The sequence below is a fragment of the Myotis daubentonii genome, chromosome 3 (genome assembly GCF_963259705.1).
Source record: "Myotis daubentonii chromosome 3, mMyoDau2.1, whole genome shotgun sequence".
Classification (NCBI taxonomy): Eukaryota; Metazoa; Chordata; class Mammalia; order Chiroptera; family Vespertilionidae; genus Myotis; species Myotis daubentonii.
Window position 1 is genome coordinate 121525709 of NC_081842.1, and position 144179 is coordinate 121669887.

Below are 144179 nucleotides of genomic sequence, written 5' to 3' on the forward strand. Positions count from 1 at the left end.
GCCAGGCCATTAATATGCAGAAGCGTCTTCACTGAGCTTGGGTGGGGTTGTAAATTGGGTGGGGTGGTGCAAACTGCAATGGTTGCCTGTCAGCCCTGCCCTGGATAGGTCCCTGGGTCTCTGTGTCCCTTGGCTCCATGCAAGAACAATGAATGCTGCGAGTACCTCTGAGAGAAAGCCACCCTCACATTCCAACCCAATGCTAGACAGTCCAGTATCTCCCCATATGATTCTGGGTCCCCAGAGTCTCACCCGGAACTGGAGTTCAGAGCAATCTCGAGTCTGTATCTCCCTCCAGATTGAAAAAGACCACAGCATACCCAGTTGCCAGCCCATTTCGCAAGCCTCAGTACCTCTGCTCTTCCGCACCTCTGCACCTCCTACCAGTCTAGATGTGCTTTTCTCTTTCCCTCTAGTTGTTGGACTTCCACTCAGCCAGCTTTCCTGTGGTTCTAGATGATATCCGTTTTGTCTTTTAGTTGTAGTTTTGATGTGGTTGTGCGAGGCAGCAAGTTCAGGTGTTTACCTATGCCACCATCATGGTTCCTCCGGGAGGTTTTTCTTTTATAATGAATGTTCATTTCAGCTATTCTGAAATAAAGTAAAGATCTATGTTCTTTTGGATGAGATGAACTATCTGTTCTATCTGGTATTTTATTTTCTCTTCAAGCTGCATCTTGCTTTTTACAAATAAAGCAATATTATACCTCAATCTTATATAACTCAGGTATCTACAAAAAATCAATCCAATATTTTATGCTCACATTTTGTTAGCTTTTTGTTATAAAAATAGGTATTTGGTAAGTCTATCTTCGATATCACAAATGGGTAAATGAATAATCAATATTCTAAAAATGTATAAAAATAACAAATTTCCCCTATTAATACTTAAATAAAGGATTCTTAAACATTCCATTTAAGTATGTAAAATGCAAACATAATTTTTAAACCTGACCAAAGAGAGAATCTTGTTTATTTGTTTTCTGGTTTAAAATAATCTTTTGTTTTTCTTTCTCTTTTTTTGTGCTCTTTACTCCCTTTTGTTAATGAATATCTTACCAAAATATATTTAGGGGTTCCTAGAGTTTGTGTCACAGGGAATTCTCCCAAACCTGATAATTATGGTTTTCTTCTCCTACTTTATACAACATGACACTGGGTTATGCACATACCTACTTGCCTAGAAGCTTGTTCTGATAATCTTCTGTTTTTAGATCCCAGGAAATATAGATGCTTCTCCTGACTCTAGTTGCCAGGAAATAGCCAAAGGCCAGCAATAATGTCTCCCTTATGGCATGTTCTTGAAGAAATCACTGAGGAGAGATCTCTCTGAATAAACTGAAGATCTAAGCTCAAGGCATTGCCCTGACTGGTTTTCTCAGTGGATAGAGCATCAGCCTGTGGACTGAAGGGTCCCAGGTTTGATTCCGGTCAAGGGCATGTACCTTGGTTGCGGGCATATCCTCAGTGGGAGGTGTGCAGGAAGCAGTTGATCGATGTTTCTAACTCTCTATCCCTCTTCCTTCCTCTCTGTAAAAAATCAATAAAATATATATTTTTTAAAAATCTCAAGGCATTGTTAGATCTCTGCTTGTTCAAGAAGAGCACCTTGAATAGGTTGGTACAAATGGTTAAGTCTCTGTGTGTGGTGATGCTGGAACTGGAAACAAGCAGATTGGGGTTGGTAGTCCTTACAGCTCCAGAACAGATGCAGAATAGCTGGTACTATCAAGGAGCACAAATTCTATACTATTTTAAGTCCCTCTGACTATCCCCACAAGCAGGAGAGGGCAGTTAGGGATGACTGGGTCAGAAGGGGAGGGCAGTTAGGGGCAATCAGGCTGGCAGGGGAGCAGTTAGGCGTCAGTCAGGCTGGCAGGGGAGTGGTTAGGGGGTGATCAGGCAGACAGGCAGAAGCGGTTAGGGGCAATCAGGCAGGCAGGCAGGTGAGAGGTTGGGAGCCAGCATCCTGGATTGTGAGAGGGATGTCCGACTGCCCATTTAAGTCCTATCCCGGTGGGCAGTTAGGGGTTACCAGGCCTGCTAGGGAAATCGGACCTAAATGGGCAGTTGGAGATCCCTCCAGGGGTCCAGATTGGAGAGGGTACAGACTGGGCTGTAGGACACGCCCCCCCCCCCCGGGCTATGCACACATTTCGTGCACCGGGCCTCTAGTAAAAAAAATAAAAATCCAAATCTGTTTTAAGGGCTTATAAATGTAAGAGCTTTTAGGGATTGTGCTTGATTTTCTGGGCAGTGAACTCCATTTGGCTTAATATCCCATACTAGAGGCCCAGTGCATGAAATTCATGCAGGGGCGGGGGCCACACCTTCAGCCCAGTCTGCACCATCTCCAATCTGGGACCCCTCGGGGATTGTCTGACTGCCGGTTTAGGCACAAACCCGGGGATCGGGCCTAAACTGGCAGTCGGACATCCCTTTCACAATCCTGGACTGCTGGCTCCTAATTTCTCACCTGCCTGCCTGCCTGGTCACCCATAACTGCCCACTGCTGCCAGCCAGGTTGCCCCCAATTTCCCCCTCCCTGCTGGCCTGGTTGCTCCTAACTGCCACCCTACCTCCACGGCCTGGTCACCCCTTACTGTCCTCCCCTGCTGGTCTGGTTGCCCCTCACGGCCCTCCTGCTGGCCTTGTCACTGCATGCAGCCTGCTTGTTTAGTCCTTTGGTCTTCCCTCACTAACCCCCCTGCCAGCCTGGTCACCTCACACAGCCTGCTTGTTCAGTTGTTTGGTCATCCCTCACTAACCCCCCTGCTGGCCTGGTCGTAGGCAGCTATCCTGTGAGGGCATGAGGGTTAATTTGCATATTAGCTCTTTATTATATATGACAATAAAGAGCTAATATGCAAATGGTCATCACGCTCTCACGTTGTCACGTCTTCATGCCGCCATGCCATAACAGCTCAGACACTCAACACTGGGGAGAGAGGAATAGGGACCAGCCAGGCACAAATGAGCTCATGAGAGAGGAATGGGAACCAGCCAGGCTGCAGCCTGGGAGAGGGACAAGCTGCCCACCCCATGGTCCTGGGTTCCAGCAACTGTGCCTGCACCTGTGCCTGAGGCCTGGGAGAGGACAAGCCACCTGCCCTGTGGTCCCAGGTGCCAAAGCTTGTGGCTGAGGCCCAGGAGAAGGACAAGCCACCCACTCCATGGTCCGGGTCCCCTGTGGCTGCAGCTGGCCTGAGTGAAGCGAGCCCAGGTCCTGGGTGCCTGCGGCCAGCCGGAGGGCGGAATCCTGGGTCCCAGGTGCAGGGCAAGGTAGAGGTGGTTAGGGGTGATCATGTCAACAGGGGAGCAGTTAGGGGCGATCAGGCCGGTAGGGGAACAGTTAGAAATGATCAGGAAGGCAGGAAGAAGGGTTAGGGGCAATCAGGCAGGCAGGCAAGTGATCAGTTAGGAGCCAGCAGTCCCGGATTGTGAGAGGCAGTCAGACATCCCCCGAGGGGTCCCAGATTGGAGAGGGTGCAAGTAGGGCTGAGGGCCCCCCCCCATGCACAAATTCGTGCACTGGGCCTCTAGTTTATTCATAAGCATCGTGTCCTAGATTGTTTTGACATGGGGGGTTGTTAATTATCCTTATCATATGTAGTATAGTTAAAACGAGCAGAAAGAAAGAGGGAGAGAAAAAAATACAGTTCCATCTGCAACAAAAATTATATGGAGTGAAGGAAAATCCAAGTGAATCACACCGAGGATCAGCTGAAAGTCTACCCTGCTGTTCATAGCACACCATGGGGAACCACCTCCAAGCTGCATTGTTCAGACATAAAAAGAAATATCATAGAGCATTAGGCTCTTAAAGAACTAAATTCTTTAATGTCTTAGATTTGTGTTCTAGCTCAGCCCAATCAACAAAAACCCAGCCGGCGTAATTCTTGTTACATTCCCTGGCATTCCCATCACCACTTCCACACACCAAGTGCTCTTTCGTTTAAAAAGCTCTGAGCTGCCCCAGGAGACTGCACAGGGAGGATGGGAACTGGCTCACATGACCTTTTCTAAGAAATATTAGAAAATTCCAATGATATTAAGCAAGCAGAAAAATGTCCAGGTGATCAAAATATCTTTGATTAAATGTGTAAATTTAAAACCTATACCAATGGACATCAGAAAATTGTCCTCTGGGATTGTAAAAAATAGATTAATACTAGAGTTAACAGATCTGTTCATTTTTAAACTGGTTTGTTTATACCTTCCTCTCAGTAGTTAACCCCAGACTATTACACCTCACAAATGGGCTCAGAATTCATGCTAGAAACATAGATCATTTATGGGCACGCAATGCTAATGTTGACTCTGGCTTGACCAAGCTTATTTCAATAGTCAGACTTGCACTGACTAACCAGGGTTCTGTCCCCTACCCAAACATAGAATAAAGAGAAAGACAGTTGTCTTATATTGGTCTCTAAAGTGGAGGAAATGTTCATTGTTTTCTGGAAAAGATTATTGGAAGTCAGTTTTTGATATGGTAGTTCTAAATATGTCTCTGGTTTATTTTGTCATAGAGAGACAAGGGAAGAGAAAGTTTTGCACAAAGTGCCTTTTACTATTTTTCTGCATGATTAAAAATTGCATCATTCTCTTATTACTTTGACAGTGAAGACCTGAATTAAATTAGAGAGAAACTATTTATATTACATTTGTTTTCTCAATTACGATATACTTGGGGGGGTATTACAGAGATATAATGAATCACCACAAATTTAAATATTTTACTTAATGATAATAAATGAGCACTTTGATTTCTATATAAATTGAAGAAGAAAAAATGCTCCTATATAATAAATAAATCATCCTCCAAATGAATTGTTATGATTCTTTACAGAGAATTTTTTTTAATGTATGAAATTTTATCAGGATTATTTTGATTGAACATGTAGAAGACTACACCCCCATTGGCTTAGGTCTGGAGGCACTGTGTGAGCTCATCAGGTCAGGGAGCAGACCAGGAAGTGCTGTCTCTGGGCAAGGTCCTGTGTTCTGCCCACCTCTGTGGGCTGGATCCGCAATCACCTTTTCTCCTCGTGTAGTGGCAGACTCTGAGACAGCAGCTATAGGTAACACATTCTCTCAAGTTTATGTCCAATGGACAGGAAAACTGTCCTTTCCATAAAACTCTAACTTTTTGCCCAGGCTTGGCTCATGTGCTTCTACCCAGATTAATCCCCATAGCCAGAGAAGTGCAATGCCCAGGGTCGTCCTCTTCACGCTGGGATTCGTAGTGCAGGCACTGCACTGAGGCCATGCAGTCTGAGCGGAAGGCAGGGTGTATTTCCATGGGAGAATGGAGGTATAATGTTCAGAAAGAGACAAGTGCTTTTGAGGGGGAATAGATGCAACTGCAAAGACTTATTTTTCCTTCCATGAAGAATTTTGGAAACAAATCAAGAATCTAACAGTACCAGTTGCCCCAATATTCAGAAGTACATGCTATTAAGACACTTTTTCTCTTTTACAGACACCTATATATCTTTTCACATTGCCTAATCTGTTTTATTTTTAACCAGCGGACTTTAATTTTTTACAAAATTATAATAAAAATACATGTTGTTGGATAATGTGCTTTCTCTTTAGTATTATTTTGTGAAGGCTTTCAGGAGTATTAACATAGTCCTCATATTCATTTTTCATTGGGCAAAATTTTATCAGAAAAGTCTAATGTGTAAGCTCATTTTGCTCTCAGGCAAAGTAATTGTGTGTGGAAAGGGTGCAGAAATACCTCTTTGGCAATCATATATATATTTAATGTAATTGGGACCATACTCTTGAAATAGCCCTCTCCCGCCCTAGCCAGTTTGGCTCAGTGGATAGAGCATCGGCCTGTGGACTGAAGGGTCCAGGTTCAATTCCAGTCAAGGGCACACGCCTGGGTTGTGGGCTCAGTCCCCCATAGGGGGGCGTGCAGGAGGCAGGCAGTCAATGATTCTCTCATCATTGATGTTTCTATCTCTCTCCCCCTGTCCCTTCCTCTTTGAAATCAATAAAAATATATTAAAAAATAGTCCTCTCCCCCATGTACTAGTAGCATTATACTGTGATAATTTTCTCTGTGTGTTGTTGAACAATATTGCTGACAAGAGTTTTAACAGGATCAGGTATTCTTTTACCTAGATGTTCCATAATTTATTTACCTGATCTCTACTCTTTCATTTTAATTATTACAAGTTTAACTGTTATATGTAAAGGATAACTTCAATTAATATTTTTACTATAAATCTACATTTGCATCTCTATTTCCTTAGGGTAAATACTTTAAAGCATCACTACTGGATATGACAATCTGAAATGTTGTAAGACTTTTGATAGATATTGCCACAATGCCCTCAAGAAAGGTGGTTCCATTTATATTTACAATCCGGCTCTTGTTAACACTTGCTATTAAAATTGTTTTCTTTTTAACTTAGAAATAGTGCATTTATATAGTTTTTAAAAAGGCTATCATCAATAAATCAACAAATAATAAGTGCTGGAGAGGATGTGGAGACAAGGGACCCCTCAAGAGCTGTTGGTGGGAATACAGATTGGTGCAGCTACTGTGGAAGGCAGACAGAGTTACCTCAAATAATTAAAAATGGAACTGCCTTATGACTCAGCAATTCCACTTTTGGGAATATGTCCAAATAAATTTGAAACACTAATTTGAAAGCATATATGCATCCTTATGTTTATGGCAGTGTTATTTGCAATAGCCAAGATTTGGAAGCAGCCCAAGTGCCCATCAGTAGATGAGTGGATAAAAAAAGCTGTGGTACATCTACACAATGGCATACTACTTGGCCATAGAAAAGAAGGAAATCTTACACTTTGTGACAGTAGGGATGGACCTGGATATTACTATGCTAAGTGAAATAAGCCAGTCTGAGAAAGACAATAAAACCATATGATTTCACTTATATGTGGAATTTAATGAATAAAATAAAATAAAAGTGGAGACAGACACAGGGATACAGAGAACAGACTGATATCTGTCAGAGAGGAGGAAGTTTAGTCTGGGTGAGAAAAGTGAAGGGATTAAGCAAGTATAAAAGAGAAAGACTCATGGGCACAGACAACAGCATGTTGATTGCCAGAGGAAAGGGGGAATGCAGGGAGGTAGAAGAGGATAAAGTGGGGATAAATGATGATGGAAGGAGACTTGACTTGGAGTGTAAACACACAATACAATATACAGATGATGTATTGTGGAATTGCATACCTAAAATCTGTATTAAAAAAAGAGTCCCATTATTTCAAAAAATTCTGCTTTCAGTGCATCTACTGATTAAACTATAAATCAAGAATGTTTTTCCTGAATATATCAAAATTGAGTTGCATTTATTAACTTCTGTGCTATAAAATAAGAACAGTAGTTTAACACACCTACATTACCTATTTTTCCCTACTTTTTGGCATTTTTATATTATTGTATTCATATAGAAGTATAATTTGATCTTCTAAACCCTAATATTCTTTAGTCTTATCACTTGCGATATTATTCAATTGGGTAGAATCCTTCATCTCTCCACTAAAAAAAAATTTTGTGCTGCGGTTCTGTGGCTCAGTTGTTTGGAATGTCATCCTGGATACCAAAAGTTTGTGGGTTTGATTCCTCTGGTCAGGGCACATACTTGGGTTGCAGGTTTGACACGCAATAAGAGGCAACCAATCGATGTTTCTCTCACTTGCTCTCCCCTTCCTCTCTCTCTAAAAAAGGAATTTGTTTACAATAACTTCTCCCACTCTCCTCCACCATCAAGTCCCCTTTAACTTCCAAAAGCTACACCAACACATCTTCTTTAGGGAGGAACCATACAACTTTAGGACTTTTATCAGGTGGATGTGGTGGGGACCACATTCTGGATATAATGGAAAGCCACAGAAAAAATGCATGGATGGCATAAGCCTTAGTAAGAAGATAGTAGTTAAAGTTTTTTCTTGGTCTATGGAAGATCTTGTTTATATCAACACAATGGACATTTTGAACCAGAACTTCTTTGATTGGGGGAGCTGTGTTGTCACTGTCTACCAGATGCCAGTGCTAACCTCCCAGTTGTGAAAACCAAACATGTCTCCAGATCTTGCTCAATGTGCCGTGTGGTGGCAATGTTGCCTAGGGTCATAACCACTGGTCTGTAAGTGTTTGCCTATAATCCTGCCCACATTGCTGCTGTGATTCCAATGGGAAAAGCAGTCTGACTCAACACATGACTAGCTTTACAGTCTGCAGGGCAGATACAGGTAACCGAGCTACAGAAATGGGTAGAGCAGGTAGGCTCTTCCACATGATGCTTTTCCTTCCTGGAGAGAACTCAATTTTGTTGTTGTTGTGTGTTTTATTTCCTCTCTGAGCCTGCTGTGAACACTTATGTTCTCCTTTTGTCTCAAGGGACACTTCTATCCTACAGTCAGCAGCAGTTCTCACACATTTAAGTTTGCTTTCAAATCTGTCTGTAATGTTTATTCCCTAATGTTTTGTAGTTTCCTTATGAATTCAAGTCCTACCTTCAGCATCTTGAATAATTCACGTACATTTCTTTAAAATAATTTTCATGTTGCTCTGAATTTACAGTTCATTGGTTGTGAATTCCCTGTGTTAGATTTTGCTTTTAATTTTGACTCTGAGATTACCTTCATTCAATGGAAATAATTTCCTTCTGGAGTCTTGTTAGGGTCTTGTGGCAAATATATTACCACAAGTGTGGGGATGTTTTACCTCTCACTGAGTTTTACCAGTTTCACTAATCAAATATTCAAGGTTAATTTCTCACCTCATTATTTCCTCACTATATAAAAAAAATTCAAGATGGGATCCCATACTCATGCAGGGCACAAACTCAATTGTTTGCTTTCTTGCTGCTAAAGACTCTTTCTCATCGACGGTCCAGGGCACACCACATACTACCTGAACCATCACTGGCCTGGTGGACACAATTTTATTTTAGTGTCTATTCATGTAAAGAACACCTCTTCTCAGTACACTCATTGTCGAGACTTCAGTTCTACTGCACATGAGTCCCAAAGAATGCAGCCTTAGCTGTTTAGCACGAGTCTGAAAACCCTACTTGAAGGCATAGATTGATATCCAATATATTTTGAACTAATAGACATTCCTCTCTGTTATCAGTCGCTTCACTTTACCATTAAACTCAGCTAAGCATTTCATCTTATTTTTTGCTATTGTTATAAATTACTCAGCTCATCTGTGTTTATAATGAAGGTAGGAAGCGGGCATTGCACACCAGTCTAGCCTGCCATTCTGCCTTCAGGAGCCCTGGCAGTGCTTCTATGTACATGGTGGGAGAAGCTGGTCAGACAGGTAGAGATGAGGTGTGTGAGGAATGGGATCATAGGAGCTGAAACAATGAAACAAATGTTAAACAGTTGTAAAGGTCCTCACACAACACAGAAGGCGACCCATGCCTTTGTTTCTGTATAAGATTGGGGGCTGATGGAAATTTTAAGTATTATAACCAGAAATTCTTTTCAGAAAAAAACTCTGACAGTATCTATACTAATAAAAGGGTAATATGCTAGTTAGACCGGGTAAATCAGCCATCTTCCAGATGTCCGACTTCCTTCTGGACAAAGCCATGATGGTGGGGGATAAGGCAGAGAGGGCAGTTGGGGGCGAGATCAGGCCAGTAGGGGAGGGCAGTTAGGGGCGATCAGGCAAGCAGAGGCAGTTATGGGCAATCAGGCTGGCAAGGGAGAGCAGTTAGGGGTGAGATCAGGCCAGCAGGGGAGGGCCGTTGGGGGCAAGATCAGGACAGCAGGGGAGGGCAGTTGGGGGCTATCAGGCAGGCAGGCAGAGGCAGTTAGGGGTGATCAGGAAGGCAGGCAGACATGTGAGTGGTTAGGAACCAGTGGTGCCAGATTGTGAGACCAACTGTCGGCCATCTTGTGGTGGCCATCTTTTGGTGGCCATGGCCATCTTGTGATGATGTGAGGGTGTTGTGTGAGGGTTCGAGGACCACCTAGGCTTTTATTAATATAGAGGCCCAATGCACAAAATTCATGCAAGGGGCTCAGTCCTCACAGCCTCAGCTGGCCCTCACAGCCCCAGCTTCATCTGGAAGGTCATCTAGAAGGACTTCTGGAAGGCGTTCAGCTGTTTGGTCTAATTAGAATATTAGCTCTATATTATATAGGATGGTGAACAGAAACTATATTTAAGTGTTGTGTTTTTTTGTGTTTTTTTATCCTCATCCGAGGATATTTTACATTGATTTTTAGAGAGAGTGGGAGAAAGAAACATGGATGTGAGAGAATTACATTATTTGGTTGCCTCCAGCACATACCCCAACCAGGGATAGGAACAAAATCAAAACCCAGGTATATACCCTGGACCTAAAATCAAACCTATGACCCTTCAGTGTGTGGGACAACATTCTAACCACCAAGCTAATCAGCCAGGGATATATTTAAGTTTTGACTCATAAAATGTTCATGGTGAAGTTGCCAACTTTAAAACTTATTAAATGTTACTCTACAGTCTATTAGCAAGAAATTGGGAGGATTGATATTATGAGAATATTTCTGAGAAAACTGAGGGGAGGAAGTACAAAAGAAAAACAATGATTTGTGAAGACTGTAACTGATGTGGAGAGAGAAGACATCAAGTTTCACCAGTAATCAGTCCTAGACAATGAATGTGCTGACTGAATTACCCATAAGTTTATCCTCAACATGAGGGCCCAGAAAAGCAAGCACCTTTATTTGCTTCACTGTGAGATTTAACATTTGGAACAAGTTGTTTTTAGAAAAGTGCAGAACACTAATCCAACCAGGTACTGAATTTTCTGTGTAATATCTGGCTTAGCTTCCTTGAAACCTTTTCCTCTGCCTCCCTCTAGTGAGTCAAAGGCAACAAAACAGGAGAAACAGAAGCAACTCATTTCATTACTAGTAAGTTTAAACTGGGGACAAAAAATATGAATGAGCACCCCTTCCCTCAGGACCTTTACGTTAAAGGTCAAGGTAACTTGCTCTTTAAGCATCTTATTTTCAGTGTGGTATTAGCTCTATTTTGTGGACAATTTCACAACAGCAGGGCTCAGATCTTCAGAAGCAATGGGGTCTAGAAAGTCAGTGCTGGGACCGCCTCACTGAGGCGGGGCCGGCTGTCAGAAGCAGGTGCTCCAGGCACAGTAGATGTGTCAAAATGAAGACATGCTGTTGCCGACACCATGAAAATGATCGAGGAAACAGAAGGCACAGTGCAGAATTGGCTAATCACGGCCACTGCTAGTGAGCTCCTCAGAACTGGGATCCCTGGGAACAAATCCACAGGAGGAGAGGATGCTGAACTGTGTGATTGCTAGATTTACATGTATTTACTAAATAAGTGTGTATGCTTCTAGTTAAAAGGAAGAAAAATTGAACATAAAAGCACTGGTATTATGCACTTTAATTATATCTTGTTTACTGAGATGTGTGAACCCAGGATGGTCAGTGAAAATTTACTTCCACTTTAACTGAATTAGGAGGGCTTCCCTCAGTGTTGTTGCTGTTTTTGTTTATTTGTTTGTTTTTACAAGTTCTCACTTACAAGTACCTCAAAAGTGTGGGTTTCTAAGCATAGGACTACAGAGGATCACAGTGGTATCTGTGAGAAAAATGTGGATTTTTGCAGCAAATGAGGTAGATAAGGTTGGTCAGGATGAAGATGGGAATGTCAGTAAATACTGCTTCAATGCCATTTAATTATCAAGTATCACATTAGATAATTTACACATTAGCTTTGTATCTGAATTTTGATGATCCTGGAATGATTCAAGGGCAAATTTCATGTTAGGCATCCTGCCATACTGCCATTGACAAAGCTATGGTTATGGTTTGTAGCACACTCTCACTTTTATTTATGCACCATTTATATATCACATATATTGTACTAGACATTGTCCCAAGCCTTAAAAACACATAAGAAATGGCTTTTACTTAATGGAGAAATGAGTCATGAATATAAGTCAACAACGGCAATACCATGTAATAAGATCAATGATAAAAGCAAACAGTAGTTATGAAAACACACAGAAAAGAACATTCAGATTTAGAGGGGACACGTGGGGAGAAAGATAGGAGGATCCCTTGGAGGAGGAACACCTGAGCTGACTATCTGCCATAGCGTGCGTAGAAAATATCCAAAGACATAGGTAAGATCTTTTGTGGAAATTACCTTCCCATCAACCTCCAAGAATTACAATAATTAAGATATAAATAATTCTGAATCTCAAAGAACTTTAAAATTAATATCTTCCTTTGTATCTACATCTCTTCACTGAGCAAGGTCCCATTGACTGTTTGGTCTATGACAGCAACTCTTAGGTTCTCTGGAAAGCAGCAGAAAAACCAGATAGACAAGCCTCTCCCATCTGGGTGCTGCCAGCTGGGGAGACAGAAAACAAACAAGTGACAAAAGTAAATTGACAAGGGAATTTGGGCTTGCAGTAATCCCTATGAGTTGAACAAATAAAGGATATGCTAAATAGTACAGGTGTCAGGTTGGGGAGCATGCTGGGTCTGGTCAAAGACAGTTTTCAGAAGCCCTGAGGTGTGAGATGAGGCCAGAACATGAAGAAGGCACAGCCAAGGAGAGAATTGGGGCAGACTGGAACTGTCCCCAGCAGAAGGAGTGGCTAGATCAGGTGTTTAGCGGCTAGTGGTGTCTGGGGAAGAGAGGGAGGGTCACTGTGTCTGAAGTGCACGAGTGAGATGAGGGGAACTGTAGTAAGTTGGACAGGTGAGTAGGGGCCAAATAGAGTAAGGATTTTGGATTTTATTTTCAGTGCATGGAAGGGATTAGTGGGGATTAAGCAGGATGGGCCGACATCTGATTTGTTTTGGAAGACTGGCTGCTGCTAAGTGAAGAATTAATTAGGACATGGAAGTGGGGGAAACCTGAAATCAGAGACCAGAGAGGAGTCAACTTCAGTAGCCGCAGTGGAAATTGGCAGTGCTTAGAGGAGAGAGGTAGAGGGGAGACAGATGACTGAGGGAATATGAGACTCATTGTGGTCATAGAAGCAGACAAGGTTTTCTGACAAATTGGATGTGGAATATAGGAGAATGGATGTAAGTTGACTCCTAAGTATTAGGAGATCCATTTACTAATGTGGGGGATTTGAATTTTTGGAAAATGGGTTCCAAAGGGATGAGTATAAAGTCAAAGTTGGACAAGAAGGAGGTGGACAGCTTCTACACACACCAATTTTCTAATGCCAGGGAACATCTCTGTCTAGGATGGTGGCAAGCCAAGAATCTATGCCATCAGCCGTCTAAATGGTGTTTGTTTTCAGAGGATGTGGAGGATTGAGTTAGAAATAAGGATGGAATGGACCGCTTTCTGTTCCCTCTGAATCCGAGTTTGCGGGGGGAGGGGGTTCTTTGTGGTGTATTAAGGGAGTATGTAGCTCTGTCTGCTCCCAGCTGTCAATGACCAAAGAGAGAACAGCCATTTGAAATAGAAGATTTCAGTGACATAACTACGGTTTCATTAAGCACACACCCTAACATTTAAAAGGCAAAATGAAGATAATACATTTGCAGCATTTAAAACCTAGAGATTTCCTAGGTCCTCCAACAAACTTTTTATCGATGAGGAAACACAGACCCAGAGAAGCTAAGTGATTTTTTTAAAAAATTAAATCTTTATTGTTCAGATTATTACAATTGTTCCTCTTTTTTCCCCCCATAGCTCCCCTCCACCCAGTTCCCACCCCACCCTCTGCCCTTACCACCCCCCCACCTCGACTGTCCTCATCCATAGGTGAATGATTTTTGTCCAGTCTCTTCCCACACCCCCCACACCCCTTTCCCGCACAAGAATAGTCAGTCCACTCCCGTTCTATGCCCCTGATTCTATTATATTCACCAGTTTATTCTGTTCATCAGATTATTTATTCCCTTGATTTTTAGATTCACTTGTTGATAGATGCGTATTTGTTGTTCATAATTTGTATCTTTACCTTTTTCTTCTTCTTCCTCTTCTTAAAGGATACCTTTCAGCATTTCATATAATACTGCTTTGGTGGTGATGAACTCCTTTAACTTTTTCTTATCTGTGAAGTTCTTTATATGACCTTCAATTCTGAATGATAGCTTTTCTGGGTAAAGTAATCTTGGTTGTAGGTTCTTGCCATTCATCACTTTGAATATTTCTTGCCACTCCCTTCTGGCCTGCAAAGTTTCTGTTGAGAAATCAGCTGACAGTCATATGGGTACTCCCTTGTAGGTAACTGACTCTCTTTCTCTTGCTGCTTTTAAGATTCTCTTCGTCTTTTGCTCTTGGCATTTTAATTATGATGTGTCTTGGTGTGGTCCTCTTTGGATTCCTTTTGTTTGGGGTTCTCTGTGCATCCTGGACTTGGAAGTCTATTTCTTTCACCAGGTAGGGAAAGTTTTCTGTCATTATTTCTTCAAATAGGTTTTCAATATCTTGCTCTCTCTCTTCTTCTGGCACCCCCATAATTTGGATGTTGGTATGCCTGAAGTTGCCCCAGAGGCTCCTTATGCTATCTTCATATTTTTGGATTCTTTTTTCTTTTTGTTTTTTTCCGGTTGGGTGTTTTTTGCTTCTTCGTATTTCAAATCTTTGACTTGATTCTTGCAATCCTCTAGTCTGCTGTTAGAACTCTGTATATTCTTTATTTCAGTCAGTGTATGCTTAATTTCTAGTTGGTCCTTTATCATAACCTCGAGGGTATCACTAGATTTCTTGAGGGTCTCACTAAATTTATCAGCAGTTTCTAGAAAATTCTTGAAAAACCTTATAACTGTGGTTTTAAACTCTATATCCAGTAGTTTGCTTTCTACCATTTCTGTCATTTGTGACATGTTTCTTTGTCTCTGCATTTTTTATGCTTCCCTGTGTTGATAGAGTGGCTTTCTGTGCTAGGTGTCTTATAGGGCCTAGTGGCTCAGCCGCCCCAATTACCTGAGGTGGACACTCTTGGTGCACCCCTTTGTGGGCTGTGTGCACAGTCTTGTTGTAGTTAAGCCTTGATTGTTGTAGGTATCACTGGGAGGAATTGACTTCCAGGCCAATTGGCTGTGAGAATCAGCTGTGTCTACGGTGGGAGAACTTCTGTGCTGGAGACACCCTTCTGGGGCAAGACTTGCTTCAGTGGGGCTTCAGTGCTCACTGAGTCTGCCCCCTGAGTGTGTACCTTATGGATCTGAGGAGTTGTAATCTGGATGTCCCACTCTGACCACTGGGTACACTGGTTCTTAGATCTCTAAGGAGGTGCTAATTTAGCCTCTGCCTGAGGCTACCCAGCAGGAGCTATGGAGAGATCTTCAGATTCCTCTTCTTTGTTTGGGGTTTGGAGGTGCCCAGATAAGGCCCAGCTGTGAAGCAATGCAAGCTGCTGTGGGGCCTTAGGCCTTCTTTTGGAAGTTCTGGGTCTCTCTGACTCAGCTGCAGTTTGTTAGGTAATTTTCAGATTGCCAAGGGCCAGTCGTTTCATATGCAAAAGTCTCTGCACACAGCTTGGGTGGAGCAGGGTCTCATGAGATCAACATGGTGGAGCAAGCAGCTATGGCTGCTCCTCGGTCCTACCCTAAGAGGCCCCATGTCTCAGTGTCCCGGTAATCGCTGCAAGTACCTCTGAGAGAAAGCTGCCCTCGAGTTCTGACCGATGCCAGACAGTCCAGTTTCTCCCTGTATGAGTCTGGGTCCCCAGAGACTCGCCTGGAACTGGAGTTCAGAGAGTTGGGAGCTTGAGACTCCCTCCTGATTGAAAAAGACAACCGTGTCCTCAGTTGCTAGCCCTTTCCATGTGCGTGCACCTCCATACCTCTGCACTTTACTTCCACACCTCCTCTGAGTCTCAGTGTGCTTTTCTCTTTCCTTCTAGTTGTATAATTTCCACTCAGCCAGCCTTCCTGTGGTTCTGGATGATGTCTGTTTTGTCTTTTAGTTGTATTTTTGAAGTAGTTGTGAGAGGCAGCAATTTCTGGTGTTTACCTATGCCACCATCTTGGTTTCTCCAGAAGCTAAGTGATTTGTTAAATTCTCCGCTCTTTGCTGTTCCTTACTGAGAAAGCCTCAGACCTTGACCTTATCTGGTGATTAAGGCTTTGGCAAGTTCTTCGCACTTCTAAGCATCCCAAGCTGATTCTGAATAGCAGGCAAGACTTTGCTGGTCTACAAAACCAAACCCCATTAATACAAAACAGGAAATGTGTTCTCTTCCCAATAACCCCCCAATGTGCTTGCTCTCATTAAAACTAAACTATAAAAAGGCTAAGCGACTAAGTTGACAATGAATATAATAAAATGATAAATATTTAAATTATCTTGACACAGGTAAGTGGAATCACCATGAACTTTAGTAAACAGAAACAGTCACATTGGATGTCACCAAGATATATGAGGCTCTTGAGTTTTCCTCCTTTTAAAAATGCACCAAATAAACAGCTACAGGTGGAGACATTTCCTCTGGGAGAAATTCAGAAACTAGTTGAATGTCTCCTACATATCAGGTAATTGAGGAAATGTCCACATCAAAATGGGTAGGGAAGGCTTAGACTTATTCTGATCATGAAACCACACCCAGCCCAGCATCTTCCAATAGCAGAGAGAGCCTCTCACTTCCAGCAATATTCACAGTATCCAAGGTAAGGAAACAATGCAAAGTATCTATTGATGAATGAATAAATTTAAAAATTGCAGTAGATACATAAAATATATATTACTGAGACTTAAAAATGAAGGAAATCCTGCCATTTGTGATGACATGAATGAACCCAGAAAGCATTATGCGGAGGAAAATGAGCCAGGCAGTGAAAGATAAAGATAAATACTAAATGGCATCACTTACATTTTGGTCCTTAAAGAAAAGTTCACTTCATAAAACAGAGAGTAGAATGGTAGTTACCAGGATCTTGGGTGAGGAAATAGGGAGAGGCTAGTAAAAGGGTACAAACTTACAGTGATGAAATTAAAGAGGTCCAAGGCTTATACAATAGATGTAACTATAGTTGATTTTACTTTATTATATAACTTAAAAGTAGGACTTAAATGTTCACACACACCCCAAAATGAGTATGTGATGTGATGGATATGTTAACTTGATGATGACAATCTGTTCACAATTCACAAGTATCTAATCTAATAAAAGAGAAACATGGTAATTGGCATATGACCACTACCCTTCCCATTGGCTAATCAGGGAGATATGCAAATTAACTGCCAGCCAAGATGGCGGCGGCAGCCAGGCAGCTTGAAACTAACATGAGGCTTGCTTGCTTCAGTGACGAAGGAAACCAACGTTCCCCGCCTGCCTTGCAGGCCTCTGAGCTGCAGTTTGAAACATTTTACCAAATATAGAAGCTAAAAAAAACACCCAGAAACCAGCTTTCAGCAAGCTGGGATCTCAGACCTGGAGTTATACATTGTTTTGATTACCTACTTTCAGCAGTGGAGGCCTAAGAGCTGGAGCCTCAGAGCTAAAGCTGGCCCAGAATTAAAAAAAAAAAAGAAAAAAAGGAGTGGTTGGGACCTTTCGTCACCCGCCAGCCTGAAAACAGCCCTCAGCCCCTCACGCAGACTGGCCAGGCACCCCAGTGGGGACCCCCACCCTGAATGGTGTGTGACCAGCTGCAAACAGCCCTCAGCCCCTCACCCATGCTGGCCAGGCACCCCAGTGGGGACCCCCACCCTGATCCAGGACACCCTTCAGGGCAAACCAGCCAGCCCCACCCATGCACCAGACCTCTATCCTATATAGTAAAAGGGTAATATGCCTTCCAGCACCGGGATCAGCGTGACAGGGGGCAGTGCCCAAACCCCCTGATCGCCCTGCGGCTCTGTGTGTGACAGGGGCTGGGGCCACAACCTCCCTATCCGCCCTGCCTTGAGTGTGACAGGGGGCGGTGCCCCAACCCCCCAATCGGCCCTACCCTGAGCGTGACTGGGTGTGGCATCGCAAGCTCCCAATCCGCCCTGCTCTGTGCATGACAGGGGCGGCGCCCCAACTCCCCAATCGGCCCTGCTCTGAGCCCGACCAGGGATTGGGCCTGCCCTCTGCCACCTGGGAGCAGGCGTAAGCCAGCAGGGTCCCAGACTGCGAGAGGGCACAGGCCGGGCTGAGGTACCTCCCCTCTGCCCCGAGTGCACAAATTTTTGTGCACCAGGCCTCTAGTATTAAATAATAGTGTTGTACACTGTAAATATATTTCCATGGTATTTGCTAATTATCCTATGTAATAAAAGCCTAATATGCTAAGTGATAATGATATGCTAAGGCCACTCAACCACTTGCTATAGTATGCACTGACCACCAGGGGGCAGACTGTCAACTGGTTGACCACTTGCTATGGCATGCACTGATCACCATGGGGCAGGCACTCTGACTGGTAGGTTAGCTTGCTGCTGAAGTCTGGCCAATCTGGACTGAGCGAGATGGGCTGGACATGCCCTGGAGCCCTCCCAGGGTTCCTCCCTGGTCCGATCGTGCACCAGTGGGGTCCCTCGGCCTGGCCTGCACCCTCTCACAATCCGGGACCCCTCTGGACATGTCGGAGAGCCGGTTTCAGGGCTCACCCCTGGCAAGCACTGTTGTGGCAGTTCAAGCCTCTCATGACTGTGACTGATTGGGTGCGAGCCTGCAGCAGGTGCAGTAGGGCCAGGATGAGCAGGAGCACCAGGTAGGAGCTGCAGGCAATGTTGGACTGCAGGTTTTGGTCCGATTCCTGCAGGCCATCCAGAGGGACCCCACCTGTGCATGAATTCGTGCACCAGGCCTCTAGTACATCAATAAAGCCGAAAAACAAACAAACAAACAACAAAAAACAGTTACCAACTTCACTGCATTTAATAGCTATTCTCTCAAACAAAGTCCTGTTTTCTAACCTACAAACCTAAAATATAGGTCTTTATGTTTATGATTACTTAACTTGTAATGCTTTAAGAGGAATGGGTATGGGGTAGGTGGGGGCGAAGTGTGGAGACCTTCCAAAAATGTCATTTAATTCTTTCAAAATTCATATTTTAATTTCCTATTTGTACTTACCAGCAGAGGGTGCTCTGATACCTTTTTTCTCCCCTACCCCCACACCCTAAATAAAGAAGTTTAAACAAGTGGTCAGAAAAACCAGAATCCACTTGATTATATATCACATTGATCATTTATTATCCCTACAAACAATTAGGGATAATGTGTCTGTCCTCCTGGAAAAGGAAATAGGCTGAGTGTAGTGGAGACATGCTGAGAAGTGGTGGGCAGTGTGCAGCTATTTCAGTGAATGTTTAGTATGAGTTAACACACATGATCAAGTTCTGGTTAATCACCCAACCTTTAATATAATGTTTTATTCCGATAATACTTTCAGTTCATTACCCATAAATCTAATAATAACTTAATTAGTTTTACTATGAAATGAAGATCATTTATAGATAAGACTTAGTATAAAGGAAAGTTTCTTGCAAAGATCATTTGCTTAAAGAGAAGTGCAAAGAAACCACTTTCCAGTGTGGTTAGAGGCAGTCTGGGGAAAAGGTTTCACACAGTAAATTAGGTAACCTTTGTAATATTTGTAATATTTGCCAGTTTCAAACATGAGAAATTATATTTCACTCATATTGTTTTCAAAATGATTAACATTATCTTCCTTCTGAAGATAAAAATGTTGTCAACAGTAAAAAGCTACCTAATCACAGTGCTCACTTCCATCCAATGGTGTAAGGAACATAGGTTAAATGTTTGCTTGCCCACATGAGACTGAATTATTACAAATGTTTCACTTTAATCATTTTTAATAGGAATAGTTTTAAGAGAAAAAAGGAAACATTAATACAGCTTTGCTGTAAAAAAGTAAAATTTCTGATGGCTTTCCTAAGAATTTATCTAACTTCACCATTGTTACATAAAAGTGAGTTTCCAAATCAAGCCATAGAATTTTTCCTTAGCTTTACTCTATTTCTTTAAAATGAAGAGTGTCTAGTATTATTTTTAATGGTGAATCAATGAATCCATAGCCAGCTCAAGGATTACCAGGCTCTCAACACATCAACTAAACTCACTGTATTGTGACATGCATTGACTTTGTTCCTGTGGCTTCTTCAAGAAGATCAATTAAGAAATAGAAGCCCATCACTGTGAATCCCCAATATGTACAATGAACAGTTGATAATGAGTAATAGTAAAGCTTGCCTAAAATTACAGATCTTTACTTTTTTTTTTTAACTTTCTCTTCCAAACAATATTATAAATCCATTCTTGATGCTGTTCAAGTACTGACAGATCAAATGACTAATTTATTGTAAAGAGTTAATCAGTATAATACATTATTTCAGGATTTCTATTAATTTTTATGTTAAATATCTTCTGAACATGCACACCTACTAAATTTTTGAATCAATTATTGAAAGTGGTAAAGATAATGTTCATTTTTTTTCTTAGCTACATTTACTGACAGAATGTACTTATACTCAACATGAAGAAGCAAAAAGATCACCATCATCAATTACAATAAGTAGATGTGATGTCCAGTCTAGAGGAGTCTCAATGTGACTAACTAAGGATAAATGTGTTTTACAGTTATGAATTAGAAAAGACCAAACAGCACATTAGATTCACATACACTGACTTTTCGTGAAGTTGAATTAAATATAGGGTTAAAGCTTATAGTTATTAATGTTTCAAATACCTATATTATTATTAGAAAAAAATAAGCAGAAACCTAGGTATACCTTTAGTTTTTATAGTACGCATGCTCTAAAAACCTAAAATTCTGTAATTTTAAACATAATCATCCCCAAAAAAGCATGTTTACCTTAGATGACATCAAGACTGCTCCATGATCCTGGCATAAAATAAACTGTCTTCACTGTCTTTCTATGGCTAAGGAGCAAGCCTTCCTATATGGTGGATTGAAGCTGGGTCTCTTCATCATAATAATAAATTTCTCCTAATGGTAAACTGAGAGCATTATTTATTTCTAGCGACCAGAGTGATTTTGAGGAATTCGTGTGTGTTTTTTTCCTAATGACTTCTTCATTTTTAAGTAGCAAATACTAATAATAATTCACGTGAATAGGAGATTAAAATCTAACATTCACTCAATTATTTATTTTTTTTGTCAGTTTGTTTTTGTTTTTAATTATTTATCTTAACTGAATTTTAATTTTCTTCAATATATAAAATATTTTTATGAGTACCTGATACAGGCACTTTTTTCTTACTAAACAAAAATTCCCAGAGTTCAAGAATGGCCTTGCCTAACACATCTTTGTTTTATCATTAAAATGTGATGTTGAAATTATGAAGGCACTCTAAAACTACTAGAATTGAACAAGAAAATACTTGGAAATTATGTAAAACCAGGTTTCTAACCATTGGAGTGAAAAGTTATAGAAAAACAAGTAAAGAAGTCTAGAATCAGCCACATGGGAACTGGATTAGAGTTGGAAACAACTGTATGAATTTGAACTTAATATAGATAGAGGTGGAGATGATAGATGGATTACAGATATAGATGATTGATAGATGATGATGATGATAATAATAGATAGATGATAGATAGATAGATAGATAGATAGATAGATAGATAGATAGATGATAGATAGATATGGATAGATAGATACCAGTAAATATCTATACTAATAAAAGACAAACATGCAAATTGACTGTACCTTAGCTATGCCTTAAGCCACACCCACCAGCCAATCAGAGTGACCATATGCAAATTAACCCAACCAAGATGGCAGCCGGCAGCCAAGGAGCTGGAGCAAGCAGGAGGCTTAGTTGCCCCAATGATGGAGGAAGCCAAGATTCCGCCCTGCCGCGGCTGGCTCTGAGCTCCACTGAAGGCAACAAAGTTTCAATTATAGAAGGTAAATAAACCCCAGATACCGGCTTTCAGCCAGCCACGGCCATGGATCTGGAGCGAGCAGGAGTTTGTTGCCCTGGCGATAGAGGAAGCTAAACTTCCCTCCCGCCTGCTCAGGCTACAAAGTTTCAATTATAGAAGGTAAATAAATCCCAGAATAAAAAGAAAAAAGAAAAAAAGGAAAGGCTGGGAGCTTCCATTGCCAGGGGGCCTTGGCCAACCTGAAAACGGCCCTCAGCCCCTCACCCAGACTGGCCAGGCACCCCAGTGGGGTCCCCCCACTCTAAAGGGGGTGTGGCCAGCCTGAAAACAGCCATCAGCCCCTCACCCAGGCTAGCCAGGCACCCCAGTGGGGACCCCACCCTGAAGGGGGTGTGACCAGTCTACAGCCATCAGCCCCTCACCCAGGCTAGCCAGGCACCCCAGTGGGGACCCCCACCCTGAAGAAGGTGTGACTAGCCTGAAAACACCCATCAGCCCCTCACCCAGGCTGGCCAGGAACCCCAGTGGGGACCCCCACCCTGAAGAAGGTGTGACTAGCCTGAAAACACCCATCAGCCCCTCACCCAGGCTGGCCAGGCACCCAAGCAGGACCCCCACCCTGATCTGGGACACCCTTCAGGGAAAACCAGCCAGCCCCCACCCATGCACCAGGCCTCTATCCTATATAATAAAAGGGTAATATGCAAACTGACCCTAACAGCAGAACAACTAGGAATGACTGGTCACTATGACACACACTGACCACCAGGGGGCAGATTCTCAATACAGGAGCTGCCCCCTGGTGGTTAGTGCACTCTCACAGGGGAAGCTCTGCTCAGCCACAAGCCAGGCTGATGGCTACCAGTACAGCAGTGGTGGTGGGAGCCTCTCCCGCCTCCTCAGCAGTGCTAAGGATGTCCGACTGCAGCTTAGGCCTGCTCCCCGCTGGCAAGTGGACATCCCCCGAGGGCTCCTGGCTGCCAGAGGGATGTCTGATTGCCAGCTTAGGCCCAATCCGCCGGGGAGCGGGCCTAAGCCAGCAGGTGGTCATCCCCCAAGGGGTCCTAGACTGTGAGAGGGCACAGGCCGGGCTGAGGGCCCCCTCCCCAAGTGCACAAATTTTTGTGCACCAGGCCTCTAGTATATTAATATTTAGAGATATATGCAGACATAAAAGTGGTTAGAATTTATGCATATTTCCAAATTATTTTATGTGCAAGTACCTAAAAGCAATAATATTCTAGAAACAATGAGCACACCCAGGGACCATATATTGCTTTCTAAAACCATTCTCCATGAAGGAACTAGAATTTCTTGGCAAAATGGCTTACTTGACAGCTGAGGCAGGGAACATACAAAATTGAATTTGGAACATCTTATTGTGAAAGAAGGCAAATAAATACTAACACACACATGGTGGTATGCCAATGAAACACAGTACACAATTGAAAAAACTCATAATCACAAAGATGAAAATATTAAGCAACAAAAGAAAAAAATTAGTATTTGTTTATAACCCAAGAGATAAAATAAATATCCATAATACTATACTATTATAAAATAATTATTAAAAAATAAATAAATTGAGAGAAGAAGCAAATCTTCCATGCAGGGAAATTCTAAGTGATTGTTTTTAAATTTCTCCCCTCAAGAAGGTAGAGTGTAACTTTCAACTTTGAATTCAGGCTGCACATTTCCTCCAAAGAGTATGATATGTAAAGGGGGCCAGGGAGAGTAATTTTTCAGTGGAGAAATGTGACAAACACTACTTCAGCCAAATGACCAAGGTCAACATTAACAGTGATAAGTCATATTGACAGCATGTACACTTGATATGATGTGATGAGAATGGCATTGTATCTCTGCTGCCCTCCTCCCCCAAAACCCATAATTACAGTCTGATCATGAGAAAAACATCAACAAATGCCTATTGAAGTACATTCTATAAAATACCTTATCAGAACTCAAAACTGTTTAGCCATCCAAACAAGGAAAGTCTGAGACACTGTCACAATCTGTAGACTTTTAAGGAGCTGTGATGACTCAGTGTAATATGGTACCCTGGATGGGATTCTGAAACAGAAAAAAAGAACAGTAGGTAAAAACCAACGAAACATGAGCAAACCATAAGTTTGAATTAATAATAAGTCAATATAAAAACACTGTGGTAATTGTACCTACTAATGTAAGGTATTAGTAATAGAAAACAGTGTAAGGCATATAGGAGCATTCTGTACTATTTATATATTTTTTTGAAAATAAAAAATATTCTAAAGTAAAATGTTATTTTAAAATGGTGTTGATTTTCTCTCATTATAATAATGGTAATTGTACATTTTTTTTAATATTAAAGTTTGCTTCCTGTCAATATGCTTGGCATTTATAATCCTTTACTGACTTCAAGGATGTAAACTGACTTGCACTGTTAACCATTCCTTTAATACTTACTGATGATAGCTAAAATACAGAAAGTGAATCTGTATTATGATTTAAACTGTAATTGCAATAGCAAATAACATGTTGATTATCAATATCAAAAACCAATATTCCTGCTGCCATCACAAGCCAGCCAACGTCAAATGTGCTCAGGTAGCTCACTGACTCAATTTGAAGTTGCTTTAGCAACAGTTTGTATAGTTCATTTGACTGCCCATCCATTATATGCTATGTTCCTACATTCCCTGGAAATGGAAGTTTTTGCAATAAGGCACATGTAAGACAATTCTCTTAAAAGAGCAAAATTAAACTTTAATGGAAAAAATTATCAAAAGACTGTAAGAAAAATGTTACTCTAGTTTTGAAAAAAAAAATAAAGGTTTTCTACCTTTAAAGTAACTTACAGTACAATAAAAAATGAATTCATATAGTTTTACATGGGCATAAAGAGAAATAAATCAATACTATAATTAAGTATAACCTTAGCCTTTATTTTCTAGCTGTTTGATAGTTTCACTGAAAAAAGAAAAAAATGCACACTCTTTTATATCAAAGAACCAAGCAAATATAAAGGGGTGGACTGAAATGTAATTATAGATTTTTAACAGTAAGTAGCATTAAAACATTTTAAAATTACATTGTTGGTAAGAGGAAGACTAGAAAAGGTATCAAAAAGAAAAAGTGTCAGGTATTTAGCCCACCTATTATGAAGTGCAAGCATACAATTTTGGCTCACTCACATGTTTTTCTTTATATTACAGGGAGTCACTGTAATAGATTCTTTGTACAGGTTTGTGACTTTTAAAGGAAAAAAAAAACATTAAATAATTGTCAGAAAATGTTTATTCCAGATATCACATTTGCCTTCAATTCAGTTCTGTAAACCAGGATTGATCAAACAGAAACTTCAATCGATCAGAGTTTGAAATTTTATCCTAAGACATGTGCTGCTTCCACAATGATCTTTTCATAGTTTACTTGAAATCCTAATTGGAAATAAAGACATGTAGTAGCAATACTAACTCTTCTTCTTAAATACAGCCAGACCTTGAAATAACTTCAGTTCTTGACCCAACAACCCTTTCATAATGACACCTGTATGATCAGTCACAGGTCTACCAGGCAACAAAGGAGAGAATGTCTGAGTATGAGTCAGTTTACCCCTAAACCTTGCATTGTTAATATCTCAGGAAGTTGTGCTTTGAATATTATATATATACTAGAGGCCTGGTGCACAAAAATTTGTGCACTGGGGGGGGGGAGGTCCCTCAGCCCTGCCTGTGCCCTCTCACAGTCTGGGACCCCTCAGGAGATAATGCCCTACTGGCTTAGGCCTGTTCCCGGGTGGCAGAGGGCAGGCCCAATCCCTAGGTGCAGTCCCTGGTCGGGCTCAGAGCAGAGCTGATTGGGGAGTTGGGGCGCCGCTCCCTGTCATGCACAGAGCAGGGCAGATTGGGAGGTTGCGATGCCACCCTCAGTCACGCTCAGGGTAGGGCCAATTGGGGGTTGGGGCACCGCCCACTGTCACACTCAAGGCAGGGTCAATGGGGAGGTTGCAGCGCAACCCCCTGTCACACACAGAGCAGGGCCCATCACGGGGGTTGGAGCTCCGTACCCTGTCACGCACAGAGCAGGGTCGATCAGGGGGTTGGGGAGCTCCCCCCTGTCACGCACAGAACAGGGCCCAACATGGGGTTGGGGAGCTCTGCCCTGTCACACACAGAGCAGGGCCCATCAGGGGGTTGAGGAGCTCCCCCCTGTCACTGACAGAGTAGGGCCGATACGGGAGTTGGGGCAACGCCCCCTGTCACACACAGACCAGGGCGGATCAGGGGTTGGTGCGCCGCCCTCTATCACCCACAGAGCAGGGTCGATCAGGGGTTTGGGGTGCTGCCACTGTCACACTCATGGAAGGGTTGAAGGGGAGGTAATGGCTCTACCCCATCACACACAGAGCAGGGCCCGTGGGGAGCGGGGGTTGGGGCGCCGCCCTCTATCACCCACAGAGCAGGACTGATCAGGGGGTTGGGGCGCCGCCACTGTCACACTCTGGGCAGGGCCGATGGGGAGGTTATGGCTCTACCCCGTCACACACAGAGCAGGGCCCGTTGGGGGCGGGGGGGAGGCAGCACCGCACCCTGTCACACACAGAGCAGGGCCCATCAGGGGGTTGGGGCGCCACAGCCTGTAACACATAGAGCGATCAGGGGGTTGGGGAGCTCCCCGCTATCAGGCACAGAGCAGGGCTGATCAGAGGGTTGGGGCGCCTTCCCCTGTCACAAACAGAGCAGGGCGGATAGGGAGGTTGTGGCCCTGCCCCCTGTCACACACAGAGCTGCAGGGCGATCAGGGGGTTTGGGCGCTGCCCCCTGTCATGCTGATCCCAGTGACGGGAGGCCTAGCGGCTCTGCTGATCCCTGTGCTGGGAGGCATATTACCCTTTTACTATATAGGATAGAGGCCTGGTGCATGGGTGGGGGCTGCCTGGTTTGCCCTGAAGGGTGTCCTGGATCAGGGTGGGGGTCCCCACTGTGGTACCTGGCCAGCCTGGATGAGGGGATGATGGCTGTTTGCAGCTGGTCACACACCCTTCAGGGTGGGGGTCCCCACTGGGGTGCCTGGCCAGTCTGGGTGAGGGGCTGAGGGCTGTTTTCAGGCTGGCGGGTGACTGAAGCTTCCAACCGCTCCTTTTTTCTTTTTTTTTTATTCAGGGCCAGCTTTAGCTCTGGCTCCAGCTCTGAGGCCTCTGCTGCTGAAAGCAGGTATCTGGTTTGTTTGGGTTCTATAATCGAGATACTGTATCAACTCCAGCTCTGAGATCCCGGCTGGCTGAAAGCAGGTTTCTGGGGTTTTGTTTAGCTTCTATGTTTGTTACAACGTTTCAAACTGCGAGCTCAGAGGCCGGCAAGGCAAGTGGGGAATGTGGGAGTCCTCCATCACTGAAGCAAGCAAGCCTCATGTTAGCTTCCAGCTGCCTGGCTGCCGGACGCTATCTTGGCTGGCAGTTAATTTGCATATTGCCCTGATTAGCCAATGGGAAGGGTATCGGTTGTACGCTAATTACCATGTTTCTCTTTTATTAGATAGGATATATAACTAGAGGCCCGGTGCATGAAATTTGTGCACAGGGAAGGGGGTGTGTCCCTCAGCCCAGCTTGCACCATCTCCAATCTGGGACATCCCTCTCACAATCCAGGACTGCTGGCTCCTAACCACTCACCTGCCTGCTTGCCTGATTGCCCCTAACTGCTTCGGTCTGCCATACTGATCACCCCCTAACCACTCCCCTACCAGCCTGATTGACACCTAACTACTCCCCTGAAGGCCCGATTGCGCCTAACTGCCCTCCCCTGCCAGCCTGGTAACCCCAAACTGTCCACCCCTGTAGGCCATGTAGCCCCCAACTCCCCTTCCCCTCCCCTGCAGACCTGGGTCCCCCCCCAACTGTCCTCCCCTGCAGGCCAGCTAGTCCCCAAATGCCCCCCCCTGTAGGCCTGGTCCCTCCCAACTGCCCTCCACTGCTGGTCCGGTCACCCCCAACTGCCATCCCCTGCCTGCCCAGTCGCCCCTGACTTCCCTCCCCTGCTGGCCTGGTTCCCCTCAAGTGCCCTCATCTGTAGGCCTGGCCCCTCCTAACTGCTTTCCCCTGCAGGCCTGGTCCCCCACAACTGCCCTCCCCTGCCAACCATCTTGTTTCCACATGGGGGTGGCCATATTGTGTTGGAGTGATGGTCAATTTGCATATTACTCTTTTATTAGATAGGATATTTGTTTCTTATTATTATACTAAAGGCTTGGTGCATGAATTTCATGCATGGGTAGGGTCCCTAGCAGCTGATGGGTGCTGGCCTGGGCCCCCCTTTTCCCAACTGCCTGCTGCCACCAGCTGGCGGGGAAAGCCAGCCAGGGGAACAGGGGCCGTGGGTGGTGGGCCAGCCAGCCCTGTCCACTGGTAGAAGTCCAAGTCGAACTTGTGGTAGAGGGGACTTGCATATTAGACTTTTATTATATAGGACTAGAGGCCTAGTGCATGAAATTTGTGTATGGGTAGGGTCCCTAGTCCTGGCCAGTGATCAGGGCCAATCTGTGGGGTGACCAGCAGGGCAATCAGGAGGCCCCTGCTAACATCCGCCTTGGCCAGCCTGTGCCACACACTTGCCAGCCCCGTCTTCTGCCACCGCCACCATTCGCCTCCCTCTGCAGTCACTTCCCTCTTACCAGCCCTCTCACCAGCCATCCCTGCCCCCTGGTCACTCGGCCACCGCCACCACCACTGCTGGTCACCTCCCTCTACAGGGAAACTGATAGGGCAATCAGGGGGGCCCCCACTGGCACCCGCCTTGGCTGGCCTGGGGTCTGTGGGCTGGGGGCAGCTCTTGCATTGAGTGTCTGCCCCCTGGTGGTCAGTGCACTTCATAGCAATCTGTCATTCTGACGGTTGTTCCACTTTTGGGTCAATTTGCATATTAGGCTTTTATTATATAGGATATGTACAGTAAGTCATCAGGGGTCCTAAGAAGGTTACTGATAGCAACAAAGTGAATGGAAACTTGTGAGAACAAGGAGAGCGTTTAAAAAAGAAATAGTTTCAAATTATGATAGAGGTGTTCAAATGTCTGACCTGGATACCAAGTATTGCATTATGAAGTCGACAATTAGCACAATTTTAAAACATAAAGGTGCCATCAAGCATGCTGATATTGCTAAGGATGTGAAACAGCTCATGAAACAATGATCATAGGCAATTGAATAGGTAGAAAAACTGTTGTTGATTTGGATAAACAAAAGGCATTTAGCCAATGATTGTATTTCAGAGGCAGTGATATGTGAAAAAACAAAGATGCTCCATACTGACCTCCTGAAAGACACCCCTGGAACCAGTGCTAAAAGTGATTCATTTAAGGCTAGTAGGGAATGGTCCCATAAATTTAAGTAAAGAAGTGCTATTCAAAGTGTAGTGAGGCATGGGGAGGCTGCCAGTTCTAACAAAGTAGCTACTGATAATTTCGTGACAGAGCTTCAAAAATATATAAAGGCTGAGGGATTTGTTCTCCAACAGGTGTTAAGTTCTAATGAGACAGGCATCTTCTGGAAGAAAAATGCAAAAGAGGACCTACATCACAAGGAAATCATTGTCAGGACACAAGTCAGTGAAGGGCAGGCTGACATTATTGCTGTGTGGAATGCGAGTGGGGACTTTAAATTGAAGCCTCTACTAACCTACCATTCTGAAAACCTGTGAGTTTTCAAGGAAAATAGTGTCATGAAAAATAAGTTGAGTATGTTGTGAAGGACTAATAGCAAAACTTGTGTAAAAAGGTAATTTTTTATTGGGTGAATTCATGAAGTGTTTGACCCAAGTATTAAGAAATAGCTCTGGGGAAAACAATTGCCACTCAGGGCACTTCTTGTAATAAACAAGGCTCCTGGCCAACCTCCAGGATTGGAGGCTGAGCTGTTGGAGGAGGACAGCTTCATTACTGTTAGGTTCTTGCCACATAACACAACTCCTCGCATCCAGTCCATGGACTAGCATGTCATTTTTATTTTTAAGAAACTCTACACAAAGGCACTGTTTCAGAGGTGTTTTGAGATGACTTCTGAAGATAATTTAACACTTTGATAGTTCCGGAATGAACATTTTAATATCCTCATTTACTTGAGGCTGATAGACCAAGCAAGGAGGGAAGTATCTTCCAGGACCATGCAATCAGCCTGGAAGAAATTGTAACCTGAGTCTGTTGCTGAAAGAGACTTTGATGATGAGCATGTGCCTGTTGTGTAGGATATTGTGGCTCGGGGCAAGTCCATGGCCTTGGAGGTGGATATGATGATATGAATTAGTTGGTGGAGGACCACAACACAAGCCAACCACCAAGGAACTCCAAGACCTTCAGAGGGAGCAGCAACACACATCAGCTGAGGAGCTCTTTTCAGAGGAGGAGGAGGGAAGTGAGAATATTCCTACTTTATTAATCAAAAGAATGCTCTGGAAGTGGGGAGAAATACAAAGTTTTATTGAGAAATATCACCCTGACAAAGAAGTAGCAAACCATGCCATAAATTTGTTCAATGGCACTGCAGTCTTTCACTTCAGCAAATGTTAAAATGTAGGCAAACCCCCAAACACAATATCATTGGATAGGTTTTCAGTGATTCAGAAGCCCAATGAGCCTAAAGCAAGTTCTAGTGGAGCAAAGAGATAAAAAAGAAAGAACCCCAGAGGGAGAGTCACCTGATATTTTAACATCTCTCCATCCCTCCTCTTTCCTCCCCATATCCAGTCACCAATAGCTCTCAACATTAAAGGTAAGTTCCAGTATGTAAATTCTTTTATTTTTTTTACTGTACATTTTATTTCCTTCTTGTTAAATTTTCATTTACATTTTATGGTGTGTGTTCTTTTTAATGTTTATTTATAGCCCTGCATGGTTTTCTCAGTAGTTAGAGCATCAGAACTTGGACCAAAATGCCTTGGGTTTGATTCCCTATCAAGGGCACATACCTCAGTTGCAGGTTCCCCAGCTCTGGTCTGGCAGGAGCATGTGTAGGAGGCAACCAATAAATCTCTCTCTCTCTCTCTCTCTCTCTCTCTCTCTCTCTCTCTCTCTCTCTTTCTCTCTCTCTCTCCCCTCCCTCCCTTCCACTCACACTCTCTCTGGAAATCAATGGAAAAAATATCCTCTAGTGAGGATTAAAAAAAAGTTTATTTATAGATTAAACATTACATTTGACACATACTGTATATAAGAAAGGTTAAAACCTGGAATAATTTGAGGGCCTATAATTCAATTTACATTATTTCTAATGAGAAAAAAATGATTTGGTTTTCAAACAAATTGCTTCTTGAGCAGCCTTCATGAACAAGTTAAATACAGAGGTTCCACTGCATTTAAGTAAGAGCATTACACAATCCTCTGGAAAATACCAAGAACTTAGTAGAAATTAGAAGTGGCACTTTTTCAATAAAAATGAGAAGGTTCTTACCTTCACCAAATACATTAAGGGAAAAGTTGGTCTTAAATATAATTGGTTTATAAACTACCAAATAGTATTAGTGGGAGAAATGCCTATTGAGATATTTTCCCCAACATTTTATTATAAGAATTAGAGGCCCGGTGCACTAATTCATGCACAGGTGGTGTTCACCCAGCCCACCTGGATGGGGGCCCATTGGATCAGACAGGTGGGGGGGCAGGAGCTGTGGGAGGTTGGCTAGCTGGCCCTGACCCTGATCAAGGTGCTGGGGATCAATTGGGGGCTGGGCTGGTTGGGGGGGAGGGGCAAACAGTGTCTGGTCAGGCTGGTTAGCTGCTGCAGTGCGCATCATAGCCACTGGTTGTTCTGGTTCCATTCTGGTTGCTGGGTTTTTATATATACTAGTGGCCTGGTGCACAAAATTTATGCCCAGGGGGATGTTCCCTCAGCCTAGCCTGCACACTCTCCAATCTGGAACCTTGGGGGATGTCCAATTGCCACAGGGATCAGGCCTAAAGGGGCAGTCGGACATCCCTCTCGCAATCTGAAACCTCTGGCTTCTAACTGCTCACCTGCCTGCCTGCCTGATTGCTCCTAACTGCCTCTACCTGCTGATCTGGTTGCCCCCAAATGCCATCCCCTGCTGGCTTGATCTTACCCCCAACTGCACTCACCTGCAGGCCTGAACTCCCCCCAACTGCCCTCCTCTGCTGGCCAATTTGGTTCTTTTTGGTCAGTATCTACGCCAGTCTGTTGAGGGATGTTTAATGAACCGAAGACGCAGAGGTAAGATGAGCACACAGGCAATTGATGCCGGGCAGAGGGCTACAGCTCGCTCAGGCATGTAGCAACTCTGTACCCTCAATCATTGCTTTTATTGGGATTTGGCACGAGGTTAGTGCGTCAGCAGTTAATCAACAAAATTTTGTTTTGTTCTATATTACAATAGCGCATTGAAGACAACTTGCAGCTGTGCACTCCCTTTCTGCTCTACCCATGACTATTTAATCTTATCCTTTCTCAGGGAGTTAAATGTTCCGGGAACTCAAGGATTGTGTGCAATCTTGACCCAGAGTGACTCGCTTGCCAGTCATGTGGTGAACATTCACTTCTTCTTGAAAGGACTTCAGATCCTTGTTTACAAATGTCCAGCTACACTAGTCAGCATCAAAAGCTCCGCCTCCTAGGCAGCAATTGGCTCCTCAGAGATGACCCAGATTTGGTTCTGATTTGTCAGTTTCTATGCCAGTCAGCATCAAAAGCTCCACTTCCTAGGCAGCCATTGGTTCCTCACACTTCACCCAGATTTGGTTCTGATTGGTTGGTTTCTATGCCAGTCAGCATCTCTGGGACTATCAACAGTACCTGATCAGAAAGGTGGGGCTGATCAGCAGCCCAGATGGAGGCCTGGAGAGAAATGGAGGTGCGGCTGTTGGCCAGACTGGAAGAGAAAGAGAGAGGCAAATGCTGATTAAAAGCTGCCACAGAGGCAACAGATCAGTCCCTACTTCTCAGGCCTCTCTCTGGTACTGATTCACAGCCCCCTCAGCAGTCAGTGCTGAGGCACCATGCCTGCAGCCAGAAGCAGTCAGACTTCCGGTTGGTCGAGTCTCAGTTGTTACTGGTCATTACGACCCAAGGTTTTTATATATTAGTATAGATGTCCAAATATACAAAAGAGCTGAAAGAACTGTGTAGTGAATATGTATAGTATCATCGTCCAGATTCTATAATTAACATCTTCATATAAATATATATATATATATATATATATATATATATATATATATATATATACACACACACACACACTAGAGGCCCGGTGCACAGATTCATGCACTGATGGGGTCCCTCAGCTGGGCCTGTGGGGATTAGGCCAAAACTGGCTCTCTGACATCCCCGGAGGGGTCCTGGATTGCAATAGGGCAATTCCGGGGTGATGGACCCCAGAATCGGGCTCCCTCCTCTCTGCTACCAATATTATGTCACTTTTCCTCTGTATTTGTCTCACTTATTTCATATCACTTTACCATAAGTTTGGCAGTAACTGATGACTTGTTGGCATTTAGCTGAAAAATGCAATTATTTAGCAAACAGGATTTACTTAGCCTGGAATCTAGTCGGCCTAGGGCAGGACCCTGTTCAATGATGTCAGGATCCCACCCAGGCCCATCCACCCTGGTGGAGTCCTGTGGCGGCAGGAACCTCCTTCCTCCAACCTGAGCTGCTTCTTCGCCTCCTTCCCTCCTTAGAGGTTGCCCACTGGTGCTACTGTCTTCCCAGAAGGAGGGTGGCTGTGGCTGGTTTCCCAGCCAAGAGTGGTAGAAGGAAAATTTGCTGCCTCCACTAGAAATCGATATTAAGCATATGGGTCAGAGAGGCACCAGATGTCAGGGCCTCAGACAGTAGGAGGTCCTGCACGTCTCATCATTTAGCTAAGTGAGTTGGAAAGTTTCTGTAAGGAACAGACTCTCTCTCTCTCTCTCTCTCTCTCTCTCTCTCTCTCTCTCTATATATATATATATATATATATATATATATATATATATATATATATATATATATATAATTAGAGGCCTGATGTACAAAGATTCGTGCAAGAATAGGCCTTCCATCCACTGACTGCCAGCACCAGCTTCCATCCAGCATCTGGGACCCGGGCCTTTGCTCTGGCTGCTGCCTTCCACCTTCGCTCCAGGCTGGAGCCACCTCCCATCTTCGCTCTGAGCCGGAGCTGCCTCCTGCCCACTCCGGCCTGCTACATGGCCGCCGTCCATAGGCCGGCCCTTGGCATCCAGCTGGGGCTTGCAGGAGGCTTGGCTTTCTTTGTCACTGACAGAGGAGACATTACTACTGAATATGTAAAAATAAAATAGATTATAAGAGAAGACTATGAACATTTACATGCAAACAAATTGGATAGATGAAATGGAAAAATTTCTAGAGACACATAATCTAGCAAAACTAATTAATTTAGAAATGGAAAAAATCTAAAAAAGATATATAATTACTAAACAGATTGAATCAGCAATCAAATCTTTCCTAATAAGAAAAGCCCTGCCGAAACCAGTTTGGCTCAGTGGATAGAGTGTCAGCCTGCGGACTGAAAGGTCCCAGGCATGTACCTTGGTTGCGGGCACATCCCCAGTAGGAGATGTGCAGGAGGCAGCTGATCGATGTTTCTCTCTCATCGATGTTTCTAACTCTCTATCTCTCTCCCTTCCTCTCTGTAAAAAAATCAATAAAATATATATATATATATATATTTTTTTTTTTTTTTTAAAAGAAAAGCCCTGACCCAAATGGCTTCACTGGTAAAGTCTAGCAAACATACAAAAACATAACACCAATTTTTCTCATATCCTTGTAAATAATTAAAGAAGGAGAATACTTTCTTATTAATTAGATGAGGCTAGCATTAGCCCGATACTACAAGCAGACAAAAACACTACAAGAAATGAAAACTACAGACCAAAATTCCTTATTACTATTAATACAACTATTTCAACTAAATATTAATGAGCATAATGCAACCTACTAAAAGGATTTTACGCCATGACCAAGTGTGACTTAATCTTATAATGCAAAGGTCATTCAACCTGAGAAAATAAATCAATGTAATATATTATAATACAAAAAAAGCCAGGAATATAAAGAAAATTCTTCAATATGATAAAAGGTCCATATGAATAACCTACAATTAACATCATAGTGAAGACTTAGTGCTTTCCTGCTAAGATCAAGAAAATGATATCTGAATTTACCACTGCTATTTAACGTAAGTTGGAATTTTAGCACAGTAATTAGGCAAAAAAAATGAAGAAGTAAAATTATCTCTATTTTCTAATGAACATATCTTATATGTAGAAAAATCCCAAAGAATACACACACACACACACACACATACTTAGAGCTAATAAATAGCTAATAAATAAATTCAGTAAAATAGCAAGGTATAAGATGAATACACAAAAATAGTTGTGTTTCTATATATCAAGGGTAAACAATGTAAAGAGGAAACTTATAATAGTATCTAAAATAATAAAATACATAGAAATAAATTTAAGCAAGGACATGTTCATGGGTTGAAAGTCTTAATATTGATAACATGTCAATATTACTCAAAACAACCTACGGATACAATTCCTGTAAAAATTTCAATGCTCATTTATTTTGCAGAAGTAGAAGAGATAATTATCAAATTCTTATGGAATTATAATGGGCCCCAAATAGTTAAAACAACCTTGAAAATGAACAAAATTTAAGAAATGATACTTCTAAATTTCAAGACTTACTACAAAGCTACTTTTAATAACATAAGGACAGACATATAAGATGAATGAAAAAGAACTAATGGTCCAGAAATAAACTCATATATTCATGGTCAACTAATTTTCAAAAAGTATGCCAGAATCACTCAATGAGGAAAGAGTAATCTCTTTAACATATAGTTCTAAGACAACTGGATAACCACATGCAAAAGAATGAAGTTATACTTCATACCATATACAAAGTTAACTCAAAACCATAAATATTTTAGAAGAAACATAGGGTAAATCATCATAATCTTGGAGTTGGTGATGTTGTCAGATATGATACCAAATGTATCAACAACAACAAAGAAAACACACACATAAATTAGACAATCAAATTAAGAACTTTTGTGCACCAAACATATTTTCAAGTAAACAACATATAGATGAGAGGAATTATTTGCAAATCATATATCTGATGAAAGTCTATATCCAGAATACATAAAACTCTTACAAGTCAAAAGGAAAAAGACAAATCATCCAATTATAAATGGACTAGAAACTTAAAAAGACATATTTCCAAAGAAGATGGCAATGGCCAAAAAGAAAATTAGCAAAAGATGTTCAGCATCATTAGTCTTTAGAGAAATGCAAATCAAAACAATATATAGACAGCACTTTACACTCTTGCTATTATGTCATAAGTAAGAAAAATAAACAGGTCCTGAGATTTGGATGAATTGAAACCCCCATCCACTGCTGGTGTAAATATAAAATGGTCAAGCATTTTTGAAAATAGTTTTGTGGCTCCTCAGAATGTTAAATATCATTACCATATGAGCATACAATTCAATCCTAGGTATATACCAAAGGAATTTAAAACAGAGACTCAAACATGTATACACACATGCATGTTTAATACCACCACTATTCACAGCAGCCAAAAGGGGGAAACAAAGCAGATATTCATCACCAGATGTGTGGGTAAATAAATCCTGTTATATACATACAATTAAAATACAATATTGTTTTACCATAAAAAGGAACAAACTACTGATCCATGCTACAATGTGAATTATATACTATGAAAACATTATGCTAAATGAAAGAGGCCATAAACATGGGGTCACACTTTATATGATTCAATTTACATGAAATATCCAGAACAGATAAATTCATAGAGATAGAATAAAGATTGGTAGCTGTCTGAGGCTGGGAGGAATGAGGAAGTGGGGCAACTGCTTAATGGATAAGGGTTTTACTTTGGAAATGTTTTGAAACTAGATGGAGGTGATGGTCACAATTACTGTGAATATACTAAATGTCACTGATTTTTTTTACTTTAAAGTGGTTAATTTTATGTCATATGTGCCGGGAGCCAGTCCATGCTTTCTGTTTCAAGGGACCTGGCATATATGTCATACTGTTCTTAATATGTTTGCTCACCTTCTTGGCGCTGTGTTTTAACCAAGGTCACCTCTCCGAGAAAGGTTGTTTCCCCAGGTAGGGATTTTCCCCTGAAGTTAGGGAGGGAATAAAACCCCTTAACTAAGTGCCAGGTGGGTAATTAATCACTTTAACTACGAACAATCATGCTTAAGCTACATAATCTTTACTCCCTGGAATGGAGATAAGAAACGCCCTAATCTTTGTAATAGAGATTGATAGGATTGAATCAACTGGTATAAATATAGATGTAACAAGACAGCAAGAGACAGAACTTAGGAGACAGAACCTAGGCACAGAACCTACACAGAAGAACTTCGCTGGAGAGAGCATGGCAAAAGATCCTGGACTGAACCTGACTACAGAAATTGGCAAGAGAACCTGACTAGAACCTGGTGACTGAACCTGGCTGGAGAACCTAGTACAGAACCTGGCTGGAGAACCTGGAGAGCATAGCAAGAGAACATGGACACAGAACCTGGCTGGAGATCCTAACCAGAACTTCGCTGGAGATCCAGACCAGAACTTCGCTGGAGATCCAGACCAGAACTTGGCTGGAGAACCTGGCTAGAGATCCTGGCTGGGCTGCTGATCAACTGAACGCTGTCTCTGTGTCATTCCTTCTTCGCCGACTCTGTCCACGCCTTTGGGGACCCCTGGACCCGCTGGGGCTGGACCCCAGCAATATGGATTTTACCTCAATAACTCTTTAAAAAAGAAACAAATGCTGTATTTGGATATGACACCAAAATAGAGGGATTTTTTTTTACCCTAAAATACATTATTCATCACTGTTGTACTTTTTTAAACCATGATGGAGGTACACAATTGGAAAATTCCTGTGTAACTTCTTATTTTAAAATTACAAGGATTTAGTCATCCTATGCCATTTATCATAAGAGCAAAGAAAAAAACAAAAACTTGGCATTTGCTGAGCAATAGCACTTGATTCTAATTAATTAGTAGCCAAGTGATTAATTCTAGTGTTATTATAATTGTCAGCACATGGAGGTCTATTCTAATAAGGTCTGGTCTTTATTCATTTTAAGACTCAATTTTTTCCTTCTATAAATGACAAAGCAGTTCAATTCAACTAAGTTTTTAACTAGTAGCATTCCAGTGCTGAATATAAAAATGAATGGAATATGATCTTCTCATACACATAGTTCACAGGCTAATAGAGAAATAAACATATGATCTGCAGACAATTGATATGTAGTATTAAGTGCCCCGGGTGAAGAGCTTCAAAGATAGGCACATTTACCCAGTCTCAGCATAGAAGGGATTCTGAAAGTTCTCTTTGATCCATGTCTGAGTTGAGTCTAAATGAATGTAAAGGAATTAGCCCCAAGTAATGTGAAGAAGATGTCATTGAAAAGTTGCCAGGGACCTGACCAGTATGGCTCAGTTGGTTGAGCATAGTCCCATGTAACCAGAGGTCACCTGTTCTATTCTGGTCAGGCCACAGGCCCAGGTTACAGACTTGATCCCTAGTAGCAGGTGTTCAGGAGGCAGCCAATCAATATTTCGCTCTCTTTCTATTTCCCTTCTCTCACTAAAAAAAAAATAAATAAACCATCTATAATAATAAATGCATAATATGCTAATTAGACTGGACAGCTGAACGACCTTCTGGACATCCTTCTGGATGAAGCCACGGTGACGGGGGCTGAGGCAGAGGCAGTTAGGTGCAATCAGGCAGGCAGGCAGGCAAGCAGTTAGGAGCAATCAGGCGGGCAGGCGAGTGGTTAGGAGTGATCAGGCAGGCAGGCGAGTGGTTAGGGGGGATCAGGCAGGCAGGCAAGTGATTAGGAGCCAGTGGTCCTGAATTGAAAGAATGTGCAGGCCGGACTGAGGGACACCCCCCCATGCATGAGTATCATGCACTGGGCCTCTAGTATAGAGTAAACCCTCAGCTAATATCATCCTCAATGGTGAAAAACAGAAACCTTTTCCTCTAATATCAGGAACAAGGCAAGGATGTCCACTCTCACTACTTTTATTCAACATAGTGCTGGAAATCCTAGCCAGAGCAGTAAGACAAGAGAAGGTAATAAAAGGCACCCAAATAGAGACAGAAGAACTAAAACTGTCATTTTTGGGGAATGACATGATTCTATATATAGAAAACCCTAAAGACTCCACACACACACACACACACACACACACACACACAAAAACTTATTAGAAACAATAAACAAATACAGTCAAGTTGCAGGATATAAAATCAATGTGCAAAAATCCATTGCCTTCCTGTATACTAAAACTTCCTGTAACACCAAAACTTCAGAAAAAGAAATGTAAAAAACTATTCCTTTGGCAATTGCAACCAAAAGAATAAAATACCTAGGATTAAACTTAACAAAGAATGTGAAAATCCAAAATACTGAAAATTACGAAGTATTATTAAAAGAGATTAAAGAAGACACAACAAAATGGAAAAATATTCTGTGTTCATGGATTGGAAGAATCAACATAGTTAAAATGTTACCCTAAGAAAAATACAGATTTTATGCAATCCCTATCAAAACCCCAAAGTCACTTTCTTTTTTAAGAAATAGAATGAGAAATCATCATATTTGTATGGAACCACAAAAGATCCCAGATAGCCAAAGCAATATTGAGATAAAAGAATGAAGCTGAAGATATCATGTTCCCTGACGTCAAATTATACTACAAAGCCATGATAATCAAAACAGCATGGTATTGGTAGAGAAATAAGACGCACAGATCAATGGAACAGAATAGAGAGCCCAGCTATAAAATCACATGTATATGGACAGATAATTTTCAACAAAGGAGCCAGAAACATACAATGGAGTAAAGATAGTCTCTTCTATAAATGGTGCTGGGAAAACTGAAAAGTCACATGCAAATGAATGAAGCTGGATTACAGTTTGTCCCCATGTACAAAAATTAATTCAAAATGTATCAAAGACCTAAATATAAGACTTGAAACAATAAGTAACATAGAAGAAATTATAGATTCCAAACTTATGGACCTTGGTCATATAGAATATTTTATGAACTTGACCCCAAAGGCAAGGGAAATAAATGTAAAATTAAATGAAAGGTACTATATCAAATGAAAATAAACTTCTGCACAAAGGAACTGACAACAAATCAGACATGCAGGCAATAAGATGAGAGATGATATTTGCAAACAGTAGCTCTGAAAAAAGTTTAATTTCAAAAATATAAAAAGAATTCATAAAACTCAACACCAAACAAACAAACAACCCAATCAAAAAGTGGGCAGAGGGCCTGAAAATACCCCTCTCCCAAGAAGACATATAAACAGCCAATAGATATATGAAAAGATATTCAAACTCACTAGCAATTAGGGAAATGCAAGTAAAAACAACCATGAGATACCACCTCACACCTGTTAGAGTGGTTATTATCAATAAGACAAGCAATGACAAGTGTTGGAGAGGTTGTGGAAAAAAAAGGCAACCCTCATTCTCTGCTGGTGGAAATATAGACTGGTCCAACCACTATGGAAAGCAGTCTGGTGATCCCTCAAAAAATTAAGAATAGAGCTATAATTCCTCTCCTGGGTTTATACCCGAAAAGCTTAAAATCATATACTAGGTATTTGCAAAGATATATGCACCCCTATGATAATTGCAGTATTATTCACGGCATCCAAGACATGGGAAACAACCAAAGTGTCCTGTGACAGAGGACTGAATAAAGAAGACGTGGTACTTACACACAATGGAGTACTACTCAGCCATAAGAAAGGATAAAAGAGCACCATTTGCAACAACATGGATGAACCTTGAGAACGTTATGTTAAGTGAAGTAAGTTAGTCAGAAAAAGCTAAAAACCATATGATTTCACTTATATGTGTGATATAAATCTACAACTTGTGAACACAACATTGTGGTGGTTGCCAGAAGGAATGGGGTGGGGGTAGGAGGGTCCTAATAGATGGTGATGATAGAAAATTTGTCTTTGGGTGGTGGGCACACAGTACAATATACAGATCTTGTAACATAGAAACTTACACCTGAAAATTATATGATCATATTAACCAATGTAGCCCCCAATAAATTTAATTTTAAAAAATTCAATAAAACCAGTTTTTTTAGAAGAAAAGTTGCCAGGAACTGTTGGTGAGGCAGAAGAAGAAGAAGCTGTTTCTCTTCCACATGTATCTTTCTGAAAGTGTATTATTGCTCCAGCTTTAGCTACAAAAAAATAAACAAACAAAACAAAACAAAACAACCATTGGATTTAAAAATTGGTCAAGAATCAGAAGTTACTTATTAGCCTATGAAGTGGTTCACAGAACATGTGAACTCATGAAGCACCTCTGAATTAGTAGCAAAATACTTCTTTACCATCAGATAACAAAATAGGCTTAGACACTTACTCTCCCACTGGTTGTGAACTTAACCACTAACAGGGATGAAACACCAGCAGGCTTCTAGGAAAAGTCAAAGCAGCTACAGAAGCCAGTGCAACAGCAGTTGCTTGCCATATACTGAGCATTTGTGTTTTAACATTTGCCCATTCACATTAATCTTCATATTCCCATGCTATCAACACTAACCTTGCACATTTATTATTGCCATTTTACAGAACATAAAATTAAAACTCAAAGAGGACAAAATAATTTGCTGAAGATGCCAAACCTAGCAAATAGGAATTAGAGTTGTCTGTTTTGAATTCAAAACCCTTTCCACTCTGAAACACAGCAAGATTCCCCCAACCTAGCTGATCATTAGGATCAATGGAGAAAGTTTTTAAAACTTCTGTGACCCACAATGCACAAGTGGAACAAATTAAAAATACAATATCATTTAAAATAGCACCCAAATAAATGACACAGGAATACATCTAATAATATGTGTATAAGAGTTACATGAGGAAAACTATATAACCCTGATGAAAGGAATAAAAAAACACTAAATAAATGAACAGATATTCCAAGTTCATGGATAGTCTAGGTAGGAAGACTCAATATTGTCAAGATATCAGCTCTTCCCAACTTTATCTGTAGATTCAATGAAATTCCAATAAAAATTCCAGAAAGGTATTTTTTGAATATTGACAAACTTATCCTAAAGTTTATATGGAGAAGCAGAAGACCCAGAATAGCAACTAAAGGAGAGGAACAAAGTTGGAGGACAGATGTTGCTTGACTTTAAGACTTACTATTAAGCCTCAGCAATGAAGAGAGTGTGGCAATGGAGAAAAAGGCAAATAGGATATGCAACTTAGAAATAGACCCACATAAACATAGTCAACTGATCTTTGACAATTGAACAAAAACAGTCTTAAAAAAATTGTGCTGGAACAACTGTATATCCACATGCAAGAAAACAAACAGAAAATCTCAACACAGACCTTAAAACCTCCACAAAAATTAATACCAAATGAATCACAGACCTACATGTAAAATACAACACCCCAAAACTCTGAAATTATAATAGAGGGAAAATATAGATGACCCAGGGTTGAAGGTGACTTCTTAGATACAATACCAAAGGCACAGCCCATAAGAGAAATAATTGATGAGTTGGAATTAAAATAAAAATTTCTGCTTTGTAAATGGCATTGCCAAGAGAATGAATGAAAAGACAAGCCATGGACTGGGAGAAAATACTTACAAAACATCTGACAAAATACTGTTATCCAAAATATAAAAAGAACTCTTAAAACTTAATAAAAAAAACAAACAACCCGATTAAAAATAGGACAATGACTTTAAAAGACATCTCCATCAAAATAAAATAATAAACAGATGGCAAATAAACACATGAAAATATACTCCCTCCACATCATATATCATTGGGAAATGCAAATAAAAATAAAAATGCAATACCATTGCACATCTATTAGAAGGGCTAAATTTTAGAACACTGAAAACACTAAATGCTAGTGAGGATGTGGAACAATAGGAACTCTCATTCAATGCTGGCAGGTATCCAAAATGCTGCAGCCACATTGAAAGAGAGTTGGACACTTTATTAAAAACTAAATCACTTGGGCATATACTCTTACCATATAGGATCAAGCAATCACACTTTTGTACTTAGCCAAAGGAGTCAAAATGTATGCCCACACAAAAGCCTGTACATGGATGTTTATAGCAGCTTTATTCATAATTGCCCAACCTTGGAAGCAACTAAAATATTCTTTAGTAAACTGGTACATTCAGACAATTAAATATTATTCAGCAATGAAAATGAGCTATCAAGCCACGAAAGGACATGGAAGAAACTTTAATGCTATTACTAATGGAGAGAAGCTAATCTGAAAGGTTACTTACTGTTTGTTTCCAACTCTATGACATTCTGGAAAAGGCAAACTATGGAGACAGTGGAGAGGGAGAGATGAATTGATGAAGCACAGATGACTTTTAGGGCAATGAAACTACTCCATATGGTACTATAATAAAAGATACACGTTATTATACATTTGTACAAACCCACTGAAAGTACACCGAGAATGAACCCGAATGGGAACTGTGGACTCTGGATGCTGATGTGTCCCTGTAAGTTCATCCATTATAACAAATGTACCACTCTTGTGGGGGATACTAATGATGGATGTTAATGAGGCTATGCATGCATGGAGGGAGGGAGTATATTGACAATAGTTCTGCCCAAGTTTGTTGCAAACCTAAAGCTGCTTTTTAAAAAAATGGTCTACTAAAAAATATTTTTTAAATTCTGCCCAAGATTTAGTGAATCAGAATTCTTGCTATGGGGCCCTAGAATCTGCACTCTATGATTCTGATGATCACTCTGGTTTTGAAATGACAGCCCAAGTTTCAATTAAAGCTAAATGTAATCAATTAAAGTTATGAAAAGTTCAAGTAAAAATTGTATGAGAAAACTGGGACATTATAAAGGATAAGGACTTAAAATAGAACCCCAATATCTTCAGCATTTACATTCATGTTCAATACATGTATGCCAAGTGATGGCCTTCTCAAATCACCAGTATTATCTTAAAAAGATGATGCTGACAGTGTTACTCCCAGGGCCACACTTCAGTAGCAAGGTTGTAGACCATTAGCTCATTGAACAGGGTTAATTTGGTTTCAGTCACTTGGGTATATACCTAGTACATATGATAATTCCTGGAACATAGTGGATGCTTGCCATGTGTTTGTTGAATGAATAAATCTCCCTCTTGTCCCATCTGATTAAATACTTTAGTTTGTACTTTGCCTAACATCTGTATACAGATATGATATATCTTTCCATGGCATTTATAATAGCTTACTGAAGTAGAGCTTTTGTTTACTTTTTCCTTCTTTCCTTTCACAAAAGATAAATTGCTTAAGGGCAGGGTGTCTATATAATTTTCTACATGTTTCTTAGTTCTTAGGACAGTGCTTGGAACATAAAAGCCACTTAGAAAATGTATCTGAAATAAATAAATGATTTGGAAATGAAAAAACTGCTTTTTATCCTCCAAAGCTGCAATGGATCTTCAACTGACATGTATTTCTCTAACTTCAAGCATGATCACATATTCTCAGGAGACTGAAAACAGAGGCACATACTGAAGACAAAAGAGTAGGTGTCTGGGAGGGTACGTTCTGGAGCAGAAATCACTGCAGTGTCATTGGTAGATCAGACACAGGAGCTCAAAAGATGTGGCAAATGAGGAAATGTCTTTACAGGAGTAGACTCAGTGCATTAGCAGTTGTTATTTTCAACTGGTGCTTTTGTCATGAAAGCAGCTGCTCTGCCAGGTCAGAACTCTTTTTTGGCCAACTTCAAATCAAGGTCATTGCATCTTCCCAGATTTGGCACTGAATCTAGTCTGGAAAGTCTGGCTTCTTAAAGTGGATTAGGTGGGCCCCAAAGAGAGTCGTGTCCTGGCTGCATTCCCAATTCATATACCTAAAAGCTTTGGTGGTATTTCTGTGAGGACAGCCAGCTCTTTTGTCCCTCTTTGTACTTGAGTCTAGCTTCCTGACCTAAGCCTTGTGCAGATTTCACACACTGCCATAGCCCATGCCAGTCCTGTGACACCACTAGCAGCTTGTCACTATCACCTTAACTCTATTCTGGTAGGTAAGACATAAATTAAACCTGTGGTCAAAGTCCAGAGTCCGTTACTCAAAATTGTTTCAATGTATAACTCTTTCATGTGCAAAGCACTATGTTGAGGGGCTGTCTCAGCCTTTTCCAGAAAAGCAGAAAGACATAGCTGTCCATGCAGGCCCTTCTCCCTGTCTGTTCTCTTTGAACTCCAGGAGGCTTCCTTATCTCACACATGGTGGAGGATGCAGTTACTCTTTTTACAAGAACAAAGGAAAGGAGTAGTGATATAAACTTGAGGGTTCATTTCTATATCCAGTGTAAAAAGATTGGGGATCATCAGAAATTTTGCCTAGAAAGAGGTGGACAAGAGTTAAAAAATACTCTTATTTGTTCTGTCAGTTTAGATTTTTATATTTTACTGTTTAATACACTGGTAGGTGAACTATGGAAATGATATAGATAGTTATGTATACTATGGATATGCAACTATATCCATGAATATCTAAATAATCTAGGTAGCATGTAAATATAGATATCTAGGTGTGGACAGATAGACATTTTAAACTTCTATAGAAAATTCTTTGGAGTTCTGGAATAAATTTTTGTGGGTAAGCAACCTAATTGCACTACAAGGAAAGCAGTCTTGCCTGCCTTATGTAGTAACTTTATGTGTTTTGGACAACTCCTAGAATCTTTCATTTGATTCTGTTTAAAAGTGAAAGGGGACTTGATAAATGACTTTTGAAACATTCTGGAAATGTCTGCTGGATAGAACCCATCTCCAGGGAAGCCACAATCAGGCTCCCTGAGGCCAGGGAGGCAGCAGGAGCATGCATGCCTCTGGGCTCTCAGTGACAGAAGCCTCAGGACACCAGACAGACAAAGTCTGGGAAGAACACTGACCCCTCTTCTCTATTGCACTTCCAGCAGCTCCCTGAAAATACAATTATCTGAGACCCTCCCAGTTCCCTGCTTCCAACCAGAGTCCAGGGAAGTTAGAATTGGTAATGGCCTGAGGGAATCACGCCCTCTTTCCTGGAGGAGAGAAGGGGGATTGGTGGGACTCTCCCTGCAACTGTCAGGGACCAGGGTGTCACTGTGGCACTGGTCTGGAGCCCGGGCTGGGCCCCAGTTCTTCAGACCGGGCTTCCTGGGCACCCACCTTGCTCCCGAGGGCACTGTCCCCAGCACCCGCCCCAGCATCCGCCCCAGCACCACTTTCCTCTGACGTCCGATCTTGAGATCTGACGATCGCCCCCACCGGCCGCTCTTATAAAGGGGACTTTTGCCAATACTGGGATGATCGCTGCCTCGCCCCGTGCCACGCGCCCTCCGCCGGCGCCCACACCTGTCAACTCCGCGTGCGCCCAGGTTCTTGGAGAATCTGGGCGAAGAGCCGCGCGGGCATCCTGACCCCAGTGCCTGGCCCTGCCCCCACCCCTGCACCCCCGGCCACACCCTCCCACTCACCCTTACACACACACACACACACACACACACACACACACACACACACACACACACTCCACTGCACCCTTGCAGACCCCGCCACCGCGGTTCCGGGGGCAGCGGTCCCGGAGCAGCCAGAGGGGCTCAGCGCTTCTCCGCGTGGGGATCACTCAGGTAGGCGCGCAGCAGGGCGTTTTCAGAGCCCAAGGACGCGGTTATTTTGCCTCTTCGCGGTGATGCGCGGGCCGTCCACTCCCTTGCACTCAGGGTTCTCAGGTGCCAGCGGCTAGAAAGTCTGGTTAGAAAAGCGACAAGGTTCTCGCTCGCGCAAGCGGTGGGCAGAGGGGCCCGGGAAGGACGGCAGGTCCGGGAGCACCCCGCTGTGGCCCCAGAAAGAACTTCCCGGTTAGGCTGGCTTCTTTTCCTTCCTCCGGGGTCCGAGGGAAGCTAGCTCTTCTCCCAAGGAAGAAAATACTGGCTCAGTATGTGTGGCCGGTGTATCGTGTGTTACTGTATTTTCTTTCTTACCCACCTGCGTGCACAAATAGCAGTTTCCCCCAGAACGTGTTTGTGTGAAATGGGTGCGTGAAATAGCTGGGTCATGAGGGGGGAAAACAAAGAAAAAGTGAAGACGTTAGAAGTTGACATCTGTCTTCTGAGAATCTTGATTTTAATGTCTTTGACACTCTTACATTTGTAAGGACTTGATGTAATTTTTAAGTGGTTTCTTGTATATACATTGAGGGGGAGGGGCGAGATGAAAGGAACAAAGGACAGTGGATGGGGAAGAAGGTTGATCAAGATGTTACACATAACATCGTTAGTAGCTACAGAAACTTGAACCACAGGCACTTGTTGAAAATTGGAGTTGATGTGTTTTAGGAATAGATTTTCCTAAAGTTCTTTTGTTTTTTTCTTAAGATATCTTCACCTCACATTGCTTTTGGACCATTTCCTGAAACTGTTTAAAGGAAGGGATAGAAGAATGAATAAATGAACAAATATGTTACAATTCTCAGTGTAGTCTTTTATGATATACTTAACTTACTGAATAATTCTAGATGGAATAGTAAGTTAGTTCTCAAAAGCAAACAGATGCATGCTCTTTCTAAGTGATTTCTTGACTGAATTACTGAGTTAAGGTACAAGAAAAGGTTAATTTTATATTGAAAGAATTTATTAAACACAGAATGATTATGATTACATTTGTTACAAAGCACTTCCATTTTTTTCCTTGAATGCTCAAAGCAATGCTATATTGTTAAATCGAATAATATAATAGGCACCTGTTGGTGACTACTAGTTTAACACGCGATTTCAATGTACTTTTTCTTCAAGTGGCAAAGGATTTCTCATGAGCCAGTTGATTTACTTCCGACTGGCTATGTATGTATGACTGGTTTATAATGTGCTACTGTATTTTCTTCAGAAGTCTAATGAAGTAGCCAGCTGTGGAAGATTCCAGACCTCTAGATAAAAATGGCTTTCCATGTGGAAGGACTGATAGCTATCATCCTGTTCTACCTTCTAATATTGGCTGTTGGAATATGGGCTGCCTGGAAAACCAAAAACAGTGGCAGCGCAGAGGAGCGCAGGGAGGCCATCATAGTTGGTGGCCGAGACATTGGTCTGCTGGTGGGCGGCTTCACCATGACAGGTAGGTTCAGATGTCCAGCTCCATGCTGCCTGCCCGTCCTTGGCCTCTCAGAATGACAAAGCAAATGTTACTCTTTGTCTTTAGGATCCTTTGTGTTCATTACATATATATTTTAAAAATAATTTTACATTTATTTAAAACAAAAATAAAACTGTTCAACTCAGTATTATTTGAACAAAGTGATTTTATAATTAACCACTATGTAGAATCTGAATAAAACAAACCTGGGCTGTCTGGGCTGTTCAGTGGGTGGGAACAGGGAAAACAAAGAGGTGGATGAGAGTGCAAAAGAGTCTTAGTCTTACAAGTTATGTATCTGGTAATTAATGTGATAAGGTCAGCATCTCATCTTGCTCGTTAGCATAGGTATGAAGTTGTGACTTTGCACTCTCTGAAATGATGAGTATCAGTAAACAATAACTACTGATGGCTTTAAACAATAAATTCAGGGGCAACACAATTCCAAATTGATGCCCTGATTTGAAATTAATTATCCCATTTGATAAACTAATTTCTTTGCAGGAAGACAATCAGATATTAGGAATCCACTGCACAAAAGGAAAAAATTCAGGGCATGTCTTAACAGAAATCCCCAGCCCCCACCTGCAGCTCTCTCTCTCTCATTTGAACCTTCTCTGTGCCAGGAGGGGCTGATATTCTATCCCCTTTTGCCCAGAGGTGGTCCTGTTTAAGAGGTGGCTTATTTCTCTTTTATGTTCTTTTTGGTCATTGATAATCTTTCTGAAAAACAATTTAAAATTATATTTTTAATATAATTAGATACATATTTACTAAAAAATACCTTTTCTTTTAGAATCTCATTAGTTTTTAAACATCAGCAATATAACCCATACTAACAGCAACTCTGAGTGCTCATGGGAAAATAAGCCTTTGGAAATCATGTCCAAATGATGCCCATTTTCAGGCATAAAGTGTTATTTAAAAAGGATTTGCTCTCTATGGGAAATACTTTACCAAACCGATCTGTGAAGGCTACATCTGTTTGGCCGTCTGAAATCTATAATGTTCTATAATAATTTGTGTACTATAGGTTTTTCTTTCAGATATTCACATTTTCTTTTGTTAACTCTTGGGCAAGTATATGTAGGTTTCATTTGGACCTTCTGAATGTCTTTATCTTTATATTTTGGAACTATGAAAGCAGTTTTGGGTTAAGTGAATACACAGATTTACATGGTTAACAAAGACCAGAGTCAGGGCCAGACCCAGGTCTTTCGGGAGCCACGCCCGAGCCTTTTTATGATCTCATCACACTTAGCCCTCTCACTGTTCCTCTTTATTTCTTTATAAATGTACACGGTTGTAAGGACTTTTATCCTGTGTCTTTTTTTTCCATACACACATATCCAGAACAAATTGTATTGTACAAAATATTTTCTATGATGCCTGGTATGTGAAATTAGATAAATACAAAATCACAAAGAATAAAAAGCATTCACTGAAATTTTGGCATGGATTTTTTTAATTTATGTTCTCTTATTATCCATTGATGAACAGTGAACACAACTTTATATTTTCATCTTCAGTTTTCATTATAGCATTTCCTCTTTCCCTTAAAGATCCAGAACTGATACTGACTTTTGAAGAGGATTGAAAAAATTGTGATTATATTTCCCTCAGATTTCTCCTATTATGAAGAAAATAAAAACAAAACAAAGGTGGTTGATTTCACTAAAAAAAAAGTTGGAAAGAATAAATAAGCTGTTGTATATCAAAGCATTTTTATTATAAATTGTTATAATGTTTTATTACTCTATTTTAACATTCTATTTATTTTGTCCATAAAGATATTTCAGAATTTGCTTTTTATCATTTACAGTAATTTTTTTCAATCTAATAGGCTGTTTTCTTAATAATCTTTTTCATTTTTTCTCCTTTGTTTTTATTGATTTTTGTTGAATTTATTGGTTTGACATCAGTTAATAGAATAATATAGCTTTCGCATGTGTAATTCTATAATAAATCATCTGTATATTGTATTATGAGTTCACCACCAAAAGTCAAGTCTCCTTCCATCACCACGAATATCCCCTTTTCCCTCTCCTACCTCCCTCCACCCCACCCCCATACTCTTGTCTGTGTCTATGAGGATTTTTGGGGGTGGTGTGTGTTGTTTTTTTTTGTTTGTTTGTTTGTTTGTTGCATAGTCACATAATCCTTTCACCTTTTCACGCAGCCCCCGACCTCCTTCCTTCTGACAGCTATCAGTCTGTTCTCTATGAGTCTGTTTCTATTTTTTTGTTGTTGTTAGTTTATTTTGTTCATTATATTTCACATATAAGTGAAATCATATGGCATTTGTCTTTCTCTGACTGGCTTATTTCACCTATAGTCTGTTAAATTGTATAGAAAAGTTGAGTTATAATGTTTCTTATAAAGAATCATGGTTTAGCTCAGTTTTAAAAGATTTTCTAATCTCTCAGAACTGAAAAGAATCTTGATCAATATCTTAATTCTTTTAAAATATGAACCATATTATCTAACCCTTGTCAAATTAATTGATTTTATATTTTTGATAAAGAATAAAAATTGAAAATAAAAATGCATCTGACATGAAATTTACAAACATGCAGAGCAAACTCTGTCCTCGAAGGTGCTAGCTTGATAAAAATGGAGGGGCTCTACCTATGACAAGTAACTATGTCTTCACTTCTATGTTATAATGTTTGTGATTATTCAGGCACCAATTTTCTTTTTGGATAATGGAAGGAGACCTACACAGTGAAAAATGATTACTAATAAACTTTGTGCTCATAAGACCATCAGGCCATTTGGTTTGTGCAATGACACATTGCCGGTGTTGTTACCAGTTCTAGCTGTTAGGGGGAAGATGGAAGATAGTCTCGGGTCCTATGCCTGAGTGGATCCCTTTTTTCAGGTCCTAGTTACATACTCAGTGGGGCTGGGAGAGGGAACCCTTTTAAAAATTTCAGCAGGGCTTCGAATAAAAAAGACAAATGATAGCTTTGATTATTTATTAACTCCCATGCAAAAGCTACTATGAAGATGACAATGGCTGCCAACTGTGTGTCCACAATAGGGTTTTGTACAAAAACTTCCCATTTAAGTATACTTCAAATTACTTTTCAGGGAGGTCTTTTTTATGTTGACCCTTTAAAAATAATATTCTCTCTTCTTTGTTTTGCATTTGGATTTTTTTAAAAGCTAGATAGATTTTGGTGTGAACACAAGAGAAATGCGTGTTTTCTATAGCTTCATATACATATTTTTGAAATTTTATTTACATTTTGTGAGATTTTAGAGAATTTTTTAGAGTCGAAGTGTAATATACAGCTTAGAATTCAGTCTCATATTTGGTAAGCTTCTTGCCAACCTATGTTCCTCATAATTTTACACAAATTCTCCATAGGAATTATTTTAAATATTTTATTAATACTCTTAAAATATACAAACTGCAGAAATTTAAGTGTTTCATTAACTTTAGTTTTTCAGCAAGAATCAAATATTATATTGAACTAGAGGCCTAGTGCACAAAATTCATGCATGGTGGTTGTGGGGGGGGTCCCCTCAGCTCAGCCTGCACCCTCAATCTGGGATTCCTCTCACAATCTTGGACCACTGGCTCCTAATAGCTCACCTGCCTGCCTGCCTGGTTGCCCCTATCTGCCCCCTCCTGCCAGCCTGATCACCCCTCATTGCCTCTGCATGTTGGCCCGATCACCCCTAACTGCCCCCCCTGGCAGCCTGGTTGTCCCCAACTGCCCCCACCTGCTGGCCTGGTCGCCCCTCACTGCCCCCCCCACCAGCTTGTTCATCCCTCATGTCCCCCCACGTGGTCACTTCACGCAGCCTCCTGTTCAGTCATTTGGTCATCCCTCACTAACCCCCCTGCAGGCCTGGTCGCCCCATGCAGCCTGTTGTTCAGTCATTTGGTCATCTCTCACTAACACCCTTGCCAGCCTGGTTGCCCCACACAGCCTGCTGTTCAGCCATTTGGTCATCCCTCACTAACCTCCCTGCCAGCCTGGTCATAGGCAGCCATCTTGTGAGGGTGTGAGGGTTAATTTGCATATTAGCTCTTTATTATATAGGATTCTCACAGAAAAATGGCAGTTTGTACATCATCTTCAGAACTGTTTAACCAAAATGAAGGGTTCTTTTTATTGGGGGGGGGGGCCTTCCTTTACTTCTCCTTCAGCTATTATGCTACAGAAATTTTATTAAGTAACATCTAAAAATATTTATTATACTCTATGAAATATCTAATATCTCACTAGAAGAGCCATATTAGAACAAAGAATTGAAAGTAGATATGCAGTCAACATTGTTAATTTTTCTGAATGATAGTCTAGGTTCTAAGTGTATGTTGGGTACTTGGGAAGAGAGTAGGAAAAGGTAACTTAAACTCACTTTAGGACACCTGGGAGTAAGTGACATATTTTTCCCCCCTTCACTCTCTTAACAATTTAAGGTAGTAAGTACAACTTAATTATGATTTAAACTGACTCTATTAACAAAAAGTACACACACCGACAACTACACATGTGCATGCACACACACACAATACACACACACACACACACACACCTTGAGGACAATAGTCACGATCAATAGGAATAGATCAATACAATTAAAACACAAGAACTTTGAAATAAAGACATTTGACTGATGTTATGGAGGCTGGGGGGAAAGTTGTAGTTTTATGAGAATAGAAATAACTGTGTTCCATATTACATATTATCTCAAACTTTGTGTACTAATAATATCATCTAAAAGTGTTGATGACTAAATGGATTTAGAAAATATCTGGAGCAACCCTGTCCAATAGAAATATAATGAGAGTCACAAATGTAATGCTATGTTTTCTACAAACCACTTTAGAAAACATAAAGAATAGTTGAATTACTGTAAATAATAGAATATATTTAACTCAGTATATTGTGTTTTCATTTTTCAATGTAAGCAATACAAACATCATTGTCATATATTACATTTAATTTTTCATACTAAGTCTTTTTAAAATTGTTTAACATATTAAGTCTTTGAAATCCATGTATATTTTACACTCGTAGAGCATCTCAGCTAGACTAACCACATTTAATATACTCAATAAATAGCCACATGAGGCTAATGGCCAATATCTAGACTGAGCAGGCCTAGGGTGTGACAGGTGTGAGAGTATCTTTCCCTCAGTCTTCATTCTCTTTCAGCCACCTGGGTTGGAGGAGGTTACATCAATGGGACAGCTGAAGCAGTGTATGTACCAGATTATGGCCTAGCTTGGGCTCAGGCACCAATTGGATATTCTCTCAGTCTGATTTTAGGTAAGTGAAAATTCAAACCTCAGTGACCCACTCAGTAAAGAACAGGAATATAAATAACAAGTGAAATAAGTCAGACAATGTAAATAACTATTGTGGAAAAATGTTACCAGAAATCTTTAGCTACTACAGAAATTGGTAGCACATGCTTAGATTATTTGACTTCTTGATTATGGAATACATAAAAAAAATCCCTTGATATTATAGCTATCAGAACAGTGATTTCTTTAACATAATGATGTTTCTCTTTTTTCTTTCAAAAATAGCATGGATATATAATTTAAAATGAATCAACTTGAATTGTACCTGAATTTCTTTGTGTAAATCACAATAATAAAAGGTCAAGAATATTATGTAATAGAGTATTCCTAACTTATTTTTGCACCTAAAATACTTTAATTAAATATTGGGCTTAATCAAAATATCTTAACACTTGCTGTGCTCAGCGATGCGTCAAGGCATTTTAGTGGGTGCTGTGCTGGTCCATGTTTTCTAATCCACATGCCTCAGATACACCACTAAATTGTTTTTTGGATACATACAATAATAAAAGTATGAAGAAACTTGCCTTTGGTTGCTGAATATTGCTTGGTTCTATATTTATATTTTAGACTGGTTCCTTAATATATATGTGTCCTTAAAAATTCATTTCCCTTGAGAAATTGTAGCATAATAAAAGGCTGGCAAAGACTATTACATTAAGAATTAGTAATTTTGTCATAAACTCTTTTTTCATTCCTTTTAGGTGGTCTGTTTTTTGCAAAACCTATGCGATCCAGGGGCTATGTGACCATGTTAGACCCATTTCAGCAGATCTATGGCAAACGCATGGGCGGCCTCCTATTTATTCCTGCACTAATGGGAGAAATGTTCTGGGCAGCAGCCATCTTCTCTGCCTTAGGTAAGAATGAAAGAAACATCGCTCTACTGGACTCTCTGGTTGATTCACCATCAGATACATAACCTTGCTTTCTTTAACCACAGGTCGGACCTCCCCTGCCTCTTCCTGGATTAATGCAACCATCTCCCTGCTTACAGTTCTATCACCTCCTGTAGTGTCCTCATGGTAGCCAGACTCATCCTTCTAAAATACAAATGTGATTATATCCCTTTCCTGCTTAAACAAACAAACAAACAAAAACCTTTGTAACCAAGTCCATAAGCTTTATATGACTTAGCCTCTGACTTTCTCCTCTCATCATTCCCCTCTCCTCCTTTCTTCTTTCATAACTACAGTCCTCTCTTGCCTCTGACACTGTGCAAGTCCAGGTGCCCTCTGCCTTGGATTCCTCTCTCCTCTTTCCTTTCTCACATCTGCCTCACCAACCAAAGAGTGTCCTCCAGATCTTCTCAGAGATACCACTTCCTCAGATAAGTCATCCTAAACTTGCTGAATGTTTTTCCTATGGGCTTCCTTAGACACACAAAAAATTTGTTTTCAATAGACTTATCACTTTGTGTGATTATGGCCTGTTTATTTCATGCTCAATTTTCTATCTCATAAAAAGAATTATAAATTTCTTAAAAGCTGGATTTATGTTTTGTTAACAGTTGTAATCCTATTACAAATGAATGAATAAACCATCTGTGGAGATAATAGGTAGACAGATAGATGATAGATAGATATTTGGTTTGTCCTTTAGTTACTTTTTTCTTTTTTAATTCAATTTATTGGAGTGTCATTGGTTATTAAAATTACATAGGTTTTAGGTATATAATTCTGTGAACATCATCTGTATTTTGTCTCCTTCCATCACCATTTATCCTCCCTTTACCTTCTTCTAACTCCCCCACTACTCTTCCCTCTGGCAATCAACATACTGTTGTCTGTGTCCATGGGTCTTTCTTCTTTTTTTTTGCTTAATCCCTTCACTCTTCTCATCTACCCCAAACCTCTTCCATTCTAACATCTGTCAGTACGTTCTCTATATCCATGAGTCTGTCTCTACTTTTTTTGCTAGTTTATTTTGTTCATTAGATTTCACATATAAGTAAAATCATATGGTACTTGTCTTTCTCTGACTGGCTTATTTCACTTAGCATAAAACTCTCCAGGTCCATCCATGCTGTCACAAAAGGTAACATTTTCTTATTTACAGTTGAGTGAGTAGTATTCCATTGTGTAAATGTACCACGTTTTTATGCAGTCATCTACTGATGGGCACTTAGACTGCTTCCAAATCTTAGCTATTATAAGTAAATTGCAATGAACATGGGGGTTCATATATTGTTTTGAATTAGTGTTTCAGGTTTCTTTAAATATATTCCAAGAAGCTGAATAACTGGATAATAAGGCAGTTCCATTTATAATTTTTTAAGGTAACTCCATCCTGCTTTCCACAGTGGCTGCATTAACCTGCATTCCCACCAACAGTGCACAGTTTCTCTTTATTCATATCCTTCTCAATAATTCTTGTTTGTTGATTTATTCATGATAGCCATTCTGAAAAGTGTGAAGTAATATCACATTGTGGTTTTAATTTGCATTTCTCTGATGATTAATGACGATGGACATTTTTTCATATGTCTATTGACCATATTTATGTCCTCTGAAGAAGTGTCTATGCAGATCCTTTGCCTAATTTCTTGATTAAATTGTGTTTTGGTGTTGAGATTTATAAGTTTTATAGGTTACTTAAAAATTTTGGATACTAACTCCTTATTAGAAGTATTGGCAAATGGGTTTGTCATATATGGACTTTATTATGTTGAGGTATGTTCCCTCTATTCCCACTTTGACAAGAGTTTTTATCATAAATGGATGCTGGATTTTATCAAATGTTTTTTCTGCATCTGTTGATATAATCAAATGATTTTTATCCTTCATTTTATTTATGTGCTGTATCACATTTATTAATTTGTGGATATTGTACCAACCTTGCATTCCTGAAATAAGGCTTACTTGTTCATGTTGTACAACCTTTCTAATGTGTTGCTGGATTGGGTTTGCTAATATTTTATTGAGGATTTTAGCATCTATGTTCATCAAGGATACTGGCCTATAATTTTCTTTCTTTGTAGTGTCTTTATCTAGTTTTAGAATTAGGATAATGCTGGTCTCATAAAATGAACTTGGGAAATTTTCCTTCTCTTAAAATTTTGGAATAGTTTGAGAAACATAGGTGTTAGTTCTTTGAATGTTCGGTAAAATTAACCTGTGAAGACATCCAGCCCAAGACTTTTGTTTGTCGCAAGTTTTTTTGTTTTGTTTTGTTTATGTTTGCTTGCTTTTTTACTGCTTCAATTTCACTAACTGTGATCTGTCAATTCAGATTCTCTGATTCTTCCTGATTCTGTTTTGAAAGATTGTATGTTTCTAGGATTTGTCTATTTCATCCACATTGTTAGCATATAGTTGTTCATAATATTTTCTTACAACCCTTTGTATTTCTTTGGTGTCAGTTGTTATTTCTACTCTGTCTTTTTTTTCTTGATGAGTCTGCCTAAAGTTTTGTCAATCTTCTTTATATTTTCAAAAAACCAACTCTTGGTTTCATGGGGGTTATTTGTGTGTGTGTGTTTTACTCTATTTCACTTATTTCTGTTCTGATGTTTACTCACTTTTGACTTTGCTTGTTGTAGTTTTATAAGTTTCTTTAAGTGTAAAGTTAGTTTTGTTGTTGTTGTTTTCTTGAAATTTTCCTTGTTTCTTGAGATAGGTCTGTAATGCTATGAATTTCCCTATTAGGACTACTTTCCCTGTGTCCCATATATTTTGGGTTGCTGTGTTCTCATTTTCATATACTTAAAGGTATTTTTTGATTTCTTCCTTGATCTCACTGTTAACCCATTCATTGTTTAATAACATGTTATTTAGCCTTGATGTGTTTATGTATTTTTCAGGTTTTTTTTTTCCCTTGGGATTGGTGCCTAGTTTTATATTTTATGTGTCCTTTAATTTTAAGTGATAGCCTTGCTGGGTAAAATAGCCTTGGTTGTAGGTCCTTGCTTCTTATCACTTTGAATATTACATGCTTTCCCTTCTGGCCTGAAGTATTTGTGTTGAGAAATCAGCTGACAGTCTTACGGAGCTCTGTTGTAGGAGCTCCCATTACTGATTTTCTCTTGCTGCTGTTATGATTCTGTATTTGTCTTCAATATTTGCCATTTTAATTATGATGTGTCTTGGTGTGGGTCTTTTTGGATTCATCTTGTTTGGTACTCTCTGTGCTTCCTGCACTTGTGTGTCTTTTTTCTTCATTAGGTTAGGAAAGTTTTTGGTCTTTATTTCTTCAAATACATTCTCTATCCCTTGCTCTTGTTCTCTCCTTATGGAACCTCTATAATGAGAATGTTGTCATGTTTTATGTTGTCCCAAAGTTCCCTTAAATATCCTCACTCTTCCTAATATTTTTCTGTTCTGATTTTGTGGGTTTTTTTTCTACTTTGTTTTCCAAATTCCTGATTTGATTCTTTGCTTCCTCCAACCTACTTTTTATTTCTTCCAGTGTATTCTTTTTCTAATGTTTTTTATTGATTTTAGAGAGGAATAAGGGAGAGGGAGAGTGAAAGGAATATCAGTGAGAGAGATAGAAATATCAATTTGCTGCCTCCTGCACACACCCCACTGGGAACAAGCATACAACCCATGCACATATCCTGACCAGGAATTGAAACAGCAATATTTTGGTTCATGGGATGACACTCAACCAGCTGAGCAACACCAGCCAGGGTTCCAGTGTATTCTTGATATCAGATATGGTATTCTTCATTTTTGACTGGTTCCTTTTCATGGTTTCTATGCCCCATTTCATGCTGTGTAGTTCTCACTAAATTCATTGAACATTCTAATAACCATTAATTTTAACTATTTATCTGATACATTTCTTGCCTCCAAATGATTTGGCTCTTTTTCTGGGGTGTTCTCCTGTCCTTTCATTTGGGGCCTGTTTATTTGTCTCCCCAATTTGGCTGCCTCTTTATATTAGTTTCTATATATTAGATAGATCTGATATGACTCCCAGTTTTTTGTGGGGTGACCTTATAATAGTAGGTGTCCTATGTATCCCACTGGTGCAGTCTCCTTGATCATTTGAGCTGGGTGCTCTAGAAATGTCACTTGTGTTGGTTATATGGTCCTTCCTGTTTACTTGAGTCTTGATTGCTATTGCTCTGTTTGTGAATGTGATTGAACCTTAGGGTGACTGACTGTGAGGCTCAACACCAACCATAGCATGTGAGCTGCTGTGCAGGTGCTGACTGCATAAAGCAGAATTTGCCTCAGCAAGGTTTAACGCCCGCTGAGATTGCCCTTTGGATATTGTGAAGTTTACTGGGTCTTGCTCTGATTTTGTCTAAAGCTGGTAACTGGGTGTGTTGCTTCTGGGACGCTTGGGATGGACTCAAGCAGGACAATATCAGTCTGTGCCTGGCTCTTGGTAGCCTGTTTGGAGCTACAAGTGACCCATAATTGTGGCTGCATCTGCTGGGCTTGTATGCATGCAGGAAGCACCAAGATAAGCACCAAAGCCAGCTTGTACCAACATCCAGTTCATGGAAATGTCAACAAAAGTCCCAAGGCACCCCGATGAGATCTGCCTTCTGCTGCTTCTGCCTACCAGCTACCTGTTAAGTTCAGTTATTGAAAGAACCTCTTGTAGAGTGGGGAGAAGGTCTAGTGCAGTGGTCAGCAAACTCATTAGTCAACAGAGCCAAATATCAACAGTACAACGATTGAAATTTCTTTTGAGAGCCAAATTTTTTAAACTTAAACTGTATAGGTAGGTACATTGTTATTAACTTAATTAGGGTACTCCTAAGGCTTAGGAAGAGCCACACTCAAGGGGCCAAAGAGCCGCATGTGGCTCACGAGCCTCAGTTTGCCAACCACTGGTCTAGTGGATCTCCCATTGGGGAGGTGCCAGTCAAGCTTCAGAGAAATGGTTGGTGTGATGCCTGCCCCAGACCACAGGATTCAGTCTTTCCTGGATTTTTTCCCAACCTAGAAATAGCAGAGGCATTATGAGTTGGATGGATGGGGCCTCTGGAGCCCGGAGGATGGGTCTTCCAGAAGTAGGGAAAGTGTTTTTAATGGATTTCTCATGAGTGGGAAATGCCAATCAGGTTCACAGGAAAGTGGAGAAAATAGCCCCATCCCAAAGCCAGACAACTCAGTCCCTGACACCTCCTGAGTCTGCTCAAACTTCTAAACCATGGCCAAGGAAGCTGAATCCTCAGAAGGGTCTAAGGTCCTCAGGGTGGGGCAAAAGAGAGCCCAGAGTGTGGGGCAATAGCTTTCTCCCAGGCTGATGCCATATGGAAGGGAGTGTTCCACACAAGAATGATGGAGACTGCTGAATTGGATAATGACTCAACTTAGAGACCCTGATGGCTGTCCCCACAGCTCCCTCCCCAAAGCCTAAAACCCCAGGCTCTCCTTACACTACTCTAGTCTGCTCCACTCTCCCTCTGCCAGAACCCAGGGTGAGTGGCTGTGAATGAAATTTTGTGCATTGGCCCTTTTTATTTAATTGATTTTAGAGAGAGAGGAAGGGAGAGGGAGAGAGAATCAGTTGCCTCCTGTGCACACCCCTACCAGAGGTCAAACCTGAAACATGAGTATGTACCCTGACTGGGAATTGAATCTGCAACCTTTTGGTATAAGGGATGATGCATGTGCATTGGTCCTTTTAGAGTATGTCTGTGTATCAGGCGGACTGTGTCTCTTCCTGTCAGATAGCAACCCTGCTGCTTTTCACAGCCGGCTATTACAGATATTACTTGTGGGCTTCTTCCTGGCTCAGTGCTCTGGGATTGGGAGCCAAGCTTTGGGTTTAGACGCCATGCTTCTCTCAGGGATCCCCGTGTAGCTGAGATATCTCCCCAGAACCTCTTAGGTGCTGCCCATGGGAGTAGGGACAGCTCTTCTAGTTTCTCTGCCCTTCCTACCAATCTCAATAGAACTTCCTCTGTAAATCCTTGTTTATAAGACTCCTATTCAGTTAGTCTTCAGTTGGTCATTTGGAATGATTGTTCTTTAATTTAGTTGTAATTCCCATTTGGTCATGGGAGGAGGTGATTATAGCTTCTACTTATTCTGCTACCATCTTGAAATCCCCTAGCTTTGCTACTTTCTTCAAAAGAGAAAAATAAAAAGAATGTAACATCCTTTCTCAATGTGATCCCTTAACATTGCAAAGTATTGGATTGTATACATTTTTAGGGATCTATAAAATGAACTTGGGCTCTTCAGGGCCTAACTTACTACCAAGATTAATTATTGCTAAGGACAACTTGCCCTTGGCCCTTCTCAGCCCACTTATAACCTTTAAAATGCAAAATATTTCAGTGGAATCATGGAGAATCTTCAAAGTCAATACCTACCTTTTGATCAAGGGTAAATATAAGCCATTCTACTAAATACTGGGGTCCTTTCTGAAGATCAATAGAGTTGGAAGTTCCACTATTTTCCTCAGTGAGCTATATCAGTGTTTGATATCCAGGCATTTGTTATGTTACTCTCCATCTCTTCTTACAAATGGAAATAAAGAGAAGAAGTCTACAGCTGGATTTTCAGTGGTCAAGACAAAAGTAAGATAAGATAAATTTCTTTCTATGTTATACATTCTAGACCAATTTGTCTTCTAGTTTCAGCATTATCATCAGACCTGGCCACTATAATATCAGATATTAGTTTATACTACCTTTTACTCCTTTCCCTCTCAAACTCCTGTATAATCTTATTTTCTTGGTCTCCAACTTAAAGGAATGACTTGATATAAAAAAGAAGAGAATTTGATAGTTATAAAATACTATAACAACTAAGTGAAAAATGTTGGACTTTCCTGGTACTGGATAATAATACTCCACAACTACCACTGCACTTACATTCTAATTAAAATGTGTGAAAATGCACCTCCTTTGCTACCTTGCTCTCATTAGCTAGGAAGCAATAGTTTGTTTGTCACTGTTTTCAACACCAGAAAATTTTGGTTTTAAGACAACTGCCTGCTGAAATATCAAAAGAGAGTGGGCTGAATATGTGACGGAACACAAAATATTTATTCTCACTAAATAACAGAGCAATTAAGGGGCAATATAATTAATAAGTTAATATTTCTAAAGTATTTTGGAAATATAAAACAACAGCCAAACACTAAACTTTATTGCAGTTAGTTATTTTTGTATATATGTGTGTGTCTACTTCTATGTGTATATGTCAATATACATGTAAAGTATGTATTCTCTCTCTCTCACTGTACATATACATAATGGACAGTGTATATGAAAACATTACTGCTATTGTTGGAAACATATGATCTGATGAAGAGAATGTATATCTAATTTTAAATTAACACCTGGATTTTCTTCAAAAATAATAGTTGGATTTCTTCAATAATAATAGTTAATATTTATTATAAACAAGTTAAAATACTTAAGAATAAACAATCATAAGATCTATTACCACCTTATCATGAATATACATAGTTCACCACTGAAACTTAGGAGAGTCTTAAACTACCTTCTTGGTATAATTGGACAACATCCTTATAACTTTTTAAAGAAAAGTATAGTATTTACATTTTTGACGGTTCAAATTCCGTGAATTTTTATAACTTTAGTTACAGTATATTTATTTTTATGGTTGCATTGGCAAACAAACCAATATTTCACAGTGATTTTACTCACTGCAAATGATGAAAATATTCAGAAAATATTTTAGAGAAAAATTCATCCCAATCTTAATAATGATGGAAGCATAGGTGACTTCTTTACAACCATTGAACTAAAACCAGATGGCAGCATCTATCAGTATCCCAAATCTTTCTGATTCTAGCCCAGTGATCTTACTTTTATAACATACAGGCAGCATTGAAAAGAGGTAGGGTAATAATTACACTATAACTCATGGACTATAACTTAAAATGTAGTTATTAAAATAGAGAACTAGATCAAAACAAAAATGGCCAAGAGTTTCAATTAAAGTTTCAGCATGAAGTAAATAATTTGAGAAAAAATAATTTGTTTAATATCTATACAAAAAATAAGTCTATTATTCCAAGTCACTTATAAATAACGAGGGGCCCAGTGCATGAATTCGTGCACCTTGAAAGGAACTGTGGGCCATGAGGCTGTGGTGGGCACAGGGGTGGGTCTTGGCCCATCCTCCATGCCCCCACCTGGCCCTTCCCACCACAGCCCCTGGTCCCCTGTCTGCCGGAAGCCCTGCTCCTGCTGCTGCTGCTTCCCCTACCATGCTCTGATGGCTCTGGCCCTGCTCGCACCTGCTGATGGTGCAGAGCGATTGGGACTGGTGCCAGGAGCAGGTGTGAGCAGCAGCTGCTGCCCCGATCACCCCTCAGGAGCAGGGGGAGGTGGAGAAGCCCTCAGGAGCAATCGGGGCCAGCAGCCACTGCTAGCACCTGCTGACAGCACCCAGTGATCAGGACTGGTGCCAGGAACTGGCAGCAGGTGTGAGAGGCAGCTCTGGCGCTGGCTGTGGGTGCAAGTGGGGCTGGCACCCGCAGTGGGTCTGAGTGGCGGCTCCCAGCCCCAGTCACGCCTCAGGAGCAGGAGGAGGTGAAGAAGTCCTGAGGGGCAATCAGGGCCGGCAGCTGCTGCTCACACCCGCTGACAGCGCGGAGTGATCAAGGCTTGTGCTGGGCGCCAGCAGCAGGTGCGAGCACTGTGCAGAACCTCGGCGGATAGGAGCAAAGAATTTTCACAACCACTAGAGGCTGTCCCTGATGACAATGACCCGTGCCCTGCCTTGGTGTGATGCCCTCGCTCACCTGCTCCACCATCCCGCCACGGCTGATCCCACCATGTTCCATGCACTGCCGCCTGCTGCTGATGCCCACTATGTTCTGCGTGCACCCCCTGGTGGTCAGTACACATCATAGTGACTGGTTGTTCAGTTGTTCAATTGTTCTGCTGTTTGGTCTATTTGCATATTAGGATTTTATATATATGATTAATCTCGTCATTGTTCTTCAATTCCTTGCCAGGCTTTTCCTTTTATTAATTGGTTTTTACTTAGGAAATAAATTTAATTTTGTTACCAAAGCCAAAGCACTAAGAAAATTTTGTTTGAAAAATATTTTGTTTTATCTTAGACAAAATCTTTTATATTTCTCTTTGAGATATTGGATTTTTATCTCTGGTGGGTTGCATACACTATTAGCTTGCAATTGAAGAGAAATAATGGAATATAAGATAACAATTAAAATCACAGGTTTGTTGTATGTATGTTAGCATTGCTATTATTGCTGTATTTAATAATATGAATATAAACTACAACTTTTGAGAACAATGGGTAAAAGTTCTGTAAAACAATAAATCCCAGATCTGGCAGTCCAAGGTAGTCCAACTGTCCACATCATAATATTCTGAATGGAAATATAGACACAAACAAACACAATAAACAAAGTCATAAAGAAAAAAATACACTTGATTTCTAAGGTAGGTTAAAATTTTGATGGTGAATATTACTTAAAACTGTGATGTTGAAATCTAGGGTTCTTCAATGCATTGTTGTCCAAGGAACAGGACAGGAATGCTCCACCAATAAAATAAGATAAAATAAGATAGAACTTTAACAAAGCTGAAAGAGAAAATGTTAATAGATCCAATTTGCCAATTTTATTTATTTATTTATTTATTTTGCCTAGAAATTTGTCTCAAAGCTTGGTAACTTACACCATCTGCTATGTAATAAAAGCTAGCAGGGGTCAGAGTTAATATGAAACAGAGGGTGAATATTAATTGTAATATGTATAAGTCAGTCATTATGCTTATCATAAAGGGTTGTTTTCTCATAGGTGAGAGTACATATATTGCATATATTTAATATTAAGTTGGAGTTTCCAACAGTTGGTGGAATTAATGTAAGCTTTTATGGTAGAATTAAATTTAAAATAGCTCATCGGAGTCTGAAATTATATTATGAATTTCAGGTGCCCTCACATAAATAAGTTAGTAAAGCACTAATTTTTAAATTAGAAAGAATCTTAAAATATATCTGTATCTATATACATCCTATCTAATAAAAGAGAAACATGGTAATTGGTGTACGACCGCTACCCTTCCCATTGGCTAATCAGCGAGATATGCAAATTAACTGCCAGCCAAGATGGAAGCCAGCAGCCAGGCAGCTTGAAATTCACATGAGGCTTGCTTGCTTAAGTGACAGAGGAAACCAACGTTCCCCGTCTGCCTTGCCGGCCTCTGAGCCTGCAGTTTTAAAAACATTGTAACAAATATAGAAACTAAACAAAACCCCAGGAACCTGCTTTCAGTGAGCCGGGATCTCAGAGCTGGAATTGATACAGAGTTTTGATTATAGAACCTAAACAAACCAGATACCTGCTTTCAGCAGTGGATGCCTAAGAGCTGGAGCCTCAGAGCTAAAGCTGGCCCAGAATAAAAAAAGAAAAAAGAAAAAAAAAGGAGCAGTTGGGAACTTCAGTCCCAGCCTGAAAACAGCCCTCAGCCCCTCACCCAGACTGGCCAGGCACCCCAGTGGGGACCCCCACCCTGAAGGTGTGTGACCAGCTGCAAACAGCCATCATCCCCTCATCCAGGCTGGCCAGGCACCCCAGTGGGGAACCCACCCTGATCCAGGACACCCTTCAGGGAAAACCAGCCGGCCTCCACACGTGCACCGGGCCTCTACCCCATATAGTAAAAGAGTAATATGCCTCCCAGCATCGGGATCAGCAGAGCCGTGAGGCCTCCCGGCACCGGGATCAGCATGACAGGGGGCAGCGCCCAAACCCCCTGATTGCCCTGTGGCTCTGTGTGTGACAGGGTGTGGCGCCCCAACCCCCCCAAACCACGGGCCCTGTTCTGTGTGTGACGGGGTAGAGCCATAACCTTCCCATCGGCCCTGCCCTGAGTGTGACAGTGGCGGCGCCTCAACCTTCTGATCGGCCCTGCTCTGTGGGTGATAGAGGGCGGCGCCCCAACCCCTGATCTGCCCTGCTCTGTGTGTGACAGGGGGCGTTGCCCAACTCCCCTATGGGCCCTACTCTGTGAGTGACAGGGGGGAGCTCCCCAACCCCCTGATGGGCCCTGCTCTGTGCATGACAGCGGGGAGCTCCCCAACCCCCTTATTGGCCCTGCTCTGTGCATGACAGGGGGCAGCACCCCAACCCCCTGATTGGCCCTGCTCTGTGCATGACAGGAGTGGCACTGCAACCTCCCTATGGACCCTGCCTTGAGTGTGACAGGGGGCAGTGCCCCAACCCCCCAATCGGCCCTACCCTGAGCGTGACTGAGGGTGGCATCGCAACCTCCCAATCCGCCCTGCTCTGTGCATGACAGGGGGCGGTGCCCCAACTCCCCAATTGGCCCTGCTCTGAGCCTGACCAGGGGCTGCACCTAGGGATTAGTCCTGCCCTCTGCCACCTGGGGGCAGGCCTAAGCCAGCAGGTCATTATCTCCCAAGGGGTCCCAGACTGTGAGAGGGCACAGGCCGGGCTGAGGGACGCCCCCTCCCCCCCGAGTGCACAAATTTTTGTGCACCGGGCCTCTAGTATAGATATATGATAATAAAAGTGTAATATGCAAATTAGACTGGACATCCTTCTGGATGAAGCCTGGTCTGGGGTGCCTGCCATTGGCCAGAGGAAAGCCTGGGTCCTGGGTGCCAGAGGGAAGCTGGTGCCAGCAGCTGGGGGAAGGAAAGCCTACACTTTTTTAAAAAAATATATATTTTATTGATTTTTTACAGAGAGAAAGGGAGAGAGATAGAGAGTTAGAAACATCAATGAGAGAGAAACAGCGGTCAGCTGCCTCCTGCACACCCCCTACTGGGGATGTGCCCGCAACCGAGGTACATGCCCTTGACCAGAATCAAACCCAGGACCCCTCAATCCGCAGGCTGACGCTCTATCCACTGAGCCAAACCGGTCAGGGCAGGAAAGCCTACTCTTGTATGAATTTCATGCACTGGGCCACTAATATATGTACTATATATACTAGTGGCCCAGTGCATGAAATTCATGCACATTAAAAGGAAATTAATTAGAGAAAATATATTAATATTCCTATTTGCCTTTTCTCTATAATAGATGTATCAGAGATGAGAGAAAATTACTAAAATGTATATGAAAATCTTCCTCCTGTCAGAGTGTGGGGCATGCCATGGGACCCAGAGTCAAGTCCCCACCCACCTGTGTGCACCTCGAAATCGCCCGAGACCCAGACCCAGCCTGCCCCACCCCCATTGGACGAGATTCAGACCCAGCTGGCCCCACCCCTGTCAAGCTCCACCAGGCGGGGGGCACAGCCTCAGGTCCCCCATCAAGCCCCATCAGGTGGGGGGGTGCAGCCTCAGGGCCCCTGTTAAGCCCGCTAGGTGGGGGGTGCAGTCTCAGGTCCCCTGTCAAGCTCCACCGGGTGGGGGGTGAGGCTTGAGGTCTCCTATCAAGCCCTGCTGGGTGGGGGGCACAGCCTGAGGTCCCTCATCAAGATCCACCAGGTTGGGGGGTGCAGCCTCAGGTCCCCCACCCCGGCCTGGTGCCACGCAGCCTCAAGTCCCTGCTGATTGCTCCTTACGGCTCGTCACGGGAACACTGCCTCCGCTGTGGGCGCAGGCATCTTGTGCAGAGTGACGAAATGAGGGTCAATTTGCATATTACCTGTTTATTATATAGGATATGCATAATCAATTTACTGAGATTTAAATTTTCCAATATGAAAACTAACTTTAGCTTTCACACTTCATATGACACTGGGAAAAACATCTGCTGCTGTCACTGAACATTCAATATATTTTTATACAAAAATCTGAATTTACTTTAGTTCCTTGATTAAAGCCTTCTCTTGTTTGTGTTCTTCCAGGAGCCACTATCAGTGTGATTATTGACGTCGATGTACATGCTTCTGTCATTGTTTCTGCACTCATTGCCATTCTGTACACCCTGGTGGGTGGTCTCTATTCTGTGGCCTACACAGATGTAGTACAGCTCTTTTGTATTTTCATAGGACTGGTAAGTGGGGTCATTTGCAGATATTCTCTCTCTCTCTCCCTCGACTTATTCCCTCCCTCCCTTCCTTCTTCCCTCCCTACTTCCCTAATTTCTTTCTTGTCTTTCCTACCTTCCTTCCTTCTTTTTCTTTTGTAAAATAAAATGTGGAATTTTATACTAACTCATCAAAATTTAATAGAAATGTTATTTTTCATCTTGAGTAATACATAGTAAATCACTTACCATTAAATATTGTCTCTTTATAATTTAATTAAATGAAAAATATCTAGTTGTTTTGTTAGATTTGGCCAGAAAAGTGTGCCCTCAGTTTACTTTTTAGAAAGGTCAAAGTCTTCCTTTCCTTCAAGGCTACATCTGATGGAAGCTTATGTGTTACCTTCCTTTAAGTTTGAAGGCAACACACTTTCCTCAACCTGAAAATTAAAACCTTGATGTTAACCTGTATGAGTCTCTTATCCTCTCCTTATATTAGTGTCAGTTAATCTATAAACTCCTCATAGGGCATAGAAATTCTCTTCTTGGGAATATTGTAGGTTTCAATATTAGTCATCACTATTTGTGGTCTAAACATGAAGAAAAGTCTTAATTATTATGTAAGGCACTAAAAATATTTATTATGTATTGCATATACATCCTAGGTTAAATTAAGTGATATATTTGTGCTTTATTAAATAAAAAAGTACTATCTAATTATGAGATATCAATATTATTAGTATTACATTAAAAGCACTTTTGTTTGTTATGAACACATTTTAGTCAATGTTCAGCCTGTGCAAACTAAAATCTTAAAATGTGACCATTGTGCCTTGGCCTGTGTGCTTCAGTAGTTAGAGTGTCAGCCCATGCACCAAAGAGTTACTGGTTCAATTCCAGGTCCAGGGCAGGTATCTAGGTTGCAGGTTCAGCCCCCAGCCTCAGCCTGGGAAAGTCCTGTAGGGAACCAATTGATGTATCTCTCTCACATTGATGTTTCTCTCTCTCCCTCTCCATCACTCCTTTCCACTCTCTTTAAAAATAAATGAAAAAATATCCTTGGGTGAGAATTAACAAAAAGTTAAAAAATTTGATTATTATAATTATCCTATACTAATAAAAGAGAAAAATGGTAATTGGCGTATGACCGATACCTTTTTCATTGGCTAATCAGTGAGATATGCAAATTAACTGTCAGCCAAGATGGCAGCTGGCAGCCAGGCAGCTGAGAATAGGAGGCTTGGTTGCCCCAGCGTTGGAGAAAGTCAAGGATCCCCGCAGCTGCGGGGCTCTGAGCTCCTGAAGCAACAACTCCGAAAGATACAATGTTTCAATTATAGAAGCTAAAAGATGGCGGTTAATTTGCATACTCAGGCTCCAAGCAGAGTGAAGCCAAACAGCCCTGAAGCAGCAGGGCAGAGAGGCCTCAGGGCCTGGGATCAGCAGAGTCGAGAGGCCTCCCGGCCCCAGTGATCAGCGGATCCGAGAGGCCTCCCAGCCCAGGTGATCAGCGGAGTCGAGAGGCCTCCCGGCCCGGTGATCAGCGGAGTCGGAGGCCTCCCGGCCCCGGTGATCAGTGGATCTGAGAGGCCTCCCAGCCCAGGTGATCAGCGGAGTCGAGAGGCCTCCCAGCCCAGGTGATCAGCGGAGCCGAGAGGCCTCCCAGCCCCGGTGATCAGCGGAGCCGAGAGGCCTCCCAGCCCAGGTGATCAGCGGAGCTGAGAGGCTTCCCAGCCCAGGTGATCAGCAGAGTCGAGAGGCCTCCCAGCCCAGGTGATCAGCGGAGTCCAGGTGATCAGCGGAGCCGAGAGGCCTCCCAGCCCAGGTGATCAGCGGAGCTGAGAGGCCTCCCAGCCCAGGTGATCAGTGGAGTCCAGGTGATCAGCGGAGCCGAGAGGCCTCCCAGCCCAGGTGATCAGCAGAGTCGAGAGGCCTCCCAGCCCAGGTGATCAGCGGAGTCCAGGTGATCAGCGGAGCCGAGAGGCCTCCCAGCCCCGGTGATCAGCGGAGTCCAGAGGCCTCCCGGCCCTGGTGATCAGCCGAGAGGCCTCCCGGCCCGCTCCTGGCCCCGTGATCAGCGGAGTCGGAGGCCCCGCGATCAGCGGAGCCAAGAGGCCTCCCGGCCCCGCGATCAGTGGAGTCGGAGGCCCCGTGATCAGCGGAGTCGGAGGCCCCGCGATCAGCAGAGCCGAGAGGCCTCCCAGCCCCGGTGATCAGCGGAGCCCAGAGGCCTCCCGGACCCATGATCAGCAGAGCCGAGAGGCCTCCCAGCCAGGTTATCAGCAGTCGAGAGTCCTCCTGGCTAGAGATCAGCGGAGCCGAGAGGCCTCCAGGCCCCAGTTATCAGCGGAGCCGAGAGGCCTACAGGCCATGGTTATCAGCAGCCAAGAGGCCTCCAGGCCAGGGATCAGGGGAGCCGAGAGGCGTCCTGACCCTGGGATCAGCAGAGCAGCGAGGCCTCCCAGCACTGGGATCAGTGTGACAGGGTGCAGAGCCCCAACCCTCTGATCGGCCCTGCTCTGTGTGTGACAGGGTACAGAGCCCCAATCCCCCTGATGGGCCCTGCTCTGTGCATGACAGGAGTGGCGCTGCAACCTCCCTATGGACCCTGCCTTGAGTGTGACAGGGGGCAGTGCCCCAACCCCCCAATCGGCCCTACCCTGAGCGTGACTGAGGGTGGCATCGCAACCTCCCAATCCGCCCTGCTCTGTGCATGACAGGGGGCGGTGCCCCAACTCCCCAATTGGCCCTGCTCTGAGCCCGACCAGGGGCTGCACCTAGGGATTGGGCCTGCCCTCTGCCACCGGGGAGCAGGCCTAAGCCAGCAGGTCATTATCTCCTGATGTGTCCCAGACTGTGAGAGGGCACAGGCCAGGCTGAGAGACCTCCTCTCCCAACCCCAAGTGCACAAATTTTTGTGCACCGGGCCTCTAGTACATTTAGTAATATCCACCACCTAAGACATACTGAAGTATACAGTAAATTGAATATGCACTCTGTGCTGATTCGTACATATACATGACCTCAGGTGTGTATCCTACAAGAGCAACACCCTTGTGCAAAGGCCATGGACAGTGAGCTAAGACTGCTGATCATGACTCATTTCCCGTGGGTGATCTAAGCACCCTTGGTTCGCCTTGATATATTTTTTTTTAATGTCATGAAAAGCTTTTAACTCTATTAGTGTTTATACTAGATACTTAAAAAGGAAACATGAAGAATGAATTTTATACTTATATCTGGTTCTTTTGTTCTTTACTTCCTTGCATCTTTAATATACAGGAGGAACATTTAAAAGAATGAATTACAGTTATAATTATAGTTTAGCCATTAATTTACATAATTATAATATTTAACAGTGATTACAGTATTTTCTCTTTTTCTTCTAGACATTTTATTTGCATTTCTGAGAATTTTACTCACTTATATTTTAGTTAAATTAAAAAAAATATTTAACCAGCTCAAGGATTTCTACATTTTTATTTTTAAATATCCAAAAGCAAGTGACAGTGCTAAGATTCTGAGTTTTCTTAGCATCATCATAACCTTCCAGAAATACAGCTCCATTATGAATGTTAGAAATGAGCTTAGTTTGGCATATGACAGCTCTCATAAAAGATGTACTTGGTATTCTAATGAACACAGCTTCAGGGATGAATCTATTTATTCACGATGTATTGCTTTGTATAAGACCGGAACTTAAAATACATAAGTACATAGATCAAATGTGCTAGTAAAACCATGCAGGGCAAATATATGTAAGGATGCGTTTTAGAGTGGGCTTCTACTACAAAATGTATCTAATTGATAAGGAATCAAGTTCTGTTTGTAACTACTTCAGGCCTTATTAAATTGGTGGAATAAAAGGCTAAATACAGGTTCTTCTTTAAGCTTCAAAGTGCTATGCATACATATATAATTAATCAACTTACAGCATAAACCATCTCCTCTTCTCAGATTCTTTAATTCTGTTGATTTTATCATCACCCTACAACTGTAAACCTGAGGTTCATATGTTCGTTATTTTTCCTTCTGACTTCTTTCTTCTTATTGTAATTGATGACTGTTGAATCTTTCTTTATAATTCTTTTTTTGTAACAATATCTTTCATTTCCATTATCATTACTCAGCTTCAGGGCTTTATATGGGTTATATCAGTGCCACCTTATTACTCTTCCTGACTCCTCCCTTTTTGTAAACTCACTGCTCATATCTATGATAAGAAAATGAAGAAGACATTTTACTAAAATATTTTTTAAATCCAGAAGGAATTCCTCTAGCTTCTAGTTGTAACAAAACAAAATAAAAACCTCTTAGCTTACAATTCAAGGTTCTCTCCACATATCTATCTCTATGTATCCCATTTCCCTAAGCCACCATCATGCAAGCAAAGCATCTAACCCAACAGTGTGTACATGCATTCATGTACACACACACACTATATTCTGCTGTTTACCTTGCTCCACATAGACCACCTGTCCCTTAACTTGCTTCTTCTACAAATCAGGTACTCGGATCATGCATGAAGATTTGTTTCATCTGCCAATTTCTCAATCAAATCTTTCCTTGTCACTTTAATGAAGGTTATCTTTTTCTAATTTAAATAAAACAATTTATTTTATAATATATATTATATTATATTATATTATATTATATTATATTATATTATATTTATTATATTATATATATTATATTATATTATATTATATTATATTATATTATATTATGTTATTATATTATATCATACTAGAGGCCCAGTGCATGAAATTCATGCAGGGGAGGGTCCCTCAGCCCGACCTTCACCCTCTCGCAATCCTGGACCTCTGGCTCCTAATCGCTCGCCTGCCTGCCTGCCTGATCTCCCCTAACCACTCTGCCTGCCTGCCTAATCGCCCCTAACCACCTCTGCCTGCCAGCCTCATTGCCCCTAACTGCTCTGCCTGCATGCCAGGTAGCCCCTAACCACTCACCTGCCTGCCTGATCACCCCTAACCACCCCTGACTTGGCCCCTGCCACCGAGGCTTCATCAGGAAGGATGTCCGGAATGACCTCCGGAAGGTCATGTGGCTGCCCAGTCTAATTGGCATATTACGCTTTTATTATTATAGATTATATTATTTATATTATATTATATTAATTATATTATATTATATTATATTATATTATATTATATTATATTATATATTATATCATATCATATCATATTATGTTACTATATTATATTATACTAGAGGCCCAGTGTACAATATTCAGGCATTGGAGGAGGGTGTCCCTCAGCCCAGCCTGTACCCTCTCCAATCTAGGATCCTTCAGGGGATGTCTGACTGCTGGTTTAGGCTGATTCCACAGGGATCAGACCTAAACCGGCAGTCGGACATCCCTCTCACAATTCAGGACTGCTGGCTCTCAACCGCTTGCCTGCCTGCCTGCCTGATTGCCCCTAACTGCTTCTGACTGCCAGCTTGATAACCCCCTAACCACTCCCTTACCAGCCTAAGTGATGCCTAACTGCTCCCCTGCTGGCCTGATTGCCCCCAACTACCCTCCCTGCCTTCCCCTGCTGGCCTGGTCACCCCCAACTGCCCTCCCCTGCAGGCTTGGTCATCCCCAACTGCCCTCCCCTGCAGGCCTGGTTGCCCCCAATTACCCTCCCCTGCAGGCCAGGTCCCCCCAACCTGCCCTTTCATGCAGGCCTGATCTCCCCAACTACCCTTTGCTGCTGGCCTGGTTGCCCCTAATTGCCCTCCCCTCCAGGCCCAGTTGCCCCCTAACTGCCCTCCCCTGCAGGCCTGGTCTACCCCAACTTCCCTCCCCTGCAGGCCTGGTCCCCCCAAATGCCCTCCCCTGCCAGCCCGGTCATCCCTAACTGCCCTCCCTTGCCAGCCTGGTCGCCCCCAACTGCTCTCCCATGCCAGCCATCTTGTGGTGGCCATCTAGTGACCACATGGGGGTGACCATCTTTGACCACATGGGGGAGGCATCTTGTGCAAGGGCGTGAAGGTTAATTTGCATATTACCTCTTTATTATATAGGATTATATTCTCAAGTTTAATGTTCTCCCCGCAAAGTTTCTAGTGACTTCTTCTCTACTTAACATTATTGGTACAGTTAAACACAGATGTTTACTTTAACTTCTCTAAGTCAATATGCATGATGTTCCCCAGATAACATGATTCCAGTTTTTTCTCTGTCTGAATATGAGAAACTACTGAGCTATGTGGTCTATGAAAAAAACAACAACAAGAACTAGGTGGCTAAGTCTTGCATATATTAAACAGTTAAAAATATTTGCCTAACAATCGAATGTCACTGGTTGCAGTGGATCAGCGTCCCTTTTGCACTGTCACATCCTGCAGTTACAGACATTGGGTTTACGTCTACACATGCCAAATACCAGGCTCCCTGGCTGGGCACCATTGAATCATTTGAAGTCTACACTTGGCTTGACAGTTTTCTGTTGTTGGTAAGTGGTGTCTTAACTGATAAATGCAACCTAATGTTTTCCTAAAATCAAATGCATTTTCAAGATTTAAATGTTTCTATGTAAATTTCACCTACTGGCTCATGATTATTTCTGAATATACTACTTTCTATGGAAGGATGGTGCTGACTGGTGTCAAAGTGGAGAGCAAGTGAGACCCTAAAGGATAACGGCCGTGGGATTGTGTGTACACATTCCTGTTGTGCTGTAAATGAAGGAACCCCATGCCATACTCCCAGATACCGCCTCAATCTGAGGGCCAAGCTAACTAAAAGTTTTCACTTGTATTTTGAATTAGGCTTTAAAAGTGAAATTCTTCTGAAATAATGAACTCATTTAGTCTCTACATAGTATGTAAATTAGTGGTGCTACAGCCTCACGTGTCTGAGACAAACTGGGAAAGGCATCCTCAGGGAAGAAGCCTGGGCAGTTCCAGGCGCCCTGGGAATAACAGAACCTTGGGGCAGAGGTGCTGTCAGTGAGAAGTGAGTACAGAAGAAATAAAGGCAGATCACAGATTAAGAGAAGAGGGAAAAACAAAGGGATCCACCTGCCAGATTTTGCGACTTTGCTAATTAGGAGGATTTTGTATAAAATAAAATAATTTTATATCAAAATTAAGGGGAAATTGTTTATGTTTTCTCTTTAGATGGTTCACAATTTACTATGATTGTACTTTGTCTCTGTGGTACTTGTTAAGTTTTAGCACTGAAATTAGATGTATCTATCTCAGTAAAGAATTTCCTGGTAAGAAGGCAGGAGAACAAGAACAAAAAAAAATGTTTGTTATGGAGGTGAGGGGTCTTGTTTTCCAAGGATTGTTACAAAATGTATTGGCTAAAGTTATCCTTAAATGGGTCACAATTTTGAATTCAATGGAGAAAGTATCAAGCATTATATAGGTATGTAACTTTACCTGCATGATGGGTATGTTTTGGTTATATAGAAGAGATGAGGAGATGCAGAAATGAAAGGCAATTTGTCAATAATAATACCATTGCCTGAGCAAGACATTGAAATAGAGATGAAGCAAAACCCCAAGGTCCTTTCTTCTATATCAAATAGTCCTCAGGTTTGCTAATCTTCAAGATAAAGCATTATATCCAATGATTAAATTTTTCCAGCTCAAAAAGTTATATGATTAAGTCATGTTCATTCTTTAAATTGTAAAATAAGTTGAAATGAATGAATGACAACTATAGAAGTGAGCCTTGAAATGTCTCACCAATGGCCTATGATCTCCCACTTGTCATATAAAGGGGGATCTCTCAATCCCATTCTGAACTGCCCACTGCCCCTGGACTAGCACAAGGTAAGGCTGACAGCTTTTCTCCCCTGGCCTATTGTGGTAGCCCATCAGTGGTCTCCCTGAAGTTGGCCCTTGCACCTCTCACTCCTCCAAGCCCATTTTCCACCTGGCCACCAGAACTCTTGTTTGTCAGTGGAGGTCAGATTTTACCCTACTTGTGACCTAAATGTCAAGAGAGATTGGTATGTAAACTATTATATATCAACTCATAGAATCAGTGATATTATTGAGCAATATCATTTACACGGAAGAGGTTAATTATATGTTGATTTACAGTTTGCAAAACAAAAATTTGGAAAGAATAGTATAGACTTGAGACATGTGATAATTAATTTTAGAACTTTTTTACCTTTTTATCTTTTACTGTTAAACATGTATGGATTTTATAACAAAGGAATTGCTCTGGAATCAGTATGTGCCAGGCCCTCTAAATTGGCACAGATGTGACAATGACTAACAAGATGGATTTTCCTGAATTTAGAGCTGGGTGAGAGAAACAGGCAATTATATGGGAAACCCATTCATCAATTCTTTCATTCATATGATATACAGTATGTTTATTAAACACCAACTCTATGCCAGCCAGAGGAATGTGACAGCAATGAATGGGAAGGTATTTTCCCAGCTTTCCCTCTAGCCATTCTTACATACCCTGACTTCCATTTCCACAAAACACATAGTGTTCTCATAGCTGCTTCATCATTCTTTTTTAAAAAATATATTTTATTGATTTTTTTACAGACAGGAAGGGAGAGAGATAGAGAGTTAGAAATATCGATGAGAGAGAAACATCGATCAGCTGCCTCCTGCACATCTCCTACTGGGGATGTGTCTGCAACCCTGGCACATGCCCTTGACCGGAATCAAACCCAGGACCCTTCAGTCCGCAGGCTGACTCTCTATCCACTGAGCCAAACTGGTTTCAGCTGCTTCATCATTCTTTTTCTTTCTTTCTTTTTCTATTGGATTCTCTGCCAGGTTCTCTCTTCTCTCTTCATCTCCATCTAGTGACACCCTCCCAGTACTTAAGGACTTATTCAAATGTCATTTCTGTAGGTTTCCCTAATTACTAGGCAGTTGTGCTTCATTGTGCCTTTCCACCCCTTAGTTACCCCCAAATAAGTAATTGCTTCCCACTTCTGTTCCCATACACACTTGTTTATAATAGTTCAGTGTCACCAAGCTTTTTTTCACAGTATTTCCTCAATATAAATTTTAAATATACTCTCAATGTAGGTAAATGTACTTATAAATTATTTATATACACTTTACTGATACATTGTATACTTTAATAAAATAGCCATATGAGATTTAGGTATGAGGTAAAATGAGTACAAATAGAAGTTCTGATAATTTGGATGCTGAATGCATTGTCTGGAGGCTCTGCACACTCTGCTTTGGAGAGCCCTGCACTGCACTGACTCTCCTGGTGGACAGCGACCCAGAGCAGAGCCATCCCTGCTCATCTTTGTGCTCTGACAGCCATTACCTTGCCTGGCACATACTGGAGTTCAGAAATATTCATTGGGCTCTATTGATTCAAATTTTAAAAATCCATGTTTTCAGAATCTTAATTTTTTGAGGCAATTCTGTGGTGGTTAGTTCCTCCAGATAAGAACAAAGAGACTTCTAGGACATTGTAATGCAGCTTAGAGTAGCTAGATTTAGGAAAAGATTGTCTTGTGTAATTACGAAGGAAAAGAACTGGAAGAAATTTCACACAATTGTAAATATGATGATAACAAAATAATAACCATTGAGGTATATGGCATATAGGACCATTCTTTATACTTTAGTGATATACATACAACTATTCTGAATGTGATTATATAAATATAATCTCATGTTGAAAGTATCCAATATGTGCTATTTGCCTCTAATAAAACCCTGAGCCCCTTTGGTTCCCATGCAGATGTTGGGTGGAATCCCATGGCAAGCCTACTTCCAGAGAGTCCTCTCTTCATCCTCAGCCACCTACGCTCAGGTGCTATCCTTCCTGGCAGCTTTTGGATGCCTGGTGATGGCTATACCATCTGTACTCATCGGGGCCATTGGAGCATCAACAGGTACCTCTCTTGCAGCTTCACTCATTGATCCACTCAAGCTCCAGCAAAGTTACAATTGCCACAGTCCACAGCTACTCTCCCTCTCTCACTTTCCTCTTTACCCCCACATCGTCCATTGTTATAGTGTTTAACAAATTGTATTATACATTTGTAGTCTCCAAACATTTTTCAATTTCTCATCCCACTAATAAAATATTTATAATCATCCCCTCCCCGGACATTGTTATATTTATCAACTGTGTATATGTAATCCTGTTAGCAGTTCTACTCAATCAAGGTACAATTCACATCTGTGCGGAGGAGAGGGACTCTTTAAAAAATATCAATTTCTGTCTACCCCACAGGGGTTTTACTTTGATAATCTAAGATAGAGATAGTAACCAGGGTTTTTAAAGTCCCCTTGATGAATCAAAGTACAGCCAGAAGTTTGCCTGCCATTACCATGACCACTTTAAACCTGAAAGTGCTGTTTTAACCTTTCAATTGTTTGTTAATGAAGTTTTTCTTCTTGGAGAAATCAGTCAATAAGTGTGTAGATAAAGATAAACTAAGGCACTAAGTCTCTTAGAGAATAGCTTATTCAAGTTGGTAAAAAGAGCATTATAAAATGTTTGCCTCCAAGTTAGCCTCTATCTTGAACATTTTTTAAATCTCACCCTTAATTTTACTGAACTTGTTGATTTTTCCTGAATCATATGTTCCCATGTTATTTTACACAAATATGTCATATTAGCCCTGTAGGTTCAGCTAATTAAAATAGACTCCAGAAGTTGACCTTTTACTCTGGTGTACTTGTAAATATTATCCAGGATGATACCCACAGTTTTTAGAGCTATTTATTGGATGACAAATTTTAAGAGAGCAGTTATGTATCATATACTATGCTTTTATTCCAGTTGTGCATACACGACATAAGCAAACATTTAAAACAATGTCTGATAATGGTGATGGAGTGCCTTTGAATAAAAGATAGCATTTATGTCACAATCAGAAGACAGATCTGGCCATTAGTGTATGCATGTGTGTTGCAGGACAATCCACTGAAAAAAATATAAAATTTATTTTTTATGGATTAAGTAGACATTTTAGTTGCTGTTTTTTCTGGTATCATGACATATGAGTTAATGCTATAAAATTGGCTTCATCAAATCATGGCTTTAACAATGGTAATGGAAAATGGGATGGGCAGGGGCGGGGAATGGCAAGGGAAAAGACTCCTATTTGATTCTATAATCATGACATTACAGAAGTTAGACAAATAAAAAAGAGCTATATTAATGTACATGTATTCTTTAGCATATGCTAGTACAGAAGTACCCCATTATCCCTGGAGGATACATTGCAAGGCATGCAATGAATGCCTGAAATTGCAGATAGTACCAAATCTCATAGAGTAAGTCCTCACTTAACATCACTGATAGGTTCTGTGACTTTAAGCAAAATGATGTATAATGAAATCAACTTTACCATAGGCTAACTGGTAACAAGCAAGAGTTAGGTTCCTATAAGATCCTATCAACAATATAACAAAACTAGAGGCCCAGTGCATGAAGTACGTGCACTCAAGGGGCATCCCTCAGCCTGGCCTGCACCCTCTTGCAGTCTGGGAGCCCTCGGGGGATGTCTGACTGATGGGGAGCAGGCTTAAGATGGCAGTCGTATATCCTTAGTGCTGCCACAGAGGTGGGAGAGGTTCTAGACACTGCCACTGTGCTCTCTAGCCGTGAACCCGGCTTCTGGCTGAGTGGCGCTCTTGTGGGAGCACACTGACCACCAGGGGAAGCTCCTGCATTGAGTGGGATCAGGCCGAAACCGGCTCTCTGACATCCCCCAAAGGGTCACAGATTGCGAAAGGATGCAGGCCAGGCCGAGGGACCCCACTGGTGCATGATCAGGGCCAGGGAGGGACGTGGGAGGGAGGTACTGTGGGGGGGATCCAGGGCATGTCCTGCCCATCTTGCCCAATTGGGCAAGCTAACTTATCAGTCACAGTGTCTGCCCCCTGGTGGTCAGTGCACAACATAGTGAGAGGTTTAGCAGCCTTAACAAATCATTAGCATATTACGCTTTGATTGGTTAAATGAACGACCGGACAACCGGACGACCAGACACTTAGAATATTAAGCTTTTATTATATAGGATGATACTGACTGAAATGACATTATTCAAAGACCTGAGGTATATACTATGTTTTATTTTATACATAAACTGGAAGCTCGATGCATGAAATTCATGCAAGGGGCTCGGCCCTCAAAGCCACAGTGGATTGCCTCAGCCTGAGGCAACCGTGGTGGCAGCCTCAGCTCTTACAGTCCCAACTTATTCTGGAAGGTTGTCCAGAAGGATGTCCGGTCTAATTAGCATATTATGTTTTTATTATTATAGACTAGAGGCCCGGTGCACAAAAATTTGTGAACTCGGGAGGAAGGGGGGGTCCCTCAGCCCAGCCTGTGCCCTCTCGCAGTCCAGGACCCCTCGGGAGATAACGACCTACTGGCTTAGGCCTGCTCCCGGGTGGCAGAGGGCAGGCCCAATCCCTAGGTGCAGCTCCTGGTCGGGCTCAGAGCAGGGCCTATTGGGGAGTTGGAGCGCCGCCCCTGTCATGCACAGAGCAGGGCGGATCGGGAGGTTGCGATGCCACCCTCAGTCACGCTCAGGGTAGGGCTGATTGGGGGGTTGGGGCACTGCCCCCTGTCACACTCAAGGCAGGGTCGATGGGAAGGTTGCGGTGCCAACCCCTGTCACGTACAGAGCAGGGTCGATCAGGGGGTTGGGGAGCTCCCCCCTGTCACACACAGAGCAGGGCAGATCAGGGGTTGGGGTGCCCCACCCTGTCACACTCGGGGCAGGGCCGATGGGGAGGTTATGGCTCTACCCCGTCACACACAGAGCAGGGCCCGTGGGGGTGAGGGGTTGGGGTGCCGCACCCTGTCACACACAGAGCAGGGCTGATCAGGAGGTTGGGGTGCCGCACACTGTCACACACAGAGCCGCAGGGCGATCAGGGGGTTTGGGCGCTGCCCCCTGTCACACTGATCCCGGTGCTGGGAGGCATATTACCCTTTTACTATATAGGATAGAGGCCTGGTGCACATGTGGGGGCTGGCTGGTTTGCCCTGAAGGTTGTCCTGGATCAGGGTGGGGGTCCCCACTGGGGTGCCTGGCCAGCCTGGGTGAGGGGATGATGGCTGTTTGCAGCTGGTCACACACCCTTCAGGGTGGGGGTCCCCCCTGGGGTGCCTGGCCAGTCTGGGTGAGGGGCTGAGGGCTGTTTTCAGGCTGTCGGGTGATGGAAGCTCCCAACCGCTCCTTTGTTTCTTTTTTTTTTTTTTTAATTCTGGGCCAGCTTTAGCTCTGAGTCTCCTGCTCTTAGGCCTCCACTGCTGAAAGCAGGTATCTGGTTTGTTTCAGTTCTATAATCGAAACAATGTATAACTCCAGCTCTGAGATCCCGGCTGGCTGAAAGCAGGTTTCTGGGGTTTTGTTTAGCTTCTATATTTGTTACAATGTTTCAAACTGCAGGCTCAGAGGCCAACAGTGGCAGGCGGGAACGTTGGAGTCCTCCGTCACTGAAGCAAGCATGCCTCATGTTCACTTCAAGCTGCCCGGCTGCTGGCTGCCATCTTGGCTGGCAGTTAATTTGCATATCGCCCTGATTAGCCAATGGGAAGGGTAGCGGTCGTATGCTAATTACCATGTTTCTCTTTTATTAGATAGGATACCTATGATTAACTTCAACATACATTAGGCACACTAATAGGTTAACAACAATCTAATCTAATAAAAGAGAAACATGCAAATTGACAGTACCTTTGCTATGCCCCAAGCCATGCCCACCAGCCAATCAGAGTGACTATATGCAAATTAACCCAACCAAGGTGGTGGCCGGCAACCACGGATCTTCAGCAAGCAGGAGGCTTAGTTGACTGGTCAATGGAGGAAGCCAAGCTTCCCACCTGCCCTGGCTGGCTGTGGCCTCTGCTAAAGGCAATAAAGTTTCAATTATAGAAGATAAATAAATCCCAGATACCTGCTTCCAGTCAGCCTCCACTGGGAGCTTGGGTGGCTGGGGGCCGTGGCCAGCCTGAACACAGCCATCAGCCCCTCACCCAGACTGACCAGGCACCCCAGCAGGAGCCCCCTCCCTGATCAGGGACACCCTTCAGGGCAAACCAGCTGGCCCCCACCCATGCACCAGGCCTCTATCCTATATAATAAAAGGGTAATATGCAAATTCATCCTAACAACTGGGAACGACTGGTCATTATGACACACACTGACCACCAGGGGGCAGATGCTCAATGCAGGAGCTGCCCCCTGGTGGTCAGTGCGCTCCCACAGGGGGAGCTCTGCTCAGCCACAAGCCAGCCTGACAGCTGCCAGTACAGCGGTGGTGGCAGGAGCCTCTCCTGCCTCCTCAGCAGCTCTAAGTATGTCCAACTGCAGCTTAGGCCTGCTCCCCACTGGTAAGTGGACATCCCCTAAGGGCTCCTGGGCTGCCAGCTTAGGCCCAATCCCCCAGAGAGCAGGCCTAAGCCAGCAGGTGGACATCCCCTGAGGGGTCCCAGACTGCGAGAGGACACAGGCTGGGCTGAGGCGCGCCCCCCCCCCCCCACCAGTGCACAAATTTTTGTGCACCGGGTCTCTAGTAACTAATAATAAAATAGAAGAATTATAACATTATGTTGTAATAAAAGTGATGTGAATATGGTCTTCCTCTCAAAATATCTTATTCTGTGGTACTCATCCTTCTTTCCTTGTGATGAGGGGAGATGGTGCAATGCCTACATAATGAGATGCAGTGAGGTGACTGGCATTGGCACTGTGACACTGCCTAAGGGTTACTTAAGCTCAAGCACTGTGATACCAGACAGCTACTGATACCACAGTGACTTATGGGTGGGAGCATGTATAGCATGGATGTATCCCTGGCCAGATTGGGTGGGACCATACAAGACTGCATCACACACTAAAATGTGGTACAATTTAAAACATATAAATTGTTTATTTCTGGAATTTTCTAATTTCAGATCAAGGTTGATAGTGAGTAACTGAAGCCAGTGAAAGCAAATCCGCAGATGGGGAGCTACTGTATAACTAAATATTAAAGGAGCTATCTATTAAAAAATACTTATGTTTCAAATCCTTTTACCACAGAGACCAAAAACCTTCTGAAAATTTCAGCCTGGTATCTGCACTATTTTTAAAATATGTTTTTATTGGTTTTAGAGAGAGAAGATGGGAAAGGGAGAGAGAGAAACATCTATGAGAAAGAAAAATCAATCATTTGCCTCCTGCACACCTCCTACTGGGGATCCAGCCTGCAACCCTGGCATGTGCCCTGATCAGGAATCCAACCAGAGATTTCTTCCTGAAGGGAATGATGCTCAACCAACTGAGCCAAACAGTCCAGGCATATCTGAACTTTTAATCAATAAAAAGGGAATTTCCTTTATCTATCATACTTCCTATTTCTAGTAACTGATAGCTGATATAAAAGGAATTTAATTGGGAAGAAGTAATGCTGAGGAAGCTCCAAACCCAAGTTTATATACAGAAAGAGGATGAGTGAGAATAGCCCCTGTATTGTCTTCATCCATTTATGCATTTATACCTGAAGACTAAGGAATGAAACATTGTGTCTGCTCAAATGACTGAAGAAATCATCTATGTTTCAGTTTAATACTTTTTATATGATTCTGTACAATGGAATGCCACAATTTCAGAAGATGTAGGTAGGTAGGTAGGTAGGTAGGTAGGTAGGTAGGTAGGTAGATGATAGATGACATATAGGTGATAGATAGATGATAGATAGATAGATAGATAGATAGATAGATAGATAGATAGATAGATAGATGATAGATAGATAATAGATAGACAGATAGATAGATGATAGGTATATCTATCACAACCATAGTCCATGCTGGTCTTTTGAATAAGACTAAGTATAACCAAAAGCCATTAGAATCTAGGACCTAAAGGTAATTTCACTTGACCAGTACATACCTGGTTAGAGTAATTTGACTTCCCACCTAATTAAGCTAATTCATACATTCTGATTTTGTCTTAAAAACTAGCCAGTAAATAGGATGACCCCAGATTGACAAAGAACATATAACTTTTGGTTCTCCTTATGTTTTTGTTTCTATTCAATAGACTGGAACCAGACTGCATATGGGATGCCAGATCCCAAAAGCAATGAAGAAGCAGACATGATTTTACCGATTGTTCTGCAGTATCTCTGCCCTGTGTACATTTCTTTCTTCGGTCTTGGTGCAGTTTCTGCTGCTGTTATGTCATCAGCAGATTCTTCTATCTTGTCAGCAAGTTCAATGTTTGCTCGAAACATCTATCAGCTTTCATTCAGACAAAATGTAAGAGGATGTTTTAAATCTTACATTCTTGTTTTGTTGTTGTCTTTGTTAGTATATTTATTATGTATGTAATATTATATACTTATTAATATTATATATTAAAATTTGACCCTACTTTCATTAAGCACATAAGGTTAAATAATGATGAGTTTCACTTATGCTATATATAGGTATTTTTAATGCATGTTGTCATTCATGTTAATACTAAAGGAATGTTTAGTTACATTGTTACAATTTAAACCCTCCTGTCTACTGAAAGAGTAATGAAACCTAAAATACCTTAGAATAACTTTGAGTTTAATTAAACATGTTAAGAAACTTGAGAACCCTAGTAGAAATAGAACATGGTAAATTATTTCATGGGGATTTGTGTTAACATCTGTCTACTCTTCACTTGACTCTCAAGCCCACCTTTGTCCAAAACTATTCTCCCAATTTGGTTTATTTACTACGTCTTGTGGCTGTAGAACACCATGCTACTGTGGGATACTGAGGGCCCCTCAGCCCTTCTCCACCTTCTTCCTTGACTAAGGCTTTGCCTTTCTCTAGATTTTCTAGGTCACTTGTTAACAAAATGTTCCCACTTGTTTTTGAAAGTGGTAGCCTTAAAGATGGTAGGATTTCTATGGAGAGGAGAAGCAAGGATAAACCATGCCTCCTCACTGCCACATAAGAACTATATCTTAATATGTAAAATGAGCAAAGCCCCAAACCCCCACCTTTGTGCTCTTCTATGACAACAGGTTAAGCTCAGCTCATCACTGCCCCTGCGCAGTCCTGGAAAGCTGTGGGTGATCTGTCCCTGCATGCTGTACTCAGCAACCTTCCCCAAAGCCAGCTAGACTGCTTGCTTCATAGGCTGTGTTTTAGGTTGTTTTTCCCATAAGTTGAGCCAATTGAAAGCAAGGAATTCTTTTGACCAGCTGTGGCAATTTCTTGCAGGCATCAGACAGGGAAATCGTGTGGGTCATGCGAATCACAGTGTTTGTGTTTGGAGCTTCTGCAACAGCCATGGCACTGCTCACAAAGACCGTTTACGGGCTCTGGTACCTCAGCTCAGACCTCGTTTACATCATCATCTTCCCGCAGCTCCTCTGTGTGCTCTTCGTCAAGGGAACCAACACGTATGGAGCCGCTGCAGGTTATGTTTCTGGCCTCTTCCTGAGAATAACTGGCGGGGAGCCGTATCTGTACCTGCAGCCCTTGTTCTTTTACCCTGGCTATTACTCTGATAAGAATGGCATATACAATCAGAGGTTCCCCTTTAAAACTCTAGCCATGGTGACCTCATTCTTAACCAACATTGGCATTTCTTATCTAGCCAAATACCTATTTGAAAGCGGAACCTTGCCACCAAAATTAGATGTGTTTGATGCTGTTGTTGCAAGGCACAGTGAAGAAAACATGGATAAGACCATTCTGGTCAAAAATGAAAATATTAAATTAGATGAACTTACACCTGTGAAGCCCCGACAGAGCATAACTCGCAGCTCAACTTTCACCAATAAGGAGGCCTTCCTTCAAATGGATTCCAGTCCCGAGGGATCTGGGGCTGAGGACAATTTACAATAGCCCATCTAAACAAAACACTGCTTTCTCAGACTTATGTAGCAGGCTAGTGCTGGAGGGATGGTGTGCAGCATGTAAAATATATTTAAAAATAACATCCAGGAAGACAAAAATCCATATAAAAGTGCACCTGTACAAGCGCAGGCCATGCTAGAAGCAGTACCTATGAAAGCATCAGCTTTGTTTCTCATTGCTGTTTCTCAGTCCCACTTGGTTTTGTCTCTGGATAGTTTTCCTAAATTTCAGTAATAAGTAAATCCCCACTCAAAGAACAGAGGGCCAAACGGAGTATCTTTATTATGAAAAAAATGAAGGAACAAAGGCAATTAGGTCATTTGATCCAGACCTTGTCTGCGAACACACTGGTGAATGTAGTGTAATCACCTCCCAGAAGCTATGAGCATGAGCACTGTTACACCAATGAATGGTGTAACGAATGAGCCAGCTGATTTTCTTGATGGATGATGCATCCATTAACTTGTTTTCTTAACTATAGCACATGTTGAATATGCAATTTGTTTTTCTGTTGGTAGTGGCATGTATTACTCTGAGCATAGGCAAGCAAACACAAAACATTTTATGGTGATTTTTTTATGGGCAGGGTGATAGGAAAATAGAATCCATTTGCGTGGAGGAGCACTGGCTTTTTGAGTGTGTCCCCAGCCACTGTATGCGCTGAGGAGAGTACCTGGGGCAAGGAGACATGGGTAGTGGGCAACCTTAAAGCCATAAACACAAAGGTCATTAAGAAGAAGTAACAGGAAAAACAGTGGATTTTTATCTTCATTTTAAGTTTATGAAGTTCTGATTCATGATTAAAGAAGTAATGTCTGGGCTTGGAAGTGAATGTGAGCCACGTGTAAGGTGAGGTAGCTCCATAGCACCAATTAAGGCTAATGAGAGACAAACTGCGAGTCCTGACAGGAGTAAAACTAGAAAAACAAAACCCACCGATTTATTTATTGATTGATTGATTTACTTATTTATTTAAATTTTTATTACACTTTATATTCAACATTATTTTGTATTATTTTCAGGTGTAAAGCATAATATTTCAACAGTCATGTACTTTACAGGATGATCGCCCTGGTATTTCCGGTATCCACCTGGCACCATACATAGTTACTACAATATTACTGAGTTTATTCCTTATATTGTATTTCACATCCCTCTGACTGTTCTGATTACCAATTTGTACTTTTTAATTCATTCAACTTTATTAATGAGGATAATTTATTGCTAAGAGTATGAGAGGTGCTGGGCTTGGTGCTGGGTGAAAGAGGTGAAGGAGTTAAGCCAAAATATCCCAAACAAACTCAGAAGACACAGACATCAGTATGGTGAATACCAGAAAGGAAAGGGGTAGGGGCTGGTAAAAGAGGGTAATGAAAGGATAAATGGTGATGGAAGGGACTAGAATTTGGGTGGTGAATAAACAATACAATATACAATTAACATATTATATAATTGTACAATTGAAACATATAATTTATTAACCAATGTCACCCAAATAAATTCAATAAAAATACATTTTTAGAAAACTACTTCATAGCACTTTTTCATATAAGCCAGTCTTAGGCACCGGACAAATCACCACTACAACAAGTATACAGTGAATTTTATAATGCAAAAGAAAGCATAAAGTAAAAATAAGTCCTAAAGGGAAGAAGCATCAATATTAACATTTGGTGTCTACATAACTTTCATGAGGTGGGTCACTAAATATTATTTCATTCCTTTTCTAGAGTGAAAAATATGTGTGCTTATATATAATGGTTTGTATCCATTTTAGAATTCTAAATGCTTTCCCACCAGTGACATAACAGGGATAATTGAAGCTGTGTGTAACAAAGCAAAGAAAACTGTTGAGCTGAAAAATTACCTGAGCATTTGATCCAATAAAGAAAAGAAGACTGAATTCTTCAAATGAAAGCACTTTTTCTAAAAGTATTTCCTTTCTGTGATTCTTAGATGAAGTGAGGTTCATTCAATGTTGGACATTCTGTATAAAAGTGGTGATTGAGAAGCTAGACTTCCTGTTTTTAATTGTACTTGTTCAAAAGCATTAGATACTATATCTCTTTGTTATTAAACATGAGTTAAATTTACAGGGTAATTTTAAAACATAAAATTGAATAATTTTACCTATTGTAATATCTCATATTTTTAATGCTTTAGCAAATCTGGATGGTGAGTTTGACATTGCACTCAGAATCTCTACAGAACATCATCTGAACATAAATGAACATTAATGAAAAGAGAGTTCTTTCTACTCATTTATTTGCTCAGAATCTGCTCCATGCTCAGTGCCCTCTGGAGAACTTGCAAGGAGCTGTTTGGCAACCACTAAGAGTGGGAGTCCTAAGATTCTCAGATATTGATTGAGAAAAGAGCCGGGGGCAGGAAAAACATTAGAGTAAAACTACACTGATGACATAACTTGACATGTAAAAGTGATTAATTGATGGGGCTACAGTGTCTGGAAAACATGACACTTCAGATGTGCCATGTTTTCTAGCCTACTGCCTGAATCATATTTGTATCCATTCTATCACCACCCATTTTTCTTTGAACCTATTTAGGCTTGTGTATTTACAGAAAATCTTGGTAACAGAGTACAGCATTGTAACAGAGTACAATAGGGGAGTTTACTCTCTTTACAGACATTTTACACTGTTGTCTGGCAATAATTGTTCAAACAATCATGAAATCCAGTGAAAAAGAATAAATATAATAGTGAAAATTTATTTCATTTCATTCATTTTGTAGAAATAGAAAGATGAAGGAGAAATAGTTTACCTTATCAAAAATATTAAAAACTAGATAACTCATTTTAGCTACCACATAATGTTCTATTTTATTAAACCTACGAATTCATGCACCAGTGGGATCCCTCTGCCTGGCCTGCAGGATTGGGCTGAAACTGGCACTCTGGCATCCCCCGAGTGGTCCTGGATTGAAAGAGGGTGCAGGTCAGGCTGAGGAACCCCACCGGTGCACAATCAGGGCTGGGGAGGGACACAGGAGTTTGGCCAACCAGGGAGGGACCACAGGAGGACTCCAGGGCATGTCAAGCCCATCTTGCTCAGTCCTGATCAGCCAGACCCCAGCAGCAAGCTAACTTACTGGTGGTCAGTGCATGTCATAGTGAGCAGTTGAGCAGCCTTAGCATATCATTAGTATATTACGCTTTGATTGGTTGAATGGCTGACCAGATGACCAGACACTTTTGCATATTAGGCTTTTATTATATAGGATTATTTTCTACCTACTGTCAAACTAGATGATTTTAAAAGCCTAGGTTACTAGAAAATTCACTAATAAATGCTGAGTGAAATAAGCAAGATTATTTTTTAAAGGAACAAAAATAGTAAAAGATCAAGAGAAATGAAATAATAATTATAGAGTCTTTAATTAAGCACCTTCAAAAACAAATTTCCCCCAGTTTCCAAGGAAGGAATAAAGCTGTGAAGTGCACAAGACAATGTTTTATGCTCATCACTTGCACTGTGATGAGCATAAAACAGGTATTAGAGACATCATAGGTATTAGAGACATCACAGGTATTAGAGACAGCTTTGTATTCTTCCAGCTTTGCTCAGTGGACATAATTTTCAAAAACCCATTCTCAATAAAAATAAAGCAACAGAAAAATTTTAGACACTGGCTATATTAACCTGGAAGCCAATACCTGTATAATAAAGCATTAGAATAAAACATTTTATAGTCATACTCTTACACAATAAACATTAGAATATGTTTATTGGGTAATTTTAGTTTCTTCACACATGTTTTTCAAAACATCAAACTTGTAGATGCAACACAACTATAGAGTCACCAACAAGCTTTCAAATACCCAGTGTCAAAATCCAATTTCTTTGCTACATCTGTAAGTAATGATTTTTATGTGAATATAGAATGTAAGCTTAAAATAATTTTATCTAATGTAATGGCTATTAGCTTTTTTATTTGGAAATAATAAATTAGCATTGTATCTTAAAGATAAATCAAGACTTTCTTTTTAGTCTTTCAGAACATTTACTGTGATATAATGTATAATTTATTGTAAGTTTGCTACTGAATGAACAGATATATAAAATGTTGCTAAACATATATTTTTGTCTGTCAAAACACATAATAAGAAAATTTGCAACTCTACATGTAAATGTTTTAAATGTGATGGTTCTATATTAAATTGTGCTCGTGCAATTCAGCATATTCTTGTCCAGGTTTGACTTTTTGGGGCCCTTTCTTCAAACAAATAAAAATGGTGCTTCAAGACAAATATACAATGGGATTGAAATAAACCATCCAACTAATGGAACTTGTGTAAATGCCAAATGGAAATGTTGCACCTGCAGAAGTCTTGGGGAAATATATGATATCATATCTCAAAATAAGTGAATTATTTTTATTGGAATAGAAGTGCAACCATGATACACAAACCTTTCTTTGAATCAAAGAAGTCAGTAGATATAATATATATTCAGCTAATATCAAAATCTGATGATAAAAACCAAATAGATATCTGATAATTTTTGATATAGGATATACAATCACTAAATGACAAACTGGTTCCCATTATGCTTTAAATATGTACTTCATATCTCTTACCAAACTCTCAAGTGAGATTATGTCTCTTCTCATCCTCTCAACCCCACATCGAGGTATGTCGGTCTGTTCCATGCCTCCATGCTTCAGGTCTTATTTTGTTGGGCAATTCATTTTGTTCATTAAATTTTACAAATAAGTGAGATTATGTAATATTTTTCTTTCTCAGATAGGCTTATTTCACTCAAGGTGTCTTTAAAAGTGTAATTACATATAACCTCGGGTGAACTGCAGCCTCTTACACCTTAATCATAAACATTTGTGCCTTTGGATGTCTATAGGGAGCAGGGAGCTAGAGAGAGCTTAAGGATGAATGAAGGCAAGCATAGGTAGTTGTTGCAGGAGACATCACAACCATTGGTCTACCATTGTGGACACACTTATAGAGAACATGGATTTTTGCTTAACCACAAATCTATGCTCTAGGGGAAATTATTAGGAGCTAGAAATGAGTGTCTAAAACATGATATTTAAGCCTGTGTTTGCTTTCTTTATTTTACCCAATAGTGTTAAGAGAGTTTAATTTTATCATTAGCATTCTCCTTAGACAGATATTCTGAGAGAGATCCAGGGAGCTACAAGATAATAAGTGATTATAGTTTATATTTTTATACAATTACCCAGAAAAGAGCTCCAAATTATAAAAACAGACATCTCATATTTTTTTTATTTTATTCTTTATTTATTAATGTACTTTTTATTGTTGATAGTATTACAGATATCTCCCATTTCCCCCCCATTTACCCCACCCTTCCCAAACCCTACCCACTCACCCCATGTCTTCATACCTTATTGCCCATGTCCATGGGCTATGCACATAAATATATAAGTTCTTTGGTTTGTCTCTTCTCATCCTCTCAACCCCACATCGAGGTATGTTGGTCTGTTCCATGCCTCCATGCTTCAGGTCTTATTTTGTTGGGCAATTCATTTTGTTCATTAAATTTTACAAATAAGTGAGATTATATAATATTTTTCTTTCTCAGATAGGCTTATTTCACTTAGCATAGTATTTTCCAGGTCCATCCATGCTGCCCAAAGAGTAAGAGATCTCTCTTTCTGACAGCTGCAGAGTATTCCATTGTGTAAATGTCACATAACTTTTTTATGTACTCATCTACTCATGGGCCCCTGGACTGTTTCCAAACTTAGCTATTGTAAATAATGCTGCTATGAATATAGGAGTGCATATATTCTTTCTGATTGGTGTTCTAGGGGTTTTAGAATAGATTCCCAGAAGTGGAATCCCTGGGCCAAATGGGAGTCCATTTTAATTTTTTGAGGAAACTCCATACTGTTTTCCATAGTGGCTGCACCAATCTGCATTCCCACCAGCCATGAACTAGTGTTCCCTTTCCTCTACATCCTCACCAGCACTTGTTGTTTGTTTATTGTTAAATGATAGCCAATATGACAGGTGTGAAATGATATCTCATTATGGTTTTAATTTTCATTTCTCTGATGATTAGTGACTTTCAGCATTTTTTCATATGTCTCTTAACCATTTGTATGTCCTCTTTGGAGTAATGTCTATTTCAGCCTTCTGCCCATTTTTTTTCTGATTGTTTATCTTCTTTTTGTTGAGTTGTATGAATACTTTATATTTTTTGGATATTAACTTCTTATAAGATGTATCATTGGCAATTATGTTCTCCCATATGGTAGATTCCTTTTTCATTTTGATGATTTTTTTGTTTGTTTGTTCGTTTGCTGTGCAGAAGCTTTTTAGTTTGATGTAGTTCCATTTGTTTATTTTCTCCCTAGTTTCCTTTGCCCTAGGAGATGTATCCATAAACATATTGCTATGTGAATGTCTGAGATTTTATTGCCTATGTTTTCATCTAAAATTTTTATGGTTTCATGCCTTATATTTAAGTCTTTTATCCATCTTGAATTTATTCTTGTGTATAGTGTAAGTTGGTGGTCTAGTTTCTTCTTTTTGCATGTGTCTGTCCAGTTTTTCTGACACCATTTGTTGAAGAAACTGTCTTTACTTCATTGTATGTTCTTGCCTCTTTTGTCAAATATTAATTGATCATAATGGTGTAGGTCAATTTCTGGGGTCTCTGTTCTGATTCATTGGTCTATATGCCTGATCCTCTGCCAGTACCAGACTGTCTTGGTTATAATGGCTTTGTAGTATAGCTTGATATCTGGTTTTATAATCCCTCCTACTTCCTTCTTCTTTCTCAAGATTGTTGAAGCTATTTGCGATCTTTTATGGTACAATATAAATTTTTGGAGTATTTGTTCTATCTGTGAAGTATTTCATTGGTATTTTAATAGGGATTGCATTGAATCTATAGATTTCTTTGGGTAGTATAGACATTGTAATGATGTTCCTTGTACTTCCTCTGGGCTTTTCTTTCTGTTCTCTTTCTAATTAATTTAGCTGTAGGGTTAGATAGATAGTTCGTTAGCACTTTTTCTTATTTCTTCAGGTGGATCTGTAGTGCTATGAACTTCCCTCTTAGGACTACTTTCACAGTGTCCCATAGGTTTGAGGTGATTGTATGTTCATTTTCATTTTTTTCCCAGAAAGTTTTTAATTACTTGCTTGATCTCATTGGTAACCCATTAATTGTTTAATAACATGCTAGTTAGCCTCCATGCATTTGAGGGTTGTTGTTTTTTTTTAAAATATATTTATTGATTTTTTTTACAGAGAAGGGAGAGGGAGAGAGAATTAGAAACATCAATTAGAGAGAAACATCGATCAGCTGCCTCCTGCACACTCCCAACTGGGGATGTGCCCGCAACCAAGGTACATGCCCTTGACCGGAATCGAACCTGGGATCCTTCAGTCCACAGGCCGACACTCTATCCACTGAGCCAAACCGGCTACGGCAGAGGGTTTTTTTTTTTATTGTAGTTGATTTCTAACTTCATGCCATTGTGATCTGAGAAGATGCTTGGTATTATATCAATCTTCTTGAATGTGTATAGAAAGAGATAGGGCAAACCCCGCTTTAGGGGGAAGACAATAGAGGAATTTTAATTGCTTTTCCCTGATTTGTAAGTTTGCTGTGTTAGGTTAAAATTTTAGTTAGAAGTCTAGGGTTAATTTAAAGGTATAAGGTTGCAACCCAAAGAAGTTTAAACAAAGGCTTGTTAGGTTAAGATTAGTACATTTTCTCATGGCCTGTGTAGGGTGAGGGAGAGGGACTGCTGGATTTTTATCATGTGGTCCTGAGACCTGCGACCTGCCTGACCTTCCTGATAGATTTACAGTAGGTCTCTGTTGGGGACAGCATCCACTCTGACTGGGGGAGGAAGAGAGCTGAAAACTGCTGCAGAGAGGGTGTGAGATGGGGTGGTGGTGGTAGGATTTGCTAGATAGGGTAGTAGGCTCTCAACCTGCTGAGATGGAGGAGCCCTAGGCTGGAGGACAGGAGGATAGTCAGAGAGATCAAAAGTGGTAAAGGAGTAGAAGGATTTGAGCCTCTGGGGCTTAGAGTAAAGAAGGGAAAGTCTAGGAAGGAGAGCAGCTAAGGACAGAGTAAATGGTTAATGCAGAAAAAGGGGGGAGCTGTCGGCAGGGAGAGGAGTGAGAGATAGTTTTTGTTGATTTTTACTTATCTGAACTATGCTAGACTCAAGGCCGCAAGCTGCTACTAAGCACAACAAGTTTTTTCTCTGCCCTGTTTTGTTCTCTTTAACCCTTCCAATACTAAATTAGACTGATACAATATACTTGAAATTACATAAGGAAGCACCTGTTCTTAGTAATCTAAGAAATACTGTCTGTTTACTTTATAGTAATCATTAAAGGATTGAGGTTTCTAAGAATAAGAAATTACTGAGTAGAAGGTCTGAGGCATGGTTATGCATTTTTAAAGGACATAGAAAGAAGGTTTAAAGGCTAATTTGAAAGTATGAAATTTATAAAGGTTGTGTATGTAATAAGAAGGAGAAGAGAAATGTTAAAAAGAAATTAATTAAATAATACAGGCCAGTAAGCCAGAAAGAGTAAATAATTTATATTCTGCCTCCCTAAATAGAGGGTAAATAGTTATGACAAAGTACTTAGGGGGGCTGATAAAAGAAATCCAAAATTTACTGTTTTGTTATAACTCTGGAGAGTCCATAAAAAGGACTGGCAAGGAAAATCAGAAGATCTTATGGCAGGTCAGTAGCTTTTTCTCCTATGTAATTCCTCTGAAATTTGGCAATACTTAATAAATAGATCATGGCAATACATTTCTTTGCATAAATTCAATAAGACTAGTTTCCAGTAGTGGTTTTATTGACCGAAAACTTTGACTGGAGTATCATGTTTTAAAGAGCCCTGTCTGAGCTCTGAAGACTTGAAGCCAATAAGAGTGCCACAGAAAAAGCCTGGTATCTTGCTTGGTAGCTGAAAATAGCTGGTGCTGGAGCATCAGGTCCATACCCTACCATCACTGGCAGTTGGTCAGAGTAGAAGGGGAGCAATAAGGGCACCTCTGCATCCCTGCAAGAACCCCCATGCACTCTGGGCCGCGACAAGTAGGAGGGCTACTGAGATGAGCCTTGAAGCCTAGGGCATGGGCACAGGCAGAGCCACTGCAGGTGAGGAATTCACCTAACTCAGCAGATACTGCAGGCAGACCTGATGGCAGCTGGTTGGCTTGGCTTTCTGGCCCTATGGGGCACATTAAGATTCAATCATGAAATTCCAGCAAAGGTAGTCAGTTACCACTCTTATTATGTTTATGTAAACAATCAGGCCAAATTGAATACAGTAAATAAATTTGTATTTATATAATCAGAGGGATAATTTTAAGGAGAAAAACTATTTCAATAGAGGTTATTAAAACTGAATTTTTTTCCCTCCCACCAGACATTTGTTACAGTTTGTCTCTTCCAGGTCACAAGCCCACCTCCTTCTATGCCCAGGCCTCATCATCCCTCTGACAGACAGCAAGGATCTCTTGGCTCTGAGAGAAACTTCTGACCCGACTCAGCAGTAAGTAATTACAGAAGAAATCCAATGTCCATTTTCCCTGAAAGAATTCAGAACCAGGATCCTTGAGGTAATATAGTAGGCAGTTAGACAGACATGAGCAGAGCAAGGACGATGGGCCAACTGGCACTGCCAGATGTAACTAAGTCTTTCCACCTCTATGTTTGTAAGACAAGGGGACCCCCCAGAAGCAAGAGAGAACTAGGCTGCAGACAAAGCAGCCTGGGAGGCTGCCCTAAAACCAGTGGGGCCTCTACACATTCTCGTGACTCTTCTAGACCCTGAACTACCCACCTCACCAGCTTGCACAGAAATATACCCAACCTAGAAAAGCTGAAATACATAACGAATCTTTACTCAAGTTCTTTCAGGCTTTACAGTCTACCTAGAAAGCAGACCAGAAGCACGTCCAAGATGCTCTGCCTGTATCTGGTTCATCCCTTCCAACCTGGCTACTCTGTTTGGGTAAAGAAATTTGCCACCCAAGGACTGACTCCTACCTGGAAAGGACCACACCCACGGCAGTCAAGGTCAACGGAATCTTGATGTGGCTTCATCACACCCGGCTTAAGACAGCCCAGGCAAAATAGAGAGTCCAGGACTCTTCGGACCCTCTAAAGATTACTCTTGGCCCTCATTCCAGGCCCTTATCTTATAAACAGGCCCACTGACTTTATTCAGCAAAGAATTAATTCTATCAAGCTTATAGTCCTCAAGGGTCAATATAACTCACTCCCCAACAATGACCCAAAAGAGTGAATGATTTGACTCATATACATAAAACCAGTGGAGGATGTGCTGGGCTGCATATCTGGCACTTCAGCCAGGCGGGGCACGTTGTACTCTCTGTTCCTAGAGCACATAGATTGGAAAGTAGTCACTGTACTGATACTGTACTGTGTCGGGAACAAATTGTGTAAACAAGGCTTTGTAACTAACTTTGTGGTTTTTGCAAATAAAAACATTGTAATTCCTGTAGTCAGCACTGCAGTTCAGACTCTGCTTTCACAGGGTGCTGTAACTTTAGTCACTGGCCAGCTTAAAAAATTCTCCTAAATCTTGATCTGAGTCCCTGGTGGTCATCTCCACGGGTCGCCCATTACACCATGTCACTCAACCTCTGAGTTCAATTCTCCAAATGAGAATTCTGTTTACCTGTTACTAGACTGAAATTATACGATGCATAAAAGGCTAAATGGCACCAACACACTTAAGTATAAAGATATCGGACTATAAACACAGATTTATAGATTACGACAAAACATATCTAGCTATTTGGGGAAATCATTTTGACTTTAAATCTTGTCATATTGAACTAGTTTTAAATGCAGATTCCAAATCAGAGAAAAAGGAATCATGTTTTAAAGTAAATTAAGCTGTAGATCATATTTGCTTTATTTGACTTTCCAAGGGCCTAATTTAACACAATTTTGGTGCTGCTCTGAATGCACCCAAATGTATGAACAAAAGCTTAACTGTGAGTGGCTAAGTGTATGGAAAAGTTTGCTCATTATTTATATCAGAGTTTTCAAGCAATACCACCTGCCAAGAGTGCTTTGTGCTTAGAATAAAAAATCGAAAGCATATAGGAGCTTTGTAGGTTTGAAAAGTCAGTAAAATTTTCCTTAGTTGCTTTGTAGATTTCTGATCATTCCATTAAAAAGTGTAACACTTAACTTTTTGGTGTGATAGTAAATGGGATTTCTTTTAATCTCTCTTTCTGTAAGTTCACTATTGGTGTACAAAAATGCCATAGATTTCTTGGCATTAATTTTGTATCCTGCTACATTGCTGAATTCATTTATTAAGTCTAGTAATTTTTGATGCTGTAGTCTTTAGGGTTTTCTACGTACAGTATTATGTCATCTGTGAATAATGTTTTATTATATTGAAATATGATCCCACTATTCCCATTTTGCTGGGGTTTTTATCAAGAAAGGGTGTTGGATTTTATCAAATGCTTTTTCTGCATCAATTGATATGACTATGTGATTTTTATCTCTCAATTTGTTTATGTGATGTATCATGTTTATTGATTTGCCATCGCACCAAAAAAAATTAAGATACCTAGGAATAAATTTAACTTAGGCGGTAAAAGACCTCTACTCAGAAAACTGCTGAAAAAAAGATAGAGGAAGACATAACCAGATGGAAGAACATGCCTTGTTCGTGGATTGGTAGAATCCACATCATTAAAATGTCCATACTACCCAAAGCAATCTATAGATTCAAGGAACTCCCCACTAAAATACCAACAGCATATTTCACAGACCTAGAACAAACTCTCCAAAAATTCATCTGGAATAAAAAAAGACCCCGGCCGAAACCGGTTTGGCTCAGTGGATAGAACGTCGGCCTGCGGACTGAAAGGTCCCAGGTTCGGTTCCGGTCAAGGGCATGTACCTGGGTTGCGGGCATATCCCCAGTAGGAGATGTGCAGGAGGCAGCTGATCGATGTTTCTCTCTCATCGATGTTTCTAACTCTCTATCTCTCTCCCTTCCTCTCTGTAAAAAATCAATAAAATATATTTTAAAAAAAAAGACCCCGAATAGCTGCATCAATACTGAGATAAAAGAACAAAGTAGGAAGGATCTCAACACCAGATATCAAGATGTATTACAAAGCCATTGTTATCAAAACTGCCTGGTACTGGCACAAGAACAGACATACAGATCAATGGAATAGAATAGAGAACCCAGAAATTGACTCAAATCACTATCCGCAATTAATATTTACCAAAGGAGGCAAGAACATACAATGGAGTCAAGACAATCTCTTCAATAAATGGTGTTGGGAAAATTGGACAGATACATGCAAAAAAAAAAAAAAAAAGGAAAAGAAACTAAACCACCAACTTACACCATACACAAAAATAAACTCAAAATGGGTAAAGAAAGGATTTAAACATAAGAAGAGAAACCATAAAAATCTTAGAGGAATTCATAGGCAGCAAAATTTCAGACATATGCAGAAGCAATATCTTCACTGATACTGCTCCTAGGGCAATGGAAATTAAAGAAAAAATAAACAAGTGGTACTACATAGAAATAAAAAGCTTCTTCACAGCAAAAGAAACCATCAACAAAACAAGAAAGCTCACTGCATGGGAGAACATATTTGACAATGTTATCACCAATAGGGGTTTAATCTTCAACATTGACAGAGAACTCATACAACTTAACAAAAGGAAGATATACAACCCAATCAAAAAATGGGCAATGGATTTAAATAGATACTTTTCGAAAGAGGACATATGGAAGGCCAAGAGACATATGAAAACATGTTCAAAGTCACTAATCATCCGAGAGATGCAAATCAAAATGACAATGCAGTACCATCTCACACTTGTCAGAATGGCTATCATCAACAATCAACAAATGACAAGTGCTGGTGAGGATGTGGAGAAAAAGGAACCCTCTTGCACTGCTGCTGGGAGTGCAGACTGGTGCAGCCACTGTGGAGAACAGTATGGAATTTCCTCAAAAAACTAAAAATGGGCCAAAGCCGGTTTGGCTCAGCGGATAGAGCGTTGGCCTGCAGACTGAAGGGTCCCAGGTTCGATTCCGGTCAGGGGCATGTACCTGGGTTGCAGGCACTTCCCCAGTGGGGGATGTGCAGGAGGCAGCTGATCGATGTTTCTCTCTCATCGATGTTTCTAACTCTCTATCTCTCTCCCTTCCTCTCTGTAAAAAATCAATAAAATATATATTTTTTTTAAAAAAAAAACCTAAAAATGGAACTCCCATTTGACCCAGTGATCCCACTTCTAGGAATATATCCCAAGAAACTAGAAGCACCAATTTAGAAAGGATATATGCACCCTTATGTTCATAGCAGCACAATTTATAATAGGTAAGATTTGGAAACAGCCTGAGTGCCCATCAGCAGGTGATGGTACGTCTCCACAATGAAATACTATACTGCTGTAAAAAAGAAGGAATTCTTACCATTTGCAACAGCATGGATGGAACTGCAGAGCATTATGCTAAGCTAAATAAGTCAGTCAGAGAAAGATAAATATCACATGATCTCACTCATTTGTAGAATTTAATGAACAACATAAACTGATGATAAAAAAGAGATCCAGAGACAGAGAAGCATCGATCAGACCATTAAACCTCAGAGGGAAGGTAGAGGAGGGTGGAGTAAGGGGGAGATATCAACCAAAGGACTTGTATGCATGCATATGAGCCTAACCAATGGACACAGACACCATGGGGGTGAGGGTATGAGTGGAGGGGTGGGAGACAATGGGGGGGATAAGGACACATATGTATATCAATAAAGAAAAAAAAAAGAATATAACACTATTAGAACAATTTATACAAAGGTAGTAAAAAGTATAGGAGTTTGAAAAATTAAATTTTATTTGAAAACCACCCAAAGCTGGTCTTCAAAGCCCATAATTGTATATGTTGCAATGGGAGCAGAGAGCAAGTGTGGATGGATGCAAATAAAACTTAAAACACAATTTAAAAACATGAGGGTCAAGAAAGCATTGCAAACCACATTACTCTATATAGGTTAAAATGTCCCAGGCATAGCTGGCCATGGGCATAAAGCACATCTGTGATTTAAGTGCAGAGAACAATCTGAGTTAAATCCATGCAAAGCAAGTGCAGTCCCAACCCCATTTGTTTGTGCTCACAGAGCTTGAAGAGCATTAGTGAATGCCGCATGATCTATTTTCTCTTAATCAACACTAAGTTGAAATTTAGCCCTCAGAAAAACTCTAACCTATATAGGTTTCCATTTTATAACAACATCCTTTTCATTTTATTTAAGTTTATGTAGTAAAATTTCTATTAAATAACACTAGGTTTAGTAAATATTTTCTATATTTCATTTTTCAGAGAGAACTATAATACTCCAGAAAGCCAGTTTATGCAAGAGGTTTTAAAACAATAGAAATTTAATTAAAAAAAACACATACACCTAGAAACAGAATTGTGTTTACCTGTTATTAGGATGAAATTAGATGATTTCCAATGTGTGGAGAAGAATAAGAAATAAAAATAAGAAAGGGATAAATGAAATTGAGAGAAGCAATGAAAATGAACATATTTTTGAAAAATCCAATAAAGTTGATAAACCTCTAGCTTTAACCTTCAGGAAAAAAAAAGATAACAAGTGTTGGCAAGCATGTGGAGAAATTGAAACTCTTGTACACTGTTGATGAAAATCCAAAAAGGTGCAGCAGCTATTGCAAACAGTATAGAGGTCTTCAAAAAATTAAAACTGGAACTACCATATGACTCAGCAATCCCATTTCTGTATATGTATCCAGAAGAATTGAAATCAGGATCTCAAAAAAATTTATCTTTATTTCCATGTTCATTGCAGCATTATTCACAATAGCCAAGATATGGAAACAGCCCAAGTATCTTTCAACAGATGAATGCATAAAATGTGATATGTACATGCAATGGAACATTATTTCTCTTTGAAAAATAAGAAACTGCTACCATTTGCAACAACATGGATGAAGTTGGAGGACATTATGCTAAGGGAAGTAAACCAGTTATGGGAGGACAAATGCTTCATGATTTCACTTACATGACATTTCTAAAATAGTCAAGCTCATAGAATGAGAGAGTGTAAAGGTGGTTGCCAGAGATGTGGGTTGGGGAACATGGGGAGTACTTTTTCAAAGGACCATGTTTTGCTTATGTACTACATAGTGTGGAGTGTGCGCTTCATAATTTCTTAAAGTGTAGATCTCATGATATGTGTTTCTACCACAAATAAAGTACACAAGGAAACCTTGGAAAAACATAGTATAAAATAAATACATCTTTTCATGGCTTCATACATATTTGATTCAGTTTTGTATTATTTTTATCCCTATTATATTAAATAATTCTGAGATCAATTTAAATTTAACTTTTAACATTATTTAAAAGTACTAGGGTAGGGGCCCGGTGCACGAAATTCGTGCACTGGGTGTGTGTGTGGGGGGGTGTCCCTCAGCCCAGCCTGCCCTCTCTCACATACTGGGAGCCCTCAGGCGTTGACCCCCATCACCCTCCATTCGCAGGATCGGCCCCTTGCCCAGGCCTGACACCTCTAACAGAGGCGTCAGGCCTGGGCAGGGGACCCTCATTTCCCCCCATCACCGGTTCTGCCCCCAGCCCAGGCCTGATGCCTCTGGCCCAGGCATCAGGCCTGGGCAGGGGACCCCCAGACCCCTCCGATTGCTGGCTCTTCCCCTTGCCCAGGCCTGATGCCTCAGCCAGAGGCGTAGACCCCCATCACCCTCCGATCGCCTGATTGGCCCCTTGCCCAGGCCTGACGCCTCCGCCAGAGGTGTCAGGCTTGGACAGGGGACCCCCATCTCCCCCTGATCACTGGCTCTGGCCCCCGCCCAGGCCTGAGGCCTCTGGCCCAGGAATCATGCCTGGGCAGGGGACCCCCATCTCCCTCTGATCGCTTGCTCCAACCCCGCCCAAGCCTGACGCCTCTGACCAAGGCTTCAGGCCTGGGCAAGGGGACCATCATATCCCCCCAATCCCCGGCTCAGCCCCCCGCCCAGGCCTGATGCCTGGGCCAGAGGAGTTGACCCTCATCACCCTCCGATCACCAATCACCGGATCGGCCCCTTGACCAGGCCTGAGGCCTCCAGCAGAGGTGTCAGGCCTGGGCAGGGGACCCCCAGCTCCCCATGGTTGCAGGCTCCGCCCCTGCCCAGGCCTAACGCCTCTGGCTGAGGCGTCCGGCTCGGGCAGCAGGGACCCGCAGCTGCAGCGGCCCCGCGATTGTGGGCTTCACTTTAGGCCCAGGCAAGGGACCCCTAGCTCCCGGGACTGCCAGCTTCGACCGTGCCCAGCTCCCATCGCTGGCTCCACCCCTACTTCCTGCTATCACTGGCCAGGGCGGCAAAGGTGCCTGATTCTCTGATTATGGCTGGGGGGCAGGGCAAAGGCGGCCCCAGGGCCGCCTTTGCCCTGCCCCCCAGCTCTTAGCTCCCCCCTGGGTTTCCAATCACTGTCAGTTGCAGGGGGCTTCTTCCTGCTTTCCCTTTCACCTCCCTGCATTGTGCCTACATATGCAAATTAGCCGCCATCTTGTTGGCAGTTAACTGCCAATCTTAGTTGGCAGTTAACTGCCCATCATAGTTGGCAGTTAATTTGCATATAGCCCTGATTAGCCAATGAAAAGGGTATCGTCGTACGCCAATTACCATTTTTCTCTTTTATTAGTGTTGATAATTTAACAAAATTCATACTTTTAAATAATGAAGTCTGAAGTAAAAGTAAGTTATCAACATTCATGCTGAACACCTAGTAGGGATTCTTTCTTACATTCATCTCCCAAAGGGAAGACTTAGGATATATTACCCTTTATTCCAGGTTTTGTTCCTGTTTGATCATAGGTGAGCTAATTGACCTTTCTTAGTCTCAACTCACTTTCTGTAAAGGATTATCTTTAGGTCACCTCTCTGACTTGGAATTTAACAACTACTTGAGTCTACATCTCCCCACCATATCTGTCGAGACATACTTTATTACTCGTTCTGAAACTAATTCAAATTATTCCATTTCCAAGACCTCAAATGTAGAATTGGCTGTAAACTGAAGAATTGCGGGAGTGGCATTAGGACTTGTGTTGATGTATCTGTTCTGTTTTGTGACTGTGACAGTGGTTTTGCAAATCTATACATCTGACACAATTGTGTAGAGTGATGAGAAACAAACTTACCTGGATACCTCAGTGCTCCTGTGAGAGTCCACCCACATTTTCTGAGACTCAATATCATGAAAATGAACTCTTTAGCCATTTTTTAGTTAATTGATCTGATCCAAAAGTATAATAAAACTTATTTTATACCAAATGACTACAGCCCAGCATGGGGCTCTAGTCACCCAAGGGCGTCAGGAAAACTGTAATGTTTTCTTACCATGTATTTATATTTTAGGAGCAATAACACTTAGAACTTGAAGGAGTCTCCAGGTCACAAAAGCCAAAATACACAGGACTTTCTGAATTTTGACAGATTTTATTTAAATACCCAAAGAGTGGGAATTAAATCCATGCCCGTTATCTTTTCAAGGATACTCAGGATGTAAAGAGTCAGCTGCCTCCTTCACCTGGGGAAAATCCTGTGCCCAGGAACACTGTGTGCTTAAACTACCTCCATACATCTCTGCGAGTCAATTCCCCTTCATGACCACCCAGTTGCTAATTACAAAAATTGTTAAATCCTGTATCTCAGGTGAATTCTCCATTAGAAAGTTTTTATTCTGGAAAAGACACTAATGATCAAGTATACAAGATACTGGCCAGCCCTGGTCATTGGCCACTCAAGTGCTGGCATGGTGAGTGCATGAATGAAGCATTCATACCGGCAGAGATAGAGGCTGTAGATGAGACTGACAACACAAGCTCTTTCTTACTAAGACCAATATAGATACTATTGCCCCGAATGTCCAGTCTGCTGGTAACAGAGACCAACATTGAGTCCTGATATGGCATCATTCCTGGAGAAAATCAACAGGCCACATGGTGGCAAGTTTTTCATAGAGCTTCTTTCACTGTGAAGAGTAAGCAGTTAGTTCTGACAAGAATAGACTATACATATATTCTGGGTACGTGTTGGCTCTCTTGATAGCACTACTATCTAAGGGTTTATAGAGTGCTGTTTCACCAACACCAGCTCCCTCATAACCTCACATCAAACCACAAGAATGACTTTATAGCCAAGAATGCAAGGAAGCAAGCCTGTGATGATGTGATACTTTGGTCATATTTTACAATATGTGACCCGGAAGCTGCCTGTGCTCAGAGCATGGAGACAGCCTGCTTAACATTCAGCTGAGACACTGCTTCAGAGGAAACGCTTCAACCTGATATTCAAGGGATTACTGTGGCACCTTTTGATACTGCCTTGCTTATTTGGGAGGATAAATAGACAAGAGCAACAAATAAGTCTGAAAAGACACATGGCATTCCACTCTCAGTGCCCTAGGGGATGAAGTCAGCTACTAAAATCAAGACTTGCTAGCTCAGGGTGAATGGAATTAGATTGGTTAGCAGAGAAGGGAGACAAGGAAGTAAGAGCATACATTGAAGAAAGGACAATCTCTATAATAATGATGGAAAAAACCAGACAGCCACATGTAATAGAATGAAACTAGACTAGACCATTGACTTATACTACAAAAAAATTGACTCAAAATGGATTAAAGACTTAAATGTAAGACTTGAAACCACAAAATTCATAGAAGAAAACATAGGCAGTAAGCTCCTTGATGTTGGTCTTAGCAGTGGCTTTATTGTTCTAATTCCAAAGGCAGGGGCACAAAATAAACAAATGGGACTACATCAAACTAAAAAGCTTCTGCCCAATGAAAGAAACCATCATCAAAATGAAAAGGCAACCATCAACAAAATGAATGTTGCAAATTATGTATCTAAACGGGGGTTAATATCCAAAATATTAAAAATACTCATATAACTCAACTACATAATAATTAGTACCAGCAGACAAAATAAAAAATGAAACATTGGAGTTAACATGTAATTTACCAGAAATAAATCTAACAGGCATATACAGAACATTGCATCCAATAGCAATAAAATATATATACTTTTGCAAAGAGAACATTCTCCAAGACAGATCGAATATTAGTTCACAAAGTAAGTCTTTGCCAGTTTTAAAAGATTGAAATTATACCAAGTATTTTTTCCTACCATTTATCCTATCTAATAAAAGAGAAACATGGTAATTGGCGTATGACCGCTACCCTTCTGTCAGGGCCAGCCTGACAGGGTTGAGCCGGGCTGAGGCAGGGAGGTGGGAATTGAGAAAAGAAAGAAAGACAGGAAAGCGGGGTCGGGAAGACCCCAGTTCTCTTGAACTGAAGTGAGTTTATTAGCTATACAATCCTATTTATACACAACACACTGAATAGGAGGTCTGTCAAGAGGAATGTATTCTTTGTTCCTCTTAATCTCTAAGGGAGAGACACAGCAGAAGGACAAGTTCTCAGTATAGCATATCTCAGTAAATAGTTACAGACTTCTTGGTAAGCTATGAAAGGCTGTTCTCATTCTACAAATGTTGCTCTCATTCTACTGATAACCGCCATCCAAACAAGTCTGGGAAAACTGTGTGGGTAAGGGTCCCAGCCTTGCTAGCCCCTGCAGGTGCAAGGACCTTGCCAGCTTACATCTGGCCCCCAACACCCTTCCCATTGGCTAATCAGCGAGATATGCAAATTAACTGCCAGCCAAGATGGCGGCGGCAGCCAGGCAGCTTGAAACTAACATGAGGCTTGCTTGCTTCAGTGACGGAGGACTCCAACGTTCCCCGCCTGCCTTGCCAGCCTCTGAGCTTGCAGTTTAAGAAACATTGTAACAAATATAGAAGCTAAACAAAACCCCAGAAACCTGCTTTCAGCGAGCCCGGGATCTTAGAGCTGGAGTTGATACAGAGTTTCGATTATAGAACGCAAACAAACCAGATACCTTCTTTCAGCAGCAGAGGCCTCAGAGCTGGAGCCAGAGCTAAAGCTGGCCCAGAATAAAAAAAAGAAAAAGAAAAAAAAGAGCAGTTGGGAGTTTCAGTCGGCCTGAAAACAGCCCTCAGTCCCTCACCCAGACTGGCCAGGCACCCCAGTGGGGACCCCCACCCTGAAGGGTGTGTGACCAGCTGCAAACAGCCATCATCCCCTCACCCAGGCTGGCCAGGCACGCCAGTGGGGACCCCCACCCTGATCCAGGACACCCTTCAGGGCAAACAGGCCAGCCCCACCCATGCACCAGGCCTCTATCCTATATAGTAAAAGGGTAATATGCCTCCCAGCACCAGGATCAGCGGAGCCAAGACACCTCCCCGCACCGGGATCAGCGTGACAGGGGGCAGCGCCCAAACCCCCTGATGGCCCTGCAGCTCTGTGTGTGACAGGGAGTGCGGCCACAACCTCCCTATCTGCCCTGCTCTGTTCATGACAGGGGAAGGCACCCCAACCTCCTGATCAGCCCTGCTCTGTGCCTGATACAGGGCAGCCTCCCAACCCCCTGATCGCCCTGCGGCTCTGTGTGTGACAGGGTGTGGCGCCTGAACCTCCTGATCAGCCCTGCTCTGTGTGTGACAAGGTGCGGCCCCCCAACACCCCCGCCCCCCGCACGGGCCCTGCTCTGTGTGTGACAGGGTAGAGCCATAACCTCCCCATCGGCCCTGCCCTGAGTGTGAGAGTGGCGGCGCCCCACCCCCCTGATCAGCCCTGCTCTGTGGGTGATAGAGGGCGGCGCCCCAACCCCCTGATCCACCTTGCCCTGAGTGTGACAGGGGGCGGTGCCCCAACTCTCCTATCAGCCCTACTCTGTGAGTGACAGGGGGGAGCTCCTCAACCCCCTGATCGGCCCTGCTCTGTGCATGACAGGGGGGAGCTCCCCAACCCCCTGATTGACCCTGCTCTGTGCGTGACAGGGTACGGAGCCCCAACCCCCCTGATGGGCCCTGCTCTGTGCGTGACAGGGGGCAGCGCCCCAACCCCCTGATTGGCCCTGCTCTGTGCATGACAGGGGGTGGCACCGCAACCTCCCCATCGACCCTGCCTTGAGTGTGACAGGTGGCAGTGCCTCAATCCCCCAATGGACCCTACCCTGAGCGTGACTGAGGGTGGCATCGCAACCTGCTGATCCGCCCTGCTCTGTGCATGACAGGGAGTGGCGCCCTAACTCCCTAATCAGCCCTGCTCTGAGCCCAACCAGGGGCTGCACCTAGGGATTGGGCCTGCCCTCTGCCACCCAGGAGCAGGCCTAAGCCAGCAGGTCGTTATCTCCCGAGGGGTCCCAGGCTGCGAGAGGGCACAGGCCGGGCTGAGGGACACCCCCTCCCCCCGGAGTGCACAAATTTTTGTGCACTGGGCCTCTAGTATATATATAAAGTCTAAGTGACCAGAAGACCAGCCAGTAGCTAGGACGCGCACTGATCACCAGGGGGCAGACAGTCAATACAGGAGATGCTGGGCTGAGGTGACCAGAGAGGAGGAAGCCCGATTCTGGAATGCTCACCAGAGAACTGCCCTCTTGCAATCTGGGACCCATTTCGGCTTGATCCCTGCAGGACATGCCAAGGGACCCCACAGGAATATGAATCTTTACACCGGGCTTCTAGTAACAATATAAAACTGAAAAATTAAAGTACAGAAGAAAAGCCACAAAATCCTCAAATATGTGAAACTAACAAAGCACTCCTGAATAAACAATGAATAAAGATAAAATAGAAAGGAAATTTTAAAAAATATTGAAACAAGACAAATGGAAATACAACATACTAAAATTTATGTAATGCAGCAAAAGCAGTGCTAATATAACAACTAATTCCTATATTAAGAAAAAATGAAAATCTCAAGTAAGCTCCAGAGATCTTGGAAGGTGGATGCAACCGTCATGCACTCCTTTTGCCAGCCTCCAGAGTGCCAGGATAGCCTAGCAGTGATGGCGAACCTTTTGAGCTTGGCGTGTCAGCATTTTGAAAAACCCTAACTTAACTCTGGTGCCATGTCACATATAGGAATTTTTTGATATTTGCAACCATAGTAAAACAAAGACTTATATTTTTGATATTTACTTTATGTATTTAAATGCCATTTAACAAAGTAAAATCAACCAACCAGTGTCATAGGTTTGCCATCACTGGCCTAAAGGCTGCTTGTACTTCTGTCTGGTACGGTTTTTATGTCTTTTCAGCTTTGGTGGCTACAGTCCAGGGAATACCCTTGATTGCCTGACTCTGAGGGCCAGTGGGTGTCTCCTGGGTCCCATGTGACTATGACAATTAGAGAGAGGTTTTAGCAGCTACTACCCCAGGGCAAAGCCCAGACATCTGAAACACACCCCATTTTATGAAGATCTCAGCCCAATGATGACCACTGCTGTGACTGGTGCCTGTGGTTCTTAATATAGTTGCAAGACACCCTCAGCATTTACCATCAGGAGATTTTGAAGGAAAGAAGGTTTATTAATTTTAAGTCCTGGAAATTACAGCACACCTGGGGCCACCTTGAGGTCACAGGTAGAGAGAGAGAGAGCATGGGTCTGGGGTTCTGCTTTTATTGGGGTCAAGAGTGAAGGTCTAGGCTTTCATGGGCATACTCTTTATTGGTGAATTTAAAAATTAGGAGCAGAAAGTTAAAGCATAATAAAGAAAAAGCAACAACAACAAGATGTCCAAATGACAGGGACACAAAATAAATAAAACAGTTATCAAAAACAATCAAGAATTCTAAAATTAATGAGCTGGGGGAGTGTGGTGGGCCAGGCCTGGCTTGTTATCTAGTCTTAAGGCCAGCAATGTCTTTGAAGTGGATGTGCTTGGAAGTAAAGTTTATATTACCAGGCACTTGTATTACCAAAAAGAAAAAAGCTATCAGGGCTTACTTACACACCCTGAGTTGCTCTGTGAATGAGGCTGGTCTGTTTGTCTTGGACTCTGACCTGAGGGACAGGCCTCTGATTGGCACACCTCAAGGAGCCCCTGGGATACTCTGCAGGAATGAAGACAGTGGATCTCACTTTTGCATGTTCTTCTGCTTTGCTCTGGGTCATCAGCATCTCTTTGAAAGAAACTTGCACCATTGTTTAGTGTCCCACTGTTTGCAGCTGCTGCCATACACAAGAGCTCCTAAATATATACAGCAAATGTTAATGAACCTAATGAGAGACTGTCAGAGCACTTACTCCCGAAATCTGCTCGATGCTCCAGTTGTTGGAGTAAGTTTCCTCCTTGATCCTACTGACTATGCCAACTGTTGGAGTACAAGGCCTCAGACATTTGGTATTAGACAGAGATGTGAGCAGTCGTAGGGATATAAGAGAGACTTTATTGTAGACCAAGTAACCATTGCTAACAAGGCACCATTAGCCAAAATAGTTCTTCAAAGTAGCTTACAAAGCAGCCGTAGCAAACATAGGAGCCATACAAAGTAGCGGTCCACCAACTGGTCAGTAACACACTCTTATACTAGCTCAGACAAAAGAGGCTTCTTGACAAATAGTAACATCAATATTTGGGTTATAGAAAGGTATATCTGAGCAGTGCATGCAGTAAGATTGCTGTGTCCTTGTTTTTGCATCTGGATGTTCAAGGCAAATTGGCCTTGAACATCCAGCTACTCTGGTCAGGGCCCCCACACTCAAATTGGTGTACCCTGATTAGGGTTCCCACAGAGAAATAAAGAGCAATTTGATAGTAGTGGGGTATTGTAATACCCCACTTTCACAATGAATGGATCTTCAGACAGATAATCAGGAAAGATATTGGCCTTAAATGACACATCAGACTAGCTGGATTTGAGAGACATATACAGAACATTCTGTCCAACAGCAACAGAATATATGTTCTTCTCAAGTGCACAAGGAATATTCTCCAGGATAGATCATATGTTAGGACACAAAGCAAGTCTTAATAGATTTAAGAAGATTAAAATTATATCAAGCATCTTTATCAACTACAATTATATGAAACTACAAATCAATTTAACAAATATGCAGAGATTAAACAATATGATACTACCCAACCAGTGGATCAAAGAAAAAAATCAAAAGAGAAATCAAATAATACCTTCAGACAAATGGAAATGCATTACAACATACCAAAACTTATGAAATGCAGCAAAAGCAATGTTAAGAGGGAAGTACATAGAGATAAATAGCTACCACAAGAAATAAGAAAAATGTCCCAAATAAACAGCCCAGCTTTATGCTTCAAGGGACTAGAAAAAGAAGAAGAAGAAAAAAGTCAAAGATAGTAGAAGAAAGGATAAACAATGATAAAAATATAAATAAATAAATGAAAGAGACTAAAAGAGATAAAAAAAATCAATGAAGCTAATAACTTAATTTTGGAAAAGAGAAACAAATTTGACAAACCTTTAATGAGACCCACAGGGGATTAAAAAGAAAGAAGACTCAAAATACAAAAGATCCTAAAAAACTAGTATGACCATTTGTATGCCAACAAATTGGACAACCTAGGAAAAATGGGTAAAATCCTAAAAATATACAACTTACCAAGACTGAATCATGAAAAAAAGAGAAATTCTGGGCAGACTGATTACTGGTAAGGAGACTGAATCAATAATAAAAGTCACCCAACAAAAAGTTCAGGACCAGACGCCTTCACTAGTGAATTCTACCAAACATTTAAAGAAGAATTAATAATCATCCTTCTCAAACTGTTCCAAAAATACATTAGAAGAAGAAGGAACTGTGTGAATTACATACTGGACCAACAGCCTCTGTTTATTTTACTTATTTTGGGCACCTTCACCAACTATAACTGATGTGTAGGCTAAAAAGTAGGAAACAGCTGGACACAACTAGAAGCTTGGCTCAATAGAGATTGCTTTTTGGTTACATACTGAGTGCAGAATGGTAAAGAGACAGAAAGCATTTCTTGGGAGACTTTGAAAAAGCAGACCCTTAATAAGCTCATCACTTACAAAAGCTGAAGACCTGCCTAGGAACAGACGAATAAACAGTAGAGCCATCAAACACACCCATTCCTCTTCCTGTGTAACTTCTCAAGGCTGAAGCCAAAGTCCCTCTGTGACTGTTGCCCATAAGGAGGTGGGCAGAAGAGCAGGACTGAGTGAAAATAAGGCTGCATTAGCTCAAAGTAGGATATCACATTAAGGGAGCCCAGGAACAAGAAGGCACATTGCTCAGGAAGAGGCCAGCCTTCTTTGTTATTCCTCTGGGGCATGCAAAAGAGATTCTTTCCAAAATGTGATTTGTTCTGCAGGGTGTACTTTTTTTTGTTTTAGAAGACAGTATACAGACATACACACACACTCTCTCTCTCCAGAGGAACTCTTTTGGTAGACATGAATATTTATGCTATGGAAACATGCTTTAAGTTGCCTTCAAAATGTGCACATGTAGAATATAACCTTTCAGCATAGTAATTCACTTAGATATTTGCTCATCCCAGATGTGATAGGCAGAATAAGAACATACATATTTGGTTTTATTTGTGTTTTTCATTCTCTACAGAGTATAAAATAAGTATGTAAAATAAGAAGAAAATTATGATACATAAATTTTGACAGGCCTTAAGAAATTATTTTCTCTAAGAGCTACTTGTAAAAATGAGCCTATTTTGTTTATAATAAATATTATTCACATCTTCAAAGATAATGTGGAAGTTGATTATTTTGGAGATGTTACTTGAATTTATTTAAGCGCGCACAGTGTTTGCAACCTCCAAGCAGAATAATTGTTCCCAGACAGATGGCAGGAAAGGTTGACATCTGGACAAACAGTTTGGCCAGACACTGTTCCAGTGTAAAGGCCTAGGCTAAAAAGCTGTGCCGAAGCTCTGAGCCATTAAAAATATAGAATGTAGGTTTGGGGGTGGGAGGCTAAAATTGGGTAAAGTGAAAGTTAAGATGAAGGCAAAAATTAGAGTGTTGGAGAGAGGTTGACAGTCCCATTCAAAAGTCTTCAATGAAATAGGAAAGTTACAGAAAGTTATGCCAATTATAGGAACAAGGGGAAGGGATGATAAGAATAAGGTTTTGACTGTCAACAAAAAGGTTTTGATGAGGAAGAATAATGTTTAAAAGTAGCAATAGATGGTAATATGATGCTAATGGGTTCTGTAGACTTCGTGTGGGTTAATAGCGATGTTTCAATCTAGAAAACAAAAAGAATGTAGAGTCTTTAAAAAAAAAACCTAAGGATCCAAAGTTTAATAGAGGAGCATTTTCTGAAGATGTGAAGGATTCACCGGATTACAGTGGAAAATAACTAAGGATCTTGATGGAGAAAGCCCTGAGCCCCAGGGTAATGAGACTTTGGGTATGAGAAGCCTAAAGAGCTCCAGAATCACTACCGACTGAGTTCTCTGAGGAATGGGTCTCCCAGGCTTCACTTCAGTGCCCCTGGAAGAGAGACATGGGAAATACTGTGTTTGTGAGAAGAGCAAGCCCCCAACTCTTCCCAGGAAAATTGAAAAGAGGTATGTGCTTAGAGGAAGGCTGGAAAACATATTTAAAATTCCCTGTTATTACAGAAGTTTCTACCTAGGGGATGTAGAAATTATTAAAGGCACAGGCACTGTGCAAACGACATGAACAGCCACAGATGACCAATGTCCACTTAATCTTCATTACTCACTTCCACAATGTCTGACACAGTAGATGCTCCATAACTACTGGATCAGCTAGTAATAAGCATAACATAGGCCTAAATAAATTCTGATCCGTTTCAACAAGAAGTTTACTTCATGACAAAGTCTGCCAATCAGAGAACCTAAAACGTCACACAGAGAGTGGGTGCAGCACAGGCAGGATGGCAGGCCAAAGTAGATCTGGACCATACCATAAATGCAGATGAAATGGGTACATACTTCTGTAAAAATAAATTTATTTCTCATAACTAGAATCTAAATTTGTAACCGTGAATAAAAATATCCTATATAATAAAGAGGTAATATGCAATTAACTCTCACGCCCTCACAAGATGACTGCCTAAAACCAGGCTGGCAGGGGCATTAGTGAGGGACAACCAAACGACTGAACAAGCAGGCTGCATGGGGGGACCAGGTTGGCAGGGGGGGCAGTAAGAGGCGACCAGGCCAGTGGGGGGGGCAGTTAGGGGTGATTAGGCTGGCAGGGGGGGCAGTGAGGGGCAACCAGGCCAGCAGGGGGTGGCGGGGGACGGAGTTAAGAGCGACCAGTCTGGCAGGGAGGGTGCAGTTGGGGGAGAACTGGTCTGCAGCGGGGGGCAGTTAGGGGCAACCAGGCAGGCACACAGGTGAGCAATTAGGAACCAGCAGTCCAGGATTGTGAGAGGGATATCTGACTGCCAGTTTAGGCCCGATCCTTACCGGCAGTCAGATATCCCCCAAGGGGTCCAGGATTGGAGAGGGTGCAGGCTGGGCTGAGGGGACCCCCCATCCTTGTGCATGAATTTTGTGCACTATGCCTCTAATACATTATAACAACTGTTTTATTAGCAAGCAATTTAGAAAAAAAGCCAGTGGGCTTCTCTGAGGAAACAACATGGCTATTGTGCCTATTAATCCTGGTGTTATAACCTCCATGGCTTTGGTGTTGTGCTATTATATGATACATTTATTTTGTGGTGCACAGTGGAATTGCATCATATCATTGCAGCAGAGGTCACTGACAAAGAGAAATAACACAGAATAAAAAGAGGGGATTGGAGAGAAAGCCCCAAGGGGTGGAAGAGACTGTCTAGACATGTAGGAAGAGACTGGGGAGATAAGGGTTAAAGGGGAAGACAGGCCAGAAATGAGGAACCTCAGCAGAAAGACCTCTGTTTATGATAGCTCATGAATGGCAAGACTTAGGAGCTGCAAAGAGAATATTAGACTTTTAGGATAATTTTTTTTTATTTCTTGATTTTTCTCTTAATTTCCCCTTTGTTATTCCTGTGGTGACATTTTCACAAGTTATACTGTCTTTGCTAAGAGGAATCAGAAAGCCTTTGTATTTACTCTTGGCTCAGGTATTGAAGGTACAAGCAATATCCTTATTTTACTCCTGCCAGGGGTGAAAGTGAAGGAAGAGGTGAGCTCAGGGGCAAGAAATGTCAGGGCAGAGTCACTCCCATCATTCAGCTGTCCCTTCCTGAGGGGAGAGTCTCTTTCATTAGTAAGTTTGGAGGTTTAGGGTTTTATTTTATGAGGGAACATAATAATTCATTGCCCATAATAGCCAATAGTAGCTAGCATTTATCCTTTATAAAAAATAACTAAACAACAACAAAAACAACCACTAGTATGTATTAAACAATTGCTCCATGCCAGACTCTGTGTTACACCCTTCACACATTTTTAACTTATTAAATACTCCCTTAATAATCCCCTGTTACAGACAAGTATCCAAGGATCAAAAGGTTAAAGAAATACTCAAAATGTCACAACTAGGAGGTGAAGAAACCCGAATGTAGCTTCAGAGTAGTCGCTGAACTAGCTACAATGTTTGCTGCAAAGACGGCTGTCATCTTGTCAATTCAGCAACTGACAGTTTCCAAACCTATGATCCTCCTAGGCTCCTGCACTTGCAAAGCAAGGGGCATCCGTCCCCCTCCCCCCGACCCCAGGGGACCTCCATATGCCGCTGTGAGGTTGTGCAGTGGCAATTTCCTAGGCTCTCTCCTGGCACTTGGATAAGCACAATTTGTCATACTTGACATCTAACAGCTAATGCTCAGAACTGCACTTGACCAAGTCTCAGATTCTGGTCTCTTTTTCTCTTTAGTGGTTAGACTACTTCTAACTACACCCAGTCATGTCTCCAACTCTGAGGACATTGGTGGGAGGGCAGCTGAGTTCCTAAAGCATTATTTAGAGTTCTCTCCAAACTTTTAGGTGCCTACTTATTTTCTTGTTAGCACAGACAGACACTGCCCACAGGAGTTGCTGTGTAAGTCTAGACCTCACTACCTTGATAAATGTCAATGTACCTAAAATCTATCTCAACTAGTACACCGGTGATCTATAAAAATACAGTTTTTTCCCTTACTCTGTTAACACTTGATAGAATGACTGAAACCTGGGAGTAAATGGGGTTGTTTACAATTGATTTTCACCTCCCACCTGGAGTTGCTAAGCAGCAGCCACTGGTGCAGATGCAAAGCCCGTCTCAGGATGCTCAAGGTGACATGTGTCATTCATTGTGTGTACATCAAGGATGACCAGAAGGTCTCACTGGGACTGAAGTTACTTAATTCCTAGGGTCGGAATACCACGGGATTAAATTTGTGGAATCCAGAAGCATGAGAGAGTGAGAGCTCCAAGCGGCTTCCCCGTCCTAAGTACAACACACTTTGAGGTTTGAAGGCAGATGCCCACAGCAGCATGGAGAGCATGAAGGAGCTGCTGCTCTGAGCTTCACCTGAGGCAGGTCCTGGTCGGTGTATGTCTGTGCCCCAACTTCAGTCATGAGCAGCTGGAGGAAAAGGATTATTTTAAAGACAATTCCAAAGACAGAGGCGGGGGAAGTCAGATGAGAAGCCTGGGGTCCGGTTAAAGTCTCTGAACGGCAGAGTGCAATTCTGCCCTTTGTCCAAAACAAAGAGAAGGAGCTCACTGTTGATTTTTGTTCAGAACCAGAGAAAATACCAAAGTAGCTTTACCTATACAGGAACATTCTATAACCATCTTCATGACTATAGTATGTGACAGGAAAAGGTACTAATTTTTAATTGACTTTCTGCATCCAAAATAGTAGGACATTTCACTCCTGTGCTCTCATTGGCTTTCACGAATAAGCTCACCTCCCTGGGCAGTGTTTCTGAGAATGAGTCCTGTCACCTGAATTGAAGACCAAATGAGCACAGGGTATCTAGGGTAAGCGCCCCACCAGCTGGAGGACCTCACCGGAGAAGTTAGATCTTGGTTCACAGTCACATTCCCCTGCTGCGGTCCCAGGGGAGAGACCTTCTAAGGCAGATAAAACATGGCACCCTGAGGATAAATAAGGTGAAAGACATTGCATGCTTGCCTAGTAGCCCCTGTTCTTCAAAGTGCAGCCCTTAGACCACCACCAGCAGCAGCAACAGCAACACCTGGGAGTTTGTACAAAACGTAGAAGTCAGGCCCCATCCCAGAAGTAATAAAAGGCACTGCATAGTGTCTGCCAGTCCCCAGGTGATCCTTATGCACGTAAATGCCTGAGAAGTCTCACTCTAGCCCAGTGATTCTCCCACCTGACTGCACATTAGAATACCAGAAGAGCTTTAAAAATCCTGATCTTAAACCTCAGAGATTCTGAATAATGGGTCTGGGACGAGGAGTGAGCACTAGAATCATTCAAAGCCCCTAGCTGATTTTAAAGTGCAACCAATAGTGAGAGCCATGCTCTAGACCAGTGGTTGGCAAACCCATTAGTCAACAGAGCCAAATATCAACAGTATAACAATTGAAATTTCTTTTGAGAGCCAAATTTTTTAAACTTAAACTATATAGGTAGGTACATTGTTATTAACTTAATTAGGGTACTCCTGAGCTGGCCTTTGCTAAAAGCATCTGATTGAGGCACGTTTGCTGAGGTGGACCCCTTCCAACTCTCCCATCCACACTCGTCTTGTATACTTGTTTCGTCTATCTCCTTTCGTTCATCCTCTCTATATGTCAAAACCATCTCAACATACCTTTCTCAATCCTCGACACTACATCTTCTTTCACTCCACAACGTTCCCTAAAATTTACTTAATACACTTTACTTAAAGTTTTAAGTTAACTTCGCACTGTACATGTGTGCCCACGTGTGGTATTTTGTGGAAGAGCCACGCTCAAGGGGCCAAAGAGCCTCATGTGGCTCATGAGCCGCGGTTTGCCGACCACTGCTCTAGACAAATGGTCTTCTCACAAAGAGAGCCAGTGAGAAAGAGCAGGCCCTGGGGGTGGAGATAATATTTTCAGACAGTAAATATGGGTGTCCAGGCACAGAACAGAAGGTCAGAGACACATGGTAAGTTCAGATAGCAGATAGATAATCAAGATAGTGACATGGTAGGTAAAAAACACATAAGACGAAAGGGCCATCAGGGAGCAATGCAGGACATTAGTAACTAGGGTGGTAGTATAGGCCGGAAACATTACTCAGTTCTGCTATAACTAAAGCTTTGAAAACATAAATTGGTGTCAATGTGATTGATATATTAGGGAATTCAGCATAATGCAAATTTCACCTTTGCTTCTACTCAACTTTGTGGTCTAGATTGAAACACTAGTGAGCACAGGAAACTGCTCGGGCTGGAAGGAGGCACCTCAGAGCACACACAGTGCACACACGCACAAACATCAGACGCCCACCAGTGACCTCTGTCCACCCCCATGGGTCCACATCCTGTTACAACTTTTCATCTGATTTTCAGCCACCTCCTTCCACCCTCAACTCCACCTCAATAACTCAGCTATGCCCCTCGGGCATCACGTCCAATGTGGCCAGTTTTTTCAAGCCACAGTGCTGTACTTCTTGTGGTGTTTTTGTATGTCTTGACCATTGAACAAATACAAAATGGTTCTCCCATGTATTTTAGATCTTTGCTTTCTTCTGTGTCATAGGCAAAGGTTTTGATCATTGAGTCCCTGATCTCACTTCTCCCACAGCCCTGTGGTATTTGTTACACAATTTTGTGCATCAGTTACTTTCTGAATTGTGTGTTTCATTATGGCAGAGCTGACTGCAAAATGGAGTGGATTTGATGTCAATTCATTTAACTTCTAATTAATGCTCTGGAAATTCCTGTTCAGGGCAGGATTAAATAGGGGCTGTTAAGTGTGTCCTTCTCAGCTCTGGAGAAAGGAAAGAGGAAGTGGCAGGGGACAGGTTGTCAGGACGTCCTAGAAAGGCCCATGGAGGGAATGGCACAATGCGGGAGAAGAGGGAGGAGGTGCTGGTGCCAGCTATCAGAGAATTGGAAGGGGCCTCTGATGACCTCATTGCTCAGGGAGGGAGAAGGTATCAGCAGTCTAAAGAAGTGGAATGTGTTCTCAGGAATATTACCTAAGAAGGCCTTTTAGAAGGATTAGGGTTGGGGCAGTGGAAGGGGAAGTCTGTGCCATAGCCTGTGCTAAGGTAACTCGCTGAACCAGGGGGTGTCAGTGGGAGCCCTGCTCTCTCCTTGCCTCCTCACTGAAGCCTTCCTAAGGACCAGCATGTTCCTGTCTGCTTCTTTAACTCTCACGCTGAATCTGTAAAATCTTTGCACACCATGCCATGCAATGTCATAAACCTCCTCTCAACCAGATATGATCAGATGACCAGACCTTTCAGTGTCTGCCTGCTGGGCCCCTGGCCTTTAACGGGGTTTTAATTTTGTTACCTTTCCTTCCCCAGCCCCCAGTTCTCACAGCTCCCCTCCTTTACACTCCACACCACCACCATTTTCTGCCCTTTCCCTGGTTTTCTGTCCTCCATTCTATGCCGAGGGTTCTCCTTTGCTACAGTCCCTTTTCTCTCAGCCTCACACAGGATTCTGTCACTGGCCTTTTTTCTTGTAAATGGCCTACCTCACGAGGACAGTGCATTTGTCTTTTTGGTTCTAACAACCGCCTACACTACAATATCCCTTAAATTCCCACTTTAAATCTTCTACTTGGCAGTTTCATTTCCACTGTGAACTTCCACAGACATCTCAAATACTTCCTGTTCAAAGTAGAATTCACCATGTTACTTACCCTACTCAAACATCTCTTCTTCGTGGATTTCTTTCTCCCTGCGTGGAGCCCACATGCACCCAAGCACCCAGTCAGAGCCTTGGGATCATCATCTCACACGTCCAGTCTCCACACCCTTCCAGTGTGTCTGTCCACAGTTTCTCATTGGTCCTTGCTTCTCCATCCCCCTGCCATTGACTTAACTCCACTTTTCATCATCACACAGCTGGGCCACTTTCCCCAGTCTCAATGCTCTCAGATCACTAGAGTAGGCTCTGAGCAGAGACAGCTTTTAAAAATGCAGATCTGATTAAACTTCCCAAAAGCTCCAAGTCTGGAGAATAAACACCAAGTCTTTTACATATGTTAGAAATGCCGCCCTTTCCTACCACCAGATGATACCCCTCCTTATCATTTTCTTCCTCAAGCTTCACCAAGCAGAAACTTTCAAGGGTCAGTGGTTCCCCAAGCACAGCCTGCTGTCTGGGCCTCTGGACCTTTTGCATGTTGTGTCCTTTTCTGGGGATGCCATGCCCTTTTTTCTCTTGACAGCAAACTTATTCATACTTTAAGTTGTACTAAAACATTACCTGAATGTCCCAGATACAATTAATTTCTCATCATATATTTAATTTATTGTTAATGCAATTTTATTTGTTTTTCTTTGTGTTTATCTGTTTATATCTTATACTGGTCTGTAAATGTCTCATGAAAAAAATCAATACTAGTTATACTTACAGAAAAATCATATGCTTCATTGACTGGCTTATTTCACTTAGCATAATGCTCTCCAGTTCCATCCATGCCGTTGCAAATGGTAAGAGTTCCTTCTTTTTTACAGCAGCATAGTATTCCATCATATAGATGTACCACAGTTTTCTAATCCATTCATCTACTGATGGGCACTTAGGCTGTTTCCAGATCTTAGCTATGGTGAATTATGCTGCTATGAACATATGGGTGCACATATCCTTTCTGATTGGTGTTTCTGGTTTCTTGGGATATATTCCTAGAAGTGGGATCACAGGGTCAAATGGGAGTTCTATGTTTAGTTTTTTGAGGAAACTCCATACTGTCTTCCATAGTGGCTGCACCAGTCTGCATTCCCACCAGCAGTGCACGAGTGTTCCTTTTTCTCCACATCCTCTCCAGCACTTGTCGTTTGTTGATTTGTTGATGATACCACTTGATCTCACTCATTCATGGATAATAAAGACCATTATAAACTTATGAACAATAATATATACAGAGGCAGAGCTGCCTCAAACTGATTGTCAAACTGCAGAGGGAAGGCCAGGGAGGGTTGGGGGGCAGGGGGGAGGGGGGTAAGAGATCAACCGAAGGAGTTGTATGCATGCATATAAGCATAACCAATGGACATAAGACACTGGCGGGTAGCGGAGGACAGGGGATTGTCAAGGGCGGAGGGAAAAAAAGGACACATATGTAATACCCTTTGAAATACTTTAAGCAATAAAACAATTTAAAAAAGGAAATATTCAAGAAAAAAATCATATGCTGAGTTTTTCAAATTTGTAGATAATGTCTATCAGTGACAACTTTTCTTCCAGCCAATTAATTAAAGTGATTATAATTTTTCTCTCTCTCTCAGCTCAGAAGAATATAGAGGAATTGTAAAACATTGCAGTAAGTGTACTTATAATTATGCATAACCTCATTAAAGTTTCATTGTTTTCTCTTTTCCCCAAATCTTAAGATACTTTTTTTTAAAAGAATAATATCCAGTCTCATTCTATATCTTTAAGTTGCACAGAGACCTACCCCATATGTGTTTGTGGCAGCATAAGACCATGTGGATGGGGAAAAGTAGGATATGAGATTTCATCGTCCTTCTCTTCAAATAAGTGATAGGGACCCCAAATATTTCTTCAGAAATATGTCATAAATGTAAAATGTCTGCAGGCTATCCATGGCATGCAACCCAGGCCCAAGCACAGGGACATTGCTTCATTCTTCTGGAGCCCCAGGAATCTAGTTCCTTGAAATATAAGAAAACATGCTCTCCAAAATAACCATAGAACACTGAAATTTGCATCTATGAAATTATTTACAGACAGAGGTTATAGTTTATAAGACACAGTTTATAGGAAGAGCTGTTTGTCAAGGATTGGAGTAATTCAAACTACCAAATACTAATCCACAGAGGTGACATGCTAAACAGGGTGCTAGGTTTTCAGGGGCACAAGCTGAATTAGATTGCATGGCTACATTCAGAAACTGCAACATGCTACTGCGAGGAAATGAACTCAGCCAGGTGAATAGTTCTGGTTCCAGTTAGAATGAAGAAAGGACACAATACCCTATCTGTGTAACTATTTAAGAATTCTGAAAAAGTATAAAGAAATAAAAAACAAAAAATGAAACCAATATGGCCATTGTTTTATTTTGTTTTCTCCCATATATCTAGTCTTAGACTCAGTTTAATCTTAATTCCAGAACTTCCCAGCAGGTATGACCAAGAGATACTCTATATCTCTAATCAGAGCACTTGTTAGGCTCGCCCCAGAGAAACAGAAAGAATGATGGTGTCCCGCCTGGCATGGCTCAGTGGCTGAGTGTTGACTTATGAACCAGGAGGTCACAGTTCAATTCCCTAAAGGGCACATGCCTGGGTTTCGGGTTCCATCTCCAGTTTTGCGTGTGCAGGGGGGAGCCAATCAATGATTCTCTCTCAGCATTGATGTTTCTATCTCTCTCTCCCTCTCCCTTCCTCTCTGAAATCAATTAAAAAAATAAAAAAGATAAAATAATGCTGGTGAATTCCTGATTTTTTCTTCCAATCATCCCCTGGAAACACACTCAGTCCCAATGCTGTACTCACACCTGGCACTCACATCCAGAATTTACACCTCACCCCAGAGGCAGAGCCAGTTGCAGGAGGTGAGTGACAATGCAGAGAGCTGGAAACTCCAACTTTGTGGCCAGAGGACCAGAATGAGTAGCCCTAGAGAGGTGAAGAGTGTCATAGGGATGGCAGAGAAAAAGGAGCTCAAGAAAGCAGCCACATACAGTTGTGTTTCAAGCCTTAGATTTACCTACAAGATGTGCATGTATGAAACTGGTTAGAAATAAAATACCAAAGGCTTTGAGGATAGAACTGTGGGGTAGCTCACTACCCAGGCCCCAGTTTTCCCATGGGGAACATACACATAGGGCAAATGCAAAGAGCTCTGCAAAGACTTTGAAAATAAAACTGACATTGGAATGAGGCAAAACTTGGAAATACCAGTCAGAAATTACAGTTTGCAACTAAAGTAAGATAAAGCAAAAAATCAACATTTTCCAACATTTTTAGATACGACTTAAATCTCATAAAATAATATTAAAATGCTCAGGACAAAGTTACATGACAGAACTAACCAGGAGAATCTTGGCAAGAAGCAAAGGAAAACATGATCGACAAAAGACAACCCTTAGTTGACACAAATTTTGAAATTATCAGACAAATATTTAAAGTAACTTTTATAGCTGTGTTCCATAAAGTAAGTGTGAACAGTATTGAAATGAATGTAAAGATAGACATTCTTAGCAAAGAAATGGAAGCTATAAAAAAAAAGTGAGCATATTAGAAATGAAATAAAATTTCACAGGATGGAGGAGATACAAGATGGCGGTGGACAGGATGGCAATGAGGAAGAGTGTGAGTGGGGGAGGGAGCGAAAGGGGAGCGAATGTGGACGTGTGGACATGGTTGTGTGTGTGAGTGAGGGACAGTTATATTCCACAGGACAGTTGGGGGCGGGCGGACCAGGCTTCCCTAGCCAGGCAGCCTCTACTACCGCTGCAATCTCCCCCGGGATGGCCACCTCTGCCACAGAGACCGCACCATCTTGAAGGGTAGCCCAGCCTCAACTCCACCGGGGAGCCCTCAGACACCACCCAGGACCCTGCAGCCACACCGGCCAGAGACCAGCCACCTTGGCTATGAATCACAAACACCGAGACTCCAGTTTCCCCAGCCACGGGCTCCTAAAAAGGTTGTCCAGGGGAAGACAAAATGGTGGCCAAATAGGCGGATGGGTCCAGCGCCTTCTTAGGGAGCAGATAGAAGAAAAGCTGAATCAAATAACATCCACCTGGAATTGGAGAATTAAGCACAGCTAGTGAGACAATCCTTGGATGGAAAGGTCAGAGGTCAGTGGGATCGGGGATCTGGGCTGGAGGGAGAAATGCACGCAGCCAGGACTAGAGTGTCAGAGGGAGATTGCCCTGCACCAGCTCCACGTCCTTGGGGACACGTGTAGCACTCGACTGTGGAAGGGGATCCACAGGGCTGCTGGCAGCGGGGGACATTAGCTCTAAGCCCACAGCTGTGGGAGACTGTCCCCAGAAAGGCAGCCTGCAGTTCTGCCCTGGCTGCTCAGTGCCTGGGGGAGAGAGATGCTGAGGGGCGAGGTTGCTCTGTCTTTATATTTTCCTTGATTTTACTTGCTAAACCCAGTGCATAGGATCTTTTAATTACAAACACTCACTGAGGTAGCAGTGCAGGGGAAGGTGGTTTTGTGGATGCTCAGAAGCAAGATAGAGAGAGACTATAAGGAAGCCAACTCTGGGACAGTCTGATCCCTCCAGCCCTAACAGACGTTTTTTTTCCTGGGAGGCAGGCAGGCTCCTCCTAGCAGCGCAGCCACACCCAGCCTTGAGCGTGGCAGGGAAACAAGGATTCTGAATACCCCCAGGGAGCCCTTGGGGACTGGGTTGAGGGGCCATTCGGTCCCAGAAACTTATACAGAAACTCCGCCACCTAGAGGCCATGTCAGAAGTGGGCAGATTGATCCCTCCTGCCTAAAACCAGGGTTGTGGCCTCTGACACAGAGAAGCGGTGGGTCGCTGGGAACTTCAACAGAGTGCTGACTTCCTAGCAGAAACCTGAGACGTGGCAGATAGAACAGTAGAGAGGGGTTTTAAATCAGCCCCCATGGGACATTAAAAATCAGCTGAAGCAAACAAACTTCACTACTTCACATTTTTATTTTTTATCTTTTACTTAAGAAAGTATTTTTTTCTCTTTTCTTTATTTTATTTATTATTATTTTTATTTATTGTTATTTTTTTTACCTTCCATTGTTTTTGTTTGTTTGTTTGTTTTTGGATTAGTATTCTACATTCTTTTTTTTTTTTTTACTCTATATCACTTTCTCATTTATGCCGACCGTTTATTCCTCATTGCCCCATTTTAAATCCTGTTTCTCTTCTCCTGATCCTGCTTTAGATTTTGACTCTCCTTTCTTTTTAGTTGTTAAAAATTGATCTTCTTTATCTGCTTTATTTATGCATTACTATTTTTTAAAATATATTTTATTGATTTTTTACAGAGAGGAAGGGAGAGGGATAGAGAGTTAGAAACATCAATGAGAGAGAAACATCGATCAGCAGCCTTCTGCATACCACCTACTGGGGATGTGCCCGCAACCAAGGTACATGCCCTTGACCGGAATCGAACCTGGGACCCTTCAGTCCACAGGCCGACGCTCCATCCACTGAGCCAAACTGGTTAGGGCTATGTATTACTATTATAGTAGTCTATGTTGGCTAGCTCATTTATCTAATTTCCTCTTCCCTGCTCCAAGTCCATGCATCCTTCTCTTTTCTCTTTCTTTGCAGCCAATTTTGTTTCTTGTTGTTGTTTGTTTGTTTATTTTATTTTTTATTTTATGCTTTGTTTATCCTCTCCTTGCTTGTGCCCTTATTCTACTAATAGTTTAATTCGTTTCACTCAGCAAACTCAGTCCTATTTGCTCTCTACTCCATTCTCCTTTTCCAAAAACAGATGAATATATAGATAGGTAGAATAAAGAAAGGGGAAATTTTATTTTTTATTTTTTATTTTTTACTAGAGGCCTGGTGAAGGAATTTGTGCACTGGTGGGGTCCAGCTGCCACCCCCCCAATGTGGGCCAATTGGGCTGGACTGGTGAAGGGGATGGGTTGTAGGTGGTTGGGTGGTGGCAGGGGGCCGATAGGGGGCAGGGGGCAGTTGAGGTGAGGGGTTGCCCCCAGTCGGGCCAGTTGGCCAGTGCAAAGTGCATCATAGCGACCAGTCATTTGGTCATTCCATTTGTTCTGGTCCTTCCAAAGTTCCAGTCATATATATATATATATATATATATATATATATATATATATATATATATATATATATAATTATCTTTAATCATTATTATTATTATCTTATTTTTATATTTTTAATTGAATATTTTGTTTTTTACTTTTCTTCTTATATACTCATTCTCTTTCTACCTCCTCTATACTAAATTGTAGCCATTCCCACATTCATTCAATTCCTTTACCTTACATTATGCAAATAAGCTCTGCCTCTTCAGATTCACCTCCCCTCCTTTATTTCTGGGTGTTTGTATTTTTTGGTTTATTTGTTGGTTTTGTGGAGTTTGCTCCCCATATATTTTTCTTTTTCTTTTTTCTTCTTTTTCTTTTCTCAATATTATTTATGCACTCTTTTCTCTCACCTAATTCTCTTTTCTCTGTTGGTCACTTTGATTTGGTGTTATCGGTGTGAATATATTCGTGTTTTGTTCGCTCTATGTCATGGCTTGATGAGTTGTATTTTGTGCCTTTTGGTCAACATGGTAGAGAGTGAGCCACATAACCAGACACCCTGAGAGGAGCAAAAATGGGGAGACAAACAAGCCCCATACGAGAAAAAAAAAAAAAAAAGGAAAAATCACCAAACAAGGAAGTAAATGAAATGGAGGCAAGCAATTTAATTTGTCAGAGAAATAATTCAGAGCAATAGTCATAAAGTTGCTGAAAAGAATGGAAGACAAATTCAACAATATGTGTAAGAATCAAGAGAAAATGACGAATGAAGACCGAAGAAGAAATGAAGAATGACAGCTGCAATAAACAGCACAATAGAAAGCATTTATAGAAGACTAGAAGAAGCTGAGGACAGCGTCAGTTTGCTAGAAGACAAGGTAGAAAGAAAACACAAGCAGAGCAGCAACTGGCAAAATAAAAGTTAAAAAACAAGAGGACAGCCCAAGGGAGGTTTAGGACAACATGAAATGAAACAACATTGAAATAATAGAGGTGCCAGAAGGAGAGGGCACTGAGCAAGGAGTAGAAAACCTGTTTGAAGAAATAATGACAAAAAACTCCCCTGATATTGGCAAAAAAAGACAAGAACAAAAACTGACACAACACCAAGAAGCTCACAGAGTCCCAAGTAAGATGAACCCCAAAAGACTGACACCAAGACACATCATAATCCTATATAATAAAGAGGTAATATGCAAATTGACCATCACTCCAACACACAAGATGGCTACCCCCATGTGGACACAATATGGCTGGCAGGGCAGGGCAGTTGTGAGGGACCAGGCCTGCAAGGGAGGGCAGTTGGGGGTGATCAGGCCTGCAGGGGAGGACAGTTAGAGGTGACCGGGCTGGCAGAGGAGGGCAGTGAGGGTGACCAGGCCTGCAGGGGAGGGTAGTTGGTGGCGACCAGGCCTGCAGGGGAGGGCAGTTGGTGGTGACCAGGCCTGCAGGGTAGAGCAGTTAGGGGCACCAAGGCTGGCAGGGGAGGGCAGTTAGGGGCAACCAGGCTTGCAAAGGAGGGCAGTTGGGGGGGACCAGGCCTTCAGGGGAGGGCAGTTGGGAGGGAACAGGCCTGCAGGGGAGGGCAGTTAAGGGTGACCAGACCGGCAGAGGAAGGCAGGTTGGGGGGACCAGGCCTGCAGGGGAAGGAAGTTGGGGTAGACCAGGTCTGCAGTGGAGGGCAGTTGGGGGCAACCAAACCAGCAGGGGAGGGCAGTTAGGGGTGACCAGGCCAGCAGGGGAGCAGTTAGGCATCTATCATGCTGGCAGGGGAGTGGTTAGGGGGTGATCAGGCTGGCAGGCAGAAGCTGTTAGGGGAAATAAGGCAGGCAGGCAGGCAGGCAAACATTTGGGAGTCAGCAGTCCTGGATTGTGAGAGGGAAGTCCCAAATTGGAGAGAGTGCAGGCTGGGCTGAGGTACACACCCACCCCATGCACAAATTTCGTGCACTGGGCCTCTAGTTAAATTTATAAACACCAATGACAAAGCAAGAATCTTAAAGGCTGCCAGAGAGAGACAGAAAGTTACCTACAAGGGATCTCCCATTAGACTATCAACTGATTTCTCAACAGAAACACATCAGATCAGAAAGGAATGGATTGAAATATACAAAGTAATGCAAAGCAAGGGACTGAATCTAAGAATACTATACCCAGCAAGGCTATCATTCAAAATTGAAGGTGAAATAAGGGGATTCACAGACCAAAAATGGGCTAAGGAAGTTTATTACCACCAAGCCAGCAATGCTAGAAATGCTAAAGGGACTGCTGTAAAAAGGAGAAATAAGAAGGGCAGAAGGAACACAGCATAAATAATAAAAATGGCAAAAAACAAGTACCTATCAATAACATAGATCATAAACATAAATTGATTAAATGTTCCAATCAAAAGACATAGGATAGCTGAATGGATAAGAAAACAACTCACATATTTGCTGTCTACAAGAGACCCAACTGAGAACTAAGGACTCACACAGACTGATAGTGAAGAGAAGGGAAAAAAGATTCAGGTGAATAGAAATGAAAAGAAAGTTGGGGTAGCAATACTTATATCTGACAAATTAGACCTCAAAATGAAGTCCATAACAAAAGATAAGGGAGGCCACCTCATAATAATAAAGGGATTGATACAACAAGAGGATATAACTCTGGTAAACATATATGCACCCAATACTAGAGCACCCAGATACATAAAAATATTCTGGAAGATATCAAGGAAGAGATGGACAGCAATACAGTCATAGTAGGGAACTTTAATACCCCATTGACTCCACTGGATAATCCTCTAAACAACAACAAAAAAAAAAATCAGCAAAGAAACATCAATCCTAAATGAATCACTAGATCAGATGGACTTAATTGACATCTTCAGAACATTTCACCACAAAGCTACAGAATATACATTCTTCTTAAATGCACATGGGACATTTTCAAAGATAGACCACATATTGGGACACACGCAAAGTCTCTTCAAATTCAAGAAGATAGATCATATCAAGCATCTTCTCAGATCACATGGCATAAAATTAGAAATCAACTATAATAAAAACAATGAAAAAAATAACTCAGAGGCCAAATAGCATGCTATTAAACAATGATTGGGTTACCAACGAGATCAAAGAAGAAATAAAAAGCACCCTGGTAACAAATGACAAGAGAACACAACAATCCAAAATCTATGGGACAGAGTGAAAGTAGTCTTGAGAGGGAAGTTCATAGCTCTACAGACCTACCTCAAAAAATAAGAAAGAAAATGGTAATAAATTATCTAACCCTACAACTCAAAAAATTAGAGAACAAGAAAAGCCCAGAGTAAGCAGAAGGAAGGAAATAATAAATATGAGAACAGAAATAAATGACATAGAGACCACCCCCCCAAAAAAATACAAAATATCAATAAAACCAAGAACTGGTTCTTTGAAAGGATAAACAAAATTAATGAACCCCTAACCAGGCTCACCAAGAAGGAAAGAGAGAGGACCCAAATAAACAAAATCAGAAATGAAAGAGGTGAAGTAACAACTGAACTCACAGAAATACAAAGGATTATGAAAAAAATACTATGAACAACTCTATTCCAACGAACTGAACAACTTACGAAATGGATATATTCTTATAAAAATACAAGCTTCCAAAACTCAAGCAGGAATAATAAATAAAAACCTGAATAGGCCGTTAACTAACTAAGAAATTGAAGAAGTAATCAAATATTTTCCAGTAAACAAAACCCCTGGTCAGAATAGCTTTACAAAGTTTACAGGGAGTTCTACCAAGCATTCAAACAAGAACTAAAACCTATCCTCCTCACACTATTCAAAACATTCAAGAGGAAGGCACACTTCCAAGCTCTTTCTATGAAGCCAGGATTACCCTAATTCCAAAACCAGATAAGATAAAACAAATAAAGAGTACTACAGTCCAATATCCTTGATGAACATAGATGCTAAAATCCTCAACAAAATTCTAGCAAATCAGATACAACATTATATTAGAAAGATCACACACCATGACCAAGTGGGATTTATTCTGGGGCTGCAAAGATGGTACAATATCCCCAAATCAACAAATGTGATACATCACATAAACAAATTGAGAGAAAAAAATCACATAATCATATCAATTGATGCAGAAAAAGCATTTGACAAAATCCAACACCCTTTCTTGATAAAAACTCTCAACAAAATGGGAATAGAGTGATCATACCTCAACATAATAGAAAGCCCTAAATGACATACCTACAGACAACATCATACTCAATGGACAAAAACTAAATCCATTTCCCCTAAGAACAGGAACAAGACAGGGATGCCCACTCCTGTTGATATAATACTGGAAGTGCTAGCCATAGCGATAAGACAAGAAGAAGAAATAAAAAGGCATCCAAATCGTAAAAGAAGTAAAACTTGCCAAAAATTTATCTGGAATAAAATTTTTAAAAAGACCCCAAATAGCCATAGGAATCTTGAGAAAGAAGAACAAAGTTGGAGGGAATCATCATACCAGAAATCAAGCTATATTATAAATCCACGGTTCTCAAAACTGCCTGGTACTGGCAGAAGAACAGACGTATAGACCAATGGAACAGAACAGAGAACCCAGAAATCAACTCAAGCCATTATACTCAATTAATATTTGACAAAGGAAGCAAGAGCATACAAATCAGTCAAGACAGTCTCTTTAATAAGTGGTGCTGGGAAATTTGGTCAGGTATATGCAAAAAAAAAAAAAATGAAACTAGATCAGCAACTTACACCATACACAAAAACAAATTCTAAATGGTTAGAGGACTTGAATGTAAGACAAGAAACCATAATAATCTTAAAAGACTCTATAGGCAGCAAAATATCAGATATATGTCATACCAATATCTGTACCCATACAAGTCCTAGGGCAATGGAAACTAAAGAGAAAATAAAAAAATGGGACTCCATCAAAATTAACAGCTTCTGAACAGCAAAAGAAACCATCAACAAAACAACAAGAAAACCCACTGCATGGGAGAACATAGTTGCCAATGCTATTTCAGATAAAGTTTTAATATCTAAAATTTACAGGGAACTCATACAACTTAACAAAAGGAAGATAAACAAACTAATAAAAAATGGGTAAAGGACTTAAACACTTTTTAAAAGAGGACATACAAAAGGCCAAGAGACATATGAAATCATGCTCAAAGTCATTAATCATCTGAGAGATGCAAATCAAAACAATAATGAGGTACCATCTCACACCTGTCAGAATGGTTATCATTAACAAATCAACAAATGACAAGTACTGGTGAGGATGTGGAGAAAAAGGCAACCTCTTGCACTGCTGGGGAAATTCAGACTGGTGCAACCATTGTGGAAAATAGTATGGAATTTCCTCAAAAAGTTACAAATGGAACTGCCATTTGACCCAATAATCCCACTTCTAGAAATATATTCCAAGAAAACAGAAACACCAGTCAGAGAGGATACATGCACTCCTATGTTCATAGCAGCACAATTTACAATAGCTAAGATTTGGAAACAGCCTAAGTGCCCATCAGCAGATGAGTGCATTGGAAAACTATGGTACATCTACACAATGGACTACTACACTGCTATAAAAAGAAGGAACTTTTACCATTTGCATCAGCATGGATGGAACTGGATAGCATTATGCTAAGCATAATAAGCCAGTCAGAAAAATATAAATACCACATGATCTCACTCATTTGTGGGATATAATTATCAACATAAACTGATGAACAAAAATAGATCCAGAGGCAAGGTAGCACTGAACAGACCATCCAACCTCACAGGGAAGGCAGGGGAGGGGGTGGTTAGATATCAACCAAAGGACTTGTATGCATTCATATGAGCATAACCAAGGGACACAGACACTGGGGCAGTGATAATATTAAAAACATAAAATAAAATTTCACATAATTAATTTGGTAGAATGGTAATAGTAAAGAGTGGATTTAAAAAGAGTTCCATAAAAATTATCCAGTCTGAACAACAGAAAAAGTCTAAAAATCATGAACAGCAGTCAACAGAGTACTATCAAGAGCTCTAACACTCCTGTTGTTGCAGTACCAGGGAGAGAAGAAAATGAGATTGGAGTCGGGAAAAAAATAATATCTGAAGTTTTCTAAATTTGTCAAAAGGCATAAACTTACAGATTCAAGAAGTTTAATAAATATAAAACAAAATAAGCCTTAAAAAAATCCATGCCCCAACATTATAATAAAACTGCTGAAAAACTAAAGATGAATAAAAAATTTGAAAACAGCTAGATCATTGCATATAGGACAATAATGAAATAAATGAACATAGATTTTTTCACAAGAAACCAAGGAGGCCAGAAAGAGTGAAACAAACATTTTAGTGCACTGAAAATAAAACAAAAACTGTGTAGAGTGTCTAATATTAAACTTTTGATTGATGTTACATATACAAAGTAATGAAAAGCAAGGGACTGAATCCAAGAATATTATACCCATATTGACAACTGAATGATACAACTACTAGCAAAATAAGCAGATAAGGAATTAGGCCACTCCCACCCATTAAGTTTCCTTTTTTAGAAAACCCTGGATAACCTATATAACTGACCATTGATTGATCGCGCTTCTCCCTTTCCACACCCTGATTCCCACCCTATTGCTTTAAATTAGCCAATAAACAGTGAACTGGCGAAACCCTGGACCTCCCACCCTCAGACATTAATAAAGGGGAACACCAGAACTCTCTCGCCTCTCTCCTCTCTCTCTCTCTCTTTCCCCACTCTGTGACCCCCCATCTAACCCCAGTGACCAATGACCTCACTGTGGGACTCTTGAGCAGGCTACCCTCTAGGACAGTAATGTCCAACCTCTCGAGCTCAGCACGCCAGCATTTTGAAAAACCCTAACTTAACTCTGGTGCCATGTCACATATAGAAATTTTTTGATATATGCAACCATAGTAAAACAAAGACTTATATTTTTGATATTTATTTTATATATTTAAATGCCATTTAACAAATAAAAATCAACCAAAAAATGAGTTACTGCTCTAGGACCTATGAGTAATAAACCTTGTTCCTCAAAGTTTTCTGATTTTTTTGCTGAGTTGCATTCTGCACTCATGATAAGAACAAGGGCTGGTCCAGCCACAGCATTGGCCCCGATAGGGAAAATGTCTGTAAGAGCCCCATCTACACTAATAAAAGAGAAGCATGCAAATTGGTGTCACTCTGCTATGCTCACCAGCCAATCAGATGAGTATGCAAATTAACCCAACAACAATGGCGGTTAATTTGCATACATAGGCGCCCAGCAGCCTGGGTCCCGGGAATATCATCAGCACCCAGGTCACTTTGAGGTAGGCCCTGTGTGGGCCCTGAGTAGTGTAAGAAGGGCCTGAGCCAGGGGGCTTCTGGGCAGGGGCAGAGCCAGCCATCATAGCTGCTGGAGGGGCCCCTGCCTAAGCCTAAAGCCTTGGCCAGAGGCTTCAGGCCTGGGAGGGGTTGTGGAGCTGGCAATCAGAGGGAGATGGGGGTCCCCTGCTCAGGCCTGACGCCTGGGCCAGAGGTGTCAGGTCTGGGCGAGGGGCTAATCCAGAGATCGGAGGGTGATGGGGGTCAATGCCTCTGGCAGAGGCATCAGGCCTGGGCTGGGGGCCCAGCCAGAGATGGGTGTGAATTACAGAAGAAACACCTTTTCTGACCACTCATTGGCTAAACTCCCTGTATGCCACTGGTAATATTCTTAGTAACTTGGGTAATAAGAATCCAAAAAGGTGACCTATGGCTTTTCACCACACTCCTGGCGAAAAAAAAAAACAAAGGTCCCCTGCTAGGGGGCTAAGAAATGTCATATCCTGCCCTAGCCAGTTTGGCTCAATAGATAATGCCTCGGCCTGCCAACCACAGGGTCTGGGTTCAATTCTGACCAAGGGCATGTACCTAGGTTGCAGGCTCCTCCCTGGTCGGGGCCCAAGTCAGGGCTCATGCAGGAGGCAACCAATCAAAGTGTTCCTCTCACTTCGATGTTTCTGTCTTTCCCTTTCTCTTCCACATTCTCTAAAAATCAATGGAAACATATACTCAGGTGAGGATAAAAAAAGTAATAAAGAAATGTCATATCCCCATGAAAGACACATCTTGAAAATGCCTAAAGAAAGTTGTCATTTTTTTCATGGTGAAGTGACTGGAGTCCGTGTTGATGAAAAAACCTTGGTGGCTGTGGTGACTGGCAGTGGCTGCAGCAGCAGGGTGATGGGGCTGGGGCCTTCCCCTGATCAGCCCGGTTGCCTCCCATAAAGTCCTATGGTTGCAAGTTTTCTGTATTTCATTCAAAGCAATAATACTAATTCTAAGTAGACTGTGAAAAGTTAGGTTGCATGTTGTAATCCCTAGATCAAGTAAAAAAATATTCTTAAAGGACATATACACCCAATAAAAAATTCAGATAGAATATTAAATAATACAGTGGGGCCTTGACTTACGAGTGTCGCGACTAACGAGTTTTTCGAAGATACAAGCCGTCTCTCAGCCGATTTTTTGCTTTGAGTTGCGAGGTAAAATTAGGGTTACGAGTAAGCCTCAGATACCCCACCGCTAGATGGCGCAGCGAACGTCACAGTGAATGCCACAACATCAGCTCAGCATCATGTGTCTCACTCGTTCACTTTTTGATTTGACATACGAGTAATTTGAGTTACGAGCTCTGTCAGGGAATGAATTAAACTCGTAAGTCAAGGCCCCACTGTATTCAAATGATATAAAAGATATCATGAAGGGAATATAAAGAAAAACAAAGGGATAAAACAAAATAAGTAATAAAATTATAGAACATAATCTAATCATACTATTTATTACACTAAATGAAAATGCTCTAAGCATATTATTCAGATTGAATTTTTTTTAAATATATTTTATTGATTTTTTTGCAGAGAGGAAGGGAGAGAGATAGAGAGTTAGAAACATGGATGAGAGAGAAACATCGATCAGCTGCCTCCTGCACATCTCCTACTGGGGATGTCCCCGCAACCCAGGCACATGCCCTTGACCGGAATCGAACCTGGGACCTTTCAGTCCGCAGGCTGACGCTCTATCCACTGAGCCAAACCGGTTTCAGCCAGATTGAATTTAAACAACAAAAAATCCAATCATATGCTACAGACCCTACCGTAAACCCACTGTAAATATTATGATAGAAATATGTTGGAGAAGAAAAGAAAAATGCAATAAAATCACTAACTTAAAACAAAAAGCTGGAATGGCAATGTTAATATCAGAAAAAGTAGGCTTCAGAATGAGAAAAATTGCTAGCATAAACAAGAGACATTTTATAATGATAAAAAGTTCAAATCACTAAGAAAATAAACTAATGTAACCGCCATATTAACAGACTAAAAAGAAAAAACACACACACACACATGATCATTTGCAGAAAAATAAATTCAAAATATTAAACATTACTTCGTTATAAAAACTCCCCAGCACTGCCCTCGCTGGTTTGGCTCAGTGGATAGTCGAAGTGTCGGCCTGTGGACTGAAGGATCCCAGGTTCAATTCTGGTTAAGGGCACATGCCCGGGTTGTGGGCTCGATCCCCAGTAGGGGGTATGCAGGAGGCAGCCAATCAATGATTCTCTCTGATCATTGATATTTCTATCTCTCTCTCCCTCTCCCTTCCTCTCTGAAATCAATAAAAATATATATTTAGAAAAACAAACAAACAAGCAAAAAAAAAAAAAAAAAAAAAAAACCTCTTCAGCAGACTAAGAATAAAAAGAAACTGCTTTAACCTGACAAAAAGAATGTACAAAAATTCTAGTTTGTAAGATACTTAACGCTTTCCCACTAGGTTCAGAAATAATAATACAAGCCTATCCATTTTGCCATTTTTATTCAACATTACCATTTCTGGTGAATGCAATAAGGTAAGAAAATAAATGAAGGGCATACAGAATGCAAAAGAAGAAATACAACTGTTCTTATAAGTCACAGATAGCATAATTGTTTATGTAGAAATTCTCAAGGAATCTATAAAAATTTTTCCTAGAACTAATAAATGAATTTATTTTTTATTTATTTTAAATATGTTTTAAAATTGATGAGAGAGAGAGAGAGAGAGAGAGAGAGAGAGAGAGAGAGAGAGATGAGAGGGAAACATCAATTGATTGCCTCCAGAATGGGAATAAACCTGCAACCAGGGTATTTTCCCTGGCCAGGAATCAAACCAGTGACCTTTTGGTATATGGGATGACACTCAACCTATTGAGCCACACTGGCCAGGGCAAATAAGTGAATCTAACATGGCTATGGGACACAAACAGTCAACACAATATTTATCATGTTCTACATAATTGAACAATTGACCAGTTGTAAACTAAAATTATAATATTTCTCTCCAGCCAGTCTTCAGTTGATTATTTAGGATGGCTTTTCTATATTTTAGTTGTAATTCCAGTTGGGTCCTGGGAGAATGTCAGTGTAGCTTCCACTTAATCTGCTGCCATTTTGGACTGGCTCACTTACTTCTTAAATTAAAATTGATGTACTATTTATAATAGCCCCTCAAATGATACTTAGGTGTAAATAGAACATATATATATATACACTGAGTGTCCAGATTATTATGACCAGCCAGATTATTATGACTGCCCCATCAGCTCTTCGTTGGGCCACTTTTTGCCTTCAATACTGCAGCAATTCTTCTTGGCATTGACTCCATGAGATGTTGAAAGGTGATGCAAGGAATCTGACACCCGAATAGCACTGTCCAGTTCTGTGAGATTTGATGGCTGTGGAACCAGCTGCCTAATGGCTCTTTTAAATTAGTCCCACAAATGCTCAATTGGATTGAGATCTGGTGACTGTAGGGGCCACCCAAGAAAGGTAAAGTCTCCCTCATGTTCTTGAAACCACTCCTGCACAATAGCACTGTGGCATGGTGCATTGTCTTGTTGGAAGAAGCCATCTCCATTGGGGTACGCCATCAACATGATAGGATGAACTTGATCAGCAACGATACATAGGTATGTTGTGCCATTCAGACATTTATAATGGTCTGGCCCTCTAGCAAATTCAGTGGGAAATTATAGCTAATTTGCATACAAACGTCAGGTGCTCATAATAATCTGGCCACTCAGAGTGTGTGTGTGTGTGTGTGTGTGTGTGTGTGTGTGTGTGTGTGTGTGTGTGTGTGTATATATAAAACCTATATGCTGAAAAACTATCAAACACTGATAAAAGAAATTGAACAAGACATAAATAAAGACACATGCTGTATCTATGGATTAAAACATTAATATAAATTATATGTCAGTTTTCCCAAAATACAGAGAAGTTATCTCAATCAAAATCTGAGTTCATTTTTAGATATAGATTAGCTGATTATAAAATGATATGGAAAAGCAAAGGACATAGAATAGTCAAAACAAATCTTAGAGAATAAAATTGGAGAACTGACAGCATCAGATATGTAACTCCAGCAAGCAAAACAGGGTGGTATCACAAAATTGTAGACACAAAATAAAGTCCAGAAATAGCTCCACAGTAATATGATCAACTGTTTTCTAACAAATTTGTGAAGGTAATTCAATGGAGAAAAATACTCTTTTCAAGAAGTGATGATGGAATGATGTGGGACAGATTGACTACAAAGAAATAGCATGAGAAAATTTGAGGAGATGGCAGAAATTTTCTTTATTCTCATTGTGGTGGAAGTTAAATGTTTATTTGAGTGTTAAAAGTCATATAACTATACACCAAAAGGAAGACAATTTTATTATATGTAATTGTTTTAAAGCATTTGCATTATTTTCTATTAAACAGTCATTGCACAACAGAAAGGGTCCAGTAAAAAAATCAATTCCAGCTCTGCCTCTTCGAGTTTGTGAGTCTGGGCATTCTGAAAGTCCTACTCTCATTTGGTTTATCTATGAAGGGGTAACATTAATACCTTTCTCAAAATCATTGTGTGTTATATATGAAATAATGCACATGAAATATTGTGGACAGTAAAAAAGCATATATATATATACTAGGGGCCCGGTGCACGAAATTCGTGCACTGGGTGTGTGTAGGGGGGAGTGTCCCTCAGCCCAGCCTGCCCCCTCTCACATACTGGGAGCCCTCAGGCGTTGACCCCCATCACCCTCCAATCGCAGGATCGGCCCCTTGCCCAGGCCTGAGGCCTCTGGCCTAGGCGTCTGGCCCGGGCAGCGGGGACCCGCAGCTGCAGCGGCCCCGCAATCGTGGGCTCCGCTTTAGGCCCAGGCAAGGCACCCCTAGCTCCTGGGACTGCCAGCTTCGACCGTGCCCAGCTCCCATCGCTGGCTCCACCCCTACTTCCTGCTATCACTGGCCAGGGCGGCAAAGGCGCCTGATTCTCCGATCATGGCTGGGGGGCAGGGCAAAGGCGGCCCCAGGGCCGCCTTTGCCCTGCCCCCCAGCTCTTAGCTCCCCCCTGGGTTTCCGATCACTGTCAGTGGCAGGGGGCTTCTTCCTGCTTTCCCTTTCGCCTCCCTGCATTGTGCCTACATATGCAAATTAACCGCCATCTTGTTGGCAGTTAACTGCCAATCTTAGTTGGCAGTTAACTGCCAATCTTAGTTGGCAGTTAACTGCCAATCATAGTTGGCAGTTAACTGCCAATCATAGTTGGCAGTTAACTGCCAATCATAGTTGGCAGTTAATTTGCATATAGCCCTGATTAGCCAATGAAAAGGGTATCGTCGTACGCCAATTACCATTTTTCTCTTTTATTAGATAGGATAAAAACCTAAGCAACCACCTAACCATTCAACTATCCAACCAGTAGCTATGACGCCCAATGATCACCAGGGGGCAGATGCTCTAACTGGTAGTTATGATGCACACTGACCACTAGGGGGTAGTTCCTTAATGCAGGAGCTGCCAAGCTGTGGTGACTTGGCAGCTGCAGTTCTCGGGTGATGTACCGGGAACCAGAGAGAAGGGAGACCGATTCTGGGGTGTGTCACCTGAGAACCACCCTCTTGCAACCTGGGACCTCTCAGGGGATGTTGGAGAGCTAGTTTCAGCCCAATCCCTGAAGGCCAGGACGAGGGACCCCACCAGTCAGGAATCCGTGTACTGAGCCTCTAGTTATAGTATAAATATTGAATATAATTATATAAAAATAATCTTGAATTATTTAGGGGTATATTAATTAAAGTCCAAGCAGGAAAGATGCTATATACCCAAATTGGGTAATTTTAGGAGAGCAAACACAAGTATATACAAAAATGTAGGGAAATCACAGAAAATGGAAAAGTACCCTGAGGATAACAATAGCTGAACTGGTGTTGTAAGGTAATATCAATTCTTTCACACTGGAAATTGAAATCTAAAAGTCACGACTAGTAGCAGGAGGTGAGAGGGGGAAATTAGTTAATTAACTGGAAATGTAGCTCTGTAGCTGTTTATGAAGCCTAAATTGGTCATTTATAGCTCCATAATCCAACACCTAACCTTTGTGCCTCCCATCTCTTCCTCCACTGTAGCTGCATGGGATTCCTTTTATTCCTTTGACATTTGAATTCTTGCTGATCTGATTTTTCAGTTGCTACAGGATTTTACAGACCAGTACTTTTAGACAAGAGAGTAATAAAAGGCTCCCCAACAAATCTCTGATTCTGGAATAGTTTTTTAATTATATAACTAGAGGCCCGATACATAAAATTTGTGCATTCGGGGAGGTCCCTCTTCCTGGCCTGAACTTTCTCACAGTCTGGGAGCCCTCAGGGGATTTCTGATTGATGGCTTTGGCCCACTCAGAGGGGGCCTAAGCCATCAGACAGACATCCTGAGCGCTGCTGTGGAGGCAGGAGAGGCTCCCACCACCACCGCTGCATTGAGCATCTGCCCCCTGGTGGTCAGTGTGCATCATAGCGACCAGTTGTTCTGCCATTGGGCCAAACTGGCTTTCTGACATCCCCCAAGGGATCCTGGATTTCAAGAGGTCACAGGCCAGGCCAAGGGACCCCACTAGTGCATGATTGGGGCCAGTAAAGGATGCAGGAGTTTGGCCAGCCAGGGAGGGACTACAGGAGTGTTCCAGGGTGTATCCAGCCCGTCTTGCTCAGTCCCAATCAGCCGGACCCCAGCAACAAGCTAACCTATGGGTCTGAGAATCTGCCCCCTGGTGGTCAGTGCATGTCATAGAAAGCAGTTGAGCAGCCTTAGCATATCATTAGCATATTACCCTTTGATTGGTTGAACAGCAGACTGGATGACCAGGCACTTAGCATACTAGGCTTTTATAATATAGGATAAAAATCTAAATTTCCTTTGATAATTGGGATCAAACCTCCTAGCCACAACAGTGACACCTTTCTTTGGTTCAAAAGCTTGAGGAAACCAAATGGTCAGATGAAAGTCTCAGCTTCCAACTCAATGAAAGAATAATAATTTTCTTGGGTAGAAGCATTCGTCCCATAGGTATTAGATTCTCTGCCCAAGCTTGTGGCAATGGGAATAAAAAATACTTCACATAGGTTAATAGGTAGAGTAGTGAGGCAGACAATCCCGTCTCTTCTTCTTGGCTCCCAGATCTGAGCATGTTGTTGAGGGTGAAAATGACACCATATATTCCCCATATAAGAGTGTAAACTCACCTCTTAAGGTGTGTTGAGATAGCGCTATAATTGAACCTTCAGTAGGTCATTCAGTATTCTATCAGACCAGATGCTTCTGGGACATAGAGCCTGATTGTCACCTAAGGCTGCTATAACAAATAGCATGGACCCAGTGGCTTAACCAACAGAAACAGATTTCCCACAGATCTGGAGGCTATAAGTCTAAGAACAAGGTGCTGGCCAATTCTGTTCCTAATGAGAGCCTTCTTCCTGGCTTGCACACAACTCTCTTCTCACTGTCCTTATATGGCAGAGACCAGAAAGACAGAAAATATGGTCTCTTCCATCTGTTCTTATAAGGACACTACTCCCATCATTAGGGATCTACCCTAATGACCTAATTACCTTCAAAGGCCCCATCTGCCAATACTATCACATTGGAGATTAAAGTTTCCATATATTAATGGGAGAGAAGAGCAGCTGACATTCAGACCATGTCAAGGATCTTGGTAAGAACCAGTGAATCCCATGTTTGTGAACCATGGTTATATTTCCTTTGCTGTAAATTCATCCCCTGGTCAGAGACTAATAAGTCATCAAACAAGGATTTCTTTAAATCCAGGATTAGTGAATGCTTCTAATAGAAAAGCCACAGGAAAGGAAGTCAAATCTATAACTGAAATGTGTGTCCATTCACAAAAGGCAATGGATTGGAGTCTAGTGTGTCCAGCAACCCCATGTGTCTGGCTGGTTCCTTTGAGGAAAGTGTCAGAAGGGAATTGACATAGTTACTGCTGTTGGCATGCTGGTCACTCGTTCCCGCCCCCCCCCCCCCGCCTTCTAATCTTCTGCTGCTTGTCCACATTGTCCAAATCCAACCAGAAATGAGTGTCAAGACTTTCAAACCTCCTTTTGTTCAAAGAGGTACTCTGAAATTGGGTGGCGCACACTCCCGTTCCTCTCCTCTTTGTCTTTAACTCACCCCTGAGCTCCAGCATTTTTATTTTAGATTTGATATTTTCTATTGATAAACACAACAAGGAGTCATTATAACTCTCATAATATGATGAATGAGAATAAATCATTAATTTTATGACATTTAATTTTGTCTTGTATTTGCTTACTAAGATATTATCTTTTCATGGTTATATTTTTTTATTTTATTGTTTATGGTATTACAAATAGTAGTGCATATGTCTCTCTCTTTTTCCCTCCCACTGACCTCCCCCTGGCCTTCCCTACCCCCCAGCACTTGACCTCATCCCCTCACCCCCAGTGTCTTGTGTCTGTTGGTTGTGCTTATATGTGTGCATACAAGTCCTTCGGTTGATCTCTTCTCCCCCGACCATACCCTACCTTCCCGCTGTAGTTTGACAGTCTGTTCAATGCTTCTTGGCCTCTATTTTTGTTCAACAATTTGTAATCTTTTTTATTATCAATAAATGAGCGAGATCATGTGGTATTTATCTTTCACTCACTGGCTTATTTCACTTAACATAATGCTCTCCAGATCCATCCACGCTGATGCAAATGGTAAGAATTCCTTCTTTTTTATAGCAGCATAGTATTCCATTGTGTAAATGTACTGCAGTTTTCTAATCCATTCATCTTCTGATGGGAATTTAGGCTGTTTCCAAATCTTAGCTATGGTGGATTGTGCTGCTGTGAACATAGGGGTGCATATATCCTTTTTGATTGGTGTTTCTGTTTTCTTGGGATATATTCCTAGAAGTGGTATTACTGGGTCAAATGGCAGTTACATTTTTAATTTTTTGAGGAAACACCATACAGTGGCTGCACCGGTCTGCATTTCCACCAACAGTGCGAGGGGGTTCCTTTTTCTCTGCATCCTCTCCAGCACTTGTCCTTTGTTGATTTGTTGATGATAACCATTCTGACAGGTGTGAGATGGTACCTCATTGTTGTTTTGATTTGCATCTCTCAGATAATTAGTGACTTTGAGCATGTTTTCATATGTCTCTTGGCTTTCTGAATGTCCTCTTTCAAAAAGTGTCTATTTAGGTCCTTTGCCCATTTTTTATTGGATTGTTTATCTTCCTTTTGTTAAGTCGTATGAGTTCCTTGTAAATGTTGGAGATTAAACCCTTATCAGAGATAACATTGGCAAATATGTTCTCCCATGCAGTGGGCGTCCTTGTTATGTTGATGGTTTCTTTTTGCTGTGCAGAAGCTTTTTATTTTGATGTAGTCCCATTTGTTTATTTTCTCCTTAGTTTCCATTGTCCTGGGAGCTATATTGGTAAAGATTTTGCTACGACAAATGTCTGCTATTTTGTTGCCAATCACTTCTTCTAAGATTTTTATGGTTTCCCATCTTACCAGTCCTTTATCCATTTTGAGTTTATTTTTGTGTATGGTGTAAGTTGGTGGTCTAGTTTCATTTTTTTGCAAGTATCTGTCCAGTTTTCCCAACACCATTTATTGAAGAGACTGTCTTGACTCCATTGTATGCTCTTGCCTCCTTTTTCAAATATTAATTGAGCATACTGGCTTGTATCAATCTCTGGGTTCTCTGTTCTGTTCCCCTGGTCTATATGCCTATTTTTGTGCCAGTACCAGGCAGTTTTGAGAACAGTGGCTTTGTAGTATAACTTAATATCCGGTGATCCCTCCAACTTTGTTTTCTCATGATTGCTGCAGCTATCTGGGGTCTTTTTTTATTCTAGATGAATTTTGGGGGGATTTATTCTAGGTCTTTGAAGTATGCTGTTGGTGTTTTAATGGGGATTGCATTGAATTTATAGATTGTTTTGGGTAGTATGGACATTTTAATGATGTTGATTCTACCAATCCATGAACATGTTATATTCTTCCTTTGCTCATGTTTCCCTCTATCTCTTTTTTTAGTGTCTTGAAATTTTCTGAGTCCAGGTCCTTTGTCTCCTTGGTAAAGTTTATTCCTAGGTATCTTATTTTTTGTTGTTGTTGTTGCAATGGTAAATGAGATTGCTTTTTTTAATTTCTCTTTTTGTTAGTTTATTATTGGTATATAGAAAAGCCATAGACTTCTGGGTGTTAATTTTGTATCCTGCTACGTTGCTGAATTCATTTATTAAGTCTAGTAGTTTCTTGATGGAGTCTTTGGGGTTTCCTATGTACAATATTATGTCATATGCAAATAAGGACAGTTTTCCTTCTTCTTTTCCAATTTGGATACCTTTTATTTCTTCTTGTCTGCTCGCAATGGCGAATACTTCCAGTACTATGTCAAAGAGGAGTGGGGAGAGTGGGCATCCCTGTCTTGTTCCTGTTCTTAGGGAAAATGGTTTTAGTTTTTGCCTATTGAGTATGATGTTGACTGTGGGCCTGTCATATATGGCTTTTATTATGCTGGAGCATGATCCTTCTATTCCCATCTTGCTGAGAGATTTTATCAAGAAAGAGTGTTGAATTTTGTCAAATTTTTTTTCCTGCTTCAATGGATATGATTATATGGTTTTTATCTCTCAGTTTGTTTATGTGGTGTATCACATTTATTGATTTGTGGATATTGTACCATCCTTGCATCCCCGGGATAAATCCCACTTTGTTATGGTGTATGATCTTTCTAATGTATTGCTGGATTCGATTTGCTAGAATTTTGTTGAGGAATTTGGCAGCTATGTTCATGAGAGATACTGGCCTGTAATTCTCTTTCTTCGTATTGTCTTTATCTGGTTTTGGGATTAAGGTAATGTTGGCTTTATAGAAAAGGCTTGGAAGTGCTACTTCCTCTTGAATTTTTTTGAATAGTCTGTGGAAGACAGGTTTTATTTCTTCTTTGAATGTTTAATAAAACTCCCCTGTGAAGCAATCTGGTTCAGGGCTTTTGTTCATTGGAAGTTTTTTTATTATTATTATTACTGCTTCAATTTCCTCTATAGTTATTGGACTATTCAGATTTTTTTATTCCTCCTAGTTGAGTTTTCGAAGGTCGTATTTTTTTAGGAATATGTGCATTTCTTCTAGATTGGCCAGTTTGTTGGAGTAGAGTTGCTTATAGTATTTTTTTTTTTATGATTCTTTGTATTTCTTTGGGGTCTGTTGTTATGTCACCTCTTTCATTTCTGATTTTATTTATTTGGGTTCAATTATTTTGCTTCTTGGTGAGCCTAGCTAGAGGTTCATCAATCTTGTTTGTCCTTTCAGAACCAGCTCTTGGTTTCATTGATCTTTTGTATTTTTTTTTCCTCTATGTCATTTATTTCTGCTCTGATCTTTATTATTTCCTTCCTTCTGATCACACTGGGCTTTTCTTGTAACTCTCCTTCTAATTCTTCAAGTTGCAGAGTTAGATGGTTTATTACCAGTTTTTCTTGTTTTTTGAGGTAGGCCTATAATGCTATGAACTTCCCTCTCAGAACTGCTTTCACTGTATCCCAAAGCTTTTGGATTGTTGTGTTTTCATTGTCATTTGTTTCCAGGATGTGTTCTATTTCTTCTTCGATCTCTTTGGTAACCCACTTATTGTTTAATAGTGTGCTATTCAGCCTCCAAGTGTTTGAATTTCTGTGATTATTTTTACTGTAATTGATTTCTAATTTTATGCCATTGTGATCTGAGAAGATGCTTGGTATGATTTTAATCTTCTTGAATTTGGAGAGACTTTGCCTGTGACCCAGTATGTGGTCTATCTTTGAAAATGTCCCATGTGTGCTTGAGAAGAATATATATTCTATAGTTTGGGGGTGGAATGTTCTAAAGATGTCAATTAAGTCCATCTGATCTAGTGATTCATTTAAGATTGGTGTTTCTTTACTAATATTTTTGTGTAGAGGATTTATCCAGTGATGTTAATGGGGTATTAAAGTCTCCAACTATGATTGTGTTGCTGTCAATCTCTCCCCTGATATCTTCCAGAAGATATTTTTATGTATTTGGGCGTTCCTGCATTGGTTGCATAAATGTTTACCAGAGTTATATCCTCTTGTTGTATCAATCCTTTTATTATTATGAGGTGGCCTTTATTATCTCTTGTTATGGTCTTCACTTTGAGGTCTATTTTGTCAGATATAAGTATTGCTACCCCAGCTTTTTTTTATATATCCATTTGCCTGATAGATATTTTTCCATCCCTTCACTTTCAGTCTGTGTGAGTCCCTTGTTCTGAGGTGGGTCTCCTGTAGACAGCATATATATGGGTCATGTTTTATTATCCATTCACTAACTTGATATCTTTTGATTGGAGCATTTAATCCATTTACTTTTAATGTTATTATTAATAGGTAGTTGTTTGTAGCTATTTCTGTACTTTATGCCTGTGTTCTTCCTCCCTTTCTATTTCTTCTTTTTACAGCATTCCCTTTAGCATTTCTTGCATTGCTGGCTTGGTAGTGATAAACTCCCTTAGCCTTTTTTTTTTGTCTGCAAAGCTCCTGATTTCCCCTTCAATTTTGATTGATAGTCTTGCTGGATAGAGTATTCTTGGATTCAGTCCTTTGCTTTGCATCACTTTGTATACCTCCTTCCATTCCCTTCTAGCTTTATGTGTTTCTGTTGAGAAATCATTTGATAATCTGATGGGAGATCCTTTGTAGGTAACTCTCTGTCTATCTCTTGCAGCCTTTAAAATTCTCTCTTTGTCGTTATCATTCGCAATTGTAATTATGATGTGTCTTGGTGTGGGTCTTTTGGGATTCATCTTGCTTGGAACTCTCTGTACTTGTGTAACTTTTTTCTTCCCCATATCTGGGAAGTTTTCTGTCATTATTTCTTCAAATAGATTTTCTAATCTTTGCTGCTCTTCTTATCCTTTGGGCAGCACTATTATACATGTGTTACTTC

At 41.4% G+C, this 144179-nt stretch overlaps 1 protein-coding gene across 1 annotated transcript; it reads left to right on the top strand.

Annotated features, from left to right (window-relative positions):
* The first annotated feature begins 46128 nt into the window (after positions 1–46128).
* SLC5A7 (solute carrier family 5 member 7) lies at positions 46129–86594 on the top strand. Its single transcript, XM_059688391.1, has 9 exons — positions 46129–46568; positions 47824–48051; positions 53244–53357; positions 54100–54255; positions 67140–67288; positions 73582–73725; positions 76965–77118; positions 83275–83492; positions 84435–86594. Exons 2-9 carry the CDS (start codon positions 47874–47876, stop codon positions 85062–85064), a joined length of 1743 nt encoding a protein of 580 aa, XP_059544374.1. The 5' UTR covers positions 46129–46568; positions 47824–47873; the 3' UTR covers positions 85065–86594.
* The last annotated feature ends 57585 nt before the right edge of the window (positions 86595–144179 follow it).

Excerpts from the sequence above, each read along its gene's own strand:
- SLC5A7 (XM_059688391.1), top strand. The coding sequence starts at position 47,874 with ATGGCTTTCCATGTGGAAGGACTGATAGCTATCATCCTGTTCTACCTT. Across the intron at positions 48,052-53,243 it reads GGGCGGCTTCACCATGACAG|CCACCTGGGTTGGAGGAGGT; the intron begins GTAGGTTCAGAT and ends ATTCTCTTTCAG. Across the intron at positions 73,726-76,964 it reads TTGACAGTTTTCTGTTGTTG|ATGTTGGGTGGAATCCCATG; the intron begins GTAAGTGGTGTC and ends GTTCCCATGCAG.